At 35.8% G+C, this 140,476-nt stretch overlaps 16 protein-coding genes and 2 long non-coding RNA genes across 28 annotated transcripts; 8 read left to right on the top strand and 10 right to left on the bottom strand.

Moving 5' to 3' along the window:
- Positions 1–2,873: 2,873 nt before the first annotated feature.
- LOC113695014 (uncharacterized) lies at positions 2,874–3,876 on the bottom strand. Its single transcript, XM_027213960.2, has one exon. The coding sequence runs from the start codon at positions 3,752–3,754 to the stop codon at positions 3,176–3,178; it is 579 nt and encodes a 192-aa protein (XP_027069761.1). The 5' UTR covers positions 3,755–3,876; the 3' UTR covers positions 2,874–3,175.
- An 8,681-nt stretch (positions 3,877–12,557) lies between these two features.
- Positions 12,558–21,087, top strand: LOC113695424 (uncharacterized). The gene is made up of 8 exons (XM_027214523.2): positions 12,558–13,156; positions 13,825–14,193; positions 14,277–14,536; positions 16,759–16,900; positions 17,093–17,464; positions 17,634–17,765; positions 18,324–18,452; positions 18,544–21,087. Exons 1-8 carry the CDS (start codon positions 13,001–13,003, stop codon positions 20,815–20,817), a joined length of 3,834 nt encoding a protein of 1,277 aa, XP_027070324.2. The 5' UTR covers positions 12,558–13,000; the 3' UTR covers positions 20,818–21,087.
- Positions 21,088–22,038: 951 nt separating this feature from the next.
- On the bottom strand, positions 22,039–25,869 carry LOC113694882 (uncharacterized). 4 transcript variants are annotated; one of them, XM_027213784.2, is made up of 3 exons: positions 25,478–25,869; positions 22,858–23,866; positions 22,039–22,470 (listed from the first exon to the last, which is right to left on the bottom strand). In XM_027213784.2, the coding sequence occupies exons 2-3, from the start codon at positions 23,483–23,485 to the stop codon at positions 22,259–22,261; spliced, it is 840 nt and encodes a 279-aa protein (XP_027069585.1). In that variant the 5' UTR covers positions 23,486–23,866; positions 25,478–25,869; the 3' UTR covers positions 22,039–22,258. The 4 variants fall into 4 exon arrangements, with proteins under 4 accessions (XP_027069585.1, XP_071911448.1, XP_071911449.1 ...); XM_072055347.1 differs by having other exon boundaries at positions 22,858–23,859; XM_072055348.1 differs by having other exon boundaries at positions 22,858–23,856.
- Positions 25,870–27,007: 1,138 nt separating this feature from the next.
- Positions 27,008–29,484, top strand: LOC113695224 (protein WHAT'S THIS FACTOR 9, mitochondrial-like). The gene is made up of 2 exons (XM_027214242.2): positions 27,008–27,591; positions 28,294–29,484. The coding sequence occupies exons 1-2, from the start codon at positions 27,163–27,165 to the stop codon at positions 29,140–29,142; spliced, it is 1,278 nt and encodes a 425-aa protein (XP_027070043.1). The 5' UTR covers positions 27,008–27,162; the 3' UTR covers positions 29,143–29,484.
- A 9,640-nt stretch (positions 29,485–39,124) lies between these two features.
- Positions 39,125–42,221, top strand: LOC113695062 (dirigent protein 17-like). The gene is made up of 2 exons (XM_027214018.2): positions 39,125–39,349; positions 41,497–42,221. The coding sequence occupies exon 2, from the start codon at positions 41,538–41,540 to the stop codon at positions 41,982–41,984; it is 447 nt and encodes a 148-aa protein (XP_027069819.1). The 5' UTR covers positions 39,125–39,349; positions 41,497–41,537; the 3' UTR covers positions 41,985–42,221.
- A 12,307-nt stretch (positions 42,222–54,528) lies between these two features.
- On the top strand, positions 54,529–57,439 carry LOC113696411 (methyl jasmonate esterase 1-like). The gene is made up of 3 exons (XM_072056399.1): positions 54,529–54,908; positions 55,361–55,492; positions 56,894–57,439. Exons 1-3 carry the CDS (start codon positions 54,543–54,545, stop codon positions 57,173–57,175), a joined length of 780 nt encoding a protein of 259 aa, XP_071912500.1. The 5' UTR covers positions 54,529–54,542; the 3' UTR covers positions 57,176–57,439.
- A 3,229-nt stretch (positions 57,440–60,668) lies between these two features.
- Positions 60,669–67,053, top strand: LOC113695127 (uncharacterized). Its single transcript, XM_027214106.2, has 10 exons — positions 60,669–60,914; positions 62,775–62,859; positions 63,385–63,459; positions 63,559–63,595; positions 64,852–64,935; positions 65,027–65,087; positions 65,169–65,275; positions 65,922–65,987; positions 66,563–66,705; positions 66,781–67,053. The coding sequence occupies exons 1-9, from the start codon at positions 60,827–60,829 to the stop codon at positions 66,656–66,658; spliced, it is 699 nt and encodes a 232-aa protein (XP_027069907.1). The 5' UTR covers positions 60,669–60,826; the 3' UTR covers positions 66,659–66,705; positions 66,781–67,053.
- A 642-nt stretch (positions 67,054–67,695) lies between these two features.
- Positions 67,696–69,330, top strand: LOC113696410 (class V chitinase CHIT5a-like). Its single transcript, XM_027215831.2, has 2 exons — positions 67,696–69,030; positions 69,165–69,330. Exons 1-2 carry the CDS (start codon positions 67,788–67,790, stop codon positions 69,194–69,196), a joined length of 1,275 nt encoding a protein of 424 aa, XP_027071632.1. The 5' UTR covers positions 67,696–67,787; the 3' UTR covers positions 69,197–69,330.
- Positions 69,331–73,814: 4,484 nt separating this feature from the next.
- LOC140010038 (class V chitinase CHIT5a-like) lies at positions 73,815–76,146 on the top strand. Its single transcript, XM_072056408.1, has 2 exons — positions 73,815–75,252; positions 75,802–76,146. Exons 1-2 carry the CDS (start codon positions 73,941–73,943, stop codon positions 75,828–75,830), a joined length of 1,341 nt encoding a protein of 446 aa, XP_071912509.1. The 5' UTR covers positions 73,815–73,940; the 3' UTR covers positions 75,831–76,146.
- A 940-nt stretch (positions 76,147–77,086) lies between these two features.
- On the bottom strand, positions 77,087–80,063 carry LOC113696409 (class V chitinase CHIT5b-like). The gene is made up of 2 exons (XM_072056384.1): positions 78,820–80,063; positions 77,087–77,350 (listed from the first exon to the last, which is right to left on the bottom strand). The coding sequence occupies exons 1-2, from the start codon at positions 79,949–79,951 to the stop codon at positions 77,328–77,330; spliced, it is 1,155 nt and encodes a 384-aa protein (XP_071912485.1). The 5' UTR covers positions 79,952–80,063; the 3' UTR covers positions 77,087–77,327.
- Positions 80,064–80,766: 703 nt separating this feature from the next.
- LOC113697422 (class V chitinase CHIT5b-like) lies at positions 80,767–83,123 on the bottom strand. The gene is made up of 2 exons (XM_027217024.2): positions 81,838–83,123; positions 80,767–81,028 (listed from the first exon to the last, which is right to left on the bottom strand). Exons 1-2 carry the CDS (start codon positions 82,979–82,981, stop codon positions 81,006–81,008), a joined length of 1,167 nt encoding a protein of 388 aa, XP_027072825.1. The 5' UTR covers positions 82,982–83,123; the 3' UTR covers positions 80,767–81,005.
- A 5,129-nt stretch (positions 83,124–88,252) lies between these two features.
- LOC113694658 (uncharacterized) lies at positions 88,253–91,587 on the top strand. Its single transcript, XR_003449443.2, has 2 exons — positions 88,253–88,758; positions 89,190–91,587. It is a non-coding gene; the product is annotated as an uncharacterized lncRNA (long non-coding RNA).
- Positions 91,588–94,494: 2,907 nt separating this feature from the next.
- LOC113694603 (class V chitinase CHIT5b-like) lies at positions 94,495–97,051 on the bottom strand. The gene is made up of 2 exons (XM_027213447.2): positions 95,684–97,051; positions 94,495–94,804 (listed from the first exon to the last, which is right to left on the bottom strand). The coding sequence occupies exons 1-2, from the start codon at positions 96,825–96,827 to the stop codon at positions 94,782–94,784; spliced, it is 1,167 nt and encodes a 388-aa protein (XP_027069248.1). The 5' UTR covers positions 96,828–97,051; the 3' UTR covers positions 94,495–94,781.
- A 5,634-nt stretch (positions 97,052–102,685) lies between these two features.
- LOC113695872 (serine/threonine-protein kinase PBS1-like) lies at positions 102,686–108,117 on the bottom strand. 6 transcript variants are annotated; one of them, XM_072055339.1, is made up of 7 exons: positions 107,438–108,114; positions 107,109–107,166; positions 106,783–106,925; positions 105,110–105,450; positions 103,421–103,492; positions 103,197–103,324; positions 102,686–102,976 (listed from the first exon to the last, which is right to left on the bottom strand). In XM_072055339.1, the coding sequence occupies exons 3-7, from the start codon at positions 106,826–106,828 to the stop codon at positions 102,967–102,969; spliced, it is 597 nt and encodes a 198-aa protein (XP_071911440.1). In that variant the 5' UTR covers positions 106,829–106,925; positions 107,109–107,166; positions 107,438–108,114; the 3' UTR covers positions 102,686–102,966. The 6 variants fall into 6 exon arrangements, with proteins under 6 accessions (XP_071911440.1, XP_071911441.1, XP_071911445.1 ...); XM_072055340.1 differs by having other exon boundaries at positions 106,795–106,925; positions 107,109–108,107; XM_072055344.1 differs by lacking the exon at positions 106,783–106,925 and having other exon boundaries at positions 107,438–108,106.
- A 3,955-nt stretch (positions 108,118–112,072) lies between these two features.
- On the bottom strand, positions 112,073–116,403 carry LOC113695869 (class V chitinase). 3 transcript variants are annotated; one of them, XM_027215048.2, is made up of 7 exons: positions 115,000–116,396; positions 114,439–114,564; positions 114,199–114,338; positions 113,710–113,920; positions 112,947–113,184; positions 112,709–112,859; positions 112,073–112,626 (listed from the first exon to the last, which is right to left on the bottom strand). In XM_027215048.2, the coding sequence occupies exons 1-7, from the start codon at positions 116,126–116,128 to the stop codon at positions 112,318–112,320; spliced, it is 2,304 nt and encodes a 767-aa protein (XP_027070849.1). In that variant the 5' UTR covers positions 116,129–116,396; the 3' UTR covers positions 112,073–112,317. The 3 variants fall into 3 exon arrangements, with proteins under 3 accessions (XP_027070849.1, XP_071911438.1, XP_071911439.1); XM_072055337.1 differs by having other exon boundaries at positions 112,385–112,626; positions 112,828–112,859; positions 115,000–116,403; XM_072055338.1 differs by having other exon boundaries at positions 112,425–112,658; positions 112,828–112,859; positions 115,000–116,403.
- Positions 116,404–122,594: 6,191 nt separating this feature from the next.
- On the bottom strand, positions 122,595–123,607 carry LOC140009188 (uncharacterized). The gene is made up of 2 exons (XR_011816542.1): positions 123,405–123,607; positions 122,595–122,913 (listed from the first exon to the last, which is right to left on the bottom strand). It is a non-coding gene; the product is annotated as an uncharacterized lncRNA (long non-coding RNA).
- Positions 123,608–127,466: 3,859 nt separating this feature from the next.
- Positions 127,467–135,092, bottom strand: LOC113695868 (receptor-like serine/threonine-protein kinase SD1-7). The gene is made up of 7 exons (XM_027215047.2): positions 133,178–135,092; positions 131,594–131,731; positions 131,329–131,492; positions 130,500–130,710; positions 128,282–128,519; positions 128,058–128,208; positions 127,467–127,953 (listed from the first exon to the last, which is right to left on the bottom strand). The coding sequence occupies exons 1-7, from the start codon at positions 134,313–134,315 to the stop codon at positions 127,645–127,647; spliced, it is 2,349 nt and encodes a 782-aa protein (XP_027070848.1). The 5' UTR covers positions 134,316–135,092; the 3' UTR covers positions 127,467–127,644.
- A 2,700-nt stretch (positions 135,093–137,792) lies between these two features.
- Positions 137,793–139,593, bottom strand: LOC113695871 (class V chitinase-like). The gene is made up of 2 exons (XM_027215050.2): positions 138,504–139,593; positions 137,793–137,922 (listed from the first exon to the last, which is right to left on the bottom strand). The coding sequence occupies exons 1-2, from the start codon at positions 139,591–139,593 to the stop codon at positions 137,900–137,902; spliced, it is 1,113 nt and encodes a 370-aa protein (XP_027070851.1). The 3' UTR covers positions 137,793–137,899.
- Between the last annotated feature and the right edge of the window lie 883 nt (positions 139,594–140,476).

The following is a 140,476-nucleotide window of genomic DNA, read 5'->3' as shown; positions in this document are numbered from 1 at the left end:
GACCCCCTAAGTGTAAGTCAACCAAAATTCAGGCACTACATGTGTACACGCGCACACATATTTGTACGAGAGAAATAAAGCCAGCAAGTTCATTGCAAAGTCATTGTAATTTGGGCAGAAACAGAAAAGAATGAATGATAAAAATACTGTTCGAACCTCTGACTAAAAACTTATGGAGCTTATGGATTCCATTTTTTTTCAAAACATGTATTTTAAACACGTGTCTATAGTAACACCCCTCGGAACACCAGAAACAGTACCCAAAACACACACACATGCAAAATGCAGCCCCCTCCCCCAACTCAACCAGCCCATTGCCCCTTCCCCTATCACCACCCTGCAGTCCACTCCCCCTTGGTGGGTTGCTGGGGGAAGGGGGAGGAAGGGAGAGGGGGTGGGGATGGGGATGGGGGCTGCAGATTTGGGGAACAGGGGAGGCTGGCTGGTTGGTAGGGGAAGGGGGAGGAAGGGAGGGGAGAGGGTAACGGGTTGGGGGAGAAAAGTGGGCAGAAGAGAGCTGGTGAAGGAGAGAGAGAGTAGCAGGAAGCAGTGTGTGGGAGGCAGAAAGGTGGGCTGAGGAGGGGGTTGCTTGCCACTTTCGGTAAAGATAATTCTTTCCGCAAACCTGATACAGCCGTCAAAACAACCTTAAAAAAAAACCAGGCGACATATTTTTAAGATACACGTCTACAGTAAAGTTTTTTGAAAACACCCAATCCATTAAATTTCTTCAATCAGAACAGGAGATCACTTTAAGTCAGCTATCTTAATTCAAACTTCTCCAAAAGAAGGACAATACAAGTAGTAGAAAGGGAAGTTCTTACTAACTGGTAGTGAACAAAACCAATCAGTTTGATTTCAGAAAGGGCAATGAAAACAACCTGCCACCTGCAGCTTCATGTGGTGGCGAGAACCCTAAAAGCTTTTCGTGGTGGCGAGAACCCTAAAAGCTTTTCAATATTAGCCCTAACTGCAATCGAGCACAAAAAGCACAAGAAGAACACTGAACACAACGTGTCGTGTAGTCCCCAGATAGGCCCCTATAACTCAACCTGAGAAAAATTTGTAAGGGCCAAAGTGGCAACTTAGCCACAGGTTTCCTTTCATGTAGATTGTTCAGTGTATTAAAAATGACTAAGAGAACCAGGATGAGAATCAACCCAGGCTTTAATTTGAACAAGTACAAGTACAAATATGGATTTTTTTAATGATGTTGCAACACAGGCTATTTTGCTGATCCTGGATTTCTTGGCGATTTCATTGCTTTTATTGTGATTTTTCGTACGATCAAGTTTTCTTGAGGCTTTGTTACTTGCAGATTTGAGAGACTTGTGGGGGTTGATGCAGTAGATTAATAGCCAAGATAAAGCTTCACACAATATGGCAGAAAATAGTGAGATTTTCATGACTGCTAGGCTATCTGAGTACCTAAGATGAGAAAACAGCATCTGAGCCATCCTTTTTCTTATTTGGAGGAGTCGAGAAAGAGAAGGGGGTAGACTGTCGGTACCTAAAACTGAAAGTCACTTATTTCATACAAGCCCACCCTTTATCTTTCCTCAATAATAAGTTAGTAATGCAGGTCGAAGATTAAGTTAGACCAAAATTAATGTAGCAGTAATAAGTAATAAACATTTATTGCGATAAAAGTACAAGCCAACTTTAATTATGGACATATGACTGTTGATGGGTTAATTGAATGATTTGATTTATGTTTTCAAACACAACTTATTACACATCTTCCATCATTAAGCAGGAAAACAATATGCAAATGTGATAAGGCACGCTGTACTGAGATACTTTGTCTTGATATGTTCCTTTTGTTGACTAACCCAATTTGAAGGCATTTCACTTTTCCTTGAGTCATTGTTAACCTCAATTGTTGTTCCAATTATGACATGAAACAACTTCAATTTGTTATGAACCTTAACTTTTCAAATCTTTATTATGAACATCGTTTTAGCAAGATTTGTAATCCTACCAAATGGCTTGTTTCATGACACCAACAAAAATTGGTATACCCAACTTTAGGATGCGTTAGTTTAGCCATTGCAACTAACTCTGTAATATAACTCTCTGTTTCAAAACTGATGCCATGATTGTTCTTTATTCATGGCGATATAATACTTACAACTTCACTCAGAAAAATTATAAGTATCCAAAACTGCAATTGGAAAGATCTATACTTTCAATTCTCAGTCTTTAAACATTCAAGTTTGCAAGCTTCAAAACTTCTTACCCGAAAAAAAAAAATAGAAGGTGATGGAATTTCCTACAGCCGTCTTTAGAATTCAGCTAATCCAAAGACTGCACAATAAACACATGTAACTCACAATGCTAAAACTCAAATACAAAGGGCAATAAGCAACACCTTCTAGATCTAATGAATTAAACACGATAAATATTTACAAGATACCATGGTCATGATGAGCAACAGTTTCAAAGTGGCCTTTAACTGTTTGATAACTACTAGAGCAGAAAGTCCACCCCCGAAAAAGCACAATTAGCAATATATTGACTGGTTTATGAATAAGCAGGGCAATGATAGATCAAGTTAGAATGCTTGCTCCCAACAAGTGTGGGCAAGGTGCTTTTCAGACCCCAATAAAAAAAAGGTTTCGGCAAGAGCATTAATCCTATAAGGAGGTCTTACCGACAAAATTTATGCTCAGAGTCTTTAGAATATCAAACATCCGAATCACAACATACTGTAAATTCAGAAATTAATGAATGCAAAGATCAATAATTTATCATAGACAGCAAAACAAAACAGAGCAAAGAGATTTTAGATTGACATGTGAAGCAGGAATAAACCAACAAAAAACAGCTCACTCTGTTATGAATAAAGATTCTAAAAACTAACAAACCTCAAATAGGCCTAACAAAAGATAAGCAATAATTTAATAATTATCACAAAAATTGACAACTGCAACAACATACAGAAATGAGTTCTTCATCACTTTTCCGGTTTCGGGAAAGAATAAAGTTGGAAAAAAAGATCAACAGTACTATTCCATTCAATGACTAAATACTTAACAGTCTACTCCCAATTATGATCTCAAAATTCAGACTTCCCAGAAAGAAAATTAAAAAACAAAAGGTGACAACTAAAAACTCAAAACACTAGGCAATTAATACCAAAACTAGGAGCTTTTTGGCGGATGGATCAGATCAATCAGCTGGTTTTGGGATCGGGCATGGGGAAAAGGCCAGCACCAGCAGCTCCGCGTGGCGGCGAAAAACCTAAGAACTTCTGAAGGTTAGTCCTAATACTAATCGAGCAAAGAAAATACAAAAAGGCCATCGAACAATCAGTCATGTCGTCCCCGGACAAGCCACGATGACTCATCTTCTGAACAATCCGCAAGGGAACAAACGGCAGTTTCGCAACGGGTTTCCCTTCGAACAAAGTATTCAACAATCCGAAAACCATAAATAAAACGACCGCGACGACAGCGCCGGATTTGAACTTAAATAGAGACAAATCGCGGCTGGATTCCTTCAAGGAGGTCTCGACGCGGTCGATTTTCTTGGTTTTTGATTTCTTAGTGAGTTCACTGGTGCCGTTAGGGGTTTTCATGGTTTCGAGCTTTTTGGAGGCCTTGTCTATGGTGGATTTGAGAGACTTGTAGGAGCTGGTGCGGTAGATTAGTAGCCACGAGATAGCTTCGCAGACTACGGCGGTGAAGATTGAAATTGCGACCACCGTTAAGCTGTCGGAGTATTTTAGGTGGGAGAATAATGTAGAAGCCATCGGCCGCCGGTGAAGGTGGTCGTTCGCCGGAGTATATAATGATTTGACTATAATGATTCAGCTCCGGTTGGCTGGGGAACGGGAATTCAACTTTGAAGATGCTTTTGTCTTTTTCCTCCTCAGATTTTCTTTTATAGCTCCGGAAACTTTTTACTTTTCCGGGGAAGGACTGAATTTGAGGCTAATTACTGATGATCCATGGCAGTTTAGTTGTGCTTCATATAGGCCCTTGTATTACTTTTTCTTCTCATTGCAATTTGCCACACAAGTAACTTTTTTAATCCATGACAAAAAAAAATTTCTTTATAGTATGAACTATAAATAAGACCTTCATGTGAATTTACATGCAAAATAGAATGAGACTGAATAGAATTGTTCCATAATTAAATTCAGATGCCATGAGTGGTAGAGGAATCAAAAGTGTGAGTTGTCATTGCCTAATTTCCTACTAATACCTAATGCTTGATTTTTTTTCTATCCAAATAAAAAATAAAAAAATGCATGATTTGGATTTTCAAAAATACAACTAGTGAAGGCAAGTGATGCATGAAAGACACATGACCATAAAAGCATTCAAATGTTCCTCAAAATAAAAAATATTGGATTAGACAACTTGATGATTAGTTTGATTAGATGATTCATGGTTTATCTATTGGGAATTGATATTGATGATGAGGAGTTACCTCCAAGTACCTTGATAAAATTTGATAAGAGAATCCTAAGACCCCGACATCCAATACCCGATGCCATAAATGAAGACAGTTATGATTAAAAACAGAGAAATATTGATTTAAACCTTCACAAAATATCCATTTTTTCTCATGTAACCTTTATGGTGTTGCCCAAGTTTGAAACTCAATGTAGTGTGTTAATTTAACATAATGTATATGTTGATTTTAGTTTGATAAAAATTAATTTTCTTTTTTTTTTTTAACTATTGACCTTAATGGATAGAGGATACTCAATGGACAACTTGAACCCGCGAGATGGTTTGGTAATGAGAAATTGAGAATTAAAACCCTAATCCGCTGCTATCCTTGCAAACGCATACACTGATTTGCAAGTGCTATCGGATTTTGGTCTCAAATGTGACATTAAGCAGTGGTATAACAATAAGTAGCGGAGATTACGAGGGTAAAACTTATCTACATCAAGTTCCAGCAGTTTTCCTGTTGCTTGAAGAAAACAAAAAATCCTCCTACAGTTATAGGGAAGGTAGTACTGCGAGTGCATAAATGCGTCATACGTTTCTTAATTGAAGTCAAACTCTAAACAATACAACAATAAATAAAATTGCACAACTACGTCATATGTTTTTTTAATTTAAGTCAAACTCTAAACCTTACAACAATAAATAACATTGCACAACTACGTCAAATGTATTTTAATTTAAGTCAAACTCCAAACCTTACAACAATAAATATAAAAAAAAATAGAAAAAATTAAGCCTCTATTTGAGTTATCCTTTTTCTTCACAAATGGTTTTTGTTTGTGCAATTTACAGCAACAAATTTCAAAAACAATTTAAAAAATGCACATCTAAAATACAAAAATAAAAATAAATTTTATCATTTTTTCTTCTTTCACCCACCACCACCCACCGTTGCCACTCATCACTAGCCTCCTCCCTCCTTTATCACCACTACTATCGCTACCCTTCCCTTCCTTTCTCCTCCTTATCCCTTTTCCTCTTATTTGCCTCCCTTCCCCCACCATCCCTACCCCCTCCCTTTCCCTACTTTGGTTGCGGCTTCTAGTCACAACTAGATAGGCAAAAGAAAGAGACAGAGGTTGGAAGGGGAGGACAAAGGAGAGGTGGCCACAACTAGGTCAAAATAAGGAAAGGGAGGAGTTGGGTGTGGTGGGGAAAGAGAAGGGAGGGGAAGAGGAAAGAAAAGGGACAAGGAGGAAGGAGGAAAAGAGAGAATGAGGGAGGGAGGGGAAGAGTAGGGGCGGCTACGATGGCAATGGTGGAGAGAGAAAAGAAGGGGTGGTAAATGGTTGTGGATAGTGATTTTTTTAAATTTTAAAAAAATAATATTTCAATAAAATTTTAAATTTTAGTGCCAAAAAGTTAGATGGCTTTCAAAGTATTAAGTTGGTCGACTTTTAACCTTTCAACTATTAAATACATATTTTTACTTCTTAAACTTGTAAAATTGTATATTCTCTACCATTTTAACTAGAGATAATTTTAGAAACCTCATTGAGATTTATATTAATATTGCTTCGCACTTCTAAAGTTTTTAAAAATATCATTAACCTCCTCTAAAACCATATACACTTTGTAACAATGTTACCTTTATATCATTAAAATATTCTTATAATAATCATTTGATGAGATATATATATATATTCGACCAATTCTATCCTTTGATGTTGTCTTATATTAAATTTTCTACCTATAATATAAGATTTACATGTTTTACCTATATTCTTTTTTATATGTTTTGCTTTAAAATTGTTAAAGGAGTAAATATAATTTTGTCGCGTTGATATTGATTAATGGTCCCATCTCACCAGCATGGAAGTTGAATTATATTTCTGAAACTTCAAAGCTACCAAATGATATATTACCCTAAATTTCGAAAGAGGTTTCAGAAACTGTCTCTAACTAATAAATGTCTTTAACTATTGTCCAATTGAATTGGATCTTGGGAGTATTCCATTTATCTTTATTGTGTTTTTTTGGTCCGTAGGAGGGCCAAAGCCCAAAAAAATCGACAGTTACAAATAATGGGCTGGTTCAACTATCCCACACCGGTCCCTACGCTCTCTCCCCCTCCCCCTCCAGAAAACCCTGTAAATGGGTCGGCGACCCGTTTGTTGAAGTGCAAAGATCGAAGTGCCTGGATTGCAGTCAATATGATAAATGATGTTAACTGCTGTACTGGGTACTGACCACAAAATTGAAAGATTCTTCCGCTGGGGAGTTCCAAGATTTTGTCGCCCCAATTGTCCTCTAGCTTTTCTTGTAGCTTTGCCTGAACACTTTCTTTCGCATGTTTTGTTCTATTGTTGGACTCGTGCTGCCCTGATTACCCATCAATTCGCTCCATTTCAACAGTAAACTTCTGTACAATTGCCAATTTTTGTATAGAAAGAATTATCTGTGTGTGAAAAATACACTCAGAAACACAGGAAAAAGTAAGCGACAAACTATCAAACTAAGATTTTGTTGCCACGACAAATGATTAATTCATAGTTATCATGAAAAATAAGATCATGTTCCAATGGTAAATTGTTTTCGCTGCTTGATTCATTTGTATGTTCCTACCGTCTTAAGCAAATATCAGTACGGAAGGTGTAGATCTCGTTTGAATTGCTATTTTTCTGCTTTTCTGTGAGTATTCTAATTATGTCACATACACCGTATTCTATAAATTAAAGTTCTATAGTAATTTATTCTTCAAAAGCTCTTCAAAAAATGCAATCCAAACAACCTCTTAAATTGCAGCAGAACTTTACACTAATAATAAGTGAAAGCAAAACGGACTACTTCTTCAGCTTGTAATGAAGGTTAAAGGTCATTTTCTTTATGTGTCCATTGATGCCCTCTAATTCGTCCTTTGGGAAAACAGGCATAACAGATTTTCTATTATTCATATAGGGATAAGCAAAATGAGGGGGGCCTGAGCATAAGCTGTCGGATTTTGTAGTGATCGAAGATTGGATGTTCTTGTTTAATCTCCTCCCAAATGCTTAATTAGAAGCATAACAAGGAACTGGTACTACTAAAAATTCTCATTAATGTATGGCAGTTATTACCTGTTTGGCTGAATACTTTTAAAAAGAAAGAGCTTTGACAGATAATGCCCAAAAACAGTCTCCAGATGAGTCTTGTGATTATCTTTATATATGTGACTAATTACTTCTGACACTCAAAACGGAGAGAATTACACTATTAGCTAATGTCGGCTATCCAATAACTCCCTCGACTTGTTCACCATCTCACTTTTCCACGGCATAAAAGATATTGGTCGGTTACATGATAAACACTTTTAGAAAAGACACACACATATATATATATATATATGGATTAATTTTTTATGCAATTGTCAATGTACAAGGTTTTTTATTTTTTTTATTTTAATTATTAGTAGCCCTAGAAGCATAGTACTTCTTATTCTTAAAAATTCAGAGAGTGCGGTAGTGCACAAGTCTGACTTGGTGATTCACCTCCTAATGTCTATATAAGTTTCTTTAGACTCCTCTCGGATTAGGTTAGATAGTTGACGTTACAGACAAAAAAAAAAAAAATAGTAGCTGTAGATACATGACGCATAATTTTTATTTAAGTTTAATTATTTTTACAGATGTGGCATGTATCTAGTGCCATGTATTTAAAAAAAAAAAATCTCTATACTAACCAGTGCATAAAAAATTAATCTTATTGCATTTTTTTCCTAATAAAATAAAGGGGCAAAATTGTAATTTACTTTTCTTTAGTCCACGAATACTTCATTATCATCAAACAGATAAATGGCCTTTCAATTCTTCCCTCTCCAATACGTGTAAGGCGAAGCAACTCTTTGATAAGCAGTAGCTGCTAAACCCAAAACAAAAGCTAAGCCAAACATCATGGCCTTTAATTAACCAAAAACCAAGTCCCAATGTTATGCACGAATAAATTGTGAGCAAAGTCAAGTTTTGAAAACAGAAACAAAAAAGTTTGAAACATTGATGTTGTCAAGCTAGTACAAAAATGTAATTAGCTTCTTTCAGGTGATTGTATACGTTATAGTATATGTCTTAAGAAATTGTACATGGTCAAATAAATCGAATTCTTTGTTTCTTTCACATTCTTTAATTGGAATCACTCACACCTTGGGGTAACTGTAAGATTCAGTTCCACCAGCTAGATCTCTTCCTTTGGATACTTATGTTAATGTAAACAAAGAAGTCAATTAATCGTGTAGCTTAAAGTGCATCTCTCAGTTAAAATTAGAACCGATTGGATGAATTTTTTTTTTTTGGGGGCATAACCAGACAATTTTTCTAACTTCTAATACTCTATCCCAGAATGAATAAACATATGTCCTTGTTAGCAAATTAGCATTGTTCTTCCTTAGCTTTTTCATGGCATACCGAGTTAAAGTTTTCACTGTCATGGGTTTCCCCATATTCATTCCATCTGGTTGTGTGGTGAAGTCAAGATAACTACAAAATTATGGAAAAGAGAAGTCAAATTACTCGTGATGTTGTTGAATAATATGCTTAGATCCATCATCTAAGAGGGACCTCACGCTTGACAGATCCACTAGGCACTAACCAACAAAACAAGATGAAAATTAACAAATGTATTACAGAAGACTAATCAAGATGGTAAGAAACTGCGACCATAGGAAACGATAGGGGTTGAGAAAGCCAGCCAAGTTGCTTGAATACTTCTGTCGTCCACTTCAATAATAACTAGTATGGAGATAGATTGACATTATAGGTGGCACATGTTACAGTCGTAAATGTATTAACTCGAGATGCATTAGCAATGGTGGTAGTAGCAGTAAGTACTATTGACAGAGCTGCCTCTAATTTTTTCCTTATGAAAAAATTTATATGACTAGTTTTCATCTATTACAATTTTTTTTTCAGTCAGTTGGCAATATCTATACCATCCTATTTTACAGAGAAGGAGGAGGAGCATCTATACTATCATGTTCTACATACTATCCTATTGTATAAAGGAGGAAGAATCCAACTGGATTCTATACGAGACTAAATGAAAGACAGACTCGTCTAGATCAAAAGGGTGTTTTGACACACTCATTGAATTTCTTTTGAGGAAACTTTTCGACAAGTCCTTAAACTATTCACTTTGTATGGTTTTGACCTCTTAACTATAAATTCGCAAATGAGCCCTTAAAAAAAAAACTTAATTTAAGGACTTCCGTCAATTTTGGACGTTAAATGTAACAAAATTATGGGCAAAATCAACCAAACAAAAAAAATTAACCAACAATTTGATTGGAAACCAACTATATTAAGTCAATTAATAATACGGAGTTTAATGTTTATTCATCTTCTTTCATCTTCCACCTTTTCTATGAAATGATCAGTCAACGATGCCTTTTAAGCTGTTTTCGTGGGTTGATTTTTTCGTTTGGTTGGTTTTACCCTTAATTCCGTCACCTCTAATGGCCAAAATTGATGGAAGTCATTAAAGTAAGTATTTTTTTAAGGGTTTATTTGTAACAATTTATAATTGAGGGGCCAAAACTGTGCAAAGACAATAGGTCAAGGGCTGTTCGGAAAGTTTCTTCATCTTTTTAACTATAGGATGCGCACCCTAAAGCGGGATTTTAAATCTTTTTTTATGGCTAACTTGCTCAAGACAAGTTGGTTTTAAGATAAAAAAAAATTATTTAAATAATAAAAAATCAATTGAAAAAATGTATTTATGAATAGAATTTTTTAAAAAAAAATAAAATTACAAACCGAGCAGACCTGTATAAAAGGATAAATGTTGTCAATCCATACAGATCTCTTGACAGGGAGCTGGTTATGCTGTAACTTTGGGTCCTATGCCAGGCGTATATGGTACTATAAGGCAAGATGACGACGTGTAATTACACTTTTTCAACGAAATGACAACATTATTGTTGTGTATATCCAAAGTTTTTTGGAGGAAATTCAAAGTTGACAACATCCCCGACACAGCAAAGGTCTTGATGTCGAATCTCACAAGCATCCTTACGTTTTGTACAATATTAGTGCATGTAAGGGTGTGCGTGAACAATTCATTCAACAAGTTGTCTACAAGAAAATTATGACCACATTTTTACTTTTTGGAGAAAAACGTTAGTAATTTTAGTTTCAATTATCATTATAGGTTAGATCAGCACAACCTCAAAGTAGTAACGAGATTCAACTACATGACTTTCTGTAAGAAAATGATCAATTCTTACTAATTAAATCAGTTTATATTAGTTAAATACATTCAATGACTGTGCATTATTGTAAGCAATCACCGATAAATTGGTTAGAGTTTTTCTTCAATTTAAAACACTCGAAATGCCAATATTGGCAAAATCCGATCGTGGTTAATTAACTAAACGCAAATCATTGCATTGGATGCATGAACAAGTTGATTTGTAGCAACTGCAGTATTACACATGAAATTTTCTCATACTGCATTGGATGCAGTATTCGAATTAGTATACCTATGCACGTTAAAACAAAATGATCTCTAGGTGACAATAAGAACCTCAGAAATATAAATAATTTTTCATAAGAATTAAATCAATTTGGAATGGAAATTGCTGCGACAATAGTCCAATTTTTACTGTTTTTGCTGTGCTAAGGACGTACTTAAGCCACCCTAAAACCAATTTAGACTCAACTGTATATAAGAATTTAAAGCTTGCGGTACACTTGAAGACTAACTTTGCAAGAGTTGAAAGCTATTGATCACTTGGTCAAACGACTATGCAAGTTTAACATGGTGGTTTAAACTTCTTGTCCAAGCAGACTCTGAAATTGACAATGCAAAAATTTATTCTACTTCTTGGTCTTTTTTTTTCAGGCTTGTGACTTGTAAAAGAATCAACAACCCAAAAAAAAAAAAAGTACAAAAGATGTTCATTTTGCTCGGGGAGATCCAATCTTTGCATACACAATTAATCTTTTCCAAGTAATGACTATGAAATTTTTTTCCCATCTTATACATATTTATGCTAAGTGAAAAAATGTGAGAAAATTGTTCAAAACGTCTCTCACATTTTGTAAAATGATTTTTTATCCTTCACTTTTAAAAGTGTAATTTTATGTGTCTTACAAATTCATATTAGTCAAATTTGGTCTCTATCATTTCACGTGATCATTTTTGAGGGATAAAATTATCAAATCACATTTTACATAATCCGATTCATAGTCCTTCACTTTTTATAAAATGAATTTTATGATCATGTGCAAGGCACGTGATAGATTTCAGAAAAAAACTAATCCGAAATTTAAGTAGGGACCAAATTGGACCAATGTAAATTTATAAGAGACATAAAATTACACTTTTTAAAGTAAGAACAAAAAAGTCATTTTACAAAATATGAGAAATAGTTTGAACGATTTTTTCAAAAATATTTAAGATGGAATATCAATAACGATTTTTAAAAGTGTTAATTCCGCCTTTCTCACACAATGGCATAGGCTAAATTTACATAGCAAAGCAAAGTCTATTTTGACACACAAATCATAGCAAAGAGTCACATTAATGTATGTGAGATAAAAAGATAAACGGAACGATAAAAATGTATGTTTATGATCTGATTAATAATTTTTTTTTGCAAATAAGAGGAAATTCAAACAAACTATGATTTGGGATTATATTACTTGGAAAATATTTTTTATGAGGAATTTTTGTTTTTTTGTTTTCATTTGAGACGATGCCAAACAACTCTTAATTAGAAAGAGAGTTACAGGCAATGACATATTATTACGGAGGCGTGCTTTGACATGTGGTGATAATCGGAATCCAATCCATTCAAACTTTTTTTTTAACCAAAAAAAATAGCAATGACATTATGAGTAGTAAAATGAGGGCGGGTGCTGCCTCCATCTTTGATTTCTCTTTTTTGGTTTTTTGCTATTTTAACCCCTTTTCTCCTACGTATCTTACCGCCTGTTTTTTAACCCCACAAGCCCATCATCATGACACCATCTCTCATTTCTTCTCAGGCCTCAATTTCTCTATTACTTTCTTCACACAATATATATATATATATATATATATATATATATATATATATATATATATATACACTATATACATATATAAATATATAAATAGAGATGTAGTATATAAAAATATATAAACGAAAATAGCACCAAATCTCATCAGCCTCAAACCCCTTTCTTTCTACCCAAAAGCTTTCCTCCTCTCTCCAAATTATCGATCATAAATCTTCCTCTTCGATCTTACCCGAATCCAATTTAGCCAATTTTCAATCACAGATTTCCAGATATATAAATTCAATTTTCCATTTCCCAAAAATCCATTTTCGGATCTGTTTGAGATTAATTTAATTTAACCGATGCTGCAGTTTTATGCATTGATGATTATGAATAGAAATCCGATGCCAAGGAATCGGTTCTTTTATATATTTTAGAATTTTTGGATTTGGGTTTGTGGGGATTGGTGGGAGAAGAAAGGGGAATCAATGAATGAAGGAATTATTGATGATGAGGATTGAATCTCGTAGGAATTGAGATAAAACTGGGAATTTTTTAAATCTACTTTGATTATTTTGCGATATGCCAGGGATAGCATCTGCTGCAGCTGCGGCTGCGGCGGAGAGAAATGATCACCAATTTGCCAAAGGAGCAACGCCGTCTTATAAGTCGGTTTCTTCCAGCAATGGCTTCTGGTCCAAACATCGAGAGGATATCAGCTATAATCAACTTCAGAAGGTGCTTAAATTCAATTGGCTTCAATTAAATTGTTTTGGATGATTTTCGTTTAGATATACGTTTATGGCCTTACTGTTGATTGTTAGCTTGATATGTTGGAATCTTAAATGGATTTAGTCATTCAACCATTGTTGGTATCTGAAGCTTTTTTAGTTGATTGGAAGTGTTTTTGGGGTTATCTAATGCTTGTGTGATTTTTTAGATCGAAATCCTATCTATGCCTGCAAATTCCTTGTGTATACACAATGGCACACACATTTTTGTTCACCCAGTTTTTACAGCATATAATGGAATTTAAACTGACATTGAAGCTTTGAAACAGCATTTATTTATTTATGTTTTCTGAGTTTCTGACTATGATTAAACGCTCCCTAGTATGTTAGAGTAGTAGTTGAAGTCACTCAAAGTTGCGCAGAGATTTTATTTGAATTTGCTCTTTCTCCTCTAGGGGCAGCTCTAGAGTTGCAATCTAGAGCGATGTTTTGTTGTTGTCAGATTGAATTAATTATATATGCTAAAATTGTGTCTTGTAAAAGGATTGTGTTATTGCTTCAATGAACTTTAAATTGGTGAGCTCTGAAAAGGGCTATGGGCTTTGAAGTATTCATTTTTATTCGTGAAACTGGAACTAATGAATAATAAGGAATTTTTACTTTGTTGTGTTTTAGTTCTGGAATGAGCTATCACCGCAAGCTCGGCAGGAGCTTCTGAGGATTGACAAGCAAACGCTTTTCGAGCAAGCCCGTAAGAATATGTATTGCTCTAGGTGCAATGGGTTACTGCTTGAAGGTTTCTTGCAGATTGTCATGTATGGAAAGTCTTTGCAACAAGAGGGAGCAGGCACCCAGTATCCTTGCAACAGGTTGGGAGCTTTGAAGCATCAGAACGATGTTGACTTTTGTGGGACTGATGGATGTGATGATGATATTCAAGACCCATCCGTCCATCCTTGGGGAGGTCTGACCACGACACGAGAAGGAACACTTACAGTTTTAGACTGTTACCTGTATTCAGAATCCCTGAAGGGCATCCAAAATGTATGCTTCATTTATTTCTCAATTGTCTCCCTGGTCTTGTTAGTTTTGGCCATTTGTTATTGCTAATGTCTCATGTGAAACAGGTTTTTGACAGTGCACGGGCTAGGGAACGAGAAAGGGAGTTGCTTTATCCTGATGCATGTGGTGGTGGAGGTCGAGGATGGATAAGCCAAGGAATGGGTGGATATGGCAGAGGGCATGGAACGAGAGAAACCTGTGCTCTCCATACTGCTAGACTTTCTGTCGACACGTTGGTAGATTTTTGGTCAGCCCTAGGAGAAGAGACCCGGCTATCCCTGTTAAGAATGAAGGAAGAGGATTTTATTGAAAGACTTATGTACAGGTCTGTGTTAAGGTTTTTGGTTAAACTGTTCTGGTTTTTGCTTCAACATGAACTTACGAATCCAACCAGGATATCAATGTTAAGTAGAAAAGTTGTGTATTCTGTTGTGGAAATTTATTAAACAGAGGTGTAAGGCTTTAATGGTCTGAAACTTATTCAGAAGGTGCCAAGATTGAGCATTAATTGTGTGATCCAAAAGCGAATCATCTCCTATTATTTTCTCTTTTGGAGGATTTTAGCTGTTTTGGAAAATGTCAGTTTCAGTAGCTCTCATATATTTTGATGCTATTCATCGTTCTATTTTGTGCCATTTAGAACGTTGAGTCAATGACTTGGTTGACCGATCATTCAGGACTTTCAATAGCTCATCTTGAGGCAGTAGACAAACAGCATTTTGCTGCGGAATTGGATGAGTACGCTGCCACTGGAAGTGGACAAGTCTATTTTACGCCGTGGTTGTGGACTGCATTTCAAAACAAAAACTATCTTAAAACTGTCATATTCTCTTGTAAACCTTTTTTTGGTAAATTACAGACCGGTAAATTGATTTGAAAAGTATTCTGAAGGTCCCCAGACTGTTCCAGAAGATTGTATTTATCCAGCATTTTTCTGGGTGGAACCAAATAAATGTTTTCTTGAACTACAGGTTTCGATAACTTACAAAAAGATGAGAATGGAGGGATGGGTGTAACATATTGACTACTATTTTGTAACAAGTAAAAGATCTATCATTTATTGAATAGTGAGCATACAAGCATTATGTAGAGTAGATAGCATGGACTAAGAAATTTGACAACTGTTATGAGTGATGTCTAATTCCTGCCTCCTTTTTTTCTGCATTTGAGTCTACTTCCCTTGCTGCCTTATGCCTTTTTGTCTACATTTGAGTCTGCTTCCCTTGCTGCCTTATGCCTTCTTTGATGCCAGTTCATTGTACTTAATTAATGCAATCCTGGTCCTTTTTTTGCTGCACACAAAGTGTTCTAGTATTTTTCATGCTTTCCACTGGAGAATGCTACTTAACAGAATTAATTTATATTACTTGTTTTAAGGATATGACCTTAGAATGTTGCTAGTATAATCGTACTTTGTAAATCTTCAAACAGTGATTCATTATGTTCTATGCTGTACAAATATAAGTTTTGGGAAAATTTGCATAATTTTTCTGATTAGATCCAGTTCCACCTTGTTCAGGACTGTATAGAAATGGAAAATGTGGTTTTTGGTAGGTGCAAAGGTCCAAGATATCTTTGTCAATGTCCCAAACTTTCTCTATTTTTGGGAGTTTGGAACGATACATGACATTGTGCCCTTAGCGTTTTTCTCCTTACACTTAGGGATCAAATATTCCGATACCTTGAACTTGGAGAACAATTCCGTTACTATCAGTCTGACTCCTTGTTCAAGTTTTTTTCATCTTCAACATGTGTAATTTTGCTTCCTTTTAGTAATTTCAGTAATTTTGCTTTCCACTCATGGTTGTATGACTAATATTGCCTTTTTATTTGGAAGTTGTAGGTAGAATTAAGATTAGATGATACAAGACGGATCTATAACAAAACAAAATAAATTTTGTTATAACTCATTTTTTGGCTCTTCTTATAAATTTGTGGACCTTGTGGTACTGTATTGCTCGTGTTTACACACACATGCACATATATACTGCTTGTGGTTCTCTATGAGTTGAATTATCTTTGAAAAGAGAAGAAACTGATAGTTATGATCTTTTGCATACTTATGCTTTGATGCTAATGTTTACAATAATGGCAATCTTCTATTCTACCAATTTAGCATTTACTTCCTATAAGTTACACGATTCAATAACAATGACTTACTGCCTGGATTTTTTTTTAGGATTATCTTCTTTTAGGTGAAGGCTCAAGGTTTTGTTTGCTTATTAACTGAACATTCCCAATTTGGGATCTGCTTCTTATTTTGATAAGTCTAAATGTGCTATAAATTTGTTTGCATATTGGTGAGAAAGAAACTGGAGATAATATCTCTGGTTAAGACACTTATGGACATTGGAGAGATTTGGTTCAAGAGCTGAGGCGATTGTAAATAAATATGGAATCAGAAGAATAGTGCTTCTTGTATATGATGTGAACTTTGTTGTTATGGACTTCTCGTGTACTTCATGTGTCTCCTGGTGAGCTCATAAAGAACATTATTGTGATTTTAATGTGTTTGTTGCTAATCCTGAAAATCTTGGCTTCATACAGGTTTGATAGCAAGAGGTTTTGTAGAGATTGCAGACGAAATGTAATACGTGAGTTTAAGGAGCTGAAGGAACTTAAAAGAATGAGAAGGGAACCTCGCTGCACCAGTTGGTTTTGTGTTGCAGACACGGCCTTCCAATACGAGGTTTGTAATTTTCATTTATCACTGAGAAGACAACAACTTCCATATTTTTTCAATTACATTTGTATAAAGGACTTCTGTAAATGTTGGTTTCATTAGTTCCTTGAGTTACCGATACATATTGTATATGTTTATCTTCTGTTCAGGAAATTCTTATTGCAATTGGTATTCATATGTTTTACTGTTCTATTTCAGGTATCTCATGACACAGTACAAGCTGATTGGCAACAAACATTTGTAGACACTTTTGGGACGTATCATCACTTTGAATGGGCAGTTGGAACTGGAGAAGGGAAATGTGATATTTTGGAGTTTGAAAATGTCGGTTTGAGTGGAAGAGTTCAAGTGAAAGGTCTAGATCTGAGTGGTTTGAACTCATGTTATATTACTCTAAGGGCTTGGAAAATGGATGGTCGGTGCACTGAGCTTTGTGTTAAAGCTCATGCTTTAAAGGGGCAACAGTGTGTACACTGCAGGCTTGTGGTTGGTGATGGCTTTGTCACCATCACCAGGGGTGAAAGCATTAGAAGGTTCTTTGAGCATGCTGAGGAGGCAGAGGAAGAAGAGGTAGTCAAGTTATGAAGCACGTTTCTTGAGTCTCTGTTTCTGACATAACATGAGAGCTCTTCAGTTCTTCTGAAGCTTGTTTTTTAAGTCTTTACTTCTAACATAATATGACAGTTGCCAACTTTTGAGTCGATTTTGTTTAGTGATTTAGAGTTATGTTCATCTGCAGGATGATGATTCCATGGACAAGGATGGAAATGAGCTAGATAGTGAATGCTCCCGTCCCCAGAAACATGCGAAGAGTCCTGAACTTGCTCGAGAGTTTCTCCTAGATGCTGCAACTGTAATCTTCAAGGAACAGGCATGTATTTGTTTGTTCTCTTTTTCAGCATTATTATTCTGTGGGTCAAGTCCTTAGTGCAAAATATAATTACCAATTTTTGTTGATTTTGTTTCCTTGTGGGGGGGGGGGGGGTCAGTTATATATACACATTCAATTACCAGATCCCAATAGTTAATATGTTGATCATCTAGGAATCTGCATCCTAATGCATTATTGTTTGAGTACATTGGATGGCTAATTTATTATCTTTTTGTAACTTCTTTAATTGATTTGGTATCTAGGAGTTTTAATGGTAAAAAGAGTCCTGTAAGCTGTCTTAAGAATCAAAAATTGAGGTCAAGAAGATTTATCAGTTTTGAGGCTAAAGTTTTCCCCTCAGCTTTGTGATTGGATCATTAAAGTTGTATTCTAGAATCATTTGTTTTTCCTTTATAATCTTCTGATCATTCACCCTGGATTCTTTGACTGCTCATCATCCATCTTTGTTTCTGATATCCTCTGTCTTGACTTTCGTGCATAAGTGCACGTACAAGTTAATGAAATATAAAATGCTTACTCAAGATTCAATATCTGCAGGTTGAAAAGGCATTTAGGGAAGGAACAGCACGACAAAATGCTCATAGCATTTTTGTGTGTCTTGCTCTAAAGTTGTTAGAGGATCGCGTCCATGTTGCATGCAAGGAGATTATTACTCTAGAAAAGCAGGTATAAAAAATTTTTAAAAATCTGGGAAAAGTTGATTCTCCAGAATTTTACCATTTATTATCCTGATCCTCTATTTTAAAATGTCTGACAGGTGAAACTTCTTGAAGAAGAAGAGAAAGAAAAGCGAGAAGAAGAAGAGCGAAAGGAACGGAGGAGAACAAAAGAAAGAGAGAAAAAGCTGCGGAGAAAGGAGAGATTAAGAGAAAAGGAAAAGGATAGAGAGAAGAAATATTCTGAATCAACTAAACATTCTCAGGGTCCTGAAATTTCAGAGCATGAATTAACAACTACTGCTGATGGGGAATCAAATAATATCTGTAATGGTGACTTTGTCAGTGAAACAGGGGAAGCTATTCCATCTGGGTCTCTATCTCCAGATATTCAAGATGAGCAGCTTTTGGATGAGTTCATTCACTCAGATTTGCAAAATCAGTCTGATAGTCCTGATGGAGACTTTGCTAATACAAATGATGGCATGAGTCACTTCCCGATTGATCACTTGAAATATTCTCGTCGAAAGCTGAAGTTTCGCAAAGATTTTCAACAGGATACATACTCAAAATGGTATGACAGGCGGAGATATGCGATTGGTTCAGAGAATGGGAGTATGGTTAACAAATATGAAGCAAGACATCACAGTGATAATTTTGAGAGTGTGAGGAGCATTAATGGGCCAGCTAAGCAACTAAGAAATTTTGTTGCGAAGTCCAATATCAGAAATGTTGGACCCAAGTATAATGAGAAATCTGCTTGTTCCAGCAACAGGATCCATGACAGGTATGAATCTCATGCATGCAGCTGCAATCAATACAGTGATTTTCGATTAAAGGTGGAGCCACACATGTCAAGAATGGTCAGGGAAAATAAGTCTGTCTTTAAGTCAGAATCTGTATCAGATATGTCTAAGCCCTACTACCATATAAACCACAATGAATACATGCGTGAAAACTGTGGAAGATCCAAGAACAAAACTATCAATGGGAGCAATGTTTACAACCGAGATTCAAGTGTTACCAAGAAAGTTTGGGAGCCAATGGAATCACAGAAGTACCCGCGAAGTAACTCAGACTCTGATGTTACCTTGAGATGTTCTACTTTTAAAGGTGAAACTACTGAATCTGATCAAGCTCCTGAATCTTCTATTGCTAGCAGTTCTGACAATTTAACGGGGATCACTATTCAAATCAAGCATGAGGACAAGGATTTACATGCAGTAATAAAATCTGAGCCTGAAGCAGAGAGAAATGGTGAAAATGGGTTTCATCCAAAAGAAAAATCCCAGCAATACAAGGAAGCAACGGATGAGGATGGTGAACTGTGTCCTATGTCAAGATCTTTACAGGCAACATTAGATTCATCACTGAGCAGCTCTTCGAATTCTGATAACTGCTCATCCTGCCTTAGTGAGGGAGACAGCAACATATCATCTTCAAATCCTCAAACCACTGAATCTTCATCTTCATCAGATTCAGATGATGCTAGTCAAAACTCAGAAGGAAGAGAAACATCAGTCTGCTTTCAAAGTGGCATCACTGTATGTCAAGATGCTGGGATAGTAAAAGGGGAGAATACATGTGGAGTGGAGCATGTCAAAGGCCAGGTTGTCAATGATGCAGCCACAAACACCAGGGGTACTTTGTCTTCCAAAGCTAATAGTGAAAATGGAAGAGCAAACATGAGCATTAATGCTCAACCTCAAGTTGTGCTCCCACAATTGCACAACCAGAGCATGCAGTTTCCAATTTTTCAATCTCCTCCAATGGGGTACTACCATCAAAGTCCACTTTCTTGGCCAGCTGCTCCTACTAGTGGGTTTATGGCGTTTCCCCCTCCCAATCATTATTTATTTGCTAGTCCGTTTGGGTATGGTTTGAATGGGAATAGCCATCTTATGCAGTACGGCACTTTACAGCACCCTACTCCCCAAATGCTTAACCACAGTCATGTGCCTGTTTTCCAGTCTGTTGCTCAAAGCAATGGCATTAATGGAAAGGATCATATGAAGATCTCAAATGTAGGTGGTACAATAGAAACCCATGCTGGAGCTAATGTACAGAGGGTGGTCTCTAATGGGCTGCAGCCAAGGGAAACACCTGCTACAGCCAAAAAGGGGATGAATTTGAAGACTGAAGGATCTGATGTCAGAAATACAGGCTTCTCCCTTTTTCATTTTGGTGGCCCTGTAGATGTTCCGCCTGGTTTGAAGTCCGAACCTGCATCCTTGAAGGAAGAAATTGGCACAGATTTATCTTCAAAATTATCTGCTGATCACAGTGAAGGTGATCAAACTTGCAATAAGAAAAGTTCTATTGAAGAATATAACTTGTTTGCAGCAAGTAATGGGATAAAGTTTTCATTCTTCTGATATATAGAGTTACAAGTGTGAGGAGGCGGTTTGAGATTCAGTCCCTGCTTTGAGTGATGGAAGCTAGTCATTACTATACAATAATCCTCCTCTGAAAATTTTAGCATCTTTTTATGGTTTAGTTGATTGAATTATTTTGTTTGTTTTTCTTAGAGTTCCTTGTGTAGAAAGAGAGTTTGAGAAAGTTGCAGAATGGTTTAAGGTTTTCTGTATGAGATCAACTTTTTGAAGTTAATGGAGCTTTTCCCGGGATAGTGTCCCTTCTTGCAATTTCTATAGAAGAACTGCGATTAGTTATTCAGTGTGCGTTTTGTTTGAAATCTGAGCTAAGCATTTGAACCAGCATTCCATATCTATTCTCATTAATTATTCTGGGAAATTTAACTGCAGAAACACTTTTACACTGCGTGTATTTAACTTCTATGTACCTTCCTTTTGCTGTAAGCAACCATGGCCGTTGGGAGTGATTGGAACCAATTTTGCACCTCCATTGAAAACCATTAAGGCAAATAATCATTTTCAGTAGCACCAACTCTTCTGCATCTTTCTTCTAAACAAGCTTTTCACATTTCTTATTGGTTGTTTAAGCCATTTGAAATATCAAATTCTTTGCTTTATCGTTTGCTTAAATAAACAGGCCGTCTAATTTTGTACTTATTGAACTGATAAGTTCAAATTCAATTCAATCTCGACCCGTTTCACAGAAAACAAGATAAGTTCGAACTTGTGCTCGAGTTCTAATATGAATTTTGTTTAAAAAATTATTTAGTTTAGTTCTGATTAAAAAGAAACGTTTAAATATTGATGAACATGAAGCAGAAATAAAAGGAGGGAACAATATGAAGCAAGTTAAGTCAAACATGGATGCTTACTACTAAGATAAAGATGAAAATGATGAGTGTAACTCTAAACGTCATTTATATAACTTTTGTTTTCACGATCACAACCAAAGTACGTGAACAAATAATCTATCTTGATTTGGAGTTTGAACTTGATTTGTTTAATCAAATGTCATGCTCTTAGATTAAACAAGTCAAGTTGAGCTTTGTTCGTGAACAACTCGATTCGTTAACAGCTCTATTCGGAACTAAAAATTGTTGGCATGCAAAGCTAAGAAAATGCGAGGCCAATGTCTCAGCAGATCCTGTACTTCAAGATTATCATTTGTCAATTTGCCGGCATTGGAGATGGTAGTAGCTCAAGGAGAGGTGCACAAAATGGTTTGAGGTCCAATCCAAGTTATTGATTGATGAAGCTCCAATTGTCATCGAATTCAAGGTCTAAAATTGTCGATAAACTACAAAATCCAAAACGTACCACAAAAAAAGGCGAAGAAAAACAACCGTAACTCTTAACTACTTGAACAATAAAGAGTACTGAGGAACTCAGGCACAACCATTGATACACTACAAAACCTTCTTGAATTGAGCACATGTAAAAACTATCTAACAAGGTTCTCTGTCTGGAATTTCAGGACTGCAAGGTAAAATCCAGGTTCATCCACAAACTTCACCAGTTCAAATGTATTATCAGCAGCAACATCTTGCAAAGTCGTCTTGTCTGGCAACTCGGCGGCTACTACATCAGGATATTGTTTTTGCTGCTCTTGAACCATTTGCCTCCCTTGCACATGACTTATCACAACCCTTGCACCTGATAATGCACGGGAGAAATATCATAAAAACATTGAACAAAGCAATTTTTCATACTAAAGTTTAATCCAGAAAGTTCATCTCAACCCACAATGACACAATCCCAAGTATTTTAGTAATTTTTCAAAAGCACCAAACCAGAAACGACTACTACAGTTCATTATAGAATCTCATTAGTTTTCAAAGTAAAATACATGGAAGAACAAAAGATATACTTGGGCCTCAATTTAGTAAAATTCATTTTTGCATCGGGTGCAGCAATGTAAGGTTAGGTTATAATTTATACAGTCAGTGACAGATCACTAAGGCTTTTGCACGAGAGATGCAAAGCCAACATGAAATACAGCATTTGAAGTCTTAAAAAGAGGGCAGATGTGATAAAGATTACCTGGCAAACAATGCTTGGCAAGTGTTCCCAGAATCTGGCCAAGTTGAAATGGCAAAGCAGGAAGGAAGTATAAAAACACAACATCAAAAGGTGCCCACTTCTCTGGTAAATAAATTAATTCGCCTTGCCAACACTTCACTTTGTCATACTTTTCTTTGATGCTTGCTAATATAAACAACGAGTCATGAACAACAAGCAATTGCTCACAAGGTGAAGAATTAAAAATTTTATCAACAAACTCTTCAGAACCAATTGAAATTAGAACCCTTGAAGTTTCTCCAACCTCCCCTGCAGAAATGATCTGATCTTGCTTCTGGTTGTGCTGTTCCTTAGAATTTTTATCATCGTGCTCAAGAAATGACCAATCCTTCTCCATTAAATCTTCAAAATTAATCGCAGAAACTGTTCCTTCATTTGCAGGACTTGTACCCCCAAGAGTCGATTGAAACTTGAGCTTGGGATTAGGCGAAATGGTTGGGAATTTACACAAAACTGAAGACTGTCGACCACCAAGGAAATGGCACAGCTTAAAGCAACAACAGAGGGACTGTAGATGTAGATTACTTCCTAATCTATGATATAGTGGTGCAAGTCGGAGGTGAGAGGTCGGTGAGAAGATAGAACTCATGATATCACAGTTTATAGGTGCAAAGGAGGATCTTTAGTTTCACGTATGGGAGAGGTAAAAAATCCGTCACTTCTTTAGCATTGTCACAGTAACTGGTGGAGACAAAATGCTAACATTACCATAGCATTTCCGTCCGCATGCCAGAAAATTTGTTCAGTTTTATCTCTCTCTGCCAATCTGATTAAAACAAGCCACATGATCAGGAAAGGAGATCCAGCTTTACATTGAACAATTCCATCATATGCATGACTTGATAATGTTCCAAAAGGGAACTGTACTCATCCAATACTCCTTAGAATTACTGGACACTAGGCAGATTCTCTATTGCTCCTCTCCCTCTTTTCTCCTTTTCTGCCATTTTCCTCCATCCCCTACTGATTTCTTATTAAGTAAACACATATAAGAAGGGTTGCAACTTGCAAATGCTTATAGCATGACAATCAAGATATCAGGGCTCAACTGTTTGCAAATTTGAAATCCTAATAAGACTTCCTAATCATTGACTCTCGAAATTAATGGTTTCCAATTCATCAGAAGTGGAAGTGGACCAACTATTCTTGAGAATTCTCATAGTTGAAAGTATCTTTTATAAATTTGCGATCGCTTTCCAAATGATGCACTCCACTTTCTATGGTTCCTAAAAACAGTAACTTTCTACTTGACGAAAAACAGCAGTAGATAGGAAATGGAATGATTGGAAAAGCATATGCATCTCACACACTATTTCTTTTAAGTAGAGACAACAAAAAACCTATAACCCTGGTGTTGTGAAAAACTTTTATAAGTGAACAAAATATGTCAAATTGCAATGAACAACAGACTGCCATCAAATTTCAGCTTGGTCTGATAAGACACACCTCAACTCAAGCTCAACTCTAACATGGAGTGAAATAGTGCTAGGAACAGTCTAGTATAAAATGATATCCCTGACGAATCCAGAAAAAGAAAGAAGCAAAGTACTGATGCAGACAAGTATAAGACAACATTCTAAATTGGCGAGGAAAGGAAACAAATCAACTTGTAAAACAACTAAGGAAGTCGAAGGATATTTTTTCTATGCTTAGACGGGTGTTAAAATAAAGCATTGTTTCTTTGCATAAATCATATTTGCTTTAAAATACTTTCCACCCCTGCCCCTACCCACTTCCCATTTGAGACCCTGCCCTTTCTCTTTCAGTTTTTGCGGCAAACTAATTAAAAAAAAAAAGAACCCTTCAGGTAATTCAATGAATCAAGAAATTCAAACTCAAGTCATGAATACTCCCAAGGATGGTTCAAGCAAATAAAAGAAGGTTGAACACATCTTATACTAGTTTAAAAATTAAGAACAGCTCAACGAGCTAACAAATGAAAATTCTAATGCCATTTGATTTGACCCAATCTCCGGCTTGGCTTGCCAAGTAAACCAATGTAGCCAAGCTCTTACCTAGTACCCAGCAAAGTTTGTCAAGAAACTAATCAATCATACTCAACTTCCGTAGTTTTTCAGCTTTGCACCATCCCTTGACAGTAAATTCACCAATTTAGTTACCTAGTACCCAGTAAAGTTTGTCAACAAACTAATCAATCATACTCAAATTCCGTAGTTTACCAGCTTTGCTCCAGCCCTTGACAGTAAATTCACAAATTCAGTTTTAGCAGATTGCAACTGTTGATATAAATTTATCTCTTTTCCTACTCTATTTCAATTAAGCAGCCAAAAAGACAGCTGACTTTTACTTTATCTACTCAGTGAACAAGAGATGGACTACAATTACTGGTTTCCACAGCATCAAAATTCAATCTTTTTAGTAAGCAAGCACAGCCAAGAGAGGAAACCCAAGAGGGCTTATTTCAGTTACTCCATAGAACCATACAAATTTTGCTGAACGTTTATCACATGTCTAATTGCACATATCACCAAAATAGTGTTCTTCACCTTACATGCATATCCAGATAAGTAAAAAAGACACTATACAAGTACAGAAGACGAGGTCAGAGCAAAAAATATACCTTGAACGGCAATTAGATAAGGGGCTGCGCGCGGGGACTTTGAACTGGGGGAGAAGGGGGGTTTGGGACGGAGGTTTATCACTTTATCTTGTTGCAGCGGAAAATTGAAAATGGCTTGGGAGAAGAAAAGAGTTGGTGCAGGATTTAAACGAGGGAATGGAGAGGGCCTAATTCAGAGCAGGGGCAATCATAAAATTCTTAATTGCCCAAAGCCCATATTAGTCCTAAGCAAATTTTGCTTCAGCAATTAAAACAGTCTGTTCCTTTTCTAGACATCCCTTTGAAAAGCTCCTGATCGTATGCCTAGCCTCTTGCTCAGTTGAATTGAACGTTCAGGACAAAAAAGTTACCATTGCTGCGTGTTTGAATCAAAATCAAGAAAAAACAAGTTGGCGCGGCTTGCCAAGGCAAGGATATGCTTATATCCAGTAAATGTAAAGCCTTTTTTGTTTAGGATAAAATACAAAAAAAATTCTTTGTGGTTTATTAAATATTTAATTTAACTTCCTCTGATTTGAAAACTTACACTATAACTCTACGTGGTTTTAACTAATTTGAAAATTGGACTGAAAGTATCCAATCTAACGATTATACGTGAAATGTCAGTATTGCCCCTATATAAATGAACTCTCTATGATTATTTGTCTAATGTTTATTTAACTCCCTTTAGTTTGAAAAATTACACTATAATTTCCTGTGATTTCGACTAAATTAAAAATTGAATGGAAAGCATCTTACATATAGCAGGGGAAATATTTACATTTCACACACAATCGTTGGATTGGATGCTTTCTGTCCAACTTTCAATTTAGTCAACACCACAAAGAGTTATAGTATAGGCTTTCAAATTAGAGGGAGTTAAATTGAATATTTATCAAATCACATGGAGTTTTTTTGGTATTTTACCCTTTTGTTTACAAGAATTTTCTTGGTTACCTTTTCTCTGGCAACGGATTGGGGTTAATAATTATGAATTCAACCCTCTGTCATCTGCGGGAATTTTCAGTTTTTAGGCAATTAATCTTTGGCCAAAATAGAGATTGGCTCGTCTCAAGTGTGCCTTCTTACCCCGTACTCAAGTGGTACTAGCACTTGACAATATTCTATTTTCAAAAATTCATTTTTTTTCAAAATATCTTATAATTGTAATTAAATCTAGAGCAAGTTAAATTCAGAATCCCTTACGGCTGTAATTAAATCTAGAAAGAATTAAATCCAAAATTCTTTACAATTGTAATTAAATCTAAAGGGTGTGAAGTTTTTCCTTGTTATCTTTAGCTCCCTTGACTTAGTTCGAGTTTCTTCTACTATATATATAATATATTAGCACACGAATAGGGTGGTGTTAATTGACAAAAAAAAAAAAAGTCAATTTCATATTTATAGATTAAATAACATAACAAACCATTTAAAAAAAAAAAAAAAAAGAGAACTTGGTCAGGTTTGGAATCGTGAGTTGGCCCAAACTAGACTTAACATCATCAAAAGAAACACAATAAAGGCCCAATTAAGTTTTACATTCGGAGAAAAAAATAAACGACGTCGTTGGCTGTTCCCACCTTTCTTCTTCCTCCTCCGGTTCACACACACTCAAATAGAGGACAGGTACCCCTCCCGCCTCCTTACGGCGGCGTTTCGTTCTTCTTCCCGCCTTCTTTTTTTTTTTTTCTCTTTTTCACTCACTCATGAACGGAAGAAGCAAGGGCCAATTTCTTCTATGCAATTTCCAACAAATCAGAACAATAGTAAAAGTCCGGCTGAAATGGGTGAAGAACCGGTCCTTAGACCACATAATCGACGTCCAAACAGACCTTAAAGCCGCCTGCCTTCTCAAGGACGCTATAGCACGCTCCTCCACAGGCTATTTGACCTCCAAATCACTGGAAAATACCCAGAAGCTATTGGGCATCACTGTCCCGACGCTGCGTTTCATTCGCAGATTCCCGACTTTATTCCACGAGTTCCCTCACCCCAAATGGCCTTCTTTGGCCTGTTTTGAGCTGACCCATGTTGCCAAATTGCTTCGTCAGCAAGAAATGAAGGTCTTTGATGAATGCCAGACTGATTTGGTTGAAAGGCTTTGCCGCCTCCTCATGATGTCCAAGTCCCAAATGGTATGCTCATTTTGCTTTCACTTTTACTTACTGAAATTTTGTGTGGTTTTTTTTTTTTTGGTTTATGTCTTGTTTTAGTTGGGTAAATATGCTTTATGTTTTATGCTTTATGCTTTAATTAAGTTCGGCATCAAACGGATAAATATTTGATTTTTAAACTTGCAGACGTCGGGCTATCTTTGATGAAGGAGAAACATATGAACCAAAAAATTTGACCGTTCTTGTGCAATTTGGTTGATATGCTTTTGTTCGTCTGCCAATGCCAAGGAGTTGATGTGAATAGTTTGGAGGTCTATTTGTGTTGAGATGTGTCTTCCTGTATAAAAATTTGTTGACGGTCAGCTCTTACTGTTTGAAGAGTTGATGAATTATTTCTCGTGCTACCTTTATGGATTTTGTCCTAAGAATCAACAATGATGTGAAGTGGTGTCAATGGTGATATTTGTCTTCGCTTTTGCATCCTATGCATATATATATATCATGGAATTCTGTGAGCTAGAATAGACAAGAGATCTGCCCTTTTTTAGCTGATTTGATCTTGTGTCAATACTTATAGAGGACAACACATGAATAAATATGATCACTTTTCTTGTATTTGTTGAATGCTAGCATGATGCGGTGATGTTGCACCATCAAATTAATGTGCAAGTTTGGATGCTTTATATCTTCATGGATTATGAGTTTTGTTTGTTATATATGCAGATACCTCTGCAATCAATACATCCGTTGAAATGGGATTTTGGTTTGCCAGATGATTTTGACAAGAATTTAGTCAAAAGGTTCCCAGATCATTTGCAGATTGTTAAAGGAACAAGTGGATTGGCTTGTTTGAAGCTTGTTCAGTGGCAAGAAGAATTTGCTGTATCTGAGCTGCAAAAGAGCAATGAGAAGAGAGGATTAGAAAGTGATAATGGTGCTGATGGAAGAAGTGCTTATAAGTATCGGGAATTCAAGAGGGGAAAATCAGCTTTAGAGTTCCCAATGAGTTTTCCCAGAGGCTATGGGGCTCAAAAGAAGGTGAAGGCATGGATGGAGGAATTTCAAAAGCTTCCCTACATCTCTCCCTATGAGGATTCCAGGAGGATTGACCCAAATAGTGAACTTATGGAGAAGAGAGTTGTTGGTGTGCTCCATGAATTTTTGAGCTTGACTATTTACAAGAAGACAAAGAGGAATTACTTGAGGTCCTTGAGAGAGGAGTTAATTCTTCCCCACAGGTTTACTCGACTATTTACCAGGTACCCAGGGATATTTTACTTATCACTAAAATGTAAGACAACTACTGTTGCACTGAGAGAGGGGTACCGCAGGGGAAGACTAGTGGAGCGACATCCTGTTGCTCGACACAGGGATAAGTTTCATCATGTAATGAGAACTGGGTTGGTATACCGATGTAAAGGGATTGAAGTTCTACCTCAGCTGGACAGTTTGATTGATGAAGCCGAAGAGGACAAAGTTGAAGGTCAAAGCGAAGAAGAAGAGATTGAAACAAGTGATGAATGCTATGAAGCTGGTACTTCGGAGGTGGAGAGTGCGTCTGATGAGGATTAGCACTGAGTTGTCTGAATGACCCCTTTTTTTTTGGGGTTGGACTAAGAGATATTGAGCTCTATAGGTAGAGAGGTCCTACTGTATAACATTCTAGATCTGTGTATTTTAGTATTCTTGCTTGATGCATGGTCTGGTATAGAAGTGTTACAGATGGCTTCATTGCTCATTCAAAGCGAGAATAGTATTTATTGTGTAGTATTTTTGTAATTGGTTTACAGATATGTTTGCCAAGAGATTCAACATTGCCATTTAGTAGAGAGCCAGCAACTAGGATGCAGTAATGGCTTGGCTTACTTGAACTAAAGAAAAACATGGAAAGGAGTTGTTTTGAGATTTTCGTCATGTGTGGATGTCATGTGTTGATTTTCCCCGGATTCCCAGACAGTTTCATCCTTTCCTTGAGGAGCTCAAAGACTATGCTGCAGTCTCCCAATTACATGAAATACATGTCACTTGCAATGGAGATTTCTTGTGAAAATACAGTTATTTCTGTGTATTCATGGTGCCTTGCATTAAGAGCCAGGAAAGCTGTCTCTCTCTTTCTGTATCTTATCAAAACTCCAGGTTCTTGCCAGTTGTGGATGTCATAGATTGGATGGTATCAACCTGGCAGTTTATTTTTCTTTCACTCTGACAAAAAGAAAGAAACGCACTGGTTTGACAAAACGTTCTCCAGCATAATTGTTCAATAGTGATGCAAAAATGGACAAATAGTTGCACCCAGTATTACCAAAGGTGCATCTGCATCTATCTTATGTTAAATAACTTTGCACCCAATATTGAAGTCCTATTAGAACTAGAAGTGGTAAGGACTAACTAAGAAGTGCTATAGTTGTGCATATTTTAATTTTTTTTTTCCCGAAACGATAGAAATTTTATAACATCAGAACTGTACAATTTTGGAGCAAAGGCTCCTATCTTTACAAAGGTGCAGTTAGCACTGTGGAGTGGCGTAGTTCCACTCCATGTCACAAAAATTCAAAAGAGCAATTTTGCTCAAGCTGTAGCATAAGCTATCAGGATTATCATTCAATCGCACAAAAGAGCACATTCGAAACCATAATGACATTTGCTGGACATCCTCCATGATAGCAGCTATTGCTATATTCCCAGCTTTCCCATTCTGAAACTGTTCCATCATCTTCTTGTTTCCCGCTCGTATCTTGATTTTCCTCCATCCTTTTCTTGCCGCCTTGACCATGCATAATCTCACAGCCTCTGCCAAGTCTTGATCTTTGTTCCCTGATTGTCTTTCTCTTAGTGACCAAGCTGCTATCCCTTGATTTGCAGCATTTACGGCTGTGATGCCAATTCCAAAGGATTTGTGTTCCATTTGGTGTTGGACTGCAAGCTTCAGAATTACAGTCTCAGCATCTTCTAGTTCCCCTTGTTCATTTCCAGTTTGCCTTCTTGTTTCTGCTGTACTCTTTCTCGGATTGTGTTGCATTGCTTCCATGTGTTCCTTCCACTCCTCAGTTGCCTTTTCACTTGCTTTAAAAGGTTCCTGCTGTGAGCAGTTGAAAACTCTTGCATTTCTGGCTTTCCATATCTGCCATAGCACATTAACAGTTAATGCTATGTGATCTTCCCCTTCAGTCCTAGTTCTTGCATTCATCAACATATTCCACCACTGTTTGAAGCATCCAGTTTGGTCTTGTAGTCCATCCCATTGTACCAAAGCAAATTTCCAGATTTCCTTTGCTTTCTTACACTGAAGTAGTACGTGCTCAATGGTCTCCTCCCTCTCACCACATCCACAGCAAATAGGCTCTCCTTTTCTTGTTCTGTTGAAAATTTGAGCCTTGACTGGTAACCCATTGTTTATGCACTTCCACACAAATATTTTCAATTTGTGTTTTATAGGCAGCTTCCATAATACTTTCCATAGTTTCCTGTCTGTTTGTTGATAGCTGCATCCCTCCTTTTGCTTCTTTTTGCCTTCTTATCTCTTTCCTTTTGCTGCAAAATTTTGTATCCAGCTGCCACTGTGTATTGGCCATTGTTGTTGTGCTTCCATATCATGCTATCCTCTCGATCAGACCAACTTATTGGAATGCTCAGTATCTGTTCTGCATCCTCTTTGTTGAAGACTTTGTAGATCAGGGTTCTATTCCATCTATGTTGAACCATGAGTTCTGCGACTTTTTGCAGGTCACTGTCCTCTGGTTTCTGTGTCTTTATCCTTCCACCACTATCCTTGTTAATCCATTTGTCCCTCCAGATGTTAATGCTTCTTCCATTCCCCACTTTCTTTATACAGCCATATTCAATAACCTCTCTTGCACTCATTAGGCTTTGCCAAATCCAGGATGCGTTTTTTGGCATTTTGCTTTCTAAAACTGAGCCTCGTGGAAAATATTTCTCTTTCAAAACTTTGCTGACCAACAGATTTGGTTGAGTCATTACTCTCCAAACTTGTTTTGCCAGCAAAGCCTTGTTGAACATTTGGATATCCCTGAATCCCATTCCACCTTCTTCCTTGCTCTTGGTGAATTTTTCCCATGCTATCCAATGTTGCTTGTTTTTCTGATCGTGTTGTCCCCACCAGCACCTTGCCATCATGGAACCGATTTCCTTGCATAACTTCTTGGGGAGTTTATAACAAGACATGGCATAAGTTGGGGTAGCCATAGTCACTGCTTTCATCAAGGTCTCCTTGCCAGCTTGACTCAGCAATTTTGTCTTCCAGTGGTCCATTTTCTTTCTAATCTTGTCCTTTATGAAACCAAATATTTGTTCTTTGGTCTTTGTAATAACCATTGGCAATCCCAAGTATTTCCCTTGACTCACTGCCTGGATTCCCCCCAGCTCTTCCTTTATTGCTTCCACTGTTTTCTGTTCAGTACTTTTGCTGAAAAAGACAGAAGATTTCTCCAAATTGATAAGCTGACCTGAAGCTGCCTCATATGTTTTTAGAATTGCCTTCAACTCTTTGGCTCCCTCTTGATCTGCTTTGCTTAAAATCAGTGAATCATCTGCAAAAAAGAGATGGGTTAGTGCAGGTCCATTTTTGCTGATCTTCATTCCTGTCATTGTTTGCTTTGCCTCTGCTCTTCTGAGTAGACTTGAGAAGCCCTCTGAGCAGATCAGAAAAAGGTAAGGTGACAGAGGGTCACCTTGCCTTAGTCCTCTTTCCGGCTTTACATACTCTCTTGCTTCTCCATTAACACTGAAGGAATAAGACACAGTAGTAATACATTCCATAATCCAATTAGTCCAAGTTTCACAAAATCCCATTCTATCCATCATAGCTCTCAAGTAATCCCATTCGACCCTATCATAGGCTTTAGACATATCCAATTTAACAGCCATATATCCCATGTGCCCTTTCCTTTTGTTTTTCAGATTGTGTAGGAACTCATGAGCTAGGATAACATTATCAAGAATCTGTCTGCCTGCCACAAAAGCAGACTGATTTTTGCTTATGCACAAATCTAACACAGGTTTGAGCCTATTCACTAGAATTTTTGAGATGATTTTGTATAGGACAGAACACAAACTAATGGGCCTGTAGTGCATTAATCCAGTAGGAATGGGGATTTTGGGAATTAAGGACACAATAGTATGGTTTATGGAATTGAGCATGTGAGTTGAATGAAAAAAAGCTTGAACTGCCTCAACAATATCTGTTTTAATGATGTCCCAATAAGTTTGAAAAAATAGAGGTGACATACCATCATTTCCTGGAGCTTTATTGGGATTCATTGAAAACACTGCTGTCTTAATTTCGTGTTCATCCACAGGCTTGATCAGGATTCTGTTCATTTGATCCGTGATTTTTGTTGGAATTCCCTCAAGTATCTCATGAATGCAGTCCTCTCTTGTTGCTGTCCTTGAGGCAGTGAACAATTGCCTGTAGTATTTAGCTATTTCCTCCCCCACTGCTTCTTCTGAATCTGTCCAGCTTCCATCCACTTTCTGCAATTGGTTCATCTTGTTTGCTCTCCTTCTTCCATTGACCACCGCATGAAAGTATTTAGAATTCTTGTCCCCCTCCCGCAGCCATTGCACTCTTGCTTTTTGACTCCAAAATTTTTCTTCTTCCTGGTATGCTGCTTTCAATTGTACCTTCAGGGACCTCACTTCCTCCTTTGACATCTTTCTCTCCTGCCCCCTTTTTCCTTCTAGTATGCCTTTGATTTCATCTATCTTTGCTTTTGTATTTCCTATCTTGCTTTTGTGCCATTTCAGGAGACTTATTCTGCAGTTTGTGATTTTCTTAGTCACCTTAAACATTCTGGATCCATCACATGGCGTTTTCCAAGCCTCCTTGACTACCTGAAATCCATCCTCATATTGCACCCATCTTTTATCAAAGTAAAATCTTTTTTTCCTCCTTTTGTTTGCTGGGCAAGTGTCTAGTAAGAGAATGCTATGATCTGATGCCCAGTTTTCAACATGTGTACATTTAGCATTGTTAAACACCTCTAGCCACTCAGGGGAGCATAAGCCTCTGTCTAGTCTTTCTTTTATTTCTACTTTTTCATCCCAGCTATTCCTCCACGTCCATGGCTCTCCTTCAAAACCTATGTCCACTAGATTGTTCCTCCTAATGAACTCTCTGAAATCTCTAAAAGTCCATTCTTCTCTATCTCTTCCACCCCATTTTTCTTCCTTACACCTTATATCATTGAAATCACCTATAATCATCACTTTCTCACCCCACAATCTTTTCCTCTCAGTTATTGTGGTCCATTGTTGCTTCCTCACCTGTCTTTCACAGCTGGCATAGATTGCTATTATCCTCCAATTCACCCTTGTTTCTTCATCTTCTATCAATGCTTCAATGGTGAATTCAGTATGTTGTAGTTCTTTTATTTTAATGGCATCTGTCCAAAATAGCGCCATTCCACCTGCTCTATTAACTGCATCCACTACATAACAGTTCTCCATTCCCAGTTTTTTTTTGGATTTTCTGCATCACATTTTCCTTATTTTTGGTTTCACTCATCATAATCATATCAGGGGAGAGGAGTTTGTTAAAAAACTCCCTCAGTTGGGGAACTGTCAAGGGGCTCCCTGCTCCTTGGCAATTCCACACCATTATCTTCATGGATTACTGGAGGACCAGTTGAGGCTGATCCCCATCCCTTCAATGCTGATCCCCATTCCTTCCCCTTGTGAACCACTCTGATAGCTTGCATTCTCACATCTTATCTTTTTGCCTGTCTGATCCTGTCCTGCAACCTCTGCCATTTCTTCATCTCTCAACTGGAATTTTCTTTTTCCCAGATCTTGTACCTCATTCTGTTGTCCTGTGATGTCCATTAAAGGTTGTCTCTTCCTGTATTGCATTTTGACTCCTCGTTTGGTCTTTCCTACTCCTTTTGCTTTCTGTACCTCACCAGTCTCTTGTGTATCTGACTTTACTTGCATGCATTCTAACTCTTTGCTTTTGTTCCCTACCAGCAGGTCATTGTTGGATTCTCCTTTTGCACACTCCTCTATCTCTGGATTCACTGGTTGCTGTGTTCTTGGTTCGTCAGTCAGTTGTTCCAAGTTATTGTTATCAGAATCTGCTGACTTCCCTTCATTCCCCTCCTGCTCCCATCTCAGCTGTCCTCCCTCCATTTCCTGATCTTTTCCTACATCTTCCTCATGGTTCCTTTCAGGGAGCATCCTTGATGTGATAGGTTTGTAGCTCCTGTCTCCTTCCTCTCTTTGTCCCATATTCCTTGTTGCCTTACATTTTTCCAAGATTTCCTTCTGTGCCAATGTAGGAGCCTGGAACTTAGGGATGAGTTCTCCATTCCTGTAAAACCAATGTTGTCTATCATTAACTTTGCTGTTCGAGTAGCTCTTTTCCTGTTGTGGTGATAATTTCCCCCCACCTGCTCTCATCCAAGGACCATATTGGTTCTCACTTTGTCCTCTGCTTAGTATTATTTGTGTCTTGCAACCCCTCTCACTATGTCCAATCATTCCACAGTGATAGCAGAAATCCGGACATCTTTCATATTTAAACTGTAACCATTTATATCCTCCATCCAATTTCACAGCTGTCCCTCTAGGAAGGGGTTTACTTAAGTCCATTGTAACCCACATTTTCAAGTGTTTCCCTTCTTTTCCTCCCCCTTGTGGTATGATTACCTCCTTCACTTCTGCAAATATACTTCCTATTTTCCTGCCAACTTCCTTTGCAATCCAATGTATGGGCAAATTCCAAACCTGTACCCATAATGGAACTAGATTAAAAGCTGCCTCATCCTCCTCAATCCCAGCTTTCCATGGTTTAAGTACCAGGATCTGGTTATCCATAATCCATGGTCCTCCATTCAGAATTTTTTCCCTTTCCTCCACTTTTGGAATGATAAACTGGAATAGATTTGGTCCAAGTTCCGTTGTTCCTAACTCCTTTGGGTATCCCCATGCTGCCGTAACAAACTTCTTCACACCTGTGAAATTTGCAATTTTTTCACCCCTAATTCTTCCAATTAAACTATTTTGGCGTTCCATTATGCCATTGTCAGCATCCTTTGCATCTAATTCAGCTCCCTGCATTTCTGACAATGATAGAGCAAATCTTTGAACAATCTCTGCCAAATCGTCCTCCATGACTAATAGACCAGATACTTGGGGGACTCCCTCGCTAATCACAGCCAAATGTAACAGGTCCACGTACTCCTAAGATGAAACTGACTAAGCCAGCAAAAAATAAAGCAGTGCAACCTTCAAAACACTCAATCTACTCAACACATACAGAAAAGGCAGAATTTAAAGAAGATTTTAGACAAACAAACAAAGAAACACTGAGATAAACACTGAGAAGAACACAGAGATCTTGCAAGGTTAAGGATTTATGAAATTCTTAGCTCATGAAGACCGCACAAGAACATGGGAAGAACTGTAAACTAGAAAGTTTACCGCCTATTTAGTAGTCTTTGTTCCTTTCGTACTTTCACACCCGCAGATGCTTGTAACTAAGCTTCTTTAGATGGTCAGCAATGTTGCTTCTGGGTATACATCATCCCTGCCACTTGGATTTTCTGGTGGAGTTTCAGCTAGCACTTCTGCTTTAAATATCTGGTAAAGGTGGAGCTTCAATTTGGACTCTAGTATATTAAAGGTTCTTGGATCACGATTGTGTTGGTGGTGGTGTTTGTTGAGTTTTAGAGCGCAAAAGTTTTTTGAAAGTTTGAACTTTTGGTTGTTGGAAAGCTCCCACCTTGGGGAGAGAATCTCAAACTAGAGAGAGAAAGCCACTACCTTAGAGAGTGGTTTTCTACATTCATAGTCATATCCACCTGTGCATATTTTAATAACCACATAAAATTAGACATACTTTAATAAGAAATTGCAAGAAAATGAATGGTAAAGCCTCTTTGATGCAATTGTATGTAATTGTCTTGTTCATCTTTTCTACTAACAAAACAAAAAAATACAATTTGCGAGTTACAACCACGCTTTCACTTTTATCAGCCTATTATAAAAATAAGAAAAAACCTTTTCATGGATATAGAAGCCATCATCCTTCACAAACCAAGTGCATTTGTTGAGCCTGTATATAATTTTGCCACAAAATTCACGAGCCAAATCCAAGTTAAAAATTATAAAATTTCTATGCCTTTTACCCTATTGAAAATGACAGACGTGTGAAGTTGTTTCGAAATAATCTAGACGAAATTTCCTATGGAAATCATCGTTGAAACGAAGAGTGTGACATCCAAGCTCCTCATCTTTGGATTGGCAACACATTACATTACTAATGGAATGGAATTGTTTGGAAGGTTATTGACTACACGAACATAATACCCCTCGAACGAAGGTTGACATAATAGGAATTCATTCATAGTATATGAAACTTAGAAACAACATGAATATTTTTGTCACCAATCTATCATCTTTTTCTGTTTGTGATGTCTACTCGGAAGACTGGCTACAACGGCGCTTGTACCACTATTACTGAGGTAGAAACCATCTTCCTTCACATACCAGTAGCAGTCGTTCACGAGACCAAAAAACCCAGTAGTGCAATAACGAAAAGCTATATCATGGTGAAAAACTACGAAACTTTTATTTCTTTCTGCCCACCAAAATTGACAGGAGTATACACTGGAACTGGTTTCCCAAGAACCTATGTGAAACTCCCAATGGAACTCTTCATACATGTGAAGGATATGAAATCCAACATCATCATCCTTTGACTGGCACTGTAAATCTAGGGAACTTGCATTGTTGGGGAGATTATTGGCTATATGAACACTATATTTCTGGCAAGCAACATGGATTTTTGTATTGTTTGACAGAAAAATGGAGAATAGAAGTAGGGTGAAAAGGGTTTTCAGTATAGTGTTGTTCATTTTTATCGGCTGAAATTTTTTGCTTCAATCTACTCGAAATGAGTTTTTAACAAGAGCAATATATAGAGAGAGAGCTAATCCATGGCAGTAAGGTTTACTTAACGAAAAAATGGGTAGTAAATTAAGCTTCTCCAACTTAAATGGTTAACATTGATCATGAAGATTTCAATTCGCCTCAGCCAAGGCCTTAATATAGCAAATTATCAAAGCTCAAAATGACAACATATGAAATCCATTTGCTATTATGGTAAGCAATGAAAAAAAAATCTTTTATTTTTCATCTCTCTCTTTGACATTTTCTAAGGATTTTTTTTTTTTTCTAGGGTGTTCTAGATAGTATTGTTTTCATTTGTTAGAGAAACAAACAAACTAAAGTAAATTTCCGAAACATGACTAAATAATTGGGACGGAGAGAGTATCTACATTATTTCTCTAATTCAACCCACATCTTCCTGTACATTTGAGCAATTTAATATCAGTTACAAACATTACTGGTACCACCATTTATTCGCATTATGTTATGTACAACTATCACCCTGGTCAAGCCTGTAAAGTTATCATGGAATCAGCATTAGGCTAATAAGGGCAGGGTGTTTAAAGCCAGGCCTTGTTTGGAAAGGGATTTTTCATCAAAAAATTTTTACGTTTTTCGTAAACATATTTTTCAATCATCTTTTTATCTCATATATATATATATATATATATATATATATATATATATATATATATATATATATATATATATATATCAAATTGTTACAATACATTTTCTACAAAAATTCAAAAAAATTGCAACCCAAACACAACAATGTTCAGGTATTGAATGGGCATAGAAATCAGTCCTCATTTACGATTTCTAGTATACGATTTTTTTCAGGGGGTGAACAAATTACCACAGGCTCTATTGGGGTAGAGCAGATATTAAAAGCTTGTATTTTGAAACTTTAAAAAATGAGTTTTACAATCATTTTTTTTTTAATTTCATGCCACATTTATATGAAATATTACGGTATATTAAACATTCAAAAACAACTATTCTATTTCTAAGCAGTAATAATAATAACGATAATATTTAGCACTAAGGAATTTCCAAATTTATTGACTTAAAAAGACTTGAAAAGATAGCATAGGGTGGATCTATATATTATTGATAGGAGCTAACAAAAGAATAAAGTACACCTAGTATTGTTGAAATCAATTTGCAAAGAAAGCATCATTAGCATGAAATTTTGATTATCAATTTTGTTAAGGAGGAAATTAATCCAATACCAAATCTAAAGGAATTATAGTATCATACCTAATGCGAATATTCATTATTTATCAACAAATGTTTTTGTTAGAATTATGAATTAATGGGGATTGAACAAGAAAACTTGTTTCAAATTGCCCCTAAATATTGTTAATAAGAAAATTTGTAGCACCACATATTAAAGGAAATAAATAATAAAAAAAGAAAATTCCATTGGTAATTAAAAATAAGTTTTAAAATTATTCTCATTTCTCCTCAATTACCAAACTGCCAAACAAGACTGGAAAGATTACTACATCTTCTCACTCCTACACTCCCAAATTTGGCCTCAGGTGAATTCTAGATGCAAATGAAAAGACTGGGAAGTCGGGTTTTTAGCGGGTTTTAGCAAGAAAAGAGTTAAGGAAGAAATAGAGAAAAAATAGACAAATATAAGACTTGAGGCTAGAGAAAAATCGGGGTTTTCTTTGGGGGTTCTCCGACGAGGAAGGAGAAGCAGAGAAGACGAAGAGAAGAAAAATGGGGGATTTTTTCTGAGAATTATTTCTGAGAAAGAAACTTCAGAAAAGATTCGTCCTTTTTTCAAAGTCCCTCTTCTTCTTCTTTGGCTTCTCAAACTATTTTGCAGCTCAGCTCTCACTGTTCTTTATCTACTGAGGTACATGTTTCTTGCCAACTGAAAAATTCATCGGATAATTTCTTGTTAACAGTCTAATCGCGTATTGGATTTTTATCAGATTTTCTTGGATGCGTTTCTCCATAATGGTCCCTATTTTGTCTTTGTTTTCTTTAAATTTGATTATTCTTGGCTTATAAAATTCTTGAAATTTATGGAAACGGTGTACTAGTACTAATGTGTTAGGTACTTTCCTACGCCCTTACGTTATTGAAATACCTGAGCGGATATACTGATTTATAGAAGTAATCTCTCCTGGCTGCTCATGAATCTCTCCTGTACATGTAGAACCCTAATGGATTAATTCCAAGTTTTTCGTATCAGCTTTTTTTTTTTGAGCGCTTTTTTAGTGCATTTCCCTAAAGCTTTTCATCCATATCACAATGTGGAACCTTGTTTGTTTGGACTAGCTTTCGATTCATGTAGTGGAATTTGGCTAGTTCTCCGTGACCGTCTGCATTTCATTTGTCAACTTTTTGTGAATAATAGTTGTGGTTGGCCACTAATCCAATGTCATAATTGTTAGACCAGTAACATGATGTGCATTCAGGTTTTAAACATGCTATATTTGAGGATGGTTCGAAGATAAGATTTTGATTGCTTAAAGCAGGGGAGAATAATTGTTCATACACTAGCCTTTTGTTTTGTTTGGTTAGCAGACATTTATGTGGTTTTTTTTTTTTGCTTGTTAATTCTGACTTCTTGCCATTTGCCCCTTGATGATTGGAACATGAATTCAAGTGTACCTTTAAGTGGTGGAAACACTTGTTTGTGTGAAGCTTAACAGTTTTATTAGTCTCAGGCATCTTGAGTTATAGGTTTTTAGGTGTTTAACCATGAATGCATTAGGAGATTTTTGGGCTTTGCAGTGTAAACTAATCTAACTATTTATTTTCATAAGCTGAATTTCTCCTTTGGATCTGCGTGGGATTTCTGCTTCTTTTATTAATGATGGTTCTTGGTGGTATGTAATGCTAGGTTAATGATCTTTTGGTTGTGATTGTTCATCAGTTAGTCTTTAACTTTTTATATGCTAATGACATTATTTTTGCTCGCTGATATTTTTTTTTTTTTGTTACTTGGTTAGCTAGCATGAACTGTTGCATAAACCCTTTGCTCATGCAGTAAGCTACATAGTAAAGTTGGTCATTCTCTTTATACTTTGTGGTAGCTTTTTGTTATACTTGTAGAATTCTAGCATAATATGCGAGTCAATATCCAAAATGAGTTTTAACATTGTCACTTTTTTTGTCAAAAGGGGAACTATGCCCCAGCTTCTGCCCTTATTCTGCTACCCTTGAGTTGATACGTTTGTTTACTGCCAATATAAATTAATAATTACATCAAAATTGGAAGTTGTTGGTGTCAAAAGAAATAGCTAGCATGTACTGTTTTTTGCCTAATCAAAGTTGTCCAGAAAATATGAATGTGGTCTTTCAGCAGGAATGCTAAGTAGGGGGCTATCAACTGAGTAATCCATCTGTGGTTGGGATTTCTGAAAAGCTCTTGTTTATTAGCCCTTCTTTTTCCTAAATCAAGCTTCTTTTGAATTTATATCCTAATCTGATTTGTGGGGTGGTTATTTTTATCAGTTTTTCTCGAATTTGTTGGTAGTTGAGTGTCTGGAGGTGCTAAAAGCTTAAAACTTGGGAAGGGGCCATCCTGTTTTTGTACTTTATATTCCTAAAATTAATGTTATCAAGTTATTGGTGTTTCCTGAAAATCTATTTAGCAAAAGGTAGAGAATATGGGGATTGGGTTTCCAACTCTATGGAACTAAGAGGAAGTAGAATTCTCGATATCTTTTTTTCCCCCCGAGTATGATAACTTGTGTGGTTTAAGCTGACTTAAAAATTCTGCAGTTGAAGAAACTAATAGTAAAAATTTTACTTTTCTGCCTATAGTTGAGGATGTTAATATTTGTTGGCACTTCCTTTAAGGTTAGAGTACAACCTCATTTACGGATATGCCATTATTTGGTCAATTTTTCAAGTCTTGAAACTCATTATGAGTGCGAGTTCTGCTTGTTGGTTTCATGTAAAAGAACACAACTTTCTATCAGACATTGTTTGCATTTCAATTTCTTAGGCTTCTTCTTTGGCAATGCGATCATAAACTTATTTGGACAGGACATTAGTTTTCACAAAATTAAGGACGTTACCTGGTATAAATGGACAACGCGTGCAAAGTGGAAGAATTAGAGATGCCAGTAACAGGGATCTTTCAGCTACCAGGAGAACCTGCCATTGTGATAAATGGCCTGCCTCCAATGGGTCCAAGAGATTCTGCTCCTTCTACTAGTAATGTTGTTAGCGATGCTAAGCAACACGAAAATCCTGGTTTTGGTGAATGGTTGGTTGGAAGAGAAGTTCTGAAATTATTCGGAGGACAGTATTATGCTGGAAAAGTCGCCAAGTATGATGAGGAAATGTGCTGGTACAGGGTGGTCTATGAAGATGGTGACTCTGAAGATCTTGAATGGAATGAGTTGGAAGAAGTGCTTCGTCCCTTGGATATCATGGTGCCTTTGAAATCTATATCAGCAAAAATAATTAGGAGGCAACAAAAATCTGTTCAGAAGCCTGCAAAACTTGGGACTGGTAACATGCTAGGTTAGTCAATGAACGATGGTAACTCTTGAACAAGCTAGCTTCATGTCGGAAACTCATCAAAGCCAGCAAGCAGTTATATACCAGGCGAAGTTGCATCCGAATTTGTGCTGCCATTTAAATACGGTGTTGTGTCCCGATCCTGGTTTTAATAACTGAAGAAGAAAAATCTCATGATCGTCTAGTTGCCTACTTTCTAGGACTTGTATGTTTTACATGGGAGTAAAATATTGGATTTTGACCGATTTGTAGTTTCTAGTTGTGACTGTTGCATGAATTTCCAGAATTGCTGATCCGAAATAAACCAGACGGGGGAAAACAGTTCAACTATGGAATTTCTCATTTTATGATGGCCAGCAAGGGGAACCACTGGGCGGAAAAAGATTGGTGGAGTGGGGAAGGTAGGGTAGGTCGGCTTCGAATCTTTTGTCTTCAAATTAATTTCTATCTTCTCTGTCCTTTCTTTGTACAGCTGTCACGTGTTTCTAACTTTTTGATAATTTAAATTCAAACAAATCGATAATAATCGGGTGAAAAGTTTATTCAAAATCAATTAAAATAGATAATTCAAACTTTTTTTTTATTTTTGTTCTAACAAACTTTTGGGAATAGAGGAAATAGAGACTAATTTGGGGACAGAAAATTTGAAACCGGGTAGGTCGGACTGCAAAACTAGTTCTAACGATGCAAGGTTGTGAAATTTTCAACCCCAGTGAACTCCTCCAACATCTTTTCTCTAAACGAAAAAAACCAAAAAAAGAACAAAACGACCATCTTCCACGTACCTCCCGATATAAACAGAAGGTTTTCTGATTTAAAGAGTTAAATTTTACTGAGCAAAATGGCACATACCACAGTGAAAAACCTTCTAATTGTCTCCATCTTATCATTTTACTTTTTCGAAACTATCCTTGTAAATGCTTCTTTTGAGGGTTATTATGTTCAAGTGGTGAATCACCTCCCAAAGAAATTCCATTCCAGTAGAAATGTGTTTGCCAATCCAAAGATAAGGAGCTTGGATGTCACACACTCCATTTGAACAATGATTTCCATTAGGAGTTCAGTCCAGATTTTTTCAGGACAACTTCGTACGTCTAGCATTTCGAATGGGGTAAAGAACAAAGAAACCTTACAGTTTTTAACTGGGGACTTTGCTCGTGAATTTTGTGGCAAATTTTTATATAAGCTTAACAAGTGCAATTGGGTTGTGAGGAATGATGGCTTCTATATCCGTGAGAAGGTATTTGCTTGCGTTTATTGTAGGTTGATGAAAATGAAAGTGTGGTTGTAGGTCGCAAATTATATTTTGTTTTGGCAGGAAAAAAGATGAACAAGATAATTACATACAATTGCAATTAGCAAACTTTAACATTCATTTTCTTGCAATTTCTTATTAAAGAAAAAGATAACATAGGGAGAGGGTTGGGTTGGATTGGGTGGTAAGGTAGGAAATAACTAGACTTGAGTTCAATCTAAACCCATCCCAAAGTGATCCCGCCCAAGTTAGTCCCAAAACACATATGGGTAAGGTTGGACCCAAACTCATATGACTCGGTTCCATCTCAAACCCAAGCAAATCCCGACCATCCCGCCATCTCTACTATTTGCACAAAAAAAAAAAAAGAGATAAAGATAACATTATGTCTCATAAAAAAAAAAAAAAAGACAGAGGATTTGGATAGCCATTATTTGGCTCCAAATTATTTACTTGCATCACAAACGCAATTTTCAGCGCACCTTTTTATCTTTCCAATTAACTTTTGTATCTCACATACATCACATCACAAAAAGTGTTACAATAATTATTTCAAATAATATTTTAAATAATCTCCTGTCCAAACACTTAGTAGTCCTTAGCACTTCTCGTAGGATTTCAAATTTTTTCCCGCCATTTTTCATAGTGATGAGTTTGCTCTTGTGTAACGTACATATACAACTATTGATCATGATAAAGCAAGAATTTATGACGATTGGGTCAAAATGCATTTGTAATTAAACGAAGAAACTTCACTAATCTTAATTAAACAAAATCTTAATGTGTGAGAATCCTAACTGAGACAACAAATTATTAAAACATCATTTAGGTAGATCTGGTCTTTTTTTTTTTTTTCTCCAAACGATAACAAATAGGTAGATCTGGTCTTGAAAAAAAATTTTCTTTTCTTTTTTTTTTTTTTTGGTGAAAGTCTTGTAAACCAACATGTTTTAAAAATTTAGATCGTTTTAGAACATACAACTAATAATGCAAACAGTACAATCATGCAAAGCACTTATCTACAAGATCAAGTTTACCTAAAATATTTGACAAAGTTGCCAACACAGGATCGAGGACAACTATGTGTCCATTTTCGCTTCAGTATTGTATATTTATGCTGGAGAACATTGACAAGGCAGTAACTTTTTGTTAAGTCAAAGAAAAATAACTAAAACATCAAATGCTTTGACGTCGACTACTGACTTGCAATGTAGTAGCTTTGCCAATAACTTCCCTCCAGATTTGTAAAATCGTTTTTTTTATCAAAAAGAAAAGTGACATACAAAGTATTTCACCATTGTTGGTAACTAAATTAATTTAAATTAAGTGTAGGACAAGTTTTCTTAAATCTCCCTTCCGCACCCTCCTTTCTTAAATTCCAAAACTCCCTATGCTAGAAAAAAGAATTGAAATGTTTTCATAAACCTCCCCTGAGGTTTTTAACTATTTGACTGTCCTCCCTTCAGGTTTTGAAAATTACACTAACCTCTCTTGAGCTTTTTTATCATGTAATATTTGGGTCCAATCAACAATTTAAAAATGATATTAGAAGAGAGAGAGAGAGAGAGAGATAATATGATTCCACCATTACCCCCTCATCTACTAAATTGTTTAATTAATTTAACACCAATCCAAACATTAAAAAAATATTAGAATTTGCTGTTTATCATCAAGAATTAAATCACAGATGGCATCAAAAATAGTATATCATTTTATATATTTCACTTAAAGTAAGATCTAAATTGCTCTTTTCAGTTATGAACCCATTGTCAAACAAGATCAACAACAAATAATTAAAAAAATTGTAACCAAAATATTATAAAGAGCGAACTTTAATACCATAAAAATCTCAGTATCTAACATTAATATGTTGACAAGAATATTTATGAAAGCTTGTTCTTTGTAATATTTTGGTTTCAATTTTTATTGATTATTTGCTATTGATCGTATTTGACAGTGGATTTGTAATTGAAAAGAGTAATTTAAATCTTATATTAAGTGAAAAATATAAAATGATATATATATTTTTGATATTATATGTGATTTGAACCCTAATGATAAATAGCAAATTTTTGTATTTTTCTTTAATGTGTGGGTTGATATTGAATTAATTAAATAATATAATAGAAGAGAAGCAATGATGAAATCATATTATCTTTTATCTCTTAATATCACTTTTTAATTATTGATTTGGTCTAATATTACAAGATAATTAATTTTAAGGGACGTTAATGTAATTTTTAAAACATGGAGGGAAGCTAGTGAAATAGTGAGAGATCTCAGGGGAGGTTTCTAAAATTATTCCTTGATTTTTTTTGATGCTAAACACCACTTATTAAGAATTGTCATGATAGATTGGAAAGAAGGAGAACCTTGTGTGGTCTTCCTCTTTCTTTTTCTTCTAGGGATAATTTCAGAAACCTCCCCTGAGGTTTCTGACAGTCTCAAGGACCTCCCCTGAAGTTCCGAAAATCCCTTATACCTCCCCTAAAACTAAGTAGATAGTTTCAGGTCCAACCCAATTGAGGTGGACAATGAATATAAAATGTGTTTTAGGAGAGAGAAAATAATCAAATTCCACCTCTGCCCTCAAGATTGTCATTAGTGAGGATGTTTATGTTGAAAATTTCAATGGAATCTAGTTCCTTTGAAATTGCGGGGGGTGTATGTGAAACTGATGGAAAAAGGTAAGGCTGTATTGCAAGAAATTGTCTTCTAGTTCACTCTCAAAGTAGTTCTTTGTGACGGTAATAAGAAACAGTAGTGTTGCTTTGGAGCTCTATATAATTGCCTACTGAAGTTGCAAGAGAAACCAGTGAATGTTGTTGGGTTATGACTGAGGTTTCTGCAAAAGTGCTCATACAAGTAGCAAAATTCTAATCAAAATCTATTTTTTGATCACAACAAGAAGTGTCACCTATAACAGGAGCGGGCAGTTTAGAAATTTATTTATCGGATAAAATAAATTTAAACCCATTGTTGAATAAAAGACCACACATGAAAATAATTTTGTAATATGATTTGGACTGCTTTGTTACCAAAAACTCAAATTCATAGAGGAAAATTTTAGTGAGCCTCTCCATCCTGAGTTCTTGGCATGAAGGCTGGCAATACATGTCTGCACTTTCAATTATGATAGAATGCTTAATGTCGCTGAGAAACTTAGGCTCTTATTTAGTGCTTACGAAAAAATGGGAGAGAATTTTTTTTTTTTCTAAAAAATATAAGAATTGAAAACCTGATTTATAGCAACCAAGAAACTCGATTTCAATATCATGAGCATGATATTTATATTCTCACAAGGGACTATATTCTGGACAAGTCTCTTTGAAAAGATGAACCACAATGGATTCTAAATGTGGTGTATATTTCGGTGATGTGGGAGTGATGGAGTTTTACAAAATATAAATTTCTGGTTTCATGAATATGGAGAAAAATGGGTGCCAGAATGTATGATGTTATGAGCACCACAATGGCCACTAAAGGCAAACATCCAGTTTGAAACAATTTTGACTTGCAAGAAATTGTCTTCTAGTTCATGCCAACGGCTCTCAAAGTAGTTCTTTGTAACGGTAATAAGAAACAGTAGTGTTGCTTTGGAGCTCTATATAATTGCCTACTGAAGTTGCAAGAGAAACCAGTGAATGTTGTTGGGTTGTGACTGAGGTTTCTTCACTGCCAAAATTCGTTGTTGAATAAAAGACCAGCTCTTTATGCCTTTCGTCCATTATACTCACAGAATACCCAAGGTGCCTTAAATAGAAATTTATTTATCGGATAAAATAAATTTAAACCCATTGAATGCCGAAAATAAAATAAAATAAAATAAATTTATTGAATTAAAATAAATTTTTTTTCCAGTTCTAATGAATTTAGAGCCTTAACTGCTAAAATTTGTAGACGCTTTCATTGCAAATTGTAAATCATTTTATAATTTGCAGTTAAATCATTTATATTGAGTACATGGCATTACAGCTGAAGCAAAAGGAAAAATCATGCCAAAATATGGAAGCATCATACGAAACAATGATGGGAAACTGAGGTACATGACCTTGCATTTGTTAAATGCAAGGTACATGACCTCGCATTGAAGGAAAATGGGTACTCTGTAAGTATAATGGACGAAAGCCATAAAGAGCTGGTCTTTTATTCAACAATGGGTTTAAATTTATTTTATCCGATAAATAAATTTCTAGAAAATTTTCTAGGCAATTTTCTAGGAATTCGTATTTATCGGATGCAAGATACAGTCCAACCAAAAAGCTTGCTAGTTTGATGCAATTTTTGGCGCCTTTTCTCTTAGCCCAAATTAGCAATTCATTTTATTATCAAATTCCAGTTAAGTTACTTAATCCTTTCTATTACTCATTTCACTAATTAATTCATGTTATTATCAGAATATATTACTTCAACAGCAGGGATATTTGTGTCAATTCAACGTTTTTCAAGTCATTTTGGGACCCAACAATCTGACAGGGGAGGTATAAGGGATTTTCGAAACTTCAGGGGAGGTCCTTGAGACTGTCAGAAACCTCAGGGGAGGTTTCTGAAATTATCCCTTTCTTCTATATTCGTTTTTTCCTCTCACTCCACTCTTAGTCCTCTGAAGAAGGCGTTATGTTTTTCTATATTTGCAGGCGTGATGTTTTCCAAATTGTTCATGTCAACGTACAATTAAACTTACGGGTGTTCATCGGCCATTAATTCATAAATATTTGAAATTCGAAATTTCAATAGTGAGTAAAATTATTTTAAATTTTTCTAAAAATTTGTTATAATAAAATAATATTCCATATGTTTTTTTCAACAAAATTTAATCAACTTAACTCAAACAATGATATAAAAAATGACTAATCAAAAGTTTTCTTTGAAAAATCTTCCATTGAATTGACTTGTAAAGATGCAAAATACTTTAATGCTAAAACTAATTTCATATGATCAATGTAGCAATCTTGTTGCAATAATTTCAACATGGTCCCCTTATGAATTTATAAAGAGATACGTTCAAGTTTTGTTTTGGCTAGGATAAACATGATTTCGTCTTTCTGACTAGTCTGTCAAACGAAGTGTTAGAAAGAATCTTTGACCAAAATAACACGTGCAAAATGTGGTGACAGAAAACAATTGACCCCCAAATTTTGGAAATATTTGGGGGCAAAGTATAATTTACGCTTCTCCTGTTGCATGCTTGTCGTGTTATTACTTTTTTTTTTTTTTTTTGGCGAAACCCCAATGAGGGAGGGTAGCCAACCCTAAATTTTATTCACGAATGGGAGAGTTACAAAAATAAAAAATAGAACAAAGACTGGAGTAAGCGAGGGCATAGCCAATCAAACCCTAAATGAGCACTTCACGAAACCGAGGTACTCCGTGACGATCCAGAAGAGCCTTTCCTCTGACCCTGAGAGGCAAGGCCGCGTCTGAGACGTAGACGCGCTGCCCTCCCAAATGCAGAGAAGCCAATGCATCCGCCACCGAATTGGCCTCACGAAAGACATGGTGAAGGGATGCATCCATCCGCTGGACCAAATGTCTGATTTCCTGCAGTACGATACACACCGGCCACTTGGACCCCATATCCGAGCAAACTAGTTGAACAAGCGCCTTTAAGTCTGACTCTACCGTCAACGCCCCCACCTCGCGATCTGCACATAACTGGAGACCATGCAGGAGTGTTTGCGTCTCCGCTTCCAACACATCTAACTCTCCGAACTCCTTATAATAGGCGAAACACACCTTCCCACAGTGGTCACGTAAGACCTCTCCACCAGATGCCCTGCCGTGTAGGACACTGGCATCGGTGTTAAGCTTGAGCCACCCCGGTGGTGGCTTTTTCCAAGCAACGGGGGCAACATTTTTATCCCGCCTAAAGTGGCCTCCAAACCTTGCCCATGGACAGTCCCGATCACCTGCAAAGGAGGTCCTGGAGAATGCATGAGACGTACCCATCTGATCCAAAAACTCCTCGATCCGGAAGATCACCTGGGCCGGAGTGGCCGAAGCTGCTTCAAATCTTGCTGAGTTTCTGCTCTTCCAAATAAACCAGAGAACCAACAAAGGGACCAGGACCCGCACATGTGTTGTTGACACTTTGGAGTGAGAGAAGAACCAATGGGACAACATAGCAGGCACGCTGTGCGCGGTAAACGGGAGGAGACCGAACACTTTGAGAAAGTGGTCCCACACCGCCCTAGCCACAGTGCAGTGCAGGAACAAGTGAATGACAGTCTCATGAGCCCGGCGGCAACAACTACACCTGGAACATAATGTGACCCCCTTACTCTGCAGCACACTGTCAAGAGGGATCCAACGGCGCACTAGACGCCATGCAAAAAAGGAAACTCGTAAGGGCACGATCGGCCCCCATACATAGCGATCAATCCACGATGTATGACGTCTTTGACGGATGTCCTCCCATGCGGAAGCCACAGAGAAATCACCATTGTGTGATGGTACCCAAACCATGGCATCGTCCTGTTCAGGGAAGAAAGGAATGCTAGTGATCCGCTGCACCACAAAGTCTGGCACCCACTCCTTGAGCCGAGGAACATTCCAGCCATGAGCTGTGTAGAACTCTGCCACCAGGGCATAAGGGGAATTGGTGACCCCCACCACTAGCGCTAGAGGGAGATCACCACACCAGGTATCGTACCAGAAGTCGACTAGTCCCTTTCCTAAGCACCAACAAATCCGCGTCTCCGCAAAATCTCGGACTGCTAACAGTCGTCGCCATGACGCCGGGGGATGATCCACCACAGCGATTGACGGGTGGGAGTCCTTAATGTACTTACTGTACATATACCCAGCCCATATCGAATCATTTCTGTGTAACTGCCACCACGACTTGCAGGCGAAGGCCTTTGCCGACTCAAAAAAGGAGCGAAACCCCAGACCCTCTTCTTGAACAGGAAAGCATAGCTTCTCCCACATCGCCCAGTGCATCCTCTTTGAATCAACATTTGAATCCCAGAGAAATAAGTTGCAGATCCTGCCTAGGGCCGTCACCACGGTTTTGGGAGGGCAAATTGCCTGAAGCAGATACAGAGGAATCGAGCCGAGCACGTGCCGAATGAGGACAATCTTACCCCCGTACTCAGAAGTTTAGAACTCCAATGGAATAGGCGTGCCCGTAGCTTAGCCAGTAGGGGATCGAAGATTATTGCGAGCTCCGTCCATCAATCCTTTCTTTTTGTTTTGGATCCAATTTCATACAAACTAATGTCAATGATTCCACCTGCTCCCGGGAGATTACCAAAAAAAAAAAAACCTTTGATTTTAGGGACCAATCACTTTAACAAGAAAAAGCACACGTTGTTACTTAAAAAAAATTGCATTAAAAATACATTTTTAAATTATTTTTTCATTTCACATATATCATACCTCAAAAAATTTTACTGTGACTATTCTAAAAATTTTTTGGTTAATTTTCTATCCAACCACACTAAATTTTATCACAGACTCAATGTTCCGTTTAGATTGCTATTTTTAGAAATTTTATAAAAAAAATGTATTATATCAATTTAATGTATATGAGGTAAATAGATGATTGATAAATATGTTCATAAAAAATATAAAAAATTTTTGTGCGGAAGAAATGCAATCTGGACAAGGCTGAAGTAGAGAAATGAATGCCTGCCGACGCCAGTGTGCTCGAGCTAGTACACTAGTAGTACTGCTACCTAATACACATCCATATCGGTTGGTACGCATTTTTTAAGCAAACTAGTACAGTAGTAGTTTTTTTTTTTTTGTCAAAAAAAAACTAGTACAGTAGTAGTAGAGTAGTAGTTTTTTTTTTTTTTTTGTCAAAAATAATACACTAGTAGTTACTACTACCTAATACACGTACATATCGATGATTGGCACGCATTTTAAGCAAAGCTGACATTTAAAAAAAAAAAAAAAAAGCAAAGCTGATAGCACCATTTTCTGCGTGCAAGAGTAGCGTGCATGGTGGGTGGGAAGTTCATCCCATTTTCCACCGTGGAAGCAACCTTCCCTGGTATAAACAGACATGGAGCACCATGCTTAAAGACTTGAGACTTTATTTGGGTGTCGATCTTGGTCTATTGGCCCACGTTTTATTATTCAGAATTTTCTTAAATGTTTCATCAACAGGTATTTAGGGGGCGTTTGGTAAGAGGGTATCGGATTCGGGGAATGGAATGAACCCCATAAATGGCACTTGAGATCCTCGGTGACATATTTTGAGTGCCAATCCAATGCCACCTCTAATATTGTGCCAAGTGTCATAGTAATTCTTGGTCATTTGAAGCAGTGCAAATAATAACAGGACACTTGGCACAATATTAGAGGTGGCATTGAATTGACACTCAAAATATGTCACCGAGGATCCCAAGTGCATAAATGGTGTTTGGTTCACTGGAATGGGAATTGAAATCTTGGAATGATTTCTAAAAATTTGGTGTTTCTCCATTCCCAAGTATTTTGGTGGGTTTTGTCCGATTCCCAAGTTTGATTCCAAGAAACAAATCCAATTACATATTATAATTATACAATGATATAATTAATATTTATATTTATTATATTTATTATATATTATAATATATACATATATATAATATATTATAATTATAATATTAGTACATTATATAAATATATATTATAATTATTTAGTTAAATATAATTATATTCATATAATATATATTATAAATTTATTAATATTATATAATAATATATTTATAATATATATGTATATTTATAAATGCATATTATATGTGCATATGATTATAATATACACATGTATATAATATTAATAAATTGTATAATTATATTTATATTTATTATTTTAAATACAATAATATATAATAATTACTATATCTAATATTAATATGCATTATACTTATATAAAATATGAGTACAATTAATATTTATATATTATATAATTATAATTATGTGTTTATTTTATAGCATTTGTATAATTATAATTAATTATATATATAATATTTAATTTAATTAGTTACAAACTTATAATAATGATGTTATTGTATTATATAATTATATATTATAATTATTTAGTTAAATATAATTATACTTATATAATATATATTATAAATTTATTATTATTATAAATATTATATTTATAATACATATGTATATTTATAAATGTATATTATATGTGCATATAATTATAATATATACATGTATGTAATATTAATAAGTTATATAATTATAATAATTATTATTTTAAATATAATAATATATAATAATAACTATATTTAATATGTAATATATATTATATTTATATAAAATATTATTATAATTAATATTTGTATATATTATATATTTATATATTTATATTATAACATTGTATATTTATATTTAATTATATATATAATTTTTAATTTAATTAGTTACAAACTTATAATAATAATATTATTATTTATATGTATTATATAATGTATATTAATTTATGTAATATAATTAATATTATCAATTTTACTAATAATTATACATGTTTACTAATAGAAATTATTAATTAGTTAGACTAAATTTACTAATACATTTATACTAATATATTTAATTAGTGAAGATTTCTTATATCCCATTTACAAAGAGCCAATAACTATCATTTACGATGGGGTTTATAATATATTTATTATATTCCATTCCGAAAGAGTCGACGAACCAAACATCAACTATAGTAATGATACACATTCCAGGTACTTGAACCAAACAAATGTATTGGAATGAATGACCTCATTCCAAACCCAAGATATCCGATTTCGAATCCGAATCCGATACCGATGTGCGAACCAAACGCCACCTTAGGTATTCGTCTGAGTCATGGTGATTCAGTACCCGTCAAGTTGTTCCTTGATCTCTTTAAGTCTTCTCAGTCCCTAATATAGTAAAGGACATACATATTAAAATGTCTATATTTATACTGAATAGTAATGAGTAAAATCAAGTAGTAGCTTTCTTTTTTTTTTTTTTTTGTACAAGTTGTATTCCAGAAAGTCTCCAGGAATCAGGTTATTGTAGCCCATGAGTTGACTAGCCAAGCAAGATTATTGTAATCTCTATTACATAGGATGCCTTTGTCCGTTTTGATGCCAAAGAAAGAAAGAAAGAAATCCAGTAATATTGGCATCCCAATATTGAGGACAAATACTTCATGGAGAATTGCTCTAGTATCACTCTTTTTAGATGGTCATTGCTGTTGGAACCTCCAAGAAATCTAGAGGCAAGGAGAGAACTGATTTTCTTGGTATCAATCCCGCAGACGAATTTATGGATTACTGTTTTTAATTTCTCATAATTATGCAATTTTGTGATTTATATCCATAGCACACGCTTCTTTGTAATGTGTTTACCAAAAAATTTTTTTTTTTCCTCCTCTCCTTTATGAAAAGATTGGGATTTTGTATGCATTTTTTAAGATTACAGAGTTTTGTGAATCATGGAATCAGGCCAAACAATAAGACTTATTGAATGCTGGAGAGAAATGAAGATCATTTATGTTGCATTTGCCTCTTTTAAACTAATCTGGCTCAAGTAAGACTGAAGTCTCACGTGAGAAAACTTAAAAATCGGGGCATGTGGTAGAAATTTGTTAACAACAGCCATTTGGACTGTTGGCCATTATAAAAAATTTTAAATTTTGGTGGGGGTGTTAAATCAAGGGTTTAAATCTTACATTCCATTACTTACCACTATATGTGGCTTGCCATTTTAAGTGGCATTCTCTAAAGTTATACGGGTGTGTAGTGTATTCGTCTGATTTAATGGTGATTCAATACCTGTAGATATCTTTGTAGGTCTAGTTGGGCTCTCCTCCTTAGAATATGCTTAGAGTAGGAATAGAAGTAAGTAGTGCCCCCGTCTAGTTCAATGGTGGTTCAATTTTCGTTGATTCCCCTATATGTCAAGTTGGGCCCTCCTTTAGAATACCCTTAGAATAGAATGTCAAGTTGGGCCCTCCTTTAGAATACCCTTAGAATAGAAACAGGATTAGGTACATAATAAATAAGTGAGGCTGATTAAAAAAAAAGGATAGAAATTTATTAATGAGGATCCATGGGGAATAGGGCCGAACCGAAGACACCAACCGGGCATTTGGCAGGACTCGGGAGGCGTGATCACTTTTTTTTTTTTACCGAAACGGTCAAGACTTTTGCTTATTAACCTGATCCCAGGAGGCGTGATCACTTGATGTCTAGCACTTTTGTTGGCCATTGGGCCTACCATGCCCAGGTATCAAATGTCTAGGCATGCTTGCTTACATATACTAGTGCATTTTAGATATTGAATTGCACGAAAAAAAACACTACAGACTGAAAAGTTCAATATGGTAGGTAATCGTTCACACTTTCTGCTCGTTCATGGTGCTTGTCTTGGTGCATGGTCTTGGTACAAACTAGTGACTTTGTTGGAAGAGGCAGGCCACAAAGTTACAGCCTTAGACTTAGCTGCATCTGGGCGAAACCAGGAGCGGATTCAAGATGTGCTAACCATTGATGACTACCACAAACCACTCTTCTCGTTCATGGACGCTCTTTCGCCGGAGGAAAAAGTCATTCTTGTTGGCCACAGCATGGGTGGCTATGCTGTTTCCTCAGCCATGGAAAGATATCCAGAGAAAATTGATTTTGCTGTTTTTGTTTCTGCTCACATGCTTGGTCCTGAATTGCCCCTAGACAAACTTGACGAATGGGTATGTATTACTGCTTAAACCTCAAGTTTATACTATGATGCATATGCAGCTTTAAGTTTTTTAAATAGTAGAAAAACAGTCAAAAGAGTTTTCTAAATGCTCAAAATTTTTAATCTTCTCAAACAGATGAGAGATTTAATGTCTGTCGTAATGGTTGGTTCAGGACCATTGAGAGAATTCTATGAACATACATAAGCTCACTTGGCTCAAATTCAGTATTCTGAAAGAGATTGAATTCTGGCAAAACATGCTTGTATCCACCTACTCCAAAGCATTTGATTTATATGGTAATTATCCACCTAAGTGAAAAATACGGCAACAGATATTTGGGAAATAGAAAAATCGTTCATTTTGTTGATTTGACTTCTACTGCTTAATTTTGTTGTTTCGTGATTTCATTTCAGTTCATTTTGTTATATAATTTGATCCGTTTCCTTTCCACGAATATGTAGTTTTGTCCAGGACCAGAATATTATCTAGATAGTGAACAAAAGAAGATTAATGTGTCTGGAGGTACCCAAACAATTATCCTCTTTGGGAACGAATTCTTGGCAAAGAGAGTTTATACAAACTCACCACTTGAGGTAAAAGATTCTTCCAAGACCCATTAATGGGCTGGAAATTCTGAATGATTTACACACAAATTAGTTGGGATTATTTCATTTGTTGTGCTTTTTCTGTTTTGGGCACTAAGAACGCATAAAGTTTAATTAAATATTAATTATGTAAACTTTTGTCTTCAAAATACAAAACAAATTTTTACCTACTTATCATCGGACCCACCACCAATGGAAGAGCACTACTACGTTCAGCTTATATGACTATTGACAAGTGCCCAGGCTTTTGGGACATCTGATAAAATTGGGACAAGCACCCACGAGTTTTTCATTCAGTAGATACAAGAAAGGCCTAACCTGTGACACCAAGTGTAGCTTCATAATAACAAAAATATGGATAAGTAGAGTAATGATAGATTTAGTGACTCTAGTATTGTTACTCAGGCAGGGAAAGGTGAGCTATACCTGATTTGATGAACAAGTCTATTCTTTATCAGGTCCAAAATTTTCCAAGTACAAATATCTCTTTGATGAATTATATTTTCAATTATTTTTTATATATCGTAAACGGATCACATTAAAGAGTCTGTTCGGAAGCCAAGTTTTTTGTATATTGAAATGACACATAATTTTTTCTTTCTTTCTTTCTTTTTTTCTTCTTCCTCCACCTAAGCCTACCACCACGGACAGACTCCTTTATCCCTTTTTTCCTCTCTCTCTCTTCACCTCCCTCGCCTTCTCCTTCTTCCCTCTTCTTCACGGCCTCACCCCGGCCCCTCCCCCATTCCGACGACCTCTGGTCATGCAATCGGAGGCCGTCGAAGAGGGGAAGAGGATGGAGTGAGAGAGAGAGAGGGGGAAGTAGGAGAAGAAGGGAGAGGAAAGGAGAGGAGGGGGAGAAAAGGAGAAGGAAGGAGAAAGAGGGAGGAAGAAAGAGGAAAAAAGAAAGAAGGAAAGGGGAGAGTGAGATGGCGGGAGGGAGAAGAAGAACAGCAACAATGAGAGAAGAAATAAAAAGAGAAGAAAGAAAGGCAAAAACAAAAAGAAAAGAAAAGGAAAAAATAAGAAAGTTTTTCTCCAAATCTTTAAATATACAAAAAAATTTCTATAAATTTTATAATAAAAATTTTCATAAATACCCAAAAAAAATACACCTTGCAAACGGACTCTTTGAGCTGTTGATTACTAGCTTGATAGATAAGTCTCTCATGCTGTCGGCCTAGCGTAGTCATCACGAGCAATTCCACGAATGTGAAGTTGATTCTGTTCTACAAGAATCATTAACCAAATATGTATTTGAAGCATAAATCAATTGTTGCACTTCCAGTTGAAGAAGTTCTTTTCTCTTGTACCAAAAAAGCAAGCAAAATACAGTACCCTGTCTACTTCAATTTTATTTCATCAATTTATGGTCAACTATTTCAATAGGATCTAAAACTTGCAACGTTGTTAGTAAGACCGACCAAGTTCTTCACGGACCAGGAGTCAAATCAACAACTTAGGGTTACCGAGGAAAAATATGGGTCAGTTCGTCGGGCATATTTCATTGGTGGATCAGACGTGGCGATGCCGGCGGATGTGCAAAGGTGGATGGTAGAAAACAATCCTCCAGACGTGGCCAAGGAAATAAAAGAAGCAGATCACATGGTTATGATATCTAAAGCTCAAGAACTTTGCACCAATTTGCTCGAAATTACCTCCATGGTCTAGGGAGAAGAAATTCGCTATAGCAGTCAATGGGGATGTTCATTAATTATGCATGTGATACACGATAAAATATTGGTTTATCTATCAGGTAACCAATAGGCAATGGTGTATCTCCTTGACACTCTTATTAATGTTGCAGGCGACTATTTAACCCCAAAGAGTTGAGTATTATTTCATCTTTTTTGGTGAGTTGTAAAAGCTTTAAGAGTTTTCATACTGACAGGAACTTCTGTAAAAAAAAAAAAAAAAAAAAAAAATGGAATGGAGGGTAGCATTCCAATTTCCACCTGAAATTGGTAAATTTAAGTGGGTTGGCAGGATGGATCTTAGCAGCAATTACTTCACGGAGCAACTTCCATTTGACATTCCAAGGGTAATGGATTCTCCAAGCATTAGAACTTCAAATTAACGTGATCTCAGAGTCCCATTCCACCTTTATTTTTGCAATTTCAGGGGGTATAACTCTATCAGATTTGAGTGGAAATAATTTCTTGGGTCCAATTCCAGAATGGTTTGGAAATATGAGTTCTCTGAGAAATCTTTCTTTATCTTCCAGACCAGCTTGCGAGTATGCCATTTTTATTATACTGAATTTTTCTAGTCCTAATTTATTACTGTTTCTGTGGGGGTCAGTTGATTAATTACACGCATGTAAAAAACAAAAAAAAAGCATCAAATCCAATGCACGTTGAGGTTTTACACTATTCTAGTAGGATCATTTTTCCTGGTTGACACTTTGAACGAAACTTGTAGTACTAAGATTGACGCTCTCATCTGCTCTTGTATGTAGCATAGCAGCCAATAATTACGCACAAGCACGGCAGTCACCCATTTTTTTTTTTTTTTTTTGGTTGAATCCATTAATAGGATTTAGAGTTTAGCGTTTAGGGTGTAGGATTTACCGTTTAGGGTTTAAGTAATTAAAATTATTAACATAATTAATTATATTGTTGTATTTAGAAAGATATAAAATTGTAATACTTGAAATTAGAAAAATAAAAGCCAAAAAAATAGAAAAGAAGAAAAATATGATGATGTCAAATGATGAAATCTAAAAATAAGAATAACTATCATTCGTATGATAAAATTAAGAAACATGCCCAACTAATGATTACGTCAATGCTTAAGACGCATGTTGCCCTTACTCCTGCCCTTATCACGTGGTATTGTGGGTGGGCAATAAAATCTTTTTGGTTGATCTCTCTGACGTTCACAAAGGATGTCAGGTGATCCGTGCAATCAAGGGGGTGCATCATCTCTAGAAGCACTATCAAGATCAACATCGTCCTCTGTGGGTGATTCAGCACAATCACTACTATCTAATCGTTTTCAGTACGAAAGGTGGAAAAATTTCCTGATTGAAAGTGTCCGGATGCACATGCAGGTTGGTCGGTGATAGGAAAGACCGTTGGCTCTCCGAAACTGTAATAATCAAAAAGTTTCCGAATAGAAAAAATACCGCCTGTTCTATTAAGGAAACTGAATATTAGGTGTAATTCAGCATATGAAGAAGAGACTGATGCCATAGAAACATACTCATGTGGAGGTAAATGCGATGAGAATGGAAATTGTGCCTCAAATCCACGACTTTGTGGCGAGGGTGTGGGTAGTGTGGCAAAAGGCGAAAATTGTAGCGACGGCGTGCTCTGGGCACCAATGGTCGGCAAGGGCAGCGGTGGCATGACATATTCTCTAAACGAAGGTAAGTGTGTATAGCTAGCGTGAGGCATGCACATTTGGTGTTGGTAGAGATACAAATAGAGTAAACTGCTGACTCAAAGGCTTGCGTAGAGGTTGAGTGTGTATCTCCATGATTTGAAGTTTGAACGCTAAGTTCACCAACAGTTTCATCATACAAGCCATGCTTGTGATGTCTACCTCAACTAGATAATGTGTTTGTCTGAAATGGAACATGTCGCACTGGTCTCTGAAACGGAATATTTAACGGCTAGAATCAACAATTGGCCTTTTTTTCGCTACACAATTGTGATAGCATCTGTAACAAAAAGGAATCCGTCAGCTTTTTTTTTTCTTACTTGACCGATGCTACCATACTGATTGAGCATGATAGCATCAATCATGCTTAAAAAAAAATGAAAATTGCCCTACCATGCTTCGTTAGTACTGCATGCATAGTTTAGTACTCGAACATTGTTAGAGTAACAACTTACTGATTTTTTTTTATAGCTATAATCTAAGGAATTAACCCATAAAATGTGACTCTAAATGACGACTCATAATTTTATGATTTTACTGCTTAAACTCAAGGCCTTGGCAACTAGTAATATCGAACCACCTTTTGGTTTAACCAATGACTAATTCGACATAAAATGGCTTAAGTACTTTTTTATTCATTAAATTTGTCTTAGTTCATTTAGTCGCAAAGGAAGGACGGAAAACAAAACTCTAAATTAAACCATCACTAATATATATTCTATGTACTTTTGATTAGATTATACAATAGGGATAATTTCAAAAAACTCAAACCTCTCTTGAGTTTTTTGACAATTTCATTGATCTCTCTTGAGGTTTTGAAAATTATACTGACCTCTTCTAACAGAATAAGGAGCCTATTTGTTGACATTATCTAGCGTGAAATTATTCATGTACCTCAACACATTAATTGAGATTAGAAACTAAAATTTGAAAATTGTGTAATTATGGCACAAATCAACTAATTAACGAAATTATTTGTTAACAGTATGAATAGTAATGTAGAAGATACAAAATAGCGCCAATTTGCTACACCAATTAGCATTTTTTTGTGATTGACAGAACTTGATATGACCATATTTCAATCGTATATAAGAAAGACTCGAGTAGAATAAAGGAATTATATAGAAAAGAAATAGAAAAACAAATTTGTTCTTGAGGATTTTTCCCCTTGGTTTAGAAACTGAAAAGATGCCCTTTGTATTGGAGTAATTTCATGGAAATGACTGAAAAAAGAGGTAGAAGAAAGGCAAAATTGGAAATTCATTTTTGTGCTAAATCATAAAAGGCATACCTTAAATCAGGTAAACAAATTATCTCTGCTATTCTAAGTTTAATATTTAAAAGTTATAATCTTAGTTGAAAATCATGGAATTTTTCGATACAATCATAATTGCAATACACCTTAATTGATAATTTTTTGCAGCTAATACACCTAGATTGGAATGCATAACGGGCATTTGTGGAACAAAATTTTCATCTCACTCCAAGAAGTAATTTTTTAATTAATTATACTTTTCAGAGGTGGATTGATTTTGTTACCAAATCATAAATCTCAAGAGAGATTAGTATAATTTTTCAAATCTTAAAAGAGGTCAGTGAAGTTGTTAGAAACATTAGCGGAGGTTTCTGAAATTATCCCTATACCATAATAGAAAAAATTATTTTGACTTTAATTAAATAAGTTTTAAGGAGCTTCTTATAAATCTTTAAAACAGTCCAACGATCAACCCAACCCGGTAAGTAGTGACCCACCCGCCCACTCACCCACACCTTTATATATCCCACACTGCATTTGCATTCTTCAGAGCTCCCAGGTACCCAAAAACCCTCTGCAAAACAAAACCCAATTCCAGAGAGGGAAAAGGAAAAAAGCAATTCAGTGTAAAAGAAAGATTACGAACAATAATCTCATCATTGCATAAAAGAAAAATAGAAAAAATGCCTCGAGCTTCTTCAAAGAGGAAATCTAGGCCTTTGAACTCAGCCCCAACTGCCAAATCTTCTCGGGTTGATTCTTCTTCTTCTGGTAACAAAACCATTTCTTTTCTTTCTTTTCTTTATGTTTCTGTTTAATCTAACGTTGGGTTGATTGGAAATATTGTTCAATTCGATTATTCTTTGTTAAATTTGATTAGTGGGTTTCATTAGCAGACATGGGATTTCTAAGGAATTACTGTGATTACTGTTTTATCTCAATTTCGGTGTATTTTGTGTGTTTGTACATTTTTTTTAGTTGTGAATTTATTGAATTCAAATTGTGTTTTAATCAAAATTAATGTTTATGAGCGTGATTCTTGTTGTTTTTGTATGTGTGCATGTGCTTTTTGTTTCTTTATAATTTGTAAATAAATGTTTTACTTTGTTCAGATAATCTGTGATCAAGATTTTAGTCAAATTTGGTAGGTTATGTAGTGAGAACTATCTGGTCTATTCAAGTCTGATCTGAGTCGATTGCCATTGTTGTACTGGGGTTTTCTATTGCTTTCTTGATTAAAGGCATGATAGCGAAAGATTTTGGGATTTCAGATACCGATGACTACTGATGGAAAGGTGGTTTATATGCTTAAATGTGGAGATTGGATTAAGTTCAATGATGCGATTTTTGGCGCCATTTAGAGCCTTCAGTGTTGTTTGAAACATGATGCTTGTTCAAGGTGGTCACAGAATTCTTAGCCTTTGGAGCTTTTACTTTGTGATTAAGAATGGCATTTTATACTTCCAAGTGGCACAATTTTTGCTTTAATAAATATAGAATAGATACAGCAAGCAGAGATGTTTACGCCCCTGCAGGTCTCAGCACCTGCCAAATTCAACTTAATTCTAGAGTAGAATACCTTCCTAAGGACAAATTTGTTTCAACTATTTGATTAAGCGCCAACTGGCCTTTAGGGAGCCCAAACATTTAGGTCAGTCATTTGCAGCCAAGTCTACCTTGTGAAATACAATATTTAAGAAGTTAAGCAACATCCTGGGGCAACAAATTCAGGAAGATGGTGTGTGAGCATATAGTTCACTGAGCTGGGATTGCTCTTCAATAGAGTGGTGGGAGGAATTTACATGGAGTTAACTGAAATGTAGGCTCTGCTCTTTGAGCAACTTGGCGGGCTTTGCGAGTATTGCATGTTCCTAGAAGCAGAAAGCAGACTGAGATGGTTTCTTGGTCTCTATATATTGCTTTGTCATACAAGCTTGGTTTTGCTCCGCAGGCCTTGCATTTATCTCTGGCAAGTTAGGAACCATTATAAAATATTCGGGACCTCCTAAAGCTTTTGCTGCTTGATTTAGGGTAGGATCCTAGGGAATGCCTATCTGATTTTCTCTGAGAAAAGGAGTGTCCAATTACATAATATGCTGCTTATAAAGACTTCCTATGTTATGTCTGTGTCTCTGCGAATTATATGGATATTATTGTGCATAGTCTACTTAAAATGGGTTAATTTAAGTGAAGCTCCATATTGAGCAAACTCTGTTACCTAAGAGAGGTTTCATCTAAATAACAGATCCAATACATTATGGTCTTTTCATATTTATGTCACTCGGATGTAAATAATTGATGGATATCGTAGCTGCTGGTCATGTGACTGATTCGCAGTCATAATGAATCTTGTACAATCCTGAATATACACAAGAACCACTCATGGTACTTGATCTTCCTTAAGTTTACAACTTGTTTAGATCAAAACTTTGCAGCCACTGCATTGCAGCATTTTGCTAATTACTTCCTTATAAACGCAAATAAAAAGGTAAAAGAACTGTACGCATCTTTGCTTATCTGCACCAGATTCAGGCTTTCTTGATTAGCTGAGGACACTAAATCTGAAATATCAATTTCAATCAAGAACTATGTGCATGTTTTTTTGACCCATTTGGTGTTTTCTTGTTTCAGCCTCAAGAAAAGCTCTCTCAAAAGTCAGACAGCTGGTTGACAGCTTCTTTGAGTCGTATGTGAACAAGTCATTGGGAATGATTGAGTAAGTATATTTTAGTTTAAGTAATTCATTTTGTTGAGTATTCCATCTGCTGAATTGCATTTTGAATAAGTTGATTTCAAAGAATACCAGAAAGTACTAAAGTCCAACGCACTTCATATTCCATGTTTGACTTGATTGGATATTGCCAGAGTAATAAAACAAACAAAATTACATGTCTGCGGCAAAATTTTTGTACAGTCAAAATTAAAAAATGTGTCACTGTGGACACATGAGATATGCTTTCTTGACTTATAAGCTTATGTTGAAAAATAATTGCTTATCAAGATCCTTTTCTCATGTCAGAATTTGTCACTCTTGATTAGAGCAAATGGGAAAAAGAGTGGCTGTTTAAATAGTCATAGGACGGCATCTGCTCACTTGAGATCGACATCTTGTTTAATGTAGTAGTTACAAGAAAATGTATTGGAAATCTAGTTTGACTTTGAAATCATTTGGCCCAGTAAATTACTTCAAAAAGTTGAGCGGCATTGGAGTAAGAATTCGTTATATGTTGTCTATTTGCAGTCCAGAAGGGATTGAGGCTCTGTGCTCGGATCTGCAAGTTGATCATACTGATGTGAGGATTCTGATGCTCGCTTGGTAAGTTAGCATCTCAGCAGTGTGATTCTATAACTTCAGTCTTACTTAAGAGTATGATGAGTTTTTCCACTTAGAATTGACAAGTGGTACCTTTTTTAGGAAGATGAAAGCAGAAAAGCAAGGATATTTTACCCAGGTAAGCCAAAAGTTATTCTTTTCTTTATTGTAATGTTCAAAGAACTTCTCAACCAATTCTTTTTTCCCTGGTGTTTACCCCATATGGTGTCATTACTGCTTTTGTTATATTTACTCTTACCTTTAAACTCTCTTTCACATATTTGTGTTTTATAATGTGCTCTAGACATGCATGAAGATCAATGCTCGGACATTTTTGTGCTTCTAAGCTGATATACACATATGGCTATTAAATACTTTATGTTTTTTGGTTTCTTTGGACTTCCATAACTCAATCCTTGCAAGTAATGAAAGTTGTGGTGAGTCATAACTTGACTTTATGTTATACAAAGTCCAACTGATATTCACAAAATGGTGGGAGAAGTAGTGGGCTTCAACATAAGAATTTGTGTTATACCAAAATCTCAGTCAATTGGCTCTTAATATTGCTGGAAAATTTTCAAAGTTAATGAATATTCTTACTTCATCAACTGTGTAGCCTAACTTTCTAGTAAACTACCGCATGATAAGCAAAGAGATGATATAGTGAGATGACATATTTGATGGGGAAGAAATATTAATATCACTAAGATGTGTGTTGTGAAAAATTGCATCAGTGATTTTAGGTTAAGATGGTAACAGGCATTGCACATATATGGAGAATGACGTCCTACTGATGAAAAAGTTCTGTTACTGGTCTACCATTAGGCAATGAGAGCTGGCAACAGCAATCCATGAACTTAGGTGGTGTTGGGAGCTGGCAATACAGATCCATGAACTGAGTTATTAACTAGTGTTAATTGGTAGTTAATGGTAATTCAATTTGAAGTATTTCTGGTTTGTTTTTATCCTGTCCTGCTTAAATAAAGAACTTAGTTTTCACTTCTGATCTCGAGCTCAAAACTGGCCCCTAGAAGCTCTGAATTTGATATATCCTTCAGAGCAAACATAGAGGGAAAATTGATGTTATCTGGATATGCATTCTTTCTAAAAAATGCACTTTGCACAGTGAAGCTTGTGGCATCATGCAAATTAGGGTGTTCATTTCATATTCTGATTGTGCACTTCCATCGTTATGTTTCTCTACTTTGTGATATATTTTTGTTTCAACGGTTCAGTTGCCATGGCTAGAATGCCATTAAGGATTGGTCTTTATGCTAAACAGCTGCCGCTGTCTACAAGTTTGTATTGTAGCTAAATTGAAGACGTGTATGTAGGCTTTAAGGTGAATATTTTGCTTGTGAAGTTTTTTGTATGTTATATTGGTTCACATTTCAGGAAGAGTGGCGAAGAGGATTGGATGCTCTTAAGGTTGACAGGATCAGTAAATTGAAAAAATCTTTGTCAAATCTGGAGAAAGAGGTATACTTTTTTATTCTTTATTCTTGATTTACTTGATGGACTTGTTGAATAGATACAAGGACAACTTGCTAATTTTATTTTTTATGCAAAGGTCTCAAAGCCGGAAAACTTTGATGATTTCTATATGTATGCATTTCGCTACTGCCTAACAGGTAAGAAACTTAGATAGCAGATTATTCAGCTAAATGGCACCATTAATTTTCTTACATGGTTGGTTTCTTTATTTTTTCCAGAAGAGAAGCAAAAGTGTGTAGACATTGAGAGTGCTTGCGTATTATTAGATCTTGTCCTTGGACCAAAATATCGATCCCAGGTTGAGTACTTCACCAAGTACCTGAAGGTTGGTAGCCACAGCCAATTTCATTTTGTCTCAATTAGCTTGTGTCTGTTTGGTTGGTTTTACGTTAGTTTTAGCTAAAGTTCCCAAGTTTTTGCATTGGGCCACTCCTATTCCATCCATTCTGTATTTTAATCACATGTTCTGCTAAAGAGACATCAAGCAGTAGAGCTTTTTCTTGCCCATAAAAAACTCAATGGACTTAAAATTGACAAGGGTTTTAATAAAAAATTTAAGCGCTAACCAGCAGCATTCTGATAGAGGAATGGAAGTCTGCTTGCTGTATTTTGCACTTTGAAAAGCTTGCTCAAGTTGAACTAATTTTCTAATTACATAAATTCCATCAATAGCCAAAAACTTCAGTAGATGACGGGTGACTCTAACCAGAGCAAAATTTGTGAATCTTGAGCAGGGTTCGCAAACATGAAACATGTGCTGGATTAAGCAAAAAATCAACAAAAAAGAGGATTGCTTTTTTCAGTCATTCTGTTCTATTCATTTCCATCCTCCATCATAATGAGGAGGCAAAGTTTGGGGATTTCGTTCTTGCTTTTGATCTCTTATTAGGGTAGCACGTTGTGCTTTTTGGAGTCATTTTTGTGATCAATTTTGATATCTTGTGATGTAATAAGACTTGCACCTGTTTCAGAGTCAGAAAGAGTATAAGGTGATTAACAAGGATCAGTGGTTAAACTTCCTCAGGTTCTGCCAAGAGGTATGATTTTTTTAACTCACTGTCTAACTTTGCTCCACTCCTACATTGATATCTTGGTTCCTTCTGTCATTTGAAGTTTCAAATCTGGGGCTATAGATATTTTGATGAGTTCTCTGTCAATGAATTTGTTGTTAAATCTTGTTCCTTTGCTGAAAATCTTTTGTTTTCTTATTTGAGTATTGGCCCGGAAGAGAGTTTTAGCAAAAGCAAAAGTTCTTTTCCACTTGGGTATTTGAAGATTTCATCCTTTGGTTGTCCCTTTGCACGTATCACGAGCAATTTAGGTGAAGAAAGTGTTAACAGTATAATTTCATAGATTTTTCTATTTTCTCTTTAATTTCTTTGGCCATTTCCAACTATATAAATAATGCTATCCAAGAAACAGAACTTTTAGCAAATCACTATTGCCTTTCTGTAATTACAGTTGATTTTTAGCAAATCACTATTGCCGTTTTCATCAGCCAAACTTTAAACTGAACAGATTGCCTCCATTTTTCCTTCATTTCAGGACAAATTTGATACTGAATTTTTGGGCATCTTTCTCTAATTTTTGTCAAGCATTCCTCTTTTTACAGATAAGCTTTCCAGACCTTGAAAATTATGATTCAGATCAAGCATGGTCTTTGATTCTGGATAATTTTGTGGAGTGGATGAAAAGCAAAGCAAGCTAACCTCAATGGTGTCTCGATTGCTAGCTCCATAACCAAATTTTGTGAAGGTAGCTTTTGATCCGCATTTGTACCATCTCTCTCTCTCTCTCTCTCTCCTGACTGTGATGCTTGTTTGTTTGCAGGATTTTGCTGAAAATGCTAACATGTTCTGCTACTGACATGCTTTTGCTGGCTTCCTCAGACGACATACTATTAATATACAATCCCATCAGCTGCTCAGTTTCCCATTTCTCATCCATTTAATGGTCTCTTGCCATCATTGTTTTGATTTTTTATTCTTGAACTGTATTCTGGTATAAAGGGGCAAAAAAAAAAAAAAAAAAAAAAATTCCCCATAGTAATATCAAGTTTTCATATATTTCTGAGGCATATTTGAGTTTTTGCAGTTGTCGAAAGATGTAGACTCAATCAGGTCCATTTGGATAGAGTATTATTCCAAATAATTATTTGGAATAATTACTGTAGTACTTTTTGTAATGTGATGTATGTGAGATAAAAATGTGATTAAAAATATAAAAAGATAAATTGAGAAATGTATTTATGATGCAAGCGAAATTTTTTTTTGAAAAAAATTTGCTATCCAAACATATGCTTTTAATAGATGGTTTCTTCTTGGGCAATTCATTAAGCGCAAGTTAACAGGATCTTAATTGGGGTGATCAAACTCCAAATTTGGCTTTTTATCATTGTATCACAAATGTCAGGCAGTTGATAAAATTACCACTGCCACAAGTAAATTAGACAGATATTTGAGGTCAAAGTATACTGCCTGTCTGTAGATTTGACAGCTTCTCTGCCTTTACTGGGAGGGAAAAAATTGGATTCTTCTGTAAATACGTTTGCAAACAAACGAAATGAATTTATGTTTGGCTGAAATTTTGGTTGGAACCGGTGCCTAATTTGGAATGAGGGTAGGCTTATGGATCCAACAATCTTGATTAGGACATCAGATTGGAACCAATGTCATCTTGTCTTTGTCCAGACAGGTAACTGCTCACAACAGGGATCCCAAATAGCCTTCACAGATCGTCGGGATGTATTCACCTGTCCATCTTCAGGAGTTATTCTGAATTGTATGCCTGCATTAGCATAACATGGCAATAAGTCTACCGTCCGTGCCATTAACGTCATGCTAATAGAATTTCATAGAAAGATTGACGTCGACATGTATTTGTATCTTTATTTCCTGACGACAAGTATAAATACACTGTTTAGTGATAGTATTGTCAGCCACTGGAAAGTTGAACGAGCAATATACCTTACAATGGCCACTCTAAAACTCGCGTTGCTTTTGTTTATTTTTGTCTTGATTGGTTTGGAAACTTCGGAGTCTAATGCATCTCGATATTCTGGGGTCAAAGGTGCATATTGGCCTTCCTGGTTGGCAGAAAATCTCCCTCCATCAGCTATACCAACTCCATACTTCAATCGCCTCATATATGCCTTTGTCCAGTTTGATGCAGAGAATTACCAGCTTTCAGTCACTGAATTTGATGAACAATGGATGGGAAACTTCACAGCCACAATTCACACAAGAAATCCACCAGCAAAGGCCTTCTTATGTATAGGTGGTGGAGCAACAAATACTTCCCTTTTCTCCAACATGGTGAGCAATCAAAACAGCCGTGCCACATTCATTCGCTCCACCATTTCTGTAGCTAGACAGTATGGATTTGATGGTTTAGATCTCGATTGGGAATTTCCATCTAACCAGCAAGACATGATAAACCTGGCATCCCTTTTCCAAGAATGGCGTTCAGCAGTAGAGGATGACTCAATTGCTTCAGGCAAACGTCGACTTCTTCTATCAGCAGCTGTTTACTTTTCTGCTGATGTGCTCTTGGACAATGTTGCTCGTACTTATCCTGTTGATGCCATCAGAGAATACGTTGACTCTGTAAATCCTATGTGCTTCGATTACCATGGTGGTTGGGACACATCAAAAACATGTGCTCATGCATTGCTTTATGATAAAACCAGCAACGTTAGCACGAGCTATGGAATTTCTACATGGAAAGCAGATGGAGTGCCGTCAAGAAAGCTAGTCATGGGAATGCCGGTGTATGGGAGGACATGGGAATTGGAGGATGCAAATGATCATGGAATTGGAGCTCCAGCAGTAGGAATAGGCCCTGGAGATCAAGGGGTTATGTTGTATAAAGATATAGTGGGTTTCAACATAAAAAATAATGCCACTGTGGTTTATGATCCTGAAACAGTATCAACCTATGCTTATGCTGGAACCAATTGGATAGGGTATGATGACCCTAGGTCGATTCGAAGGAAGATCAGGTTTGCCAAGGCTCAGGGTCTTGGGGGATATTTCTTCTGGGCACTTGGTTATGATGAGAACTGGACTCTTGCCAAAGCAGGTAGAAAGAACTTCCTTTGCTCCTTTTTACATTTTTGTTAACACAAAAGAATTTTTTTTTTTTTTGTTTTGAAAATGTGAATAATTAATTATGACGTGTGTTTAATAATTATGTGTAATGCTTACTTATGGCAGCTTCTATGGCATGGGACAGCAAATATGATTGACAGAGAGATGCATGCTTTTACAGAGGCCAGAATCCAGATGCAGTTGATAATTTGGAGCATATTTTCAGCATTTCATATATGACCCATAAAAAGATATTTCTATATATCACTCTTGATTTGTCTCCTGTTTGAGATTTTAGCCTTTTTTTAGTCTTCGTACTTTATATGTTGTGTGCTTTTTACTTGTCATGCGTGTATATGCATAAGATATAGTGTTTGCACTTGCATGTTTAGCCTGTAAAAACGATAAGAGTATTATTATTTGGTTTTGTGGTACGTAGATCTTCATTGCGTATATTCAGTGACAATTGATCACCTCTTTTATCGTTTCCCTAACTTTCAAGAGGTTAAAAAATGGCTACAATTCCTTTATATGGGATCCTCGGTGTCACTTCTTAGTGACAATTCAATACCACTTCTATATTTATGCTAACTGTTCTATTTATTTAAATTGTCATGTATCTTTTAATTTTTTTAATAAATCAGATTGGTTCGATTTAATTCAAGTTTCTTTTATCCTCACGTGATAAGTGGAACTGATACTGGATTTGACATTGAATAGTGACATCGAGAATCCCAATCCAGGCAGTTGTAATGAGGGTAAAATGACACTAGCCGGATGCAGATGAAACATAATTAAAATTTAGTACATGTTTTATCTGGCCATTGACATTACCAGCATATTATTTTTTGGCCAATATTGAGTTCAAGTTTGAATGATCAATTTATTGCTAAGCATCACTCACAAAGGTGGATTCTCCGTTTCTGTAACCTGTTAAAACCTTGGAGATGGAAAAAGAAAAAAAACATATTTTGAATACTTGTTTCTTAAGGTTTCTTCAAAATTAACTGAGAATAAGTAGTAATTAAAAGACATACCGATGTAGACTATATATTTTATCTTGGAATGAGGCGACACAGATTACTGACTTTATTAATCAAATTCACCTTGTCAAAGTAGGTATATGGGCATCTGCCTATTATTTTCTATATAATTATTATTTTTTATGCAATTACAGAAATAAAAATTAAGACATTTTACACCTAGAATTATCAATGTAATTGCATTAAATAAAATCGCCTTGTCAACATGCTAAGGTACGGGATATATCATTGAGATCAATATATAGCATATAATACACATTTATATGTTATATACGATAGCTTTCTGTCACATCTGTAGCAGTTCAACATGTGGTCTGATAAGCAAAGTGAAAATTTGAAGCTACATATACGGATACATGGATACATGTATAGATTAATGCACAAGTATCTCTATATTACACATACAAAAAATTGTACATAAATAATATGAATATAATTGGAATGTATAGATAGAAAAATAGAAGTTCTTTACCATGAATTTTAGACGTTAAACTAATTAATAGTATTTGTTACGACCCTACTTATAGACAACTTAATACATGAATACACGTATATACCATAACTAGCTAGTTGGTGTGTATTGAATTTTCTACAATTTCTTTATATTAAATGCTACTTAAGTCCTTTTTTTCGGAATTCTCGAAACACAATTTTAAATTACAACAAAAAAGAAGCTTGATTTTAGCAGCGAAATTGAATTGTTATTTGGAGGATCTTTTTTTTTTTGATAATAAAATAGAATAATTTTATTAATCATGAGATCGAATCTGCAACAAGTGCAGAACAAATAAAAAATGGAGGAGAGTTTCTCCATATACAAGAATCTGAAAGATTAATAGCATACTTAGCAAAGTTATGAGCAAGAACATTAAACGACCTAAAAATCCATGAAATTTCCCAACACAATAGTTGGTGTAATTGAAAAGATTTAGCACGATAGTTGTTTCAATAATTTGTGTTCAAATGTATACATATCTAGAGACTATATGTACAAAATGACAATATTACTTTTATTGCTATGAATTTTCTTTTAAACTATTACGGTTAAATTAGTGTAATATTTCTTCTATGTAACTTATGAAAATTTGTGTGGATTCCAATTCTTATGTTTGATCACCTTGATTAGTGAGCCCTTGAAGGCTAACACCTCTTGCAGAACTTGAAGGCGTGAGGGCTAAGCTACACAACAAAACGCGCCTCACAAACGCATTATTCTTGGAACGCGACGTGGTGCAAAAGAGAGCCATGCCTTCTACCTCCCTCCGCTCCATGATTATCTTTACCACTAGAAAACATGATTATGTAACGAAATACAGCAAATTCCCCATGTACGTACCCATTCAATGACCATGAATTTGACTCCTGTCTGAACCACGCCTTCGAAGGAGATACAGTTGAAATGTATAAGACATCCTACTTCACTAGATTCGAGATGCGGTATGGTTCCGAATGATGATCTAGATATAGACCGTTCAAATAAGATTTCATTCTTGATTAAATGTCTACTAATTTGGTCTATTTCATTTATTTCATATCCGAAATAGGGAGGATGCACCTCACACCATAATTTTAAATTAGAAAAGAGATTTAAAAAACTGACACATCTAATCGCTCTATGAATAATTGAGTTAGCTAGATTTAGTGTATCATAAGAGATTTGCCTTTTTATTAATTCCTACGGATTGAATAAAAAATAAGTCTTGAATGAGGTATTCAACTCCAGAAAAAGAAACCTTCGCCACTTTGATAGTTTGCATTAGACCATACCTTTTTGTTTTCTGTCATATTTGTACGAAGATATAGATTATAGATATTCAAATTCTTTGGTTTCCCAAGGCTGGTCCATGCGACTAGGTCCTAGCAATTAGCTAGGCTACACCTGTCTTTACATCGTTGGCCTTATATAAACAAAAAAGTCGTCTGTGGTATACCTAATACATAAAAAGCCTCCAGTCGTTTTATAACATATAAAACGACATCTCATGTTTTGAACTAAATTGTAAACTAATAGAATTCGTTAAAGTTAACGGAATCCGGTAAACTTAACGAAAAATTTAACGGAATCCGGTAAAGTTAACGATAAACTTAACGGAATCCGATAAGTTTAACAGTCGAGACCGTCAATTTCGTTAAGTTTAACGAATTCTGTTAGTTTATAATTTAGTTCAAAACATGAGGTATCGTTTTATATGTTTTGAAATCACGGGGGCTTTTTTGTTTATAACCCATATATATATATATATATATATATATATATGCTTAACCATATCTGGTTAATTGTTTTGGGGCATTGGGAACTATATAGGAGAAGATGTGTTTATCAAAGAATCCTTGCTTAAATAAATCTAGAAGTTGGTCACTGTGAAACTTCTTTTGGCTCCTTACGTTGTTACTTATGCATCAAGGATTTCATATCCGTATGCTAAACATTAAATAGATTTTCATTGGTTAAATGCTTTCTGTTTCTAAACTCCAAAAATGGGACAAGGATTCAGTGCAATCGTTTTTTTTCGGTATAGTTCCATCTGCTTGTTGTACATGTTCAAGTTTTCAGTATATAAGTATCTTATTCATGTCTATCACTTTTATTTTGAATACAACAATATAATATAATTGTATTCCAAATAATGTAAAAAATACAACAACTGGATCTAATTGTACCAAACCTCGACCGCATTGAGTTGTTTCCCAAAAAAAAAAAAAAGAGTTCTTAATTAGTCTTATACTAACAAAAAATACTTAGAGATTCCGCAATGGAGGTGTTTGTTTTATGATGACTGATCAGGTATAGAAAATTTGAATGCCAGGGGTCAATTAAAGTTAGTAAGACTTAATCTTATCACAATAAACAATTTAAACATGGCTTCCGAGCCGACTAAGGAAAAACGAAACTACTACTAATCACCAACTAAAGACGAAAGCTATTTACCAAACAGTTTAGGAAACCACTAAATGGAGGTGTTTGTTTTATGGTTTAATTGCTAAAGTTTCGCAAAGGTCAAGTTTAGGACAAATTGAGCCAAAAACATTTTTCTTCCCAAATTGATGAAACAAGGGGGAAAAAAAACTACCATAAGTACTTTTGGAGTTGCTCAAAACAAAAAATATTTTTTTTTTGTGCTTTCTTCTTTTTTTTCTTCAGGTTAAGTATGAGATTTTCTTTACTCATCAGTTTATTGAGGTTACCTAGTGTATTATATATGATCGTAACAGCAAAACAACAAAATGAGCCTATATTTGGAGAAGGACGAATTGGATGGCATGAAAGAAAAAAAGAAGTGTAAATAAAAGGTCCTGATTTCGAGAACTTCTCTATTGATACCAGAAAAAAAAAGAGAGCTTCTTTTGGCTGATAACTTAGAGGACACGTCTATGCATGCTATGGCACAGCACAACTTGCTTGACCAGGCAGTGATGATGATTACAAGATCTTCCATTCCATTTGGCAACAAGAAAGCAGGCCAACATAAATCCGATTAGATAGTGTTTTTATAATAATCCAAGGCTTCACCACGCAATTTTGCGCTTGTTTGTTTCCTGGGAAAAAAGTGAAGACAAGACAATGAAATGGCACCAGAAAACATTTCGCGTCGGCAACTTATCTATGAAGTGGCATCCTACGTTAATCCCTCGCACAAATGTTATTCTGTTATTCACCGGTGCTGTATATGTGTGTACGTACGTGTGTGTATATGTATACAGCGAAGTAAAACACATACAAGGTTGTGGTATACAAGGAGGATAACCTCTTCCTAGAAATTTTCAGCAAACAAACAAGTTTTTGATCATGTAGGTAATATCTCTATATATTGCATCAACTGACAGAAGTCTGAAAGGGAACTCAGCAAAGAGTCCAATAATGGCAGAGCAAAGATTCCTGTCAATTCTTCTGGCCTTTATGGTCTTCAACATTCCAATTTTCCCTTTAACTTCTGGATACTATGAAGTTTCTGCTTCTCCTTCACTTCCTCCATCAGAACCACCAGTATCACCACCCTATGGAATACTTCCTCCATCACCTTCTCCATCTTCCACCTCATTACCCCCAAGGCCGGCTTCACAACCGCCTGTGCCACCAAAAGCAGAACCACCATCACCTTGTAGTACAACTCCTTCTCTAGCTCCATCTCCATCTCCTTTACCTTCTTCAGGCATCAAAGGTGCATACTGGCCATCGTGGCAAGCAGAAATTATTCCTCCATCAAGCATACCTACTTCATATTTCACCCACTTTTTCTACGCATTCGCTTTAATTGATCCTACGTCATGCTATTTAAACATCTCTTCCTTCGATGAAAAATGGATGACAAACTTCACAACAACCCTTCACCAGAAATCTCCTTCAGTGAAGGTCCTTCTTTCCATTGGTGGTGCAGCTGCAAACGCAACCATTTTCTCCTACATGGCAAGTAATTTTGACAATCGCGCTTCATTTATCATCTCCTCCTTGAATGAGGCCAGAAGACATGGGTTTGATGGTTTAGATCTCGATTGGGAGTACCCAGCTACTCAACAAGACATGTCCAATCTTGCGTTGCTCTTCAGAGAATGGCGAGTAGCTGCTCGACTGGAGTCACTTCTTTCAGGAAAACCCCGACTGCTTATATCAGCGGCAGTTTATTTCTCCTCCAATGTCTTCAATTCTGGCGTTTATCGCACTTATCCAGGATATGCAATTCGAGAGTACCTAGATTTCTTGAATCCCATGTGCTACGATTATCGCGGTTTTTGGAACACATCAGTAACAGGCGCACAGGCATTGCTTTATGACAATTCTAGCAATATAAGCACCAGCTATGGAATTTCATCGTGGAAAGCGAGTGGCGTACCATCAGAGAAGCTAGTTCTAGGCTTGCCTGCGTATGGGAGGTCCTGGACACTGAAGGATGGCAACCAAAATGGAATTGGAGCTCCTGCGGTGGGAGTCGGTCCTGGGGACCAAGGGATGATTGGATATAATGAAATAGCGGAGTTCAATTTGAAGAATAATGCTACTGTAGTTTATGATGGTGAGACTGTGTCAACTTATTCATATGCAGGAACTACATGGATTGGATACGATGACGCCACATCCATCATAAATAAGATTAAGTTTGCTAAGTCTCAGGGTCTTGGCGGTTATTTCTTCTGGGCGCTTGGTTCTGATGTGAACTGGTCTCTTTCTAGAGCAGGTAATAAAATGTTAATGGATTTCTCCTGTGTCTTTAATCATGCCATGATTTATATAGGCACCAGGAACAATAAACAAGAAATAAAAATATTTTGATTTGGAACCACAAATAATATTTCTCAAGGATTCAATAGAAAATTTTGCCACATTCCTACACTAGTAATCTTTCTCTTTCTAGAGCAGATAATAAAAGTATTCGATTTCTCCTGTGTTTTAATCATGCCATGATTTATATAGGCACCAGGAACAATAAACAAGAAATACAAATATTTTGATTTGGAACCAGAAATTGATATTTCTCAAGGATTGATTAGAAAATTTTGCCACGTCCCTGTACAATGAATCTTTCCTGTATCTAAGAATAATTTTACACTGATCACCCTGGTGTTATTACTGTTTAGGTATTGTCACTAAGACCCCTCATGACAAAATTATATTCCGTCTGTATATTGATGAATGTCCATTTTCGAGCTAGCACCCTTTTTAATTGCTTTTGTTGCAAAACAAATAGGCTTTGCTTTCCTCACTAGTGCATGTAAATGTGTTGCAGCTTCCATGGCTTGGGATGGAGAAATTTGAAGGCTAGCCGGACATCATGGACTTAAGTGTTATGCCAGGATTCGCTAATTCTTTTCATCAGTCTTTATTTATCATTTTTCTTTTGCCCGTATGCTATTGATTACCATATCTTGTTTATCTTTTAAAGCTATTTGCATGAAAGGGAGAGATTTGATCCTATGTCCTGCAAAGTTGTCTTTGTTGAAAGTAAACAACTACTCTCAATCCGTCTAGAATAAAATTGCCAACTCATTACATAGTTTTCTAGAGAATTCTCTAGTGTCCCATGAGTTGTAATATTTTGCATAATGTGTTTTCTAGTTGAGTTTAAGTATTATTTGTTGTGTTTTTATATTTTAGATCTACCACTTGAGAAAAATCAATAGTTCTTTCAAGACACAGGGAAGAATATCACTTTCTTTATTTTTCAAGAAAACCTATTAATCGCTTTAACTGAATGGGATGCTCTTTTTAGTATACAGTAACATGACTATACTTATCGCTAGTAATTGACCGCTTAACTTTTAAATTTCATATTGACCTACATGCTAATTAATATTTGTACGGACCATTTTCGTGATGACTAATTATTTTGAAAATAATTATTTCATCATACTTGAAAATAAAAATTTCACGTGTAGATTTGCTTGTGCGATAATCGTTTATGTAGACTATCGATCCGCTTACGTGAAGATCATTTAAAGCTGCGTTTGGATTGAAAGATTTAACAAAAAGTTTAAAATCTTTTCAAATTCTTCTAATTGTCTATAGATTATGTAGGACGCATTTGGACTCATAAATCATTGATTATTCTGATGTTTAAAATGTACTATCTCAAATGCCGCTTAAATGATTCAAACAACTAGAGTGATTTGAATGAATTTCAAATATCTTATCAAAATTTTCAATCCAAATGAAGCCATATAGAATTTTGAAACCCGTGGCTGGACAATTGAGGAGATGATGAAGCAATGCAATTGTAAGACGCCCGTAAGTTTCATGATCAACAAATGAGTAATGACGTTTAACTAGTTCACTTTTATTTTTTTAATTTTGGATGCATGTATAACTATTTTTATGACGTGGAGCATAGTAAATTTCTAATGACTCATACACATTTAGCACAGACAATAATCATTTATTCATCGTGCATGTATCTGAATAATTGTTTATCGTATATAGGAGATTTTTTTTTCTTTTATTTGGTCAAGTGAATAATTACCCATGGTTGAAATAATTGTTGGTTTGTATAAAAGACGAAAAAAAAAAAAAAAAAGTGGCGAAAGGACAATCGATATTTTATTGATTTCATAAATTAACTTTTGGACAATAAAGAGGGTTCGTCCAAAGTGGAGAAAGGACACATACATAAGACAAGGGCAGAAGGAAATAAATAAGACAAGGTTTATCTGCAAATGGTCCTTGATCCGGCCAATGATATTTGAAGATACCATTTTCAGTTTGTATTATTCATGGCCGGCGCCGGACGATATCTGCACATGATCCTTGATTTCATTTCTAGCCAATCCAGAATCGGGAAGCTGCAAACATAAAACGACAGGTTAAAACTTAAAATTGAGGAAGGTAAACTTACGAATGGTTTTTTTTTTTTTTTTTGGGTTTCATTCATGAGGATCCTTAATTCCTTCTTATTAAAGGCAGCTACATAAAACAATTAAACAGAGTGAGATTTTCAGTCGACTTTTAGAAGTTGTTAAAAAGTTCAGTAAATTTTAACGAGAAGATTGTCCTCTAGAATTGATGGTCCTGCATGTAAGACATTTTTAGAAAAGGAAAGTGAAGTGTTCTAGATGTAAAGATTTACAAAATTCCTTGAAAGTATACAAAGCTTGAAGAAGTTCAATGCAATCCACTTATTGTACTGATTTTCTAGCAAAGATTTTTTTTTTCTGGACAAACTCTACTTTGTACCCTTGAATTTGTGTTATTTTGTTTACTTTGCACACTAAATTTCAATTTTGAATACTTTGCATCATAAATTTTTGATTTTCGACATTTTACATCCTAACTCTCAAGTTTATTCTATTTAAGTTTAGTCGATGATAATTTTTGCAAATTAACAGAATAGAAAACCCAAAAATGTATCATAGAAATATTAATAATTGAGACCATATAAATAAATAATAACGAACTAAAATTGGTCAAAAGGTTAAGGGATTGTAGTTGGAACAAAATGGTACATTATCATTAATTTTTACCACCTTTTGATTCGTTAATTTTGTGAACGTACATAATCATTGATTAGACCTAAATGGGATAATTTTGAGAGTTTAGGGTGTAAAATGTTCAAAATTAAGAGTTTAAAATACAAAGTGAGAAAGTGATGCAAGTTTGAGAATGCAAAATGAAGTTAATTCTTTTTTTTTTTTCACTTTCCAAAGCTAGTTTCCACAAACCACATGATCCACAATACAAATGGGGAAACATGTACCCTAAGCAACAACAGTAGTAATTGTTGTATTCTGCTCACTAAAGTATTACTTCTGTGCCCACCAAAAAAAAAAAAATACAATTATTGTAAAAGCATATAATTTGCTATCTAGCTAATAGCTCCCAAATGAAATTTGCATCCCAATAGACAATATACCATTGAGATTCTACAGATGTTTCCTAGTAGTCCCGTCCATGGAGTTCATATTATTATATGAGGATCATTATTTTAGCCAACAAAATACTATAGTTGGTTCAATAGTTAAAGTCCTCTTTTTCCAACTGAAAAATAAGGAGGGGAAAAAGATGAAAAAAGAGTTAACAGTTAATGCTCTAGCTACAAAGGAAAATATATCATAATAAAATTAATCTCCAACTGCCCAGTGCCCACTTCTTGAGATTGTGAGTGAAGCTCATCAGTTTCATAAAAGACAGAAATTTTCAATCATCCTTTGCCAACATACAAAATCTACATAAATCATTATAACAATTTAAAATATAATCTAAGCCAATGAAGGTATTACGAATGTAAAAAGTCAAGAAAAATAATCATAAGTACCTGTTTCTGATATTTGCCAGTCTCGATCAAAGCTCAGAGCCCAGAAAAAGTAGCCACGAAGCCTAAGAGCCTGAGCAAATGCAATCCTCAATGCTGTCGATCTACTATCATCATACCCAATCCATATATTCCCAGCTACTGAATAAGTTGATAGTGTCCCTAAATCAAATTGAACAGTTGCATTATTCTTCTTGTTGAAATCCTCCACTTCATAATAAAACAGTACTCCTTTTCCACCAGCTCCACTAGGACCAACATCAATCGCCGGCGCTCCCACGCCACTATCCATAAGGTCCTTTAGCGTCCAAGTTTTGCCATAAAGCGGCAATCCCATCACCAATTTGCTTCTCAAGATTCCAGCCTTGATCCAGGATTCCAAACCATAGCTGGTACTGATATTACTTTTGGGGTCAATTAGTGCTGAATGGGAACCTGTAATTGTAGGTTCCCATGACCCATGATACTCGTAGCACATGGCATTGATCCAATCCAAATTCTTGTTAATCGAAGCTACTGGATATGTTCTGAACGGCCCATGTAGGAAAAAGTTGGCAGAAAAGTAAACAGCTGCAGACAGCAAGAGTTGAGGACAATTTGTTGCCTCAGACTCCTTTATGACCTCGGCCCTCCATTCTTCTAGCAGAATGGCGTAATCCTGCATTTCTTGAGGGTTTTGTGGGTACTCCCAATCAAGATCAATTCCATCAAACCCGAATTTTCGAGCAACTTCTATGGTAGACAGGATGAAGTTCCTGCGAAGAGAAGGAGTTGAGGCCATCTGTGAAAATTGAAATGGAAGATCGCCTCCTCCACCCGTGGAGAAAAGAGCCTTGACCGGTGGCTTCTTGGAATGGAGAGTTGATGTGAAGTTCACAAGCTGAAGAGCTGTTGAATTGTCTATCATAAACTTAAACGTGACATTATTAGGCAAAAGAAATGCATAGTAGACGTGAGTGAACAAAGTAGTATCTATGGCTGATGGTGGAAGATATGAAAATCTACCCGAGGGCCAATAGGCTCCCTTAATGGACTCATAAGAGTATGTATCAACAGCAGAAGTACTTGTGCTGATGAAGCTGATCAAGAACAGTAGGAAAGTGCAAATAATACTGATGAATTGAAGGGTAGACATGATCTTTTTTTTTGTGTGCTAATTCTACTGTAGTTTCTCCCCTTTCATATATAGAAGTAGTGGAGGTTTTACCCTCAATCTTGTGCAGTCAAGATATCGGGTTAGTGTGACAATTGTAAGCATTTCTCGGGTTATTGCATTTGCATTAAATTGTTTTTGTATATATTCTTGTACGGTTGTGTTTATCCAGAGAACAATTTTATATTGGCTACTTGATTTGATTTAAGGTTGAAGAGCGGAAACATGTTTTCTTGACTAGTCCGAGTTTTGTCTTGGTCGCCTAATACAACATCGCCGTCCCTTGTGACACATTATATGGAAGGTAGTCGACTGATAAATTCCACCAGGGAAAATATTAGATTCACTTCAGCTGACAACACTATATCCTTCGGGACCTCCGACCTCGACTAAACCAGTAAATCAGGCACTTGTTAGTCGAGCCATTTGGCGATCCCTTTGCACCGTTGAACGAATCGTTGGTCGATCATATTAGACGGAGATTTGTAAATAACCCTCTAGATAAAAGTACCTTTTCTTGACTTTCCGTTTGAATAGAAGGAAAGTTGTGTAGGAAAGTGAAATGAAAGAATGTGATGCAACGGAAAACGAAAATAAGTTTCTCGCACACATTTGCTTATCAAGAAAAATATTGAGAGAATATAGGAAATTAATGTCAGTTAATAGCAGTTATTGAAATTTTTACGAGTAACAAACTATTTTCCTTCAAAATCTTGCAAATTTTGCAGGACACAAAATGCAGGACAAATGCCGCATTTTGAACTTGAAAGGACAAATTGAATGATGTGAAAACTATAAGGAGAAATCCTGTTTTCTGGTAAAGTTAATCAAGTTACATTATTGTCTTATGTGTGCAACAATTTTGCACACCAAGAAATGTAAAACTGTTACTGGATAGGAAAAATAGAGAATTGTTAACGGACACTACTAAAAAATATGTCGATCTATGCCATCAATTAGCATCACCAGTGGTCACGATGAAATGAAACATGGCCTAGGTTGGACACCATCCTCAGATGAGATCTTAACTTCATTCTCAACGATTCCACAACTCGGAAGCTGCAAAACACACATAGGTAGGACGGCAGGAAAAGTAAATTAGGAGTATGACATTTTAATTTCCGAGAAATAGTAATAGCAATTCGAAGTAGTCAAACTAGGTTTTGTCCCTTTTTGATATGAGGTGTTGGTTCTATTCAAGAACTAGTATGTTAATCATTAATGATCTTTCTAATCCCGAATGTCTACAGTGTTAGGTGAATATATATTGGCTCAATCCGAGCACTATTATGTTTGATTTAAAGAAGAAAGCTACAGGACAATTGAATACTTTTAAGTCTATGTCCGTTTGTGATGAATAAAAAGTATCCCTTCCATAAGAAACTTTAGTACCAAAAACAAAAAAAAGCAAAGTGAGGGGAAAAAAAAGGGCAAAAACTACTCCATGACTTGGTCCAGATCTTAGCCGACCAGACTTGTTATGTATTATTATTTTTTGCAGCCTCAGTGCAGACCTAATAATTGACAAAAAACTTTATAAGCATTATAGTCCAACACATACTGACCAAATATCTCATGGAAGATTTTATTTTCCACCTAAAAGATAAATACTAATGCTCTAGCATCTAACTTCATACCATGAAATAGATCTTGAATCTTCCTATTTATATTTCCTTCTCCCACATACTATAGACGAAAATTCCATCATTTTAAGATTGATAAAAGATGGAATAAAAAAAATTAAGAAGAAGAAAGGTTCTTAATTTCTTTTCACTAATTCATAAACTTAAACTAATGGTGATTGAGCAAAATTAAGTGAAGTTTAGATTAAATAACAAGAAGTTAAAAAAACTAGAACTATTATGTACCTGTTCTGGATATTTTCCAGTCTAGATCAAAGCTCAAAGCCCAGAAGAAGTAACCACGAATCCTGAGAGCCTGAGCATATCCAATCCTTGCTGCTGTAGATCTACTATCATCATATCCAACCCATGCAGTTCCTGCAAATGAATAAGTAGACGCAGTAGCCACATCAAATCCAACTGTGGCATTGTTCTTTTTATTAAACTCCTCGACCTCGTAATATAACAAAATCCCACTTCCACCATCGCCCTCAGGACCAACACCAACTGCTGGTGCTCCCACGCCATGGACGCTAGGGTCCTTCAGAGTCCATGTTCTGCCATAAAGCGGCAAACCCATCACCAATTTGCTCCTCAAAATCCCTGCCTTGATCCACGATCCCAATCCATAGCTAGTACTGATGTTACTTTTGGGGTCAAATAATGCTGAATTGGAACCTGTGATTGTAGGTTCCCAGGAGCCGTGATAATCATAGCACATGGCATTGATCCAATCTAAGTTCTTGTTGATTGAAGCTATTGGGTAAGTTCTTGGTGTTGCAGATAGGAAAAAGGTTGAAGAGAAATAAACTGCTGCGGAGAGCAAGAGCTGAGGTCGCTGTGTTGCTTTGGATTCTTTTACGATTTCAGCTCTCCATTCGTCGAATAGACTGCCTAAATCGTTCATTTCCTGTGCGTTTTGAGGGAACTCCCAGTCGAGATCGAATCCATCGAAGCCGTATTTCCGTGCTACTTCTATGGTGGAGAGGATGAAGCTCCTGCGAGAGGCTGGAGTCGAGGCCATGCGGGAAAATGTAGTCGGACCAGCGCCTCCTCCGCCAATTGAGAGAAGTGTCTTGACAGGTGGATTTTTGGAGTGAAGAGTTGATGTGAAGTCGATGAGAAGGTTTGCTGTTGAGGCATCTATGTCGAACTTAAAGGTTGAGGCATTGGGGTTGAGAAATGCGTAGTAGATGTGAGTGAATAAGGTTGTATCTACGGCGGATGGCGGAAATTCTGCAACTTTCCATGAGGGGTAGTAAGCTCCCTTCATGGCCTTAGAGGAGTATGAAGGGCTAGCATAGCTAGAGCTGAAGCTGATGATCAAGAATAAAAGACAAGTGCAAAAAATGCTACTACTAGTAGTAGCTTTCATGGTAGCTGATCCCATTTTGTTTTTGTTTCTGGCTAATTCTGTCGTGTTTTCCTATATATAGAAAATGGAGCTGTTGATGAAACTGTTATAGCCAACGGTTTCTTGTTTTTGTGGGGTTTTATTTCCTTTGGATTGTGTCATATATATAGCCTTGGAGTTTGCTTCATGATCCAGAAGGATTGAGGTTGGGTTCTGAATTTGCGCTATTGATTGAATTTTTGGTGTTACGCTATTACGCTGATCCAGTTAAGGTTGAGAAGGGAAGCCTTTGACAATTTCAGTTCTGTTCTGGTCAGCGCCTGACAAAACAGAGCCGTCCTAGGTGACTTGTTCAAAAGCGGATGTAGTGGGGCTGATACATTGATCGGTTCACCTCTGCGCGTTAATCATTGTGTTATTTGATACTTCAACTCAACTTCTTGTGCTTGAGCCATTTCACAATCTCACCACCTTGTATATTACTTACATTTATTGGCGTCTAAAATATGCTGCATTATATATATATATATATATCAGCATTGATATATACAAAGTGATTAGTTGATTATGCCTAAACATGTTATGAAGTATATAAATACTTCCGAATGCCTACTCTCGAATAATTTATTTATGGGTTAGAAATGCCTAGATTAAGACAACCAATCTCTTTCAGTTCAGTTGGACCATGTTATTGGTTCCTTAAATATTAGCCGAGATTTAGGGAATATTCACGGGAACCACATGAAACGCATATATATTAATATCAAGCTTGGACCAAACAAGAAGCACTAACAAAAGTTTTGATTTGTGCATCCCCACTCATACCCAAGAAAGTCCAAGAAATGAAAAGATGAGTAGAAAAGACAAATGAAGTCTGAGTCCTTGATTTATTGAGGAAAAAAAACAGAAAGTAATCCTAATAGGATTACAAGATTGAAGGGCATATATGAAAAGCCCTTGACGTATGTGAAGATTGACAAGATTGCTATAGGATTAATCAAGGGTTGTGGGCTTAGCATCAAGCTTATGCTTTTTATTTTTTTTTATTTGATAACATCGGTAATTGTTTCTTTCTCGTTTTCTTGGAAATCCAAATACGGTAAGAACATCTATTTTTTTCAGAAACATGCTTACAAGAAAAGCATTTTTTTTCAACTATGTCGTGCATTATTTCTTAAGGTATTGAGGAAATCCAAATATTGTTAAAACATCGATTTTTTCATACGCACAAGAAAAACACTTTTTCCTTTTCTATATAGAGCTTTATTTCCTCAATTGTTGAGTTTGACAAAGAGGCTGAATTAAGTAAATTTCTACGCAAGAAAATAATCGAACACTGACACCTTCTGGAATATTTGACATTATTATTGCTTCAGTAGCTGCCCATAATTTGTTAATCAATTGTATTTCAACACCATAATTGGTCTGTTACGTATACATGTATACAAGCAAAATTTGACTCTGCAACGTAAACCTTTTTGATGCAAGCGTTTAATGTTTATTCAGTCAACGCAGAAGCTTCTCACCGTGGCTGTAATAAGTAATTGTATCATTAAAAACTTTGAAATAAAGACAAGACTATAAAAACATAGAGTCAATGGAAGATTGTATTGGAACGTGACATGTTCAACCCAACATCACAATCAATATTGAACATTCCCTTAGGGGATAATTTCAGAAACCTCCCTTGAGGTTTCTGACAATTTCACTCGCTCCCCACAATTTTAGAAAATTATACTGACCTCCCTCGACTCAATAAAATAACTACAATACCCTCTATTTAATAGATAATTTACCACATATGTGGGACACAAAAACCAAACCAAAAGTAAAAGAAAAATAAAAACCGATAGCAACTCGTCATCATTCCCAACCCTACTTTAATTAACAGCAGTTTCTTTTCTCTTTTCCTCCTTTTTTTTCAACCTCTTATGATTCTCTCCTTCCTGCTTATAATCCCATAGTCTCTTCCACCTATCAACTACACCACCATGCAAACCTACCCGAAGTGTTTATTTCTTGTCTATTCCTCTCTTTCCATGGTATTTAACTATCAGCCCCTCTTGTTTATTTCTTCTCGTATTATAATTTGCATACATTAAATAATCAAAATTTCCAAAATTACAAATTGAGAGAGCAAACGAAAATTTCATGGTCAAATTAGATGGAGATGATGAACATGGTTGTGATAGAGGGGAAAAAATGAAATTAATGAGTTATGGTTGGAAAAGAAAAAGGGACGAATTTGGACTATGTTATTATGCCTGTTATGCTCTAGAATCTAATATCTTCATTTGGTTTCATTTTTTTGTTTGATTTACAAGTATTGGTGGTAATTTGTCACAAAGATTAATTTCTCTATTCCTAACGCCATTGGAGTCTGCAGACGGATTGCATCTCCTTTTGCTGAGTAGGAATGTTTTGAGCATAAACAATCCTATGGGCAATAGGAAACTAAAAGCAAGGAATTCGGTAGAGCCCCACTTTTGGTTTGATTCTCAATTTTGGCGGGGACCACGGAGATAAGAAGCATGAGTCATTTGGACTCTTGGAAAAGAAACGTACAGAAGCTTGTGAAATGGAATTGGACTCTCAATTCGTGCGGGAACCACTAGATAGATAGCATTGAGTCATTTCTTTTGGCTTTAAGAAGACAAACGTACAGGAGGTTTTCTTATCAATAGTTTTAGCTTAGTTTTTAGCATAGTTTGATTTTATTCTTTCTTAGTTCCTTTGATGGCCTGGACCTCAGTAAATTACTTGGAGATTTTCTCATGAGGCGTGGCTAAGTTTTTCTAGTCGAAGATCAATTTGAGGATTCGGTTCCGAACATCTGTGAGATCTAATTATTTTATTTATTTCTTTTATTTATTTGTATTTGTACGTTTCCTGATTTAATTATTTATGATTGTTTTGTTATTTGAATGTCAAGGGTCCGATATTCGAATTAACCTAATAATCTACTGTCATATTAATTGATTGAATCCGTAATTGTTCTATCGATTAATACCAGTGGCGACTAGCGTGATTGGTTTCATGTTAGGGAAACGTATGATCTAATTTAAACAAACCCTCGTAGCGTATTTGTTGGTTAGGGTTGGGTTTTTCTAATTATTAATGCAGTCAAGTAATTAAATCCTATGGTTGTACTTAGGGTTATTTCTTGATTAGAGAAATAGTTAACGGTCGTACCTTAACTATCGAGAAATTAAGGAAAGGCTGGTTGTTCATCGCGTGTATGGCAACTATAACCAATTTATTAATGAGTAATTGAATTATCTTTGCGTCGATGATCAGTTGCATAGACCGTGTCTGAAAAGTTGTACCTTTGGCTAGAGTCATATTGGTTATTGATTAAATTCTATTTATTTCTATTAGTTGTTTTATTAGTTAGTTAATTAGTTATTTTATATTCTCCAAAAACCCCCCCCATACTTCGGACTCTAAAAGAAATAAATTATCCCCAATCCTTGTGGATTCGACCCTGCTTATCACTATCTACAGAAATTATATTTTATTTAAGCAGGTATTTATTATTGCACAGGTTCGGCACCCTGTCAATTTTTGGCGCCGTTGCCGGGGACTGGTGCCAGATTAATTTGTTTCTTTTTGAGTTCATCTTGTTTTTATTTTTTTATTTATTTTTCTCTTATTTTTTTATATAGTTTATGGCTTCTAACACTCTGTATTTTGGTGATAGACTGGATTTTGTTTTCAGGGAAGGCAATGAGGCTTGTTTTTTTGCTAAGTTTACATATTCAGAGGCACTAAACTCTATTAGAGAATGAATGGCTGCTGCAACCTGTAAAATTTGTTATACCAGGGATCATTCAACCGGTATGTGCCCCGAATATCAAGATAATCTGAGTGTCCCACTCAATAATTATGGAGATTTTTCACCCTGGTCTCAAACGTGGTATAACTCTAATCCAAACGGGAATGATCAAGAATGGTGGGATAACTCCAATTATAATTATACAACAGGGCCAATGAATTTTCAGCAGTATGAGTCTCAAGAATCATCATCTATATCAGGTATATCTCTTGAAGAAATAGTTGAATCAATAGCTACTAATACATATCAATTCCAACAGGAGACACAAATGAGAAATGGGATGATGAAGGATGCAATGAGTAATCTGGCAGATCAAATATGTCTATTGACATCCAGAATAAATCGATTGGCTTCTCGAATTGAAGAATTGCCCTCGAAAACCATTGTTGATTTTGAAGAAAATGAGAGTGCAATTTGCTTGACTAGTGATGAGGAGATGCAAGAGTGTCAAAATGAGAGATCTACAGATGCAGTTGAAAAAGAAGCCGAAAAGGAAGAAATGGAACCCCAACCGCAACCCATTCAAGTGAAAGAATCCAGTGAAGAATCATCAAATGTGGTGACACCACCTCCATTCCCTAACCCGCATTTTCTTAACTCTTACTCTATGATTTCTGTTAATGAGATTGATTTTGTTATACCGGAAGTTTTTGAGTCTCATGGCAGAAATAAGTTATGAGTAGCTATGGTCAAATATCTTGAACCGTTGAGTGCTCTTGATGGAAGAGTGGATGTAGAATTGAGATCACTGCTTGATTATTTGGCGCCATCTACGTACTAGTCCAAGGAAAATCGTAGCTCGTGTGCTCAAGGATTACTCTATTTACGAGGGTTATCAGAACTATATAAAGGATGAAGCATTGAAACGAGTCACAAGATTTTATCCTCCCTGAGCAAAGATGACAATGTCTAGCCAAAGATATTAAAAAAAAGGCACTTTTTGGGAGGCAACCCAAATATTGATTTTATTGTTTTTCGTTGTTAAATTCTTTAATTATGTCGTTTCTTATTTAGGTTGTGGTCGGTCTTAATGTTTTCCTCCACTGTGGTCAGGACAGCAATCTTGGCGTGCCCACGCGGTGTTTGTGACTCCTGAGATCAGTGGGCGTTTGCCAATCTTGGTGTGCCCACGCGGTGTTGGTCAAATCTCAACATCGCGTGACATTGGCAGGAAATGCAATCTTGGCGTGCCTACGCCATGTTAATGACTCCTGAGGTCAGTGGACGTTTTATAATCTTGGCGTGCCCACGCTGTTTTTAACGACCCAAAACCCAAAACCTAAAAAAAAAATATATATTAAAAATTTCACATTGAGAAAATTCAGAAATTCAAAAAAAAAAACATTTTTTTCTTTTTCTTCAAAAATTCAAATTTTGAAAATTTAAATTCGGAAAAAAATTTTTTGGAAAAAAACATTGAAAAAAAAAACCCAAAAACTATTTTTTTTTCCCTTTTCTTTTTCTTTCTTCCTTTCTTTTCTTTCTTTCCTTGCCTTTTCTTCTTCTTCTCCGAAGTTCCCCTGTTTTCCACTTGTCCTTCTCTTCTTTCGTTTGTCCGCCGCCGCAAGCCCACGCCACCAACTCTGCCCAGCCACACCTAGCTCGCCGCTCTCCGCCCGTCACACGCGGCCCTCTCCCTCCACCTCGCAGTCCATCACTCACCTCGCGCCACCTGAAGCCCACCAAGCAGCCATGCGCCGCCAGTTCCCCGTTGCCCAGCTGCCATCGCCGCCGCCTCCAAGCTCCACCTCACGGACGACCACCAGCTCTCCTTCACACGCCACCCTAACTTCCTCTCTCCCTCGCGCGACCTTCCCCTTATGCGAAGCTCCGTCACTGGTCTGCGTAGCTTCTCAGCCCGTACGCCATCCACCTCGCGCGATCTTCCCCTCGCGCGCGCCGCACCACCAGCAGCTGCAACCTCGCGTCTCTCCTCCGCCACGCCATCACCACCTATCAAACAAATTGACAGGTGGAGGTATTGCTTTTCCTCTCTGTCGTTCGTACTTTCCTAGATTTTAAATTGCTGGAGTTGTTGCCATTTTCTTGGGTTTCTGGGTGGATAATAGCAAGAGATATATTGCTTGATTTTTTAAACCTGTGCTTTGTTTGGGGCTTCTATTGCATATTTGGGGTTGACTTGGGAGTTATTTGCCCAAATTGACTACCATTTTGATCTCTTCTATTTCTAGTCTTGCTTGGGTGTTACTTGGATTTATCAGTGCTTTTGTTTGGCTATTTGATTTAATTTTTCCCTGTGCATTTACCAGTGGTATTGGCGATGGTAGTTGTTTAACATTTGTTTATCCTGTGTTATTAGTTGCCCAATTGATCGAGTTGTGACTACTGGACATTTGTGATTGAATCATTTCTGTCCAACCTATGATTGAGTTGTTTTGGATAACGCAGGAGATGATTTGAGCATTTTCTTGGGTTAATTGCTGATTTTGGCAGGTTGAATGAGGTACTTGACTGTCCAATTGGAGGTGGTTGTTACGATTTTGGGTCCCATTATGTCTAATTTGCTGTGATTCGTGTCTAATTGTGGGTAATTTGCTTGTTAAATTGGGAGGTGCCTGTAACGCTTAAATTTGCTTATTGAAGTTAGTTGCCTCTGATTGCCTTGTTTAGGAGCATTTTATCCTTTTGGTTTCCTTTACTAAGCTCTTGGGAGCACATGTTGCACTTTGGATTGCATTGATTTTGAAATTGACTACTTTGGGACCGCAAGTGCTTATTGATTGCCATTGCTATAAGTGTTGGGGTATATGTATGTCCTCTGGGTGGTTGAATTGTGCATTTTATTCGTTGGATTGGCTTTAAAATTGTTATTGCTTTGAATTTTCGGCTTCCATTATTTGTTGGCAATTGTAGTCTCTTGTCGCTTAGAGTGATATCTAGAGTCCATGGTGAAGCCACGAATGGCACCAGCTCCAGATGCGAGTTGATCCACAATTTTCACCTGAACCGCCCCTATTTTGATGACTTCAGGGAAGTACCGTCGCCCCTCCCATTCCTTCTGCTTTTACATTATCACATTGAGGGCAATGTGTTATTTAGCTGTGGGGGGGGGGAAGATCAGTTGGGGTGCTAGTATTTTTGTTTTTAGTTTCTAGGGACTTTTCCTTTTTTTTTAGTTAGTTTTTGCCTATCTTTCATTTATTTTATTTTCTTTTTCTTTTTAGTGGTCAGTCCTTAAATGAATACCAAATTTTGATGCTGGATTGTTGTCTCTAATTCTGCTATTGCCAAGTTTTAGTAACAAAAGGGTATCAAGTTGATGTGATTGAGTTCATGAACATCTCTTTGGTGAATATCAATAATTGCTTAATTTTTCCAATTTTTGGTTAACTTTTCTAGGCATAGGGAATGATTGTCGGCATTTTTCATGTGAATTGGTCCAGTTATTAATTTTAGTTCTCCATGTTTGGAAATTTGAGGCTGGCTGCTGTTATTTTTGTGTTATTTTTAGTTATTGTGCTATATGATTGTGAATAAGAGGTGACTGTACTCCACTAGTTGTTACTACTGAATAACCGGGGATCTTCTCCTAAATTGTCGATTCTCGCGTCAAAAGGTAGTAGTTACTATGAGTGCGTGATCCCGTAGCGATTGGAACTGAGTAACCGGGCTCCTCCATCTGACAAATGTTGGAGTTCGCGTCAAAAGGCTCTAATGGCTAGAGACTAAGTCTTTTACTATTCTTAATTAAAAAAAAACAAAAAAAAGAAGAAAAAAAAGGAGAGAAAATAGAAAAGTGTGGAAAAAAAAGAGTGAAGGGTGTGTCAAATGTGACAAAAGTTAGCCTGTCGATTTATGGGTTAATGTTGAGATTTTAGTTAATAGTTGGACCATTTATTGATAAATGTGAGCAACCATTCCTTTTTCTTAGATTAGTTTGCTTTAAATTGGAGGAGTTGGTGGTTGGGAAGCTAACCGGGGTGGTCTTTCTTGGATCTTAACTTGTGATACTTGATATATGTTTTTCTGGGTATCTTGGCAATACGGTAGTTGGAGCAACAGTCATTGTCAAATTTTGGTGTTCAATTGCTGTTCTCCTGCTTGAGGGTAAGCATGGTTCAGGTGTGGGGGGAATTGATAGGGTGTTAATTGTTGGTTATTTTATTATTAATTTCCCCTTTATCCTTGCCAAATATTGTTTTAATTATTAATATTTACTTATATTTGGTATTTGGACTTAATTTCAGGGAATGGAGCAGAAAACTACTAAAAATGAGAGATTTTCTGGAGCAAATTGCTCCACACATGAGAGACCTCAAAAAGTTTCACAAATCGGGGCCCACCTGGAGCTGCAGACGGATTGCATCTCCTTTTGCTGAGTAGGAGTGTTTTGAGCATAAACAATCCTATGGGCAATAGGAAACTAAAAGCAAGGAATTCGGTAGAGCCCCACTTTTGGTTTGATTCTCAATTTTGGCGGGGACCACGGAGATAAGAAGAGTGAGTCATTTGGACTCTTGGAAAAGAAACGTACAGAGGCTTGTGAAATGGAATTGGACTCTCAATTCGTGCGGGGACCACTAGATAGATAGCATTGAGTCATTTCTTTTGGCTTTAAGAAGACAAACGTACAGGAGGTTTTCTTATCAATAGTTTTAGCTTAGTTTTTAGCATAGTTTGGTTTTATTCTTTCTTAGTTCCTTTGATGGCCTGAACCTCAGTAAATTACTTGGAGATTTTCTCATGAGGCGTGGCTAAGTTTTTCTAGTCGAAGGTCAATTTGAGGACTCGATTCCGAACATCTGTGAGATCTAATTATTTTATTTATTTCTTTTATTTATTTGTATTTGTACGTTTCCTGATTTAATTGTTTATGATTGTTTTGTTATTTGAATGTCAAGGGTCCGATATTCGAATTAACCTAATAATCTACTGTCATATTAATTGATTGAATCCGTAATTGTTCTATCGATTAATACCAATGGCGACTAGCGTGATTGGTTTCATGTTAGGGAAACGTATGATCTAACTTAAACAAACCCTCGTAGCGTGTTTGTTGGTTAGGGTTGGGCTTTTCTAATTATTAATGCAGTCAAGTAATTAAATCCTATGGTCGTACCTAGGGTTATTTCTTGGTTAGAGAAATAGTTAACGGTCGTACCTTAACTATCGAGAAATTAAGGAAAGGCTGGTTGTTCATCGCGTGTATGGCAACTATAACCAATCTATTAATGAGTAATTGAATTATCTTTGCGTCGATGATCAGTTGCATAGACCGTATCTGAAAAGTTGTACCTTTGGCTAGAGTCATATTGGTTATTGATTAAATTCTATTTATTTCTATTAGTTGTTTTATTAGTTAATTAATTAGTTATTTTATATTCTCCAAAAACCCCCCCCCATACTTCGGATTCTAAAAGAAATAAATTATCCCCAGTTCCTGTGGGTTCGACCCTGCTTATCATTATCTACAGAAATTATATTTTATTTAAACAGGTATTTATTATTGCACAGATTCGGCACCCTGTCAATGGGGTTGCGCTTGGCATAGGCATCAATAGTGGTTGGCCAAGTCCTTTTCTGTTTAGGAAGGTGATAGGCGATAGGTGTTGGGTTCATAATTTGAGGTGTGAGATTAATCAATAGACAAAATACAGTGTTAATTTGGGGCGAGAAGCTTTTTGAGGGTATTTTAGTTGGTTGTGGTGGTTATGATTGATTGTAGAGGAAGTGATTTGGGTAGAGTTTGGAATCTTGATGATGCCGAAATTGATAGAAATTAGGGATTAAGTTGGAGTGCGATTTTTGGTAAAATTTGGGATTTTAGTGATGCCAAAATTGATGGAATTTGGGGTTTAAGTTGGAGTTTGCTTGAACAGGTTAATGAGGTTTTGGGTTTACAATTATCGTGGAAGCATAGCAAGTCTAGATAAAAATGTTTGTTACCTTTTTTTTTGGTTAAATTGATCACTAAACCTTTTTTTTTTTCACTTTCTTTTGATGTATGATATTGCATAAGGGTATTTTAGGATACTTAAGTATAATTCTAGTCTGATGGATCTATTCAGTCTCTTCAGCAGTAAAGCAAGAGAGGTTAGTGTAGTTTTCTAAAATTGGGGGGAGCTGAGTGACATTGTCAGAAACCTCAAGGGAAATTTCTGAAATTATCCCTTTCCTTAGCTAGGATAAATATTTGGGCACTTAGATACAAGATGGGACACAGATGGTTTTTTAATTATAAAGTTGTGAACAACAAATTGATTTTAGGAGCTCCCCCAGCCTAATTTTCCTTCTAGAATTACTTCAGACAAGAAATTCCTTTACCTCTATTCTCCAGCTCTTCCTAGATTTTTTTTTTTATATTTGTTTTTGTAATAATTTTCTCTTCAAAAATTCTCCCAGTTCGAATTTATTCGGATTCTCCTAGTGGGGAATTTATATTCTATTACAATTTTTCTAGCAAGAGTTTTTTCGTTGAATTTTTAACTTCATTTGTTCTTACTAGATTTGGGATCTCTTTTAGGTTAGTCAGATCTAAACTTTCTCTTGAGCCTTGTAACTTGCACTCGTTAAATTTGCTCGTAGTAGACATGAACAGCTAATCTATTCAAGCTGCGTAGAGTTATTGGTATTTGTGGAAATTTTGAAGTTTTAGAGTGTTATCTGCCATTGACTGCACCAGTAGTATCTTTTTTTTTTTTCCCTTGTATTTGGTGCTGATAGTGCAACTTTTGAAAGTCTCTTGCTTATTAAAAAAAATAAATAAATTGGTTTTAGGAGAAAACAAACGTAAATATAGCAATCAACAACTTTTAACGGGAGGTTCCTGAGTAAACAGGGCCATCTCGACAAAGGAAAGGAAAGAATACTGTGCAAGATTCTAGTCTTCAAATGGAGGAATGCAGACTCAGTTTTGGATCCTGGATTTAGCTAACGACAAAGTTAATTGAATTAGCATTTTCCTTGTAAAAAAAAAAAAACTCGAATATTAAGATATTTCAATTAGCGCATGAATTTTTTAATGAAAAATAAATACAGCTTCAATGAATTCGGATTTAACACCGGTTACATCCCTTTTCATGAAACTCAAATGTTAAAAATATTATTTGTTCCATCTATTATTTCATTTTCCTCAATGAATTTCGACAGGTGACTTGATGTGACGAAGTTGTTGAAGTATTAAATTCCCACTGAACAAAAGTTACTTCGCACATTAACTGCTTGGCCTATCCTCGCAAGAATTTATCCCAAGTCTCAAGAATTTAACAGGCCTGCTATAACCATGCATCAATTTATGACCTCCCTCATTTTTATGAGCCTCACCCCAGAATCCACCTTTGTGGCCAAAAATATACTTCATTTGCATTTGTCAGTGTTATGAAGTTGACCGAGATAGAATTCCAGCTTGTCCAGTAGTTGACAATATTTCTGCCGGTGATTTGTTACTCACAACTCTCTTTAATATATAATTGGTTCGTGATACATAAGAGCAATATGTAAGTTGATTCGCCAATTAATATATGTTAGAAAAATCCCACTCTAAGTTGTAGTTGCCACAAACGAAATCACGGACTATCCCTTAATTTTAGGAATTTTCCTATTTATATTTATCGCTTATACATGTTGCAATTTTTAATCTTTTGCTCATTCTAGTGATCATTATGTGATGATAATAATTAATCTCAATGAATGCCCGTCCTTGGGGGGTCGCATTTTGAACTCCAAAGGATAAATTGAGTGATAGATATGCATATAAACTATAAAGAGAGGAGTCTATTTTCTGGTAAGGTTAATGAACTTACATTATTTTTTTTATGTGTGCAACTATTTTGCAGACCAATAGAAATAAAATTGCTACTAGATAGGAAAATAGGAGTGTTACAGGATACTAAGAAAAATACATCTATGCCATCGACTAGCATCACCAGTGGTCGGTTAGTCCCAACATCCAAGTTCTTGAAAGGTTGCAGGATGAAATGGAACATGGCCTAGGGATGCTTTGCCGGCCAACATCCGCAGATAAGAGCTTAACTTCATTATTCAATGAATCCACAAGTGGGAAGCTGCAAAATACATATAGGACGGCAGGGAAAGTAAATTAGGAGTATGACCTTTTAATTCCTGAGGCAAAAGCAATAATACGAAGTAGTCAAACTTAAGTTTTGTTCCTTCTTGGTCTGAGTTGTTGGCTTTATTCAAGTAGTAGCATATTAATCATTAATGATCTTTCAAATCTCGAATGTGCAAGAGTGTGTAAGGTATATTGTCTCAATTCGAGCACTAGTATGTTAGATTTAAAGAACAAATTAAGCTAAAGGACAACTGAATACTTTTATTTCCATTGTCTCCGTTTCTGATAGTGCAAAAAAGTGCTAAAAACAGCAAGAAAAAAGGAAGAAAAAAAAAAAAAAAGAAGAAGCAACTCCATACTTGTTTATCATCTTAGTTGACCAGACGACTTGTGCAGTAATAAATCTTTTTCAGCCTCATGTGCAGAGCTAATAATTGAGAAAAGGACTATCATTATTACAGTCCCACACATCCTGATTTTCTGACCAAATATCTTGCGGAAGAGTTTTCAATTAGCCATCTAAAAGATAAATAGTTAGTGCTCTAGCATCTAACTCCACAATATGGAATGAATCTTGAATATTCCTATCTGTATCCCCTTCTCCCACATACTATAAATGAAAATTTATCATTTTAAGATTGACAAAAAAAAAGGAAGAGGTTTCTTAGTTTCTTATGAAAATAACCCACGGTTTCATTTAATATAGATTATAAAGGAGTATGAATTATGGAGAGAACCAAAATTCCAGACTCGGAGATGGGATCACTGATTCATAAACTTAAACTAATAATAATTGAGCAAAATTAAGTGAAACTTAGATTAAGCGACCAATAAGTAAAACAAAATACTAGTATTAGTAAGCAGTAAGTACCTGTTCTGGATATTTTCCAGTCCAGATCATAGCTCAAAGCCCAGAAGAAGTAACCACGAATCCTGAGAGCCTGAGCATATCCAATCCTTGCTGCTGTAGATCTACTATCATCATATCCAACCCATGCAGTTCCCGCAAATGAATAAGTAGACGCAGTAGCCACATCAAATCCAACTGTGGCATTGTTCTTTTTATTAAACTCCTCGACCTTGTAATACAACAAAATCCCCCTTCCACCAGCACCCTCAGGACCAAGACCAACTGCGGGAGCTCCCACGCCATGGACGCTAGGGTCCTTTAGCGTCCATGTTTTGCCATAAAGCGGCAAACCCATCACCAATTTGCTCCTCAAGATCCCTGCCTTGAGCCAAGATCCCAATCCATAGCTAGTACTGATGTTACTTTTTGGGTCAAATAATGCTGAATTGGAACCTGTGATTGTAGGTTCCCAGGCGCCATGATAATCGTAGCACATGGCATTGATCCAATCTAAATTCTTGTTGATTGAGGCTATTGGGTAAGTTCTGGGCGTAGCAGCTAGGAAAAAGGTTGAAGAGAAATAAACTGCTGCGGAGAGCAAGAGCTGAGGTCGATGTGTTGCTTTGGATTCTTTTACGATTTCAGCTCTCCATTCGTCGAATAGGCTGCCTAAGTCGTTCATTTCCTGCGAGTTTTGAGGGAACTCCCAGTCGAGATCGAATCCATCGAACCCGTATTTTCTTGCTACTTCTATGGTGGAGAGGATGAAGCTCCTGCGAGAGGCTGGAGTCGAGGCCATGCGGGAAAATACAGTCGGATCATCGCCTCCTCCGCCAATGGAGAAAAGTGTCCTGACTGGCGGATTTTTGGAGTGAAGAGTTGATGTGAAGTTGGTGAGAAGTTGTGCTGTTGAAGCATCTATGCCAAGCTCGAAAGTTGAAGCACTGGGGTTGAGAAATGCGTAGTAGATGTGAGTGAATAAGGTTGTATCGATGGCGGATGGTGGAAAATCTGCAACTCTCCATGAGGGATAGTAAGCTCCCTTCATGGCCTTTGAGGAGTATGAAGGGCTAGCATAGCTAGAGCTGAAGCTGATGATCAAGAATAAAAGACAAGTGCAAAAAATGCTGCTACTAGTAGTAGCTTTCATGGTAGCTAACCCCATTTTGTTTTTGTTTCTGGCTAATTCTGTTGTGTTTTCCTATATATAGAAAATGGAGCTTTCGATGAAACCGTTATAGCCAATGATTTCTCGTTTTTGTGGGTTTTATTGCTTTTGCATTCTGTTAAATATAGTGTTGAGGCTGCTTCATGATCCAGAGGGATTGCGGTTGGATTCTGAATTTACACTATTGGTTGAATTTTTGATATTAGGCTAATCCACTTGAGGTTGAGAAGGGAAGAAAATTTGTAAGCCTTTGACGATTTGAGTTTTGTATTGTTCAGCGCATGCTGATACAGACAGAGCCGTCCTAGATGACTCGTTCAAAAGTGGATATAGTGGGCAGATAAATTGCCACGATTGGAATGATGGGTTCACCCTTGCACAGTAATGATTGTGTTTTTTGGGACTTCAACTCAACTTCTTGTTAGAATCCAAAAAAAAAAAAAAAAACACACGCAAACTCAACTTGTTGTGGTTTGAGTCATTTCACGGTCTCATCTTGCATATTACTACATTTATTGCAATCTAAACTATGTTAATGATTTACAAAGCCATTAACTGATTACTGTTGCGTAGGGCTGCAAACGAATCGAATCGCTCGCGACTCGAACTCGAGTCGATTTCGAACTGACTCGAGTCGAAATCGAACTCGAACTCGAGTTCAAAATATTAAGCTCGTTAGCTCGCGAGCTCGAGTATATATATATATATATATATATATTTTTTTTTTATTTTTTTATTTTAAGTATATATATATATATTTTATTTTAAGTATATATATATTTTATATTTTTTTAATTTTAATAGTAAAATAACATATATATCCTTAATATTTTATTATTTATTAAGAAAAAATATTATTTTATTTATTTTTTATTTTTTTCGAGTTCGAGCACGGCTCAAATCAAGTCGAACTCGAGCTCGAGTTTGAAATTGTCAATTCATCGAATTCGAGTTCGAGTTCAATAAAATTATGTCGAGACTCGGCTCGATTAGGCCAAATCTTGACTCGACTCGATTAGTTTGCTGCCCGACAATGTTGTGCGACAACAATGTAAATTGACAAGACAAGAAGCACTGACAAAAGTTTTGGTTTGTGCATTCGGGAGTGGACTCCCCACCCAAAAAAAATCCAAGAAATGAAAGATGAGTAGAAAAGACAAATCAAGTGTGTGTCCTAGATATTTTGAGAAAAAAACAAAATGTAATCCTGATAGAATTACAAAAATGAAAAGCAACAGGATTCAAGGGTGTGGCCTTAGCATCAATCTTATGCTTTTTATTTTTTATTTTTTCCGTTTGATAAGATCGATTGTTACTTCTTCCTTGTTTTCTTGGAAATCCAAATATTGCAAGAACATCTATTTTTTCACGAACATCTTTTTTTTTTTTTCAACTAAATGCTGGTGCATTATTTCCTCAGGCATCGAGATTGAGAAACAGGCTGGAATAAGTATAAATTTCCACGCAAGAAAATTCTCTTTGAAGAATGATCATTTGGGTTATCCTTCTGGAATAGTAGACATTATTGCTTGGGTAGCTGCCAGCACCATAAATGGTCTGTTGAATATATCTGATCTGAACCGAAGCAAAGTATGACTCCGCAATTTAGACCTTTTGATGCAAGCATAAGCATGTGATGTATATTCAGTCAACGGCAACGCCAAAGCTTCTCACCGTGGCCGTAATCAGTAAATACTATATCATTAAAAACTTTGAAATAAAGATAAGAGATTTTTAAAAACCCAAAAGTCAATGGATGGTTGTATGGGAATGTGACATATCCAACCTAGCATCACAACCAATATTGAACATTAAATATTCAACCCAACATCATCATCCTATTGAGTGAGTATTCCCTGTAAAAAAGAGTATCAGGTGATTGCAACAATGTTGCAAATCTGGTTCGTTAGAACAAATATAATCACTTATTACCAATTATGTGAAATTACTGTGAAGACATTAGTTCATTCCAATTACGCGATTTGTCACTTTCTAGATTGTGGAAAGTATGGCTCCAATTCCGTGGGGGCTTTCTTTCTGTTTGTGTGAAAGTCAATACACTTTTCAAAAGTATTCCTAGAAAAAACCGCCCATAGGTTTGAAATAAATTTTTGCAAATGCATCTCTAGGAAATACGTTTGAGATCTTTTTCAACCGGGATGATATGTTGTTCAAGTGGAAACGGTTTCATAACTTTGAAGCGAAAGTGCAAGATAATTGCAGAAGTTTTCATCTTTGCGCTTTGAATTTTATGCCTTGAATTTTCCACCATTAATTTCTTTCGCTTCTCTTGCATTTTTTTTAAAAATTAGAGTTCACTTGTGAAGTCTCAAACTCATGTGATACATCAAGTTGTATATTCAAGATTATAATCCTCCATAGCGTTTGTTGAAAAACAAAAAACTATACTCTATAATCATATGATGTAAACGAGTTTAAACAAATTGAACGTTCTAATATTCAAATTTTTTTGATTATTTTGACGAGTTTAGAAATTTTGTTCAAATTTAACTTATTTATTTCTCGAGACAAGTTCGAAACAATTTTTATTGAGCCAAACTCGAGTTGGATTCGAGTAACTTGAACTTTTTACATGTAAATTTTACATATATGCTAATCAAACCGAACTCAAAACAAACTTGAAAGTTTATCAAACATGAATTGCTGTTCCGACTTGGTTTGATTAACTAGAAGGCCAAACTCGAACGAATTCTTATCGAACCAAATTTGATTCGAGTATCAAGTAACTTAATTTGTTTTTCAACCCCATGTAATCAACTAGATTATTTTCATTTTTACACCATGTCAACTAGTAAATAAATAGTTTGCAAAAATATTCCTAAGAAGAAAGTGTGTACAGGAGAATCATTTTGCAGTTTTTTTTTTACAACAATTGAGCTACATAGAAAAAAATGAAAATAAATAAACAAGAACATTGAAAAATTACTCCTACAGTTAGTTATTTTCATGTCAAAAAAACTTCTGTAAATTTGTGGATGTTTTTTGAGCTTCTTCATATGTTTAGTTAGAGGGCCATACATTATTCTGATAAAGACATGCATCTCGAAACATATTATTCTTTAGTTTTGTTTCTTGTGATTGTCTTAATTAAGCTGTTGTATGGTTACTCCAGAGAAGATTCAGCATGTATAGTTGGTGACAAGTAAAAGCAGGATCTTTTAGCTGATCTCTTTGGTCCTTGTTCCACATTTTACTAGAAATCTTAAAATTATACGTGTCAATGTCGACTAGGGGTGGGTACGGTTGGGTACCCGTCCCTAACATGATTTAGCTAACCCAACCCTAATATATCGAATCAGCCATTTTATGACCCTAAACACTCGAAAAAAGGGGCGGGTAGGGTACCCGCCCCTAAAAAAAAATTCCAATAAAAAAATTGTTTCGCACTTAATATAAACATATTTTTGATTAAAAAAACATATTTTTCAATTAATATTGATAGAGTTATTGTAATCAAAGTCTATACATCACCATTCTCACATATTTCATCTAACAATCAAACCGATCTCATAAATTTAGTACATATTAGAATTATAATATCTAATAGACAAAACGAAATTTCATGTTAATTTTGAACATCACCATTCTCACACATTTCATTCTTCTACAACACAACAAACACAAGGATAATAAGTATCTGGCAATTTCCCCAACTTTCTTAAGGATGTTATGGTACAAGACTGCCTCCTAAATGAGTCGACTGTGGAATCAAGTCCGGAAAAGAATTGAACAGAGTTAATTATTTTTGGAGAAAGTATAACCAAAATAAGCTTGAAAAATCTTTCCCAATTTCCTTACATCTTTGGAATAGACCTTATGGCATTAAAGGTGATGAAAAAGAAAAAAAAAATTCTTGCACTAAAATAAAAGAGACAAATTTAAAAGACATATTTACAATAAAATAAATCAAATAAATAAATAAATGAAAGATGCAAATGTTTTAATTATCTAGCTAACAGAAAATTGGAACTCCAAACAGAAATCTTTGATTGAATTGATGAAAAATTTGCAGGAAAGATCGATGGAGGTAGAATAAAAATGAAAAGGATCAAAGGGATGAACAATTTTTATGATAGAGTTTCACAAATTTTTCTTCATTTTGTTCATTTGATTCAGGTTTCACGGAAAATATTCGTTCTCTTTAAACAATATGAGGAGAGACGGATCATATGGTATTAGAATATGAGATTGTGAGCCAGTCCACTTACATTTAGGATTAAAAATTATAAAATTTAAAATGATTCCTAATTTTTTTATATTTATATAATATACCCTGCGGGTCGGGTACCCGCGGGTTTTTATTTTTCTGATCCGTATATGTTTTTCGCAGGTACCCGACCCTCATCTGTCCCGTTAAGAAAAATCGGGAAAGCAATGAAGCAAGTGTTATGTAGTAATCAAATAACATTTGAAGTGTTATGTAGTAATCAACTAAGAAACTGATTATTCAACCACTGAAGCAAAAGCAATGCCTTTAGGCTTTAATATAAGAGTTTAATACGCCTATAACTTCTCCGGAAGGAAAGGCAGATTTCCAACAATTCTTTTCAGGAGGAGTTGGACCAAAGTTTGGCACTTTATAGTCAAAAATTGCATTTTAATTACCCAACAGGGAAACTTGGTGTACTATATCCAGATGAATCATCTGACTTTGTCGGTGTGCCAAACACCATCAATGATAATCATTACTCTCTCATTCGCATTCCCATTGAGGGGTGCGCAACCCCCCAACCAAACAGGCTGTAAATTTTCAAGTCCTGGCCACCGCCACCAGATTTGCTCTTTTGGACATGGTGTTGAAATTAGTTATATTTGCTGTTCTGGTGATGATAACTTGGGAGACTATTTTGAACATATTTTCTCAATGGATTCCATAAACCCTATTTACAGTGGAATTCTACAGTAGCATTTAGAATTCAACCCCTGAAGCAAAATCAATTATGATTTTGGGCTTTAATATAAGAGGTTAATACGCCTATAACTTCTCCGGAAGGAAAGGCAGATTTCCAACAATTCTTTATAGGAGGAGTTGACCAAATTTTGGCACTTCATAGTCAACTAGGAGGCATAAGACGCGCGATGCGCGTTGGAATGAATAGAAAACATGCCCAGTTAAACATGGATTCATGAAATAACAACGTTTGGTGGATGATAATTTGTATAGTTAGTTAAAAATAAATATTCTTTAATAATGAAATAAAATATATACTTATAATGTATGAATTAATCTTTTCTATACTATCAGTAAATATACATTGACAGGATTACATGAATACCACACCTTCTAAATTTGAATTTAAGTATCAAATTTTATATATGTGACATGCATCTACACCTGATAGTATATACACTATTAGTGTATAAAAAATTTATCCATGTACATGTGTGTGTGTATATATATACATTGTTGTCCTTTTGAAAAGAAATTTACAGTGTTATAACACGACATCAATATATAAATTAATGCCTTTACTACCATATCATGCTAATTCGAATACTGATGTAGCTTCAAACATATGAAAAGTTAAGAAATGTGGAGGAGGTTACAAGAAGACAATATACTAAGAGACCTCCAACCCATTGATCTTCTAGATGAAATATTAAATTATGGGATATGCCAAATAACATACACAAACATTTTAACTGGAACATATTTTGCACACACAAGTACTTTCAATAGAGCATGAGTTCCTAAGGCAGTGAATCGGATTGAAAGTGAAAGGCACCAAAGATTGGCAAATGCTCTTCGAATGCATTGACTTGAGTAGATATCACAATGTAAAATATCCATGCGATCACAGTCTTCTATTCAATAATTCAACCAAAAAAAGAAGGAAAGGAAAAGAACCTAACAGTTCTGTTAATAAAAGAACTGGAACTTCAAAGTCAAATGATACACAACAAAATATCCTACTATAGAAATTTTATCAGTACAGTAGTTTACAACAACAAAGACAGACATGAATCTAGATTCTGCTGTCTAAAACCTAATGTAACATTATTCAACTCTAGATTCAAATCCCAAAACAGAAGATGACAAAGCTAATTTGTAGAACTTTCATCTTTTATGGATTCGTCAATCCCACAAGTCAGAATACATTATTCGATATTGATATCAGCTGTACCTGTTAAAAAGAGGAAAATGACAAGAAGAAACAGCCCGAAATTAACATTCTTCTGTATATTGATGCCAAGACCATTATGTTGCAGCCAACAACCTCAAACACTTTTTAAAGTCCTTAATTACAATTTTAAAGCTCAAAAGATGCCAATGTTAATAAGAAGCTATTAATTTCATCCAATTAATGTGTTGCTTTTTATAGACAAAGTGATGCCAGAATTTACCTCCAAGATTGACCAGGAACATTCTGAAGTAGATATCCAGCATTGTGAAAAACAGCATAAGCCTTCTCATTTGATGCACCAAGCAACCGTAGTTCTTGAATCTCCTTCTCCCGCTTATCCATATGTTCCTTGTAGATTATGTAGACATAAATGCTTCAGAAAATAAAAAAAAATTGCTACAACCTAATCTTGAAAACCTAATAACTATTTTTTTAATAACTCACAATTAATTTTTCTTCAAATTCATGATTAAGATCCTTCAGCATCGACTTATCTGATTCCAGTGACTCAGACACCTTCATCAAGCAAAAGTGAAACCCAGCACAGAATTTAAATTCAAACAAACTGAAACCAGGTTCAGCATAATTACTTGCAATAAAGCAAGGTAATCTTTCAAACTTTTACTTCTAGAATTACATCATGCCTAAGCAAATAGGACGGTTTTTGCTTTATATATTTTTTGGTTCTTTCGAAAATTTGGACTCTTCAAATTTACTTTTCTTATCAACTGATTTTTTCATGAAAAGACAAGGTAGAGCAAAACTACAAGTTGAGTAAAGCGATTAATCTTCTCATGAATGTGAGCAATCTTCATTAGCAATTTCCCTTTGACAAACCCCAACCACATGACTTCAAAACATAGAGAAATAGAACAAAAAATATCAAAAGTTATGCTTCTCAATTTATAAAAACCACAAGCTCAAACAAACAAAAGGGAAAATATCAGTCAAGTGACAACAATGCTTATAACATTTGAATAGGTATCATAGGAAGAGAAACAAAGAAAGATCTCCCGTACAAGAATTACAGTCACTACATTAATTTCAAATGATTTTTAGAAAAGCCAGGATGCTAAAATCTTAGGAAAAAACATAAGCAAACCACCTAGAAGGGTCCTTCTCACAAATTTTCTCATCAGCAAATTGATGAAATAAAGAAAACAAGCATGTTAGAGAAAGCTATATAACAAAAATGAACAGAAAGAAGGTAAATAATGTTCTAGGTATTCTGGTTAAAGTAGAAGCATGGAATAGAAGACTACATGCATAACCATATTAATTTTCAAATTCAGCATTTTTTATGCATAACCTGTGGAGGCTTAAATGTTGTTCTTGAATATGCTTGGAGCCATCAAATAAGCATTTGCAGGGCAAAAAGACTATCTACAACTCTACAATTGCTTCGTATCTACAATAGAAAGAAAGGCAACACAAGTTTTAAAAATAAAACAAGAAGCTAGCTGAATAGGGAAGCATTGGAATAGATTGTTCAAACAGAGAAGAAATAAAGAAAGAGACAAACCTAATCCAAGTGATTCTCCCTCATGAAACACACACCCAAGTCTCAACTGCCACCAACCAAAAATCCAAACATTAAAATTTAGAAAATCAACCCAAATAGTCACAACAAAGACTATTAGAAAAACCTTCAAACCCACTTAAGCATTCAACCTTCATACACATTAGTTTCTTAATTAAAAATAAATACAAAAGATCACAAGAAGATAAAAAAGTATTTCACAGGATTGAGGGTCATCCCTTAGACTTGTTTCAAAAGGTTCATCTTATCAAGTTTTATTAACAAATATATACCTTCCAAATCATATCCTTTACACCAATTACCGTAACACTTTCCTTATGAGTAAAAAATTTTCAAAAAGAAACAACTTCCACCATAGTTTCACAAGGGCCTCATTAGGATCTATTCGGATTTTTCCAAATAGATCACTTTCATATTTTTTCCAACCAATAAAAAAGTGAAATAACATATTACTGGCTTCCAGGACTATAGACAAATTCATAATTACAAAATATCCCTCAAGGTAACTTGGCAGTTTAAACTTCATAAATAAAAACAAATTGAAGACATAAAACCAATGCTCCGGAAAAAAAAAAAAGAGGAGAAAAAAGTACCTGTCCAGTGATAAGTTCCAGGAAGACAACCCCAAAATTGTAGACATCAGATTTCACCATCAATTGCCCACTCATAGCATACTCAGGAGCACGATAACCATAAGTTCCCATGACCCTTGTGGAGACATGCGACTTGTCTCCAGTAGGACCAAGTTTCGCCAGCCCAAAGTCTGAAAGCTTTGGAACAAACCCTTCATCCAGTAATATGTTAGATGACTTGAAATCCCTATAAATGACAGGAGGATTCGCTTTATCATGAAGATGCTCCAAATCCTTGACCACACCTGCTGCTATCTTCATTCTTGAATTCCAATCTAATGGTTCTTTATCAGGTGGAAGATCTGCAAAAGAATTGTTAAAATGGTTTACAAGGATGTAACAAATTATGTTGTGCGATAGCTACCAGAACAGTACTCTAACATAAGCCCAACAAAGAAGTATTGAATGACATTAAAATTAGCACATTATCCAAAGTTGATGTTAAGCGATAGCTACCAGAATAGTATTCTAACGTAAACCCAACAAAGGAGTATTAAATGACATTGAAAATTAGCACATTATTCACCAGTTATAATTATGACAACTGTAATACAGTGGCAATAACAGCTGTACTTGTGGAGAAAAATCATAGGCACACACATTAATATTGAGAGCAAAATTTGTTCAAAATATAAGCACGCATATTAAGATTTGTTAAATGCAAAATTTATTCCCCCATTGTTAAACTGATATAAGAGTCTAACAACCCAAAATTCATTCAAAGATTAAGAAAGAGGAATGCTCTACTGAACACTTAACACAAACATAAATAAACTAAATGGCATGACTTTCATTTTGGCTTTCCACAAAAGAAGTCAAGTTATTAAACAACAATTACGAGAATCACAACAGTGAGTCATTTTCACATGCAAGGTGTGTAAAGTCATTTGGTGGTACAAATAAATTTCATATCTGTGCTCAACATTTTCAGCTTGTTGATAGCTATTGACAATGTTAATCCTCACTTACAACATTAGGTGGAGAAGTGATAAGGCTTAAAATCATCCAACTGAAACTCTCGTAGCCTGAATGTAAACACATGCAGGACAAAAGAGAGAGACAGAGTTTCAGGAATGCAATTAAAGCACAAAGCACAAGATCCCTTAACATTATGATCAGCTAAGGAACCCACTTTTACTAAGTGAAGAAATGCATTATGCCACTCTTCATCAACCTCAAACAACAGAATGTGGAGTAAAGGCATAACATGATACAATACCAATCACCACTATTCAAAACACCAAACCATCCATTCACTATACTATGCCACTTATATGCCCCCAACCCCACCTTTCCCCTTTTTCTAAAACGAACATTGACCCCCATACTTAGAATAAGCAAGTTTGAGCCTATGCTCTGTTATTGAGGCTTCATTAGTTCTGCATTTTATTTTTCCTTATAAACGGCATTATTGTAAAGAAAGAACAATCAACATAAAAGTTAGTTTAAGTAGAAAAAAGCCCAATTAACTTTCTAAACAAAACTTACACTGTCATCAAGCCTTCCTTAAGAAAGTGTACGCAGTTTGTAAATTTCAGTAAACATGTAAATTCAATTTAAAAATGGGATGGACTTCTTGCTGAACATGCAATAACTAAACCACAAAGAATTGACAAGATAATGAACAAGAATGCCTGAAATGATACTATGAAGATGATCTTCCAATGATCCCAAGGGCATGAACTCATAGACAAGTAGCCTCTGGTCCCCATCAGCACAGTAACCGATTAAATTTACCCTGAAGCCTATTTCTATCCAATTGCTTAACTGCAACAACCTGTCCATTCCAGTAATCCAATTAATTAGCAATAATAAACTTGAAAATCAGCCAGAAAAATTTCGGTAGAGCCATTTCTAATAAAATCAATATTGTCATTTTTTTAAAAAAATCAGGAAAATTCAGAAAAAAATCCTATGAAATGAAATAATTAGGGAAAAAAGTAGAGAAAATCGCACATACCTCACTCTATTACTTTAGCTTGAAGATCTGGGGTTGAAGCTTTTCTTTGAGATCATCTCTAAGAGGGCCCAAAAAAGGAGGTCATATTGGTTAAAAATTAGAAAAAAAAATAGAAACGAAATTAAAAAGGCAAATTTTTGAATAGAAATAAAATAGCTCAGATCCATCTGCACTCTTTTGCCGCAGGTACACAGGATCAACTGTTTTTATGCGAATAAAACAACACCAAAGATTGCTCCGACTAAGTGAAGAAAATGATCAGAGGAGCTCGTTATACAGAATGTATCATACAAGAAGGGCAAAAAAGAGATACGTTCAGTGGATCAAACCTTCCTCCTTATGGACTGGATCAAAGTAGAGTCCACTGAGCCGGAATCATTGACCCCAGTTGCCGTAGGGACACAGAATTCCCAATGAGATACCACCAGAATAGCCGTCAATCCGATGCGAGAGGGAAGCTTTACATTTGAGAATATAAGAGCACTAAAATGGCGTCTTTCCAGTCTTGCTCGTAGAGATATGAAAGTACGACAGCAAATGAGACGGCACCTGCACAACCACAGAGCAAACTGTCCACGAGTATTTTCGGAAGTCATCTATGATCGTGCAGGAGAAAGGAAAAATAACAAAAATGAACGAAGAAGAAATGAGAGATGAAACGCTTTGGAGAGGAAGAAGGTGGCGGAGCTTCTGAGGAAAGAAAAGAAAGAGAGAAGTGTGGGGTCTCTATTCTTTACCCCAAACCCGAAACCCTAAACCCATTAATGCTCCGACTGAAAAGCTGAAAAAAAGGCCGAAGAGTAAGAGCAAAAATAGTACAGAAATTATTTATTGCCGTTATTAGATGAGGACGAAGGCTAGCTGGATTAGTGAAATGGGAGTGACCAAGTGCAGACTGCCTTTCTGACATAGAACAGTGTCGAACGTCATGGAAGAAGACAACAAAGCTAAACCACCAGCGAAAGAGGCGAACAACACAAAACGATGTCGTCAGGAACCACGCACAACGCACGTGAGAGGACGACGAAAACCATCCAGGTCATCAGAGCTCTTCGGCTCTTATTCTACTTATGTTGAAAATTGCATTTTAATTACCCAACAGATAAACTTCTTGTACTATATCCAGATCAATCATCTGACTTTGTTGGATTGTACATCCAATAAAGTGATAGTATTGACTCAGTCTCAATTTGACCATAAAAGATGAATACATCCATGAATCCATTAACGTGTTTATATAGCTGAAGATAGTCCTGCTTCCATTTCCAAAGGGCAACCAATCAGGAAATAGGCATGTGCAAATCAAGAACACTAGTATTTTGTAGGGCCTCCATTTACAAAATTTGAGCGTTCCAATTTCAATTAAGAGCTTCCATTGATGGGACGACCACAATACTGCGAATAGATGTTAGGAGCACCATGCGGATAAAGGAGATTTTGGGCACTTCTGCACTGGTTTTAATCAATGATTTATCACATAATTTAGGCTAAATGAAATGATTAACAATTCTTCCTGGGGCTAATGGTGTTTGAATGATTGTTTTTAACTAACAATTTTTTTGTGACAATGTGTTTTTTTTTTTTCACTTTTTTAGCTTTCTTAATAAAGGGTCTCAGATGAACATAAAAAAAATAAGAAAGATGGATCTATTATAAATTTCAAACACAATTATCCACCCTTTGAAATATAAAAATTAAGCTTTTAGCTGATCACTTTGGTTGTTATATGTGCCAATGTCAATGCCGTCCCTTTTCTCTTATATTTGTTTCTTTTTTGGTCTGTATTTCCTTATTTTGTGGGCATTCTATCAAACATATAAAATTTATTGAAACGATGGTCAATTGTAACACATTAAGTACATATATATCAGTAGCTATCATTACAATAACATACATATTTGTTGTCATTATACATAAGTTGATCATTTTTTCATTGGTTAGTACTGTATGAAGAAACTAGTTCTATATGTTGCTCTTTTGGACACGGCACATTTGTGGTTTTTGAAGGAGTTGACCAAATTTCGGGTTGTTGAAAATTGCATTTTGAATTTGCTTTCTGATTGTGCTTAGAGAAAAAAATGTTATCTAGAAATCTTGAACCAATCATCTGAATTTGTTCGTTTGTGTGCACATCCAATAAGTAATACAGTACACAGTTTTTGACCGGATTCTGCGTATCAATTAGTGCATTATGTGATAGTACTTAATTTGTTCAGTGGAGATTGAGAATTTGAGATGTTCCTTTTTTTGGTTTGTTTAGGCAGCAGCCAACCAAGAAAAAAGAGCATAATGCTTCCTGCGTGTAATTATATATTGTTGGTAGCCTCATTTCCAGGATAGGTTCATGGTATATTAGTTTTTTTTTTTATTAGCTTTTTAGTTTTTCTTTTCAATGCATTGAAAAACCAAGGCTGTATTTGATAACTTAATTCGACACTTAAATTTAATGAATTCAAATCTTAACATGTTTAGATGCATTTGATAATAAAAAATAGAATATCTAAATTAATTAAATGACATTAAATTTTCTAGGCAAATTTACTCCAAAAAAAAAAATGTGATAAGTTATTCACTTATCACTTAATGTGATATGTATTCAAATGTATCAGATTTAATACCTAACAATTCAGTAACTTCACTAATTCAGGTATCAGATTTTAAATTTCAGTTTTCAGATTTTTATTTTACAAAACGTGCCCAAATTCAGGTGATAGATAAGCGAACGAGCATGCGCACTTTTCGAGTGCCAGAAATTTGGATTTCCTTTCTGCAGTACTTCTTATTGAACGTCCACTATTTATCCGCTAAATTTGGACTTCAATAAACTTGGAACCCAGCTCCAAGCCCAAGTTTTTCATCATCTCAAGCTCAAAGTCTCAAACTCATGAGCTTCGGCAACTCAGTTTTTGGCTTGCCTAAATTTGATCCACAAAGTTTAAGTCCTAGGCTGTAGTATGGGAGAAGAATGATGGAAGTTGAAAAGGTGACAAAAAAATTTTTACACCAAAACTTAAAATTTCAATTTTATATATAGTATAGATATTGTAAATGCAAACACTTTCTCTTAAAAGTTTTTAACGAGAATGACATAAGCACTAATTTCTAGTTTTTTTTTTTTATGTAACAAGGTAATAAATTGTCATGCGAGAAATATATTTACATTTGATTACTTGAACAAAAAACAAAAAATTTCAACTTATAGCAATAATTTCAAAATTAGCATTGACTATTAGGACCAAGAGAAAGTATTGAGTGAATTATATATATATATTTCTTTTTTCTTTTTTTTTCAACAAATGCTAATATGAGTGAATTATATACACCACGTGACATCATGCAAAATAATAGAAATAACCATTCACCGTTACTTAATGGTAGTAGGTCTTTCCTTACTATTATTAGACGTAAGAATTACCCGCCATAATATTTGATAGCTTTGGATTGATAATAATTGTTTGTTTGGATTGATAATATTTGATGTACACAGTAATATATTTCCTTCATAAGTTAAAATAGCCACCTTTTGTCGTTGTTGTGGAGGATACAGCTCCCCGTCGTCTATGCCAAATTACTAGACTTATAGTAGTATTTAATAGGACATTGAATAGGCCATGATTGCTAGCAGATGAAAGTACAGGAGATCCACTGATTGGTGCACTTCTAGAAGATATACTAAAGCATGGTAAAAAGATTGATACCTGTTTTTTCTCCTTCATTCTCAGAGAAGGGAACGGTGTTTGTCATAAATTGGCAAAGTTTGCCATACCCATTGCAGGTGAAATTGATTGGAGGGATTCCTTCGCAGTTTGACTAACCAATTTAGTCAAAGAAGATGCTGGAGCAGTTGCCCCAGTTGATTAAACCTTTGTATGGTTGCTTTTTTAATGAAAATGCTGTTACCGGTTGAAAAAAAAGTTTGAATAGGCCATGATCACCCTTAGATGTACAAACTCATTATTGTTTTTGGGGGGTTTGGTAGCAGAAAGGGCACAATAGTACTAATAACCTACCATCATCTCAATAATTCATCTCATGTACTTCATTGATATCTGTGCATCACGCGGTATTGTCAATTGGTGCACGTAAAAAATATCAAATATTTTCAGGCTAAAATCCTGCATATATGGTGAATTTTTCTCTCCCTTGGCTATCACCTTTGTCAAGAAAAATTCTTTGTCAGACAATCAAAATTGCGGTCTGTGGAGTGCCAGCATCCAAGGCTATCCAGGGCGAAAGATACATGATCCCTGCTGAGAGTACAACTGTCCTGTATCTAAGGGCAATCTGCCAGTGAATATCCTTATTTTGGGAGATCAGGACTTCCTGCTACTGGAATGGAATGCTTATCTGTAATGCATTTTTTAATACTTTGTTATTCCGTCATGCTTCTCTCCCAACGAGTAAGATTTCTTCTTAATTGTTGAACTATGAAAATGAAACTGATTTGCATGCCTGATGCTGTTTTCTTGGATATGGGGCAGTCCCAGAAATAGTCTAAAGACTAAAGTGTCAATGCTCTATCTTGCAAGTTTGGACTTTGTGCAATCGGAAGATGGGCTCAGATAAGGAAGTGAGATATGACATCAACGTGGGCACATAATAGACTTTATACCAAATGTCAGGGACCTTTGCCCCTCCATATGGTCCAGTAATTGCACTGTGAGCGTGTGTAAATGCCTAAAATGTTTATTGTTAAGTCTGTGACATTCCTGTTAGTATGTTTAATACTTGGAATTACTGCAATTTGTCACTTTGAATTTCTGCTCGAACCATTCTTGCTGCATTTCCTTTCAGTATCTTGTCTTGCTATCTGGATTCTAGAGGGTCTTGCCTCAGTCTTGATGTTTCTTGATTATGCAGAGGAAGACTTTCATTGAAATCCTTAATCAGTTGCAGTAAGATGCAAATGAGTATGATGTTATAATCTCGAGGACATTTGAGCTACAAAGTGCAAACACTTTCACTGGTTGAAATCCTTTTATTTGGAGTGGCTATCTTGGATGTTCTCTTCACTGGTTAAGGGGGTCATGGTTATGTTTATCAACAAAGTCAGTCAAATATACAGACAACTACCTTTATACACCTATAGAGATGTTTGGACCGTTGATTAATAATGTTAGCTAGGTAATGCCAGTATTAGGAATAAAAGAAAAAACAAGAAAGAAAATGAGTCCTGCAAATTTGGCCCTTCCCAGCAAAGGGTGAACTTTCATCGAGGCATAAGATCAGAAACCGTTGCCATATTAACTGAACAAAATTCCTCATCTGTTCTGAAATTTGTCTCTACATCTTTGTGTTCGTTGGTTGAAAATGCAGGCATCTTAGGAGTGGGCAGACTCTCATTCTCATTCTTCAGCATAGAGGAGACCTCTAACATGGATGGCCTATCTTCCCAATTTTCTTGGACACATAGCAGAGCTACTTGCATACACCTTAGAAGTTTGCATGGCGATTGATCATCATCAAGTGATGGATCCAGGAACTCCAAGGCACTGCCATCTTTCCACAGTTGGTATGCCTAAAAATGTCATTATTGCAGGTGTGTTGTCACTGATGAAGTAGAATAAAAATGACAATAAGAAGGTTATAATGCTACTTACAAATTCTAAAAGATTCAGATTCTTATGCATTCCGTATAGGCATGAGCTCCTCTTGCCACTTATGATTTGCAAAATCAGCACACCGAAGCTGTAAACATCATACTTTCTTGAATACATACCTCGTTTTACATACTCTGGAGGAACATAGCCGCTTGTTTTCCAGAAGCAAGAAGAAGAAAGTCAGTATGGTGAATGGTGATAAGAAGAATATAAATAACCAGAGTTATTGATTTCTTACTAGGTTCCAATAATCCTGCTTGTGTTTGCTTCATTTTCATCTTTTCTGAAAAGTTTAGCAATACCAAAATCTGATATTTTAGGCTTCAGCTCACTGTCAAGTAAGATGTTGCTAGCTTTCAGGTCTCTGTGAATTACTGTGTATGCTGAGTACTCCTGGAGATAGAGTAGACCTTGAGTGACCCCTTCAATTATAGCAAGCCGTTTCTCCCAATCCAGAAATAGCCGTCTGGTTGGATCTGCATCAAATGAATCCCAAATGCTTAGTAACATGCCAGTGGATTCTCAACACATAAGTCAGTTCCTCTGATGCTTTTTATGACCAAAAACCTATTAGTTGTTTGAAGAATGTAGGAAAAACAACTGTTCATGAAAGACGAGAAACACTCACGCAACGAAAAAATTGTCAAGCTACTGTTTCTATTTGTGGAGTGACCTCACATTTTTCCTCCAGGACATGAATGGTGATTTCTAAAGCATTGGGTGCTATTCATGAAGAGAAATGTGCAAAATCATGATATAATTCTCCAGCCATACTTGGTATATCGTAAAATATTGCCTAGTTAAAAGTTCCTGCATGTAGCTAGATACTCGATTTTTTATTCTCAATGCCTAACAAAAAGTTTGCTCACTCTAAGTAACATATTGGTGGTTGCACGGTTATGGCAATATGCAGGGCTATGATGGAGTAATGGATTCTGACGCCTCAAAGATTAATCCCTGTATGTTATGGAGTTAACAGAATTGTGTAAGAGTTGACAGACCATAGAGATAAAAGTCCAAGCTCTTGTTTGGCATGTAGTCATAGATGAGCATCTTTTCCTCCTTCTCCGTGCAAATTCCGATTAACCTCACTAGATTGACATGTTGTAGTTTTGCTGCTAGTGAAACCTCATTCTTGAACTCCTCTGATCCTTGTGTTGATGTGTTGGACAGTCTTTTAACTGCTATTTCTTGGCCATCCTTTAGTTTACCCTGGCAAAGTCACAGCCAAAATTAGTAATGAACTAAATGCCAACCTGTTTGAAGAATCCTTACCCTAAATTTAGCCCTATTGCTAATAGAAATTCTTCTTTTTTTTTTTGTTTGAACGGTTACCTTATTCCTTGAACATAAACATTACTTATTCCTTGAACATAAACATTATTTGTATTCTTTGCTTTAGTATTAGCATGACTGCGTATTCAGAGTACTTTTAATAAGCTACATGTTGCATCACAGTATGAACTTGTGGATGGAATATCTAATATAACCTTATAAACAGGTCCAAATCCTCCCTCGCCAAGCTTGTTCTCCTCTGAGAAATTCTTTGTGGCTGCTTTAATTTGAGAATAGCTGAATGCTTGCAGATGCGGTGATATAGATCTCTTGCCTGAATCTGTGATCTGTCTAACTGAAAGGAAATAATCACAGTATATCTAAAGTTTCTTTTCATTTTAAATCAAAATAAGGAGGAAGCTATATCAACTTATCTCAGGAAATAAGTTCGTTACCCTTTGATAGGATGAATTTTCTCTTTAGATAACATATTATTGCCACCAGGAGAAAGGTTATTGCACTTGCTGGCAGTAATGTAAACAGTAAGTGTTGCTTTTTCTGTTGATCTTCCGCTGCTTGAGCTGCGAATATTGCAGTAATCTATTAGCTAAGCGCCAGGACAAATACTCCATAGCTGTCTAACAAAAACAGGACATTTGCTCTCTTTGACATAAAATCCTAGTAGGATGATTATGAGCAAACATGGAAAGTATCACCTGTCTATCTGTTTTCCATAATCCTCATCCATTTAAAGTATCCAATGGAAAAATGTAGTCACATAGACAGATTTTTTTTTTTTTTTTGAATGAGGCCACAGAGACAAGTATTGGCACTTGCTTAACAGAACTTTCTAGAATTACCATATATTGGTTACAATATTTGAAACATTTGGGTTTAAGTTATGCATGATTTCAACATCTGCTATCTGAGGTTTAGCAGTTTAGCAGAAATACAAGGCACAAATGAGATTGGCTATACCATTACTTTGCAGATTGAGTAGATAAGACATGACTGACCTGCTCTGGATAGTACATCCTTTGTATCATCATTTGGAACTTGCCATATGCTGTAACCGAGAAGTCCCTTTTCCTTTGCATAAGAAACTTTAGTCTTGATAGCCTCTACATCGTCGAAGCCAATCCAAAATGATCCTATGGTGCAGTAGTTCACCACATAAGTGGAGTTGAAAACTGATGTTGCTCCATAACTTGTCATATACCACTTGATATACTTGTAGCTCATCGATCCATCTTTAGTTATGGCCAGACCTGCAGCTGGTGCACCTATTGCATTGTTCTTGGGGTCCAAAAGTGTCCATGCATAGCCGTGGTATGCCAAGCCAAGTACCAATTTGTTGGCTGGTAATCCTTTGCTTATCCAGTTCTTTATACCAAAATCAGTATTTAGCCTGCTCAGTGGATCATATAAAGCAGCATGTGCTCCGGTAAACTTGTCTTTTGAGGACATATGATAGTCATATGACCTGAGATGCACCCAGTCTAAGTTCTTTCGGATTGAGTCCACAGGGTAGGTCATTGAGTCCAACACAGGCGAATAGTAACCTGCCATTGTCAAGATCAACCGTGATGTACTGGACTCCAAATTGATGGCCCTTCGCCACTCATCGAGAAATGCCTCCATATTGGTCATGTTCTCAGGGGTGCTTGGAGTTGCTCCAAAAAGATCAATGCCTTGAAATCCATACGATCGTGCTTTTCGAATAGAGGATTCAATAAAGGATCTCCTGCTCGATGATTGGCTTGTCATTGAGAAAAATATAGAAGAGTTTGCTTCTCCGTGGTCGAAGGATTCTGCTACTCCACACCAGATGGACAAAAGTGTTACAACTGATGGATTTTTCTTCTTGACAATATCTGTGAAGGTGGATATATATGGCTCATCAGAAGGAGAAACATAAAGCTCATAGTTTGAAGAATTTATATGCACAAAGGCAGCAATAAGGTGAGTATATAGAGCTGAATTGATATCTGGGACAGGAAATTCACTGCCAGAATACCAATAACCGGATTTTATCCAAGTTTCTGCAGTTGAAAATTGTAGGAGAGGCAGAAATAGGAGGAAGAGTTTGGGGGTGAGCAACAACATGGCCAGGATATGACTTATCTGGCATTTGTCCAAGATCATATCCTGCCTATTTGTTGCAAGTGCTTTGATCAACAATACGTGAACACATGGAATGTTGTGGAGGATTGGCTGGTGACGTTGATAGCAGCTTTTCTCTTTGTTTGTTCACAGAAAGTCGTCAAGAAGTGAAATAGCAGCCATGACCAGTTGGCAGATATTTTGGGGTGCTAGTCATTACAGTACAGCCCCCATTATCATTTCAAGAACCTCCTTTCCCTACTGGGTAGAAAAGCAACAAAAATCTAATCACAAATCAAAATACTAGCAAAAAGAATTGAATGCTACAATACGTTTCTCCCTAGAGGAATGGATTTGAGACAGGAATCTGAGCAAGATTTGTGTATTTGGTTGTACTAGCGTATCCTTGATAAGAAATAACACAATATTATTTAGTGTTCAATATGTTAATATTTGTTGTAGTTTTTTTTTTTTTTTGGAAATAACAAATTATTATTGATTGACTGATACAATATTATTGTTGTAGAAGTGTCTAACTTATAACTAATTAAGAAATTTACTTTAACTATTTTATCTCGTTATGATGAGTTACTTGTGATCTTATGAATAAAACCTTAATCCAATCTATTTTCTCATAAACACCGTCAACCCATCTCCATCATTATATTGTTTTGTTTTCTCCAGAGACTCCTGATGAAAGCACCAATCACAAGGCAGTTGGTAGTTGGTTCCAATATAACAATAGATTAAATTCTGGAATACAAGCTGAAGAAGAAGAAATCTAAAAAGGAGGACGTCTAAAGCAGGAAATATCATGGGGGCCCTTTTGCGACTGGACTTGTTTGGTTGAAATTTTTATTCTTGCTTGAAGAGGACGTTTTCAATGTTCATAGGAGAGTTTTCACACAAGTCTTCGCCGTTTGATTTGGCTAACAAGAAATCCAATACTCAGATCAGACTCTGTGTTGAAGGTTGCCAATAAATTCTGCTGAATCAGGTAAAAGTCTTACTCATGAGGGCGAATTCATTAAACTCCGAAAAGCCAACTTAGGATCAAAATTTTATGTTGAATTGCTTTATAGTATATCTTTAATGAACTATTCCAAGAGTCAGCGGTATTTTTATACCAGAATATTCGATACCTCATTGTTTTAAGATGGTAATGTAGTTTTTTTTTGGTGTGTTATACTGTGTTGTAAAATAGAAAGGTGATTGAGAAAAATAAGAAAAAAGTAATTAAAGAAACATGCAAGGAACAAAATATGTCGAATAATGAGAATGGTCCTCGTTTGTTTTTTAGCTAAATTATCATACTTCAATTGAGTTCGATTCATTAAGAATTCGTTCGAATTTGATTTGTTTACTAAGTAAAGTAAGGTTGGATAGCATTTTGTATTTGTTAAACTCTTAAATTTGATTTGGTTAATCCAACGGTGACAATATATACACTATCAGTGTATATAAGATTTACTCATATCAAATATGTTAACAAATATATAATCTATTCATGTTCAACTGGAGTTTGATTCGACAAAAGGGCGTTCGAAAAAATTTAATGAATAAACAAATCCAGGTTAAATAAAATTTCAACTCATTTAAAATTAAAAAAAAAACCTTTAAAACAAAAGTATCGGATGCTCTCCCAATCTATAGCTCCGATGTATACGATTGGGTTCCCTCTTGGTCTATTGAATCCTCCTAGTTATTTATCTTGCCATATAGTAAGTATTTATCTCGATTTGCTCAAAAAGAAAAAAAAAACTATTTATCCTGATTTTTCTGGACTCACATTTATCACATGGGTCTGAAGAGCTTCATGGGCTTTGGAATATTATAAGAAACCATGGTGGTCACGTCTACGGTGGAAAGTTGATTTTTGTGGACGTGACCGTGGTGGTCACGTCTTCGGTGGAAAGTTCACTTTTCTACCCACGGTAGACAGAAGCAATGCAAGGAGGCCAACTGTGTTCTGTGGGAAGCAACGAAGACAAACAGCAAAAAGATGCACCGGGCACCGGAGAAAGCCGGTCGTGCCTGGGTGAAATAATACAATACGTTTTGAAATCACAATAAAAGTCCTCTTAAAAATTTGTTCATCATCTAATGTACAATACTTATATTTGATAAATTAAAATAGTTAATTAAATATTTTATTATAATATGAACAACTATATATGTCATTGAATTGATTGAATAATATTTTTCTACAACAAGAAATTTTTTAAAAAATTCTTATGAATCCTTCATGTTGATAATCACCTTTACTTGTTTATGTAATCACAATGTCTAACCATGCAACAATTTGCGTTATACTGTTTAGAATTAAAGTTACTATATATTCAAATTAAAATTCTCTTTTTTCCACTAATTTTTTAAAATATATGATTCATGTGTTGTCATTTGTTTGTAATTAATTAAACGAAGAGATGCTCTTTAGGTTAAATGATAGTGTTTTGACAATGTGTAGTACTTTTAACGATTTTTATGAGATTTGAGAACACATTTTTTTTATGCATTTATTCTAATTCACATTTTATTTCATTTGAAATATAATTATTTAAAATATAAGGGACCATATTGATTAATTTTTCAAATATTAGGGACCAAAAAAATATAATTCGAATTTGATTTTGGCTGTTAGATATTGTAGTTTTCTATTAGTTGTCCTAAATTTGTCTAACAAAACAAATTTTGGAACCATATTTATTTTAGTCGAAATATCATCGACTAATTTAACTCATAGACCAAATATTGAGGGACCAAAATTGCACATCTCCCTTTATTTTAATCATGTTTGAGTTCCCAACTCTTCCTTTTATATTTACGCTTCAATTATTTCAAATATCAAACTCAATTAAAAAGAAAAACTACTACAACATTTGCTTTGACATGTATAAAATTCACTAACTAACGTTGAAAATTTCACCAATTTTTTGTTACAACAATCTTATCTATTATTTTCGTGCCCTTTTTTCCACGTTTCTTTGACACTCACTTTTTCGTTCTTCCCCTTTCATTGGGACCTGCATTTCAGCTAGTGTTCACAAAATATTTTCTAAGTACTGGGCATTAGATGATGAACAAAATTTTAAGAGGGTTTTTATTGTGATTTTAAAATATATTGCATTATTTCATCCACTCAAAATCGGCTTTCTCCAGTACCCCGGTGCATCTTTTTGCTGTTTGTCAATATGTATCCCCACAGAACACAGTTGGCCTCCTTGCATTGCTTCTGCCTACCATGGGCAGAAAAGTGAACTTTCTACCGCAGACGTAACCGCAATGGTCTAGGAACCTTATTCCTGAAATTCAAATTCAGTTTCTTCTACCATTGAACAAAGTTTCACCAGTATCCAAGATGAACATGGCTACATTGCCAAGTTGGAATTCTCAGATTGGTCTAAAAACTTGTGAATCGTATTCTAGTTTGCCTCTTTTAAGTTTGGTCTCTTTTAGATTGAAGTGAACGGTGATGGTTTTCTAAAAGGTGGATATCTGTCGTTAAACTAACTTCTTATGTTTTATACCTGATTTATCCAATAAATATCACAACATCAAATGATAATGGCGGTAATGTTGGTTTAGCTATGATAATATAGAAAGCTACAAATGGCAAGCGAAATGCTACTTTGATTCGTATCCTTCAGTATACCAGTTGGCTTGCCAACCATTACTGGATGCCAGACCTGCCCAGATGATTGTTTTCATGAAAGGCTTTACCCTCCTACCTATTTTTTTTTTCATAAGTTTTAAGCTTGTGATTTCACCCGAAATTTGCATCTCTTTCCTGGAAAATAGAAGCGTTAACATGATTGCTATGGAATATGGATTGATCATTTAACACTATTATAGTGTTTTCTAGCATTCTATGGTACCCTTGCTAGCACCGATTTACCACTTTTTAATGCACATAAAATGCTTGTTCAATTGCTTCAGTGGCTGAATTTTGTGGATGTATCAATACCCATCTTATATTGTATGTAAAGCTTCGATCTTGAAACTTCTTGAACATCAATGGGTACTTGTTTATTGGCTTTACTCGTACAACCACTAGAAATTCATCGTGCCACCAACTAATAGAATCAAATATTCAGATTGTCCCTTTTTCTCTCTTGTTTTTCTTTTCTCCTGTTTGTCATGCTGTCTTCTAATTGTCCTTTTGTTTATGGCAGTTTCTTGAAGTTCTCCTATTAGAAGTCATGGTACTACTTATTGGCGTGTAATTCCCTTTTATCCCTCTGCCTCTTTTGTTAGTAGTTATATGTGATTTCATAGCTACAACAACAAAGAGTGTACTTGGGATAGGTGAACTATGTCATTACATATTTTTCAGTAAATGTTGAGTTTGACTACAAGCTCTTTGCTTTTTAGGGAAAATGCCGGTTTTCATCCCCAAACTTTGGGGCAAGGACACATTTCGTCCCTCAACTTTTGGGCACGACACATTTGATGTCTGAATTAATAATTTTTGACCAACGTTATCCTCAAATGGCAATTTAGCCAATTTTTAACGGAACTGGTCACGTGAAAATCACATGACCATTACTTAAATCATATTTTTAACAAAACCTGTCAGTTTCCCATAAAGAACTAGTATGTTATGGGCAATTTATTATTTTTTTAAACTTTCACATATTTAATTTATGTTAAATACAAAACATACTAGTTTTCCTTTAAGCGCTATTTAACCAATTTTTCCTATAAAGAGTTGGTATATTTCCCATAAAGAGTTGGTACAAAACATACTACAAAACCTGTCAGTTTTCCATAAAGAGCTGGTATGTTATGGGCAATTTATTTATTTTTTTAACTTTCACATATTTAATTTATGTTAAATACAAAACATGTTAGTTTTCCTTTGGGCACTATTTAACCAATTTTTCCTATAAAGAGCTTGTATGTTTCCCATAAAGAGCTGGTACAAAATATACTACAAAACCTACCAGTTTCTCATAAAGAGCTGGTATGTTATGGGCAATTTATTATTATTTTTTAACTTTCACATATTTAATTTATGTTAAATACAAAACATACTAGTTTTCCTTTGAGCGCTATTTAATTAATTTTTCCTATAAAGAGCTGGTATGTTTCTCATAAAGAGCTGGTACAAAATATACTACAAAACCTGCCAGTTTCCCATAAAGAGCTGGTATGTTATGGGCAATTTATTATTTTTTTTAACTTTCACATATTTAATTTATGTTAAATACAAAACATACTAGTTCAATGGGTAAAAATATGTTATGAATAACTCAAAGTTTATACTTTTAATAGTTCAATGGGTAAAAATATGTTATGAATAATTGAAGGGCCAAATTTTTACTATTCAAATAGTTCAATGGCTGCTCAAATAATTTGCTCTTATATAAATAGTAAAAGTATGCAAAGTATATGTAATTTTTAAATTTTGAGGGGAGCTTTTTGTAACTATTAAAAATCTCAAGGGATGTTTGTGAAATTATCCCTTTTCATTTTTCATGCTGATTATTTCTTTTCTTGCCTATTTTTCATTTTATCCTTATTTTTAGCTTTTTTCCCCCTTTACGTACGGGACACAAGTGTTTATTGATGGATGCTTAGTCAAATTTGCCAAAAGTTGACTGATTGCATGCAGGAAACTGGCAGGTTTTGTTAAAAATATGATTTAAGTTCACTTAACGGTCATGTGATTTTCATGTGACCAGTTTCGTTAAAAATTGACTAAATTGCCATTTGAGGATGACATTGGTAAAAAATTATTAATTCAGATATCAAATGTGTCGTGCCCAAAAGTTGAGGGACGAAATGTGTCCTTACCCCAAAGTTTGGGGATGAAAACCGGCATTTTCCCTTGCTTTTTAGTACGAGAAATAGTTTGCATAAGAGACCAACCAACTATATTAAAGCAGAGTTTGCTTGCATTGACATTCCAATTGCGAATAAGTATTGCAGAATGTCATGGAAACACACTTACACAGGCATATCTTGTTGATTGTGTGGCATTATATTTTACCTCTTTCGTGTATACTTAATCTAAATATGAGATTCTAACATCCTCTATTTGCTAGTTCTGTTCTAGTACTGCAGACAAGGCATATTTTGTACTAACTAAATTTGGCCCTATAAGTTGCAGAAACCATTTCTAACTATCATTCTTGTTCAGAGTGCAATTACAATAACATAGAGAGATTGATTCCCTTCTATCAATCCTGGAGTTGCCTTTATAAACACAGACAAAGGAACATTTCGTACTTGTAATCCTGAAGAATTAGAAGTTGCAAAAAAGATTCTATCATTTTTTAAAAGTGCATAGTTGATTGCACGCTGTCAATTATGTTAAAAACAGATTCATACAATTCAAGATAAACAGACTAATATTAATCTCCCCCCACCTCCTCTCTCTCTCCGTCTAATCTCTCGCTCTCCCTGGACACGTTTAATCCAATCTGCATTACCTCAATTACAAACAAAGCTAAGTCCTCAACCAGCACAAACCACAAAATACCAAGAAAATCAGAAAAAACAGCAATACAGAACAAACAATACAAGATCCATTCCTTCAATATTGGGTTATCTTACAGACCTGGATAGTTCCAATGGCCCATTGCATTGATGATTTACAGCACATTGTACACTCCCTATGGCCACCATGCTCATCCCTCGAGAGAATTTTTTTTTTCCAGGTGGCTTTTATTATTATTGTTTTTTTGAGAGGCTAGAGGATTTTTTTTTTCGAGAGGCTAGAGGATTTTTTTTTTCCTGGGTTTTTTGTTTTGGGGGGTGGGTGGGTGTTGTTGTGATGCACCAAATAAGAAAGTGAATCGCCCCAAATATCCAGCTTGCAATTCCTGAAACAACAACATCAAAGATCTAAGAAGATCTAGATGAAACGACTCTCCCTAACTCTAATAACTCCCCCGTGGACAAAAATATCATTTATCATTTATCAGTTGCGATTTGCAAGACAAGGATCTTAAAGTCCGGTAAGATCTCAAATAAAAAGGAAAAAAAATAAAAACGGAATAGATAACCGAAAACAAAACTGCAATCAAAATAACCATCAATGAAAGAACATAAAAACAAAGGGATACACTTTGGTTTTCTTCATCAGGCCAGCCCAGACTTCAATCAAAAGTAAACAATAATAATTATAACAAAATAAAACAGAATAAAGTAGACTACTTCGCCTGTAAAAGCTCAAATAGGAAGGCAGAAAGGCCAAAAAAAAGCGCGAACAAAAGCGAATAACCAAGCATTCACCGTTTGCTCTGTGATCTTCTAAAACAGAATCTTATTAGGAGCTATGTAAGCAGTAAGAAGATGTTAGATCTGAAGATACCTCAGTTGGTAAAAATGGGACACTTTCTTGCAAAAGATCATATGTTCGAATTTTTCTGCCGATGTGAGGGCTATGTTGGTGGGTGATTTGAAAGTATCTCTGCAAGTGACCTAAACCTATGGTTTCGAAAGCTTGCCGGTCCGTGATGAAGATCGGAACCGAACCCACCCAAACTTTTAATTACCATAAAAAATGCCTTGCATAGGGATGGCAACGAGGGTGGAGGCCCATTTTAAATGAGGCGGGACGTGGTGAACGATACTTTCGCCCCATTCCCAGCTTTAATTTATTAATATAAATAAATGTAATATATTATATAATCTAATAATAACATACTTGCCCCTCGAGCTTAGATCACCTAGTCTTGGGATAGCCATTCAGGTTCCAAGATCCAGGGTTCAAACCTCTCTTAACTTCTGGGTGCTCTTGAGGGGCGGGGTACTTCATGTATAGGGTGATTAGTCCGGCAAAACTGGGATATACTCTGTATTGACAAAAAAAAAAAATAATAACATACTTAAAATATTTGGCAACTAAATATTACCTTCACTAACAACATCCTTCACTAACATTTTATCAAAAACCTTTCTTGCCTCATTAAGAAGTCTAGAATTCCCATACCTGGAAGGCATAAAATTCCTAGACTCCAATTTCTTTACAAGCATCTCACTAATCAAATTATGAAATAAAGATGTTAGGACATTGATTGGGAGATGCCAAATTCCTAGTTGATATTTGGCACAAGCATGTTACGTTCTATACAGTGACGGAGCCAGGATTTTTTTTTTGGGGGGGCCAAAATTGAAATTCCATTCAAAGATGACTAATTCATATATATATATATATATATATATATATATCAACTCTCATAATATAAACTAAAATTGAAAAAATTTAGGGGGGGCCAATTTTATTTTACACACATATTTACATATTATGAATTAAAATTCTCAAAACTTAGGGGGGGCCATGGCCCCCCTCTGCCCCCCCTTGGCTCCGTCATTGGTTCTATATGAGTATTCCTAGATATTATCTATACAATCTAATTGAGACTCTTAATTTTCTGTGTTTTATTTCAACATTTTTTTTGTTTCATTTTTCATTTTTTACTTTTTTCAGTTTCATATTTTATTTTATTTTTTGAATTTAATTTCAATCTATTGAATAAACATTTTTAAAAAAAAAATCAAATTATCACCCGCGGGCACCCGCAGAAGAAGCGGGGCGGGGCGAACGAAGGCAAGGGACGGGGCAGGGGAAAGGGGAGTTTTTTGATAATGGGGGTGCAAACCCTCCTCCTTCCTAAACCCGCCGGTTGCCATCCCTAGCCTTGCATCTTTTTCCCAGTCACTATACCTATCTCAAATCTTGGTGCAACAGCAATACTTTGGTAGTTGAATTGTGGCCTCACGCGCTGCGTGAGGGTGTCCGGTTTATTTTAAATGTATGCATAATTAAAGTATTAACTAAATCAAAGGAAAGATAGGGTCAGCTAAATGAGCTAATTAGTATACTATTTACGAATGTATTACACTTAATTCTGTGAGTCAGCATCAGAGGGCCTAGGTGAGCATTGAACCTTAGGAATGCCAATATTGGGATATTTAGTATTTGAAGTGGGCAAATTCTCCGAGAGAAAGATTAAAGAAACAATGGAAAATGGTGCGCACATGTAGTTAAACCTTTTCAACATCGGGACAAAAGAGTGAAAAGTTTACCCTAACTCCTCGTCAATTTTGGTTAATTATAAAATGTCTCGGATAGCTGTTCTAGGATATTCATACTTACAATGTGTCCTTACAATTTCCAGGATGGTACAGGTACCTTGACATTATGAAGTGTTGTCATGTTATACTGGAATCAATCTAGTTTCTTCTTCAAGAAATAGATGAAACACCCCAGGAGTGAAATGGAGGAATGTACAAACTTTTAGCCAGCTAACAGTGTGAATTAATGGCGTTTCCAGGCAACCAACACATATATGCTTTATCCCTGTCATCAAGTAATAGAATCTAAAAAACAAATTTAACTCCCTAAGGTGCGTAGCAAGGCAAGGTTAGACCATAATCTTTCAGCCGTCGAATGATCTGAAATTTGGTGAAGTGAGAACTCTCAGTGGCTGGAATTTGCTTTAGGTTCCGTCACTCAAAATTACTTGGCTACTTCGATCAAGCCTCCACGTTTGCCCTCAAGAGTCAAAAAAACCCTGCACCGATCCCCAGAATCAATCAAAAGTAGAAGCCATGGTAATAACAAAACAATACTAATAGAAGTGGACATAATCGCTCAATACATGTTTGTTTGAAGTTCAAGCATGGGAGCTCGAGCCTTTGTGACGTATTACTGAGGATTCTCGCTTATTATTCTCAATAAAAGTCAGGTTATGGTGTTTTGAAACCAGAAAAAAATATAATATGTATATCTATATAGAATCTTTAAAGAACTTTGCTCCTGCATATCAAATTTTCACTCTTGTATTGGCATTCCAATTACAAATAAGTATTCCACAGTTTCATGGAAACATACATAACAAGACCTTGTTCATTGTGTGGCATTATCTTTCACCTCTTTCATCTGCTTAATCTAATATGAGATTCTAAAATCTTTTATTTCCTAGTGCTGTTCTAATGTTGCAGAAATTGGAGCTATAGGGGGAGAAGAAAAAAACTTGAGTCCAAATCTACTCTAATGAAACTGTCCACGTTAGCAACTTTTCACCTGCAGTCACTAAGCATAATTGTACCAAGTGAATTTGGCCATACAAGTTGCAGCAACGAACGATTTCTGACTATCTGTCTCTATCCCCCTCTCTGTCTTGACACTATATGATCACTGCAACTTAAATAAAGCATGAAGAGCAATTATATTAAACCAGACTAATATAATTAAAGATAAACAGATTAATTCTTATCTCACTTTTTGTTCTCTCTGCCTAATCTGTCTGTCTCTGGAGCATATGTTGTTTGAGTCGACTAAAGACCTTCCGTTTGCCTTTCTATTATGCTCATATTGATTAAACCCTTCTGCATCTTCATGCCTGATTGGGACTTGACCCTTTTTACTTCTTGTTGCTGATGTTAAAGTTCCAGAAGTGTTTATTCTCTTACTAAGCATGCAGGAGAATGGTTTATTTGATGATGAAAGAGATGTCTCTCCTTGGGGATGAGGTGCAATATTATGTTTGTTGAGATCTACATTGCAGTGTTACATGCACTTGTTTTGGTCCAACAGGTATGAGCTCTTGCACCTCTGGTGCATACACTGTATTTTATCAAGTATTTATTCAAGTCATTCTGTCTTGCACACAAAGATGCAAATCAGCATCGAACGAATATCTCTAACCATCTGAGGAAATATCAGTTGCCTGGTTTGAGTAAATCTTGGGAGTGCTTCAATTTCTGCCATTTTTCTTTGTCTTGCGTTTTATCTACACTGCATTGGGATTTCGGACTAGATGTGTGTCAGTGTCACTGATCATATGTTTTGCAACAGGTTTTACATTTTAAAATTTTTTAAATACAAAATACCTCCTCAAGATTTTCATCTTTTGGTAGAAAATAGTCTCTCTCTCTCTCTCTCATGTTAGTCGAAACAAGCAAAAGAATATGAAAATTAGGGAAATGATATATTTCTTTTGGATCATCAATTCAACTCCCAGTGGTACCTGCCTTTTCTTCGTCTTTTTTTAATTCTTTATTATTGTTTTTAAAGACAGAGTAGTATATATTCTTATACTAAATACTAATGAATTCAAAGGACCGTATTAGCTTTATGCTAGCAAGAATTTAAATGGATGCATGGTGAAATGAAACTAAGACATCATGGAAAGTTTTGAACTTGAAAATGTTAAGGTAACTTCCATGGGATGATAGAAGAACAGAATAAGATAAAAGTTTAGGATAGCTTCAAAGAGGGGTGTTAGATGCCACAATGACGGAGAGTAACTTGAAAATGATGGTATTACTTGTAGTTAGTTGAAGAATAGATAAGAACACAACTCTCCCCACTCACATAAAGCAGGTCCTGAATAAAATTGAATGGGATAAAAGGATTAACGTGATGTGCTCAACACAATAAGGTCTGGTTCTATTTCTGAAGTCCTAGAACTATCTCAATATTTTTAAGAGACAAACAAGTAGCTAAATATCATGTATTTGACTTTAGTAGTTAATTACATACTCAAAACTCTATTGTACGTGATGGCTAATATATTATACACTGTGTTGCTAGCAAATGAGCATCATCGAGCAACTAGTCTTGTGATGGTTGCAGTATCAACTTGTTCTGTTCCTTCTGACTGTGTGGAGGGCTTATCTCCACCTTCGTCTTTTTTAATAGAGAAGGCTGGTCTTTTTGGATGCTTCATATCCAAATTCTCGTTCCTAAGCATATGAGAAATTTCTAGCATGTTAGGTCTATCATTTGGATCTTCTTGAACACACTGAAGAGCAATTTGAAGGCATCTCATTAGTTTGCAAGATGAATGTGTGTCATCCAGTGTTTCATCTAGAAACTCTTTGCCTTCTCCATTTTTCCATAGCTCATATGCCTGTATAAAAAGTTCAAAAAGTCAAATAACTGCAATCCAGTTATACTTTGAGCAAATTGTTTGCAAGTTATAGTGATTCTACCAATGCGTCTGCAATAACTTACATATTCTAGGAGGTTTATATTTGAATGAGGTCCATAAAAGCATGTATTTTTTCTTCCACTGATTATTTGAAGAAGTAGAACTCCAAAGCTGAAAACATCCGATTTTGTGGAATATATCCCTTCTCGTACATATTCAGGTGGAACATAACCACTGCAGCATACATCATAAGCTTAGCAACACATGAGAGCATTCTTTAGGTTAGTTGTAGAATCATTTCACTTACTAGGTGCCAACTACTCGATCGGTGTTTGCTTCAACCTTGTCCTTTTGGAATATTTTGGCAATCCCAAAATCTGATATTTTGGGTTTCATTTGATCATCCAATAGAATATTGCTAGCTTTTAGGTCCCTATGAATTACTGTTAGTCTTGAGTATTCTTGGAGATACAAGAGCCCTTGAGTCACTCCCTCGATGATTTGTGCGCGTTGTTCCCAGTTGAGGGACGAGCGGTTGATTGGATCTATAACAGATAAATTAGTAAAAAAGGACAAAATTATGCATGCAAGAAACTAATCCAATAGTACGCAATTCAAGAATAGTAAAACAGGACCTGTGATCCTCTAAAGAATATCAAAACCAAACTTAGATGGATCTTCCATGGTTCTGCAAAGCACCTGAGGACAGTCCTTGAGCTAAATTAGTTGATTGATTAAACAAAATTTTAGAACTGGTACTACCCAAAGAAAGTATTTGGGTAGAAGTTTTATGTATCTGATTCCATGGATTCATGTTTACTTGCGTTAATTCTTTCATTTAATTAAATCTTTTCCAGGTCTGGATTTACTTTGAACTTTCGTCTGCCAATCTGTAAACTTGGCGATTAGTTCTCAATTGTGCATATGCCAAGCTATGTATAATTGTGAAACCCTATTTAAAATGTAGATGCACTGAGATCTGAAGGTAATTTTTTCTAGACAAAAGAATTAGAAGTGTCATCGGCCTCTCTTAACTTTTCAGTCTGTCTTGATGCGTATACTAAACTTCCAAGCTTTGTCTTTTTGTCCTTTTACTTTGTGATTGTGCTTTAATATAGTCCAAATGTTAACATCCCTTCTCAATTCGATTTTAACATGCAACCAGCATGTAGTAGACTTGAAAGCCAAAAAGTAAACTCCATATTCCTCCAATTTATCTGTATCCACATATCTTCCTGGAGTATTTTTACCATTTAGGCCTATATTAATTCTATCTCAGTTGATCCTGTGTATGTTCAGAAGCAAATTTTCCACCAAAAATAGCCTTTCCTTGTCCTTTATTTGTTAGTGGTTTTACTAGACTTGCAATTAAAAGAATGGAAAACATCATTGCATACATGGCCTAGTTCCATTTCCAGTAAATGGCTTGCCCTATTAGCAGTTCAAGTGGAGGCAACAGGGCAGAAATCGGCCGCACTAGATGACACACCTTTTCTTCTTCAGGGTAATACTATGTGATTCTTACTACAGATTTAGAAATGTAGATTTATAGTAGGCAACCTTTGTTATTAACACATATATCAGGTAGGAGAGTTTGGATGGTCACACTTGAACTAGATTGAGGAATATTTGTTCTTCCTTATTGACAATATTGGTGGGAGTAGCCTAGTCCTGATATAGCCAATGAGGCTTATGATTCTGTGTTTTCAAGTCGTCACATTGAGTTAAACAGAATGAGGAGAACTAGTGTTTGGACTATTCAACTTTAGGTGCGAAATTTACAAAATTCAAGTTCAAGGAGCCAATTTGAGATCAAGCACAAATAACCTTATATGGGTGCATCGATCAGCTCGACTATCTTATATGGGTGCAATGTTCTCTTGTCTTTACTGGATTGTGCCATAATATGATGTGTTATACAACTCAGTAAATTTATTTAAGTATATTATAAGTTACTGACATAGGAGATGCTCTGCAAACAATTAAACAATCATTAGTAGAACATACTCTTCACGGAGAAACTGAGAGTTGGATCAATCTTGTGAACCTAACTTACCAAATTCCAGGAGAAAAAGGACAGATGAAGGGAGGAGGCATAAATGTCCTGTTCATTTGACCAAGGGCCTTAGCACTTGTTAGAGATGATTGCCTTGCAAATTGTACAAACTAACATGGCATAGTAAATGCAAATGCTCACATAGCGATTTACACTCTCGACTGGAAATGTTCAAGCAATCAACCTTTCTCTGTAGCAAGAAGTCTTAACCATTCAAAAAATTGAATTGCAGTTCAAGCCCGCACTTGGCCGATAGTTGGCCCCCTAATCACCTGTTCACTAAACTTAATACTTTTTCCTACTTTTAAACCTAGGCTTTGCTTACTCTTAGTTTTCAGATGTTAGATTTTAAAAAAGTTGCAGCAGTGTCTTGTTCAGTGAGAATTTCTTATGCTTCTTTGCTTAAAGAGATGTCTTAGTTCATTTACTCATTGAGTAATTAATGATGCATAAAAGTACACTGACATACCATAGATGTAGAAATCCAAGCTCTTGTTGGGCATGTACTCATATACCAGCATCTTCTCTTCTCTTTCAATGCAAAATCCCAGAACACTTACAAGATTGACATGTTGCAGTCTGGCTGTAAGTAATACTTCATTTTTGAATTCTTCAATTCCTTGTTTGGAAGTTGCAGAAAGCCTTTTTACTGCTACTTCTCTGCCGTTTAATAATATAGCCTAAAAAATAGACATCATTCAACAAGTCTTTGCTAGTACATGGTGTATATATCATGTGCTGTAAATGCCTAACCCACTCAAAAAGTTCATGCCATTATGCCAAACATGCTTATATGTTTTCAATATAGACATTTTTTGGCAAAAATCTGAGTCAACTTTTGGGTCTCTCTCTCTCTCTCTCAGTACTGGTTAATTATGGTCCAAAATTTTATTTCTGCAATAGTTTGGAACTTCTGAACATGATCGCGCTATTGTATTTTATGTAGTTTGTGAGCAAAAATGAAGTTGGCCTACTTGGCATGGGTTTGACTATTCATTGGAAACTAATATAGTTTGACTGAAGTCAATTTAGCATTTCAGGTTAGTTCAAATTGTAAGCATAAGCTTGTATGTTCACAGTGGTTCTAATGCACAAGGCTTTTGCTGTTACGGAGACAGGAACAGGGCGAGACTTCAATCTACTTCCATGTATACTACTTTTAGTCACAAAAAAAAGAAAAATACACATGTCTACAACATAACTGAAAGTCATTGAAGAAGGTAGTTGGTAGTGGCCTTCACTGTGATGCTATTCTCCTCTAGTTTGTATACATCTAAAGGTAAATAAAACAATATTACCTTGTAAACAGGCCCATATCCTCCTTGACCAAGCTTGTTTTCATTTGAAAAATCATTTGTTGCTGCCTTAATATCGTCAAAGCTAAACATTTGTAGAGAATGAGAATCGCTGCCTTCCATTGAAAATACTTGCTTATGCCCCATCTCTGTTTCTATCCTCAGTTCTTCAAAAGATGCAACCAATAAATGTAAACGTGAAATAATCAGAAGAAGTTAGATGATACCTTTTGACAAAATCTACTAGCACATAAGTTGAAGAAAGTACCTTTTCCTGTAAGCTGTTTTCTTTTGATGTGCCAAACTGTAAAGCCTCCGAGTAAGAGGAGTACCAGACTTGCTACAGGAAGCAGAGTTTTCAAAAGTATATGCTTCTTCCTTTGCTGATTTTTGTTACTTTGTTCAGCTGTAAGACCAGAAATTTAAGTACCAACCAAAAACGTTTTTTCAGAAAAGTAAGAGGATTACATGGGGAAGTGGTAAAGGTATAAAACGATTCTTGAAAGTATCTTTTCACCTTCTTCAAATGTTCTTATGCTATTGACACAATACATTGTAAACGACTCTTGTCATCAAAACGAAAATAGTGGTAAAGTTGCATAGGTGCATGCATCCTCATATTAGTGGGGTTCGTTCACCTTTCATGGGTGTCTGGTCATTGAAGAGGAGGAAAAGGAGAACTGAAGTATTTCCTTGACAAATTGATTTCACTTCATAGTTAATGGCATAGACTAAGATGCACAAAAGGCATGGCAAAGATAGTTTTATGCTCTTGCATAAATTGGAACACCTAAGAGACATGTAGGCTATTTGGAGTTACCATGGCATAATTTTGAATTCTTTAGGTATATTTAGTTGGAGTTCAGTGTCATGATTCCTTTTTGGTCATTTTCCGTTTCCTGTTATAAAGAGTAGGTGTTTTACACATTAAGCCTAATATTTTAGAGCCTGAAGCATTCCTCCTAATTTCTAGTCTCATCTTGGAGTTCTTAGTGAATATTTTGCTAATTTGGATTGTTGTAGTCGTAGAGCTAAGACAAAGTATGAGTTTGAAGTTTTAAGTGGACTAGTAGGCCTTAAGGCCCAGGAATGAGGAATGTAGAATTTCTTTTTTAAAGTAACAGAGTTCAAGTTACAAAAGTTCCTGCCGATTTATAGTTTCCATGAGGTGAAAAGTAATGCAGCCTTTTGTTCAAGGGCTGAAGGTTATATGAGTAGTTCCTAGGGTTACTATTCCTGGTGGTTTTCATCTTGTAAATTACCTATCAAAACTTTGATCTGTTACCTCTTCTTTTGTACTTTTCCCTTTCTTTCATATCAAATTGGTGCCTGAATTTTGTTACCTGTTATGATTACTCCATTTCCCCAATCCTCCATTTTCTTCTGCCTGTCAATCGAGTTGTGGATGAAGTTGACAAATTTGGACAGATATTGGGCAGGTACTGGGATGCCTATGTCTCTGGACATAGAAGTACCTTAGGATGTCCTTTTAGTACTATATTTTAGAATATGATGATCTATACCTAGTCAACTTACTAGCATTGAAGTAGTGGGCATATTTGCTCTGTTTTATGCTTTGGGAACTTTTAGGTTTGTTAGATTGTAAAGAGTGCTAGTATCAGTTGGTTGTTAGGGCACTTTGCAGGTCAAGGCTTTTTTTTTTTCTTTCTCAAGTGGCTTACAAATGATTTCTTAAATCTCTCGAGTTTGAAATCAACCTGGAGTTAATCGAATTCTTTCCCAAAAGTCATTGAAAGAAAAACGAGGTTAAACATAGAAGTTTCACATAGTTTACCTAGGTCTTTAATACAGTTCATACAAAAGTTCCAATTCCAGAAAGTACATTCTTTACCTGCTGCCCGAGAAAGTTCCCAATTGTAATCGTTTGGAACTTGCCAAACTGCATACCCACGCAGACCCCTCTGTTTTGCATATGAAACTTTAGTTTTGACAACCTCAACGTCATCAAAGCCAATCCAAGTTGACCCAACACTGCAGTATTTCATAACGTAAGTTGTATTGTATACTGAAACAGCATTATATCGTTGAATGTAATCCCTGATAGCTTTGTAAGTCATGTCCCCTTCTGTTGCCACAGCTGATCCATTCGCTGGAGCACCCACTGCATTGTCTTTGGGATCCCTGAGCGTCCATGCATAGCCAAAGAAAGGCAAAGCCAGAACAATCTTGTTAGCTGGCAGTCCTCCACTTATCCATGAATTCATACCAAAATCTGTATTTTGGTTGCTTGCTGGATCATATAATGCAGCAGAAGGACCTGTATGTTCCGGATTTGCTACAGGTGTGTAGAAATCATATGCCAAAACATGCACCCAATCCATGTTCCTCCTTATTGAATCTATTGGGAGAGTTGCTTCACTAATATATTGTGAATAAGGAGCAGCCATTGTCAAGAAAAGCTTCGAGCTGCTGTTGTTCCTTGATTCTGATTCAACAGCAGCTCCCCATTCATTGAAAAGTGTTTCCATGTTAGTTGCATCTGCAGCCGTACTTGCTGAACGCCAGCTGAAGTCTATGCCCTTGAAACCATATAGCCTAGCTATATTTATCGATGAGTCTATGAATGACTTCCTAGATGAAAATTGGCTAACCATAGAAGAGTAGACTGAATAATTAGCTGATCCTCCTCCAATAGATAGAAGTGTGATAACTGATGGATTTTTCTGTTTGACAGTACTGGTAAATGCTGAGAAGTACTTCTGATCAGACGGAGAGATGCGAAGCTCATACGTGCTGGAGTTTATGTCGGCAAAAGCACAAATAAGGTGACTGAACAGAGCTGAATTTATGTCTGCAATGGGAAACTCCGTGCCAGAATACCAGTAGCCTGCCTTTATCCAATTTTGTGCTATCGAGTACGGCAGATTAGATGGCAGAATTACCAGTAAAAGCAGGATGATCCTACTGACTGATGCCATAAAAGAATTGCCTTCAGAGATTTCCAAGAGGTTTTGCTGTTTAGCAAACATGGCAACTGAAGATATTTTTGTTTAGCAAACTTTAATTTCCATGAGGACAATATGTTAAATCTCACAATAGAAAGTGGCTGGTTTCCAGCATCTAAACCTGAGGATTAGTAGGCTAGATTTCTGGCCTCTGCTAAATCATAAAATTCTCTGAAATTTTAGTATTTTACCAGTGTTTGTATCTATTTCTCCTCTGGTCAAAATATAGAAAACATGGTTCCAAACAAAGAATAGGTCTGAGCTGATGGAGACTAATAAATGTTTTGATTATTAGATGATGTTACAGCCTATCTAGAAACAAAACATAAAGTATGAATGGTTTTCTGGTTTGTCAGGTGGAAACGGTTGGTCATGAAAGAGGAAGAAATAATATTAAAGTAAGAGTCGAGATTTGTTCAAAACGAATCTCAAAATTGATTAGATGAACTGGCACAATTATTAATTAGCATGTAATTAATTTGCATTCTCAAATTTTTGATTGCATTTGAACCAAAGGTCAACGATGGGTATATTTTGATCCCATGAATAACTATTTCTACTGCTCTTATAAGAACCAAACAAATGATGAAAGACATGAACTCAAAGGAACCAAATGGAGCCAAGACAAAGAAGGCCACGCTTCAATTTCAAATCGTCACAAACATAATTCTCACGTCCATAATAGAATTCAAACACATGACCTTTGATGAAAAGGTGATCCGTTTTTATCGATTGACATCAGTCAAGATATTCAAATATACGATCCTTTTACAAGGAAGTGATCCGTTCTTATTAACTGAAACAGTTTGTGTTAATATCAACCTCCTGTTATCAAAAAAAAAAAAAACATTTGCTCTTCGAATTCATCAAGGTAGTCGAACTTATTGTTGTCCTAGCGATCATTATTTGACAAGTAATATATATTCTAGCAATTGGAGGATCAGTTCAGCAGCAGCATCATTAATTGCAACTATCGAATTCAATTTCCAACAACACTCATATAGTATTTTTTTTTCCGGGAAATTTGCCAAATTAGTCCCTAACATTTTCACAAAATACTTTTTTAGTCCCTAACATTTAAAATCAGCCAGAATAATTCCTAACATATAAATTATGAGCCAGTTTGGTCCTAATGCTCGTATTTGCTCTTTTTTCCGGCTAAAAATAGTACACCGGCGTAATTTCAAGGGCAAAATCGGAAAAATTCGTTAATTCATAATTTTGCAGTCCTCAAACTCTTCCACCGCTTCTTCAATTGATTCTCAACCTACTGCTACTAGGATGGAGAATTAACAAGAAAAATTGAATGAAAAGACAGAAATATCAAAGACACCAAAAAGAAGTTTCAAGAAATATCAAAGCCACCAAGAAAAAGTTTCAATCTCGAACAGAAGATTAATGGGAAATCTACTAGCCTGGCTAGAGGCTATGACAACAGGGTCAATCATGAGTTGTCCAGAAGGTGGAAAATTAAGCAAAAGGCTTTGTGGGTTAGAAAGCTTCAGCTTCAATTCTTTCAAACAAGACAGAGCCTGCATCTGTCACAATCAGCGGCTTCCAATGCATAATCATCTTCTTCCACAATACTCTGTACCAATATCTGCAGTTCCCTCATATTGATTGCTCAAATTTGGTAAGAAAGCTGTTGAAGCATTTTGGCAAGTCCACAGGCTATTTTTGCTTGAACGGAGCCCATATTCCTCCGTCTCTATTCAGCCATTGACCCAATCTCTTCTTCTGCTTCTGACTTTGTAAAATCATCCGTCCTTGCTCCTCTTAACCAAGGAATCAGCAACATGGGTTCTCTCAGGCAGCTATGGTTATTGAGAATTGAAGAAGACCCTTTTCAGTTTGGAAATCTCTGAATTCGATATCAATTTCAACAAAGAACTCATTTTTATCTTCTTATTTGGCAAATAATTCTCTGCACCTTCTTAAACCCACAAAGCCTTTGGAGAGCTTCAACAAAAGGGTGAGAATCAATTGAAGAAGCGGTGGAAGAGTTTGAGGACTGCAAAATTATGAATTAACGAATTTTTTCGATTTTGCCCTTGAAATTACGCCGGTGTACTATTTTTAGCCGGAAAAAGAGCAAATACGAGCATTAGGACCAAACTGGCTCATAATTTATATGTTAGGAACTATTCTGGCTGATTTTAAATGTTAGGGACTAAAAAAGTGTTTTGTGAAAATGTTAGGGACCAATTTGACAAATTTCCCTTTTTTCCCTCTGCATGCAATTTCCAACAACTCCTTTGAAACTACTAAAATCTCTACAACTGTTGTCTGGCGACTACATGCGACTTTTAGATGCAAGACTTTTTCACAGAAATCTCAATCGTCAATCGCCAGTATTAATTGGAAATGGCACTCACTCCTATCGGACCAAATATTTGCCCCCTTTTTTTTTTCTCTAGAAAGAGACTCTAAATTTTATAAGAGAAAAAATATTAAAGGGAACATATCTACCAATTCAACTACTTACAATAGTTACGTAAATTAGTTTAATATTAAAGTCGCATTTCTTATTTTTCTTGGGACCTATTTGGCCCATGACATATTAAAGAGAGTTAAATTGCCAACTTTACAGGGCTTAGTCTGGTAGTATCGAGGAAAGTTTAGTTCAGAAAAGGACAGGCAATTTTTCTTTTTCTTTTTCTTTTTTTTTTGGGGCTGCTTCCAGAATACCGTGTTTAAAGAATATCATATATTGGTTTTGAGCTTTTCAACCATTATTTTTCTTAGTCCGTGATACTACAAAATACAGGAAAAATTGTTTCCCATTTTGGGTCCTAACCCATGTTTTTGAGTTGTTGAATTTTAATCATGTGTCAAAACGCATGTTAATATTTCTATCCTCTCTGTTGAAATTAGAAGGGCTGGAATTTTCATACCGGAAATAAACTATCCAATGAAGCTATGACACTATTTTACAAGCATATGAGGTCACCTGAGAATGTTTTTTTTTTTTTTTTTTAAAGGAAATTCATTCTTTTAAGTTTTCCATTCTGTGCTCTCTTGGCCTTACATAATTTGGAGACTTAATTAGTGGACAATCTAACGGAAAAACTGTGATCCGCTTCTAAGGGCGGGTACTATTGAGAAGAAAAGTATTTTTGGGTGCTAAAAGTCATTTTGAAACGTTTAGTGAACATCATCCTATAAAATTAGGAGGGGAGCTTTTGGTGTTAAAAGCACTTTTAGCAAAAACTTAAATTTAGTGCATTTAAAATAGTTATTGTATTTTTAAAAAAGAAAATATTGAATTTAATTATTTTACCCTATATTATGAACTAAATAATGAGATAAATATATTTAAAATTTTTTAAATTATACATTATCCAATACAATAATTTTCAAGTTAGAAACTCTTAGAGTTTTCCCTACTATTTGATTCAGAGTTCAGATCTTAGATCTGGTAATTAGGGTGAAAAGGATATAAGAAGGGATGCGAAGATAAAAAGAAAAGAAAAAAAAAATTTCAAACCGTAATACATTTATTTATCTTTTGATGGATTACACATATCAATGACATGGTATCATTATTCAACAATGCCAGCTCTCTTTTGGCTTATTATAAGCAACGTCAAATGATTTCCACCACCACTTCATGCTCCCCATGCTTGGTTAGCTACATTCAAGTAAGAAGTAAATTACTAACAAATATGAGAATTGTAGAAACATTGAGATATTGTGGATGTATATACAAATTAACAAGTTAAAAAAAAAAGATAAGTGATATTTGCATTTTAAAAAATGGGTTCTGATGCTCGACTTTAACATTTTATTACATGAAAAAAAGGTATACACCATATGTATGGACTCCAAATATCATTGCTAAAGAGGATAGTTTTAAGCATTGTCAATGACAAATTCCAAAAAAACACACATCCAATTCTAGCCATAGAAAAAAAAAGGAAATTTTATTTGTACTCCCTTTTTTGTTATTTGCACTTTCACTATTTGTTTTATGATATAGTCTAATAAATGAAAACTATATGATTGAAATAATAGTGAGAGTATGATTAATAAAAATTAGACGGCAAATAACATTTTCTGAAAAGTATTAGCTGGATGGACAATGTTCCATAGCCAATTATTAGATACAGTAAGAGGCTCCATTTTTCAAGGCGTATGGTGTCATTTTCTCCATAAATGATAAATCTAATCAGACAGGGAATTGCTTATCTTGGAATCACGCCATTAACTGACCTTGTCGTGATAGTGCAAAGTTGTTATCAGCTCCAATATGCCAAGCAAAGTACCCAAGAAGTCCATTTTGTTTAGCATATGAAACCTTGGTGGAAACTGTCTGATTATCATCATAACCGATCCATGTTGTTCCAGCATAGCAGTAATTGCAGACATATGTGGAATTATACACCACAACTGCCCCCGGGGTTTGAGCTACAAAGGTCCTTATATCTTGGTACCGCTTGACTCCATTATCCGGACCAGCAGCTCCATTTGCCGGAGCCAGGATCCCATGATTATTCGCGTTTACCAATCGCCAAGCATATCCGTAAAATGGGATGCCCAGAACCAACTTCTTCGCCCCGACTCCAGCCTTTTCCCAGTCTGCAATGCCAGAACTTCCACTAGCTTGGCCAGAAGGGTCCTTTAATGCAGCGTGACACCTGGTAGAAGTACTTGGACGATCTGGAGCGTAAAAATCATAAGCCATAAGATTTATCCAATCCAGGCTTCTGGATACTGATGTAATAGGATATTGATATAATCCATCCACCTTTGATGCAAATGAAACTGCAGCTGTTAAAATCAGCTGTGGCTTGCCTGAGTTCTGGGCCTCAGTTGCCACTGCGGCTCGCCATTCATCCAGGAGTGAGCCTAAGTTTGTCATCTCAGGAGCGGATTGTGGGTATTCCCAGTCCAAGTCTAGACCGTGGAAACTGTTGGCTCGGGCCAAGTTTATTGAAGAATTAATGAATGATTTGCGAGAAGTTGGTTGACTAGCCATTGAAGCAAAAGCAGTCCTATTAGAACTTCCACCACCAATAGATAGAAGGGTTTTAACTGAAGGGTTTTTGAGTTGAACTGTTTTGGTGAATTGTGAAAAGGGGCCAGCGTTTGAGGAGGATATGGTGACTTTATTGGATTGGGAATCAAGATCAGCAAATGCGCAAAATAGATGAGTGAAAAGAGTGGAGTCAATGTCTGAGAGTGCAATTCCACTATCTGGAAACCAGTAGCCTGCTTTGACAGCATTCTGTCCATGACAGAAGTTAAGATGGAGAACACACAGAGTTAAAGATAGTAAGATGAACTTAGTTATGGAAGCCATTGAAATTTTGAAGGAAAAGGAACCCTTATTCGGTATTTATTCAATTCACAATGCAAATAAAGTAGGGATCAAACTAAGATGTGGTGTTATTTAATTTGTTTAGATCAATCAATTAAATGAAAAGTCCTGAACTTTTTCATACTGGAAATTAACTATTCAGTGAAGCTACGACACTGGAATTTTCATACTGGAAATTAACTACTCGGTGAAGCTTTGGCACTATTTTTACCAGCATATACGGTCAACTGAAAATGATTTTGACAAGGAAATTAATTTTTTTTTTAAAGTTTTCCATTGGTCTGTGCTCTCTTGGGCCTTGCCTAATTTAGAGGCATAATTAGTGGACAATCTAAGAGAAAATTGTGATCCGCTTCTAAGCTATGTTTTCAGAACCGGACCGGGTATCGATTCGGTCGAGCTCAGGGGTCAGGGGTCAATGGGTTCAGCCGGGTTCGATTGGGGTTGAACCGGATGATGTCATAAATAAAAATTATTTAAAAATTAAAATATTATATGTAAAATACCTAATAACATGTTAATACTAATAAATGTATATTTATATGTATTTGATGTTTCAAATATATTTAACAAGAAAATACAAAGAAATTAGAACAATTAAGTAGCAATTTATATTATTTAATGAGTATTAACTAGTTTAAAATTAAAATTATGGACTTAATTAAAAAATAACACCAAATTTTAAGATAATATTTATAAAGTATACAATATTTGAGATATATTAATAATTTTTAATAACCTAGAGGTCAAAACATAATATTAAAAATATTTTGATCTTCAAAAAAAAAAAGAGTCTATATACATGCATAGAGAGGGGGGAGCAAGAAGATGTGGATGTTGCATGAAGACGTGCGAGCGAGTTGTG

This window comes from Coffea arabica, chromosome 6e (assembly GCF_036785885.1).
Source record: "Coffea arabica cultivar ET-39 chromosome 6e, Coffea Arabica ET-39 HiFi, whole genome shotgun sequence".
NCBI lineage: Eukaryota > Viridiplantae > Streptophyta > Magnoliopsida > Gentianales > Rubiaceae > Coffea > Coffea arabica.
The sequence above is the reverse complement of the archived record's forward strand: the minus strand, read 5'-3'. Positions and strand labels throughout refer to the sequence as shown.

Bases quoted from the DNA above. Each gene is read 5' to 3' on its own strand.
- LOC113695014 (XM_027213960.2), bottom strand. From the start codon at position 3,754: ATGGCTTCTACATTATTCTCCCACCTAAAATACTCCGACAGCTTAACG.
- LOC113695424 (XM_027214523.2), top strand. From the start codon at position 13,001: ATGCCAGGGATAGCATCTGCTGCAGCTGCGGCTGCGGCGGAGAGAAAT. The intron at 13,157-13,824 runs GTGCTTAAATTC...GTTGTGTTTTAG, and splicing joins GCTATAATCAACTTCAGAAG to TTCTGGAATGAGCTATCACC. The intron at 17,766-18,323 runs GCATGTATTTGT...CAATATCTGCAG, and splicing joins CTGTAATCTTCAAGGAACAG to GTTGAAAAGGCATTTAGGGA.
- LOC113694882 (XM_027213784.2), bottom strand. From the start codon at position 23,485: ATGAGTTCTATCTTCTCACCGACCTCTCACCTCCGACTTGCACCACTA. The intron at 22,471-22,857 runs GTAATCTTTATC...GTGCATTATCAG, and splicing joins TGCCAAGCATTGTTTGCCAG to GTGCAAGGGTTGTGATAAGT.
- LOC113695224 (XM_027214242.2), top strand. From the start codon at position 27,163: ATGAACGGAAGAAGCAAGGGCCAATTTCTTCTATGCAATTTCCAACAA. The intron at 27,592-28,293 runs GTATGCTCATTT...TTATATATGCAG, and splicing joins TGATGTCCAAGTCCCAAATG to ATACCTCTGCAATCAATACA.
- LOC113695062 (XM_027214018.2), top strand. From the start codon at position 41,538: ATGGACAACGCGTGCAAAGTGGAAGAATTAGAGATGCCAGTAACAGGG.
- LOC113696411 (XM_072056399.1), top strand. From the start codon at position 54,543: ATGGTAGGTAATCGTTCACACTTTCTGCTCGTTCATGGTGCTTGTCTT. The intron at 54,909-55,360 runs GTATGTATTACT...ACGAATATGTAG, and splicing joins TAGACAAACTTGACGAATGG to TTTTGTCCAGGACCAGAATA. The intron at 55,493-56,893 runs GTAAAAGATTCT...CTATTTCAATAG, and splicing joins ATACAAACTCACCACTTGAG to GATCTAAAACTTGCAACGTT.
- LOC113695127 (XM_027214106.2), top strand. From the start codon at position 60,827: ATGCCTCGAGCTTCTTCAAAGAGGAAATCTAGGCCTTTGAACTCAGCC. The intron at 62,860-63,384 runs GTAAGTATATTT...GTCTATTTGCAG, and splicing joins AAGTCATTGGGAATGATTGA to TCCAGAAGGGATTGAGGCTC. The intron at 65,088-65,168 runs GTAAGAAACTTA...TATTTTTTCCAG, and splicing joins ATTTCGCTACTGCCTAACAG to AAGAGAAGCAAAAGTGTGTA.
- LOC113696410 (XM_027215831.2), top strand. From the start codon at position 67,788: ATGCTAATAGAATTTCATAGAAAGATTGACGTCGACATGTATTTGTAT. The intron at 69,031-69,164 runs GTAGAAAGAACT...TACTTATGGCAG, and splicing joins CTGGACTCTTGCCAAAGCAG to CTTCTATGGCATGGGACAGC.
- LOC140010038 (XM_072056408.1), top strand. From the start codon at position 73,941: ATGGCAGAGCAAAGATTCCTGTCAATTCTTCTGGCCTTTATGGTCTTC. The intron at 75,253-75,801 runs GTAATAAAATGT...AATGTGTTGCAG, and splicing joins CTGGTCTCTTTCTAGAGCAG to CTTCCATGGCTTGGGATGGA.
- LOC113696409 (XM_072056384.1), bottom strand. From the start codon at position 79,951: ATGTCTACCCTTCAATTCATCAGTATTATTTGCACTTTCCTACTGTTC. The intron at 77,351-78,819 runs GTACTTATGATT...TTATGTTTGCAG, and splicing joins CTGGCAAATATCAGAAACAG to CTTCCCGATTCTGGATTGGC.
- LOC113697422 (XM_027217024.2), bottom strand. From the start codon at position 82,981: ATGGGATCAGCTACCATGAAAGCTACTACTAGTAGTAGCATTTTTTGC. The intron at 81,029-81,837 runs GTACATAATAGT...TGTGTTTTGCAG, and splicing joins CTGGAAAATATCCAGAACAG to CTTCCGAGTTGTGGAATCGT.
- LOC113694603 (XM_027213447.2), bottom strand. From the start codon at position 96,827: ATGGGGTTAGCTACCATGAAAGCTACTACTAGTAGCAGCATTTTTTGC. The intron at 94,805-95,683 runs GTACTTACTGCT...TGTATTTTGCAG, and splicing joins CTGGAAAATATCCAGAACAG to CTTCCCACTTGTGGATTCAT.
- LOC113695872 (XM_072055339.1), bottom strand. From the start codon at position 106,828: ATGCCCTTGGGATCATTGGAAGATCATCTTCATAGTATCATTTCAG. The intron at 105,451-106,782 runs GCATTCTTGTTC...ATTCTTTTGCAG, and splicing joins TCTTCATAGTATCATTTCAG to ATCTTCCACCTGATAAAGAA. The intron at 103,493-105,109 runs GTACTTTTTTCT...TGCTTGATGAAG, and splicing joins TGGAACTTATCACTGGACAG to GTGTCTGAGTCACTGGAATC.
- LOC113695869 (XM_027215048.2), bottom strand. From the start codon at position 116,128: ATGATCTTGGACAAATGCCAGATAAGTCATATCCTGGCCATGTTGTTG. The intron at 112,860-112,946 runs GTAAGAAATCAA...CTGGAAAACAAG, and splicing joins AGCAGGATTATTGGAACCTA to CGGCTATGTTCCTCCAGAGT. The intron at 112,627-112,708 runs GTAAGTAGCATT...TGACATTTTTAG, and splicing joins ATCTGAATCTTTTAGAATTT to GCATACCAACTGTGGAAAGA.
- LOC113695868 (XM_027215047.2), bottom strand. From the start codon at position 134,315: ATGTTTGCTAAACAGCAAAACCTCTTGGAAATCTCTGAAGGCAATTCT. The intron at 130,711-131,328 runs GTAATATTGTTT...TCTATTTTTTAG, and splicing joins GATATGGGCCTGTTTACAAG to GCTATATTATTAAACGGCAG. The intron at 128,520-130,499 runs GTATGTCAGTGT...TATCTGTTATAG, and splicing joins CTTGGATTTCTACATCTATG to ATCCAATCAACCGCTCGTCC.
- LOC113695871 (XM_027215050.2), bottom strand. From the start codon at position 139,593: ATGGCTTCCATAACTAAGTTCATCTTACTATCTTTAACTCTGTGTGTT. The intron at 137,923-138,503 runs GTCAGTTAATGG...ACTTGAATGTAG, and splicing joins CTTTGCACTATCACGACAAG to CTAACCAAGCATGGGGAGCA.